The sequence below is a fragment of the Cupressus sempervirens genome, chromosome 8 (assembly GCF_028749045.1).
Source record: "Cupressus sempervirens isolate cs-2001-9-10 chromosome 8, ASM2874904v1, whole genome shotgun sequence".
Taxonomy (NCBI): Eukaryota; Viridiplantae; Streptophyta; class Pinopsida; order Cupressales; family Cupressaceae; genus Cupressus; species Cupressus sempervirens.
The window spans coordinates 75457651-75601829 of record NC_143125.1 but is presented as its reverse complement, the minus strand read 5'-3'; the positions used below and the strand labels follow the sequence as shown (position 1 = coordinate 75601829).

The 144179-nt window shown below is 34.7% G+C and overlaps 1 protein-coding gene across 14 annotated transcripts; it reads right to left on the bottom strand.

The window, feature by feature from the left end:
- Positions 1 to 63230: 63230 nt before the first annotated feature.
- LOC149541708 (Transcription initiation factor TFIIE, beta subunit) lies at positions 63231 to 120792 on the bottom strand. Of its 14 annotated transcripts, XR_016355361.1 has the most exons (9): positions 120578 to 120792; positions 120362 to 120408; positions 120148 to 120251; positions 119761 to 119874; positions 118655 to 118931; positions 64178 to 64309; positions 63939 to 64055; positions 63403 to 63808; positions 63231 to 63294 (listed from the first exon to the last, which is right to left on the bottom strand). XR_016355361.1 is itself a non-coding variant. In XM_089796828.1 (8 exons), the coding sequence occupies exons 4-8, from the start codon at positions 119790 to 119792 to the stop codon at positions 63485 to 63487; spliced, it is 882 nt and encodes a 293-aa protein (XP_089652954.1). In that variant the 5' UTR covers positions 119793 to 119874; positions 120148 to 120251; positions 120362 to 120408; positions 120578 to 120792; the 3' UTR covers positions 63231 to 63484. The 14 variants fall into 14 exon arrangements, 11 of the variants coding, with proteins under 11 accessions (XP_089652954.1, XP_089652958.1, XP_089652955.1 ...); XR_016355362.1 differs by lacking the exon at positions 119761 to 119874 and having other exon boundaries at positions 120218 to 120251; XM_089796828.1 differs by having other exon boundaries at positions 63231 to 63808.
- Positions 120793 to 144179: the final 23387 nt, after the last annotated feature.

Genomic DNA, 144179 nt, shown 5'->3' with positions numbered 1-144179 from the left:
TTTTCCTTGAAAGAAGTAGTTTAGTGCACCCTTATAGTAAGGAAGTTGGCCTTCTCTAGAGACTCAATCTCAGAGTTCAAGCCCCACAGCTTGGAGATTGTTTCCATTTTCACAATGCCGCCTATAGTTTAAACTTCAGGCAAGGGTGCAAGCTTTTGTGACAATAGCTTCTCAATAAAGGCCATAAAAATATTTGATTCATTAGATGTATCATCAAAGATATGTAAAGGCATTGTCACCATGTTCAACAATATTTTTAGATAATGCAAAGGAAAAGAATTGGTAAATATTTGGGACTTTTTATTAGGAGGTTCTACATGTTTATTCACTTTATCATTCACACCATCCATTACTATAGAATTAAAAATCTATAGGATCTTATATTTTATGCTTCAAATGCATACATTTTTTCACATCATGCCTAGGTTGATGATAGTATTGAAAAAAGAGCTTTTGAGTCAAAAGAAAGTGGAAAGGGTTTAGAGGTATTCATGGGATGGATAGGAGGGAGCTTCCTCAATTCATTTTTTATTAATTAAAGCATTATTCTATGAAATAACTCAAGATTAAGTTTGATTTCTATTTCTTTAATTAGAATAAAACAAAGCCATAATAGTCGATGATGTAGTTGAAAATTTCTGTCAATATTATTAGAATAATTGTATTAGTAATTTAAATGAATATATTTGTTTGTTTTTTTTTTTTTAAATTATGGACCTCTTCATTATTATCAACATCATGTTGAGATTATGTGTATTGCACACATTGCATCATATGTTATATTGTATTATTTTATTTTATTATGTAATGTTGTACCTAGGAACACTTAGATGGATGTGCAATATGGCGAGATTTCTATGGAATATTCTTGATGAGTTGTATTGTAACATTGTGATAATATTTGATATAAATATTTAATATTGGAAAAAAGAATTAAGTGTCTAATATTAAATGTGGGGTCAATGGGTTAATTAATGCATGGATTTAACACATAGTTTATTTAATATCACTTTGTGGTTTGTGGGACTTAATAGTATGTAAGGAAGCCACAAGGGTAGTTGTAGACACAAGACAAAAGGGGAAAAAATGAAAAAGAAAGTCAAGCAAGACAAGGCTTGACAAGTTAGCCAAGGGAGAATTTTTGGAGGTTGGAAGCATGGCATAAGATGTGTGGATTCATGTTTGTTCACATAGATTTTTTGGTTGTGACTATGGCTTTCAAAGCTTCCATGGTTATATTGCAATGGTATTTTTTGTTGAATAATACATGTTGATGAATGCTTTCGAAGGCTAGGTTTTTCCCTCAATAAGGATTTCTCAAGGTATATCCTATGTCATATTTTTGTGGGTATGTTGTGTATTCTCTTGCATGTGGATTTTAATTACATATTTATTTCAGATCTATGATGAGTTATGTGGAAAATATTATATTCTTTGTTGCAAGTTTTCTTACAAGTGGTATTAGAGCTATAGTTTTGTTATTGTAACCTTATATTGAACCCATGGGAATGCATGAGAGGATATAAGAAAGGGAAAGAGATGTGAGTTGTTTATTGCAAATGTGAGTTGTTTATTGCAAATCTAAGGGATTTGGGTTTTTTGTAATAATGGGATGTTGGAAATTTTGGGTATTTGAAACTGTTCGTCAAAAAGGTTTTTTGGATGTTTCATTTAAATGTGGGTTTTAGGGAAAACTTGTAGAAATGACCTCCTAGGTAAAAATAGACCTCACCATTAGATCTAGGTCGGCATTTTCATAAATTTTGATATATAATATGCCCTAGTTTGGCCATGTGAAGAGAAAATGCAAATTTTTTTTAGTTTCATCTTATGATGGCCATCAAATTTAATCTCATCATAATTTTCATCATCAAATAAAAATCACAGTGAAAATGGTAAAAATCTTGTCTTGGTAAAAGGGTCATAACTTTCTCTCAGGATATTAGATCTTGAAAATATTATAGTCATTGGAAAGCTAATTCAAAGCACTACAACTTAGTGTAGGTTTAAATCTGTGATTCTGATATTTTATCAAGTTTAAAGAGCTCAAAAGTTAGATGTTATTTATTTTGAGCATAGATTAGGACATAACTTGGGCATACAGAGTCAAATTTTATACTTCCAATAGTCAACGAAAAGCTCTTTGAGAGGTCTATCGATTGGTTCAGATTTGGTTTAGGTTTGACATAATTTATTTAATGTTATATTGATCTAAATAGTTTATAATATATATTGACTATGGTAAGATTGTGATTTTATGACATTGTATATTTTGGAGATTTAGATTTGATGTCATTGTATAATCAGTACATATTTCATATTGGTCTCATAAATATATAATTATCAGTATTTGATTTGGATATATATGATGACTTGTTAGATCTACAAGTTGTATAGTGTTGTAAGTGGTCTACACTTATATATTACATTTATGGCTTGTACATGTGTTATCTTTGCCCATTGATCTATTATTATTGATACATATTCATATTGGTGGCTTGTATTTGTGTTGTCTATGCCCTAACTCATATGATTTGGTTATTTTTCTTCATGTAGAAGGGATGTCATCTTGTTACCAAGTACAAAAATGGTGGAGGATTGTGGTTAAATATTTTATGCTAACAGTTTGGACACTTTGAGAGTTATATGCTCAATTTATGAATGTGATCATGGTGCAATAGATTTTTGCATTACATGATTGGATTTACAGGTATTTAATTTGTGTTCATTGGTTTAGATTCCTAATTTGGTTATGGTATTATATCTTCTTGGTTGAGGATCATGGTCATTCAGTTTCTTTTGAGGATCTCATGATGTGCACTTTGAATTCTTTGATGGTTTAATGGCTTGGTTGATTCTCATAGTTAGAGGATGGTTTTTTTATCATGATGTCATGGATAGCTTGGATACACGGTTTAGTGGGATCTTGTGATAGTGGTGAGGTAATAGTACAAGATTAGTTCCTAGCTTGGTTTGTATCTTCTAGTTTTGGAGATCTTAGTTTTACTTGGTTCTGAAACATTGGTTGTGTGTGTGTAGACCTAGAGTATCTTCATGTAGGAGATGAATTTTATGATTTCATCAGTGCCTCGATACCATAGTTGAGTATTTTTTTCACATTGATATATTTATAGAGTGTTTGTAGATGTTGGAGGTTTGTCTTAGATCCTATTGTTGCAGAAGCATCTTTGACATTTGAATTGTGCACTTGTTATCTTAATGGTGTGTGGAGATGGTTTTTTCATGGTGTGTGAAGATGGTTGCATCTCGAGGACTCATGGGTTTCTTAGTAAATTTGTGGTTTATTCTTTCATTTGACATGTTATCCTTAGTATTAGGATGGTTTCAATATTATGTCATGGTATACTCTTGATACATCTTTAGAGTTGTGACATGTTATGTTATGTTCATATTTAGCATGTCATCTCTTTAGTTGAGATGGTTTAGATCATGTTTCCATTTTTTTTATTTCTAAGGCCATGCTTGGAACTTTGACATTGATCTTGGTTTAGTTTTTTAATATTGATTACATTGACCATTTGTTGGATACTTCATGATATTTCTATATTGAATTTAGATTTGACATGGATTAATTAGTTACAAGTGCTCATAGATTCTTAGAGATGGTGGTGATGTTGATTTCTTTTGGATTAGAGATATATTTGTTGGAATAGTTGATGATTTCAACAGGAAGTCTAAGGGGCATTCACCTGATTTGGACTTGAGAGGAGATTGGTCTTCGATGAGTCTTGATTGGAGACTTGGATATCTTGATGAGCATTCTCATTCCCCACTCTTGGTCTACTTGAAAGTTTCTCTCAGTTGTATTGTGCTTATACTTTTCTTTCATATATATCGATCTTAAAGTATGGTACATGAGTTAGTTCTAGAGGGTTCATATGATAGATGGTTTAGCATTGGTTATGTCCTTGTGCATATGGTTATTATTATGTTGATTGAGTTTGGGAAATAGATTTATATTGGTAATATTCCTTGGATTAGTAATGGTTTACAACATTTGTCTTTTTGTGAGAGGATTACATCCATGATTAGTTATATTGTATGGTTTGGGTGTTTTTTTGGTTTCTTGGTTGGGGTTTTATAGAGGAAATCATACTTGCACAATTTAAAACTAGAGGTGTGTAGAAGGACATGATATAGGTTATGATTTGCATAGTTACTCTTTGGTCTTAGTTATCTTTCTAGATGTTCAGTTTCACTAACATTGAATTTGAGATTGGTTAAAGACTATGACCATTAGTTTGTGTTCATGTATGTCATATGAGATATGACATGGTGATTCCTTTATCTCTTTCCTTTGTTGGTTGTGGAGAACTTGGGAGAGTGTTGGAGACTTTCTATGAGAATTGTTCTTATAGGTTATTGGTATATATATTGTGGATATCCTTGATACTGTATGGATTCACTTCTTTGAGATGTTGTGAGTGGGTTGGTTATAGATTTGACATTATCTTTTGTAGTGAGATCTTCTTGGTATATATGTAACAAATATTATTCTTCAAGCTTGTGATTATAGGTTATAGATTGGATAACTTAATGATGTGAGATTCACTTGATATACCTTTGGAGGTATGGATAGTTGGATGGGTTGGCACTTTTTGTGGGTACTATTTCAATTATAGATTTTTGACAACTACGAAAACATGTGACTACCTTTGGATCAGGTGTTTGTGCTTGGAATTATAGTTGGTATAGGATTTTATGATTCTTATGTGATAGATTGGGTGGCTTTCTTTTTGGATGGCTTTTATGTATGTTCAGTGGTAGTAGCATAATAGGAGGTGGGATTATTCATGTTTGAGATGCTAGATACTTTGATTTTTTTGTCAGTACAAGGATGGAACACATGGTGTACTTTGATCCATGATGGTGGATGTTCTAGGAGGGAGATTTTTCCTTGTTCATTTATGTGGCTACAAATTGACCCTATGCAATTTATACAATAAGTGGGAGATTATTGAGATTGTGTGTTGCACACATTGCATCATATGTTATATTATTTTATTTTATTTTATTATGTAATATTGCACCTAAGAGTACCTAGATGGATGTGCAATATGGAGAGATTCCCATGGAATATTCTTAATGAGTTATATTATAACATTGTGATAATATTTGATGTAATTATTTAATATTGGAGAAAAGAATTAAATTTCTAATATTAAATGTGGGGAAAATGGGTCAGGTAGCACATGGTTTATGTAATACCACTTGGTGGTTTTGTAGGACTTGCTACTATATAAGCATCCACAAGATAAGTTGTAGACACAAGAAAAAAGAGAAAAAAATGAAAAGGAAAGTCAAGCAAGACAAGGCTTGACAAGTTAGCCAAGGGAGCATTTGTGAAAGTTGGAAGCATGGCATGGGATGTGTGGATTCATGCTTGTTGACATGGATTTCTTGGTTATGGCTATGGCTTTCAAGGCCTCCATGGTTGTATTGTATTGGTGTTTTTTGTTGAATAATACATGGTGATGGATGCTTTTGGAGGATGGGTTTTTTTCTCTTAATGAGGGTTTTCTAAATATATCTTGTATCACATTTTTTGGGGTATTTTTTCTATTCTCTTGCATGTGGATTTTAATTACATATTTATTTTAGATCTATTATGGGTTGTGTGGAAATTGCTATATTCTTTGTTGCAAATTTTCTTACACTTATGTCAAAGGTGAAAAAGCTTTATATTGATTAATTTGGTGTTGATAATTATGAATAAATGTACATATTTGTGTGAAAATATGAATTTACGGGGAAAAAAAAAAAAAGTAATTTCTCTAATGTCCTTTTGAAATTTTTTAAAGAAATACATTTTTCATAGGCATTAGGAAGAGGTCAGAAATTTATGAATACAAATGTCTATGTCTACCAATAAAATCAATCATGCTTCATTAACACCTTATTTGAAATATTCTAGGTCATTCAAAGTTTTTTCTAGTCCAAATATTTTTAAAGTAAATGCATCTATCAATTGTTAAAAAATATCAATTAAATGAATAGGAAATGAAAAAAATATTCCAAATATTTCTTTTTCAAGTAAATAGGGAATATTTTCTCAAGGATTTTGTAGCCATAGAAGAATCCACTACCTATATTACAAAGTATTTTCACACAAGTGTGGGATGCCATCTTATCCATTATGTTTCTTCAAATAGAAACCTTAAAATTATGTTGGGATATGGTAAAAAGGATATAAATGGAAGGTGGTTACCTACATAATATGTAACAATAGTCAATTTTATTAGCTATGTTTATTGATTATTGTAAGGATAAAAAATTGAAACAAATAGTTTATTGTATAATTAGTGGATGGATTAGATGTAGATAAATTCGATAGTGGTGGAGGATTTAAAATTATAGTGTGGTAAGTAGGTTGAACATTTCTGTGGGTAAGTGGATATATGGTTGATAAATTAATAATAATAAATGGGGATCAAGGAGGGTCAATCATATCTCCTATTGCACATTAGGAATTAGGATGATTCACTAGGCTTGATTGAGATCGAGGGCTTAATGGGTAACTCTAGTCCCTCATGAAAAAGGTTTATTATGGGTGTGACTAAATGATGCAAAATAGAGGATAAAATGAACAAAAATTATTTAGTTTTGGACTTGTTCAAGATTCATTACATGTTTTGGGAGTGCTCTCTTTTGTTCATTTTTTTTATTCTATGTATTCCCTTTTTATCTCTCCATGGGCTTTCATTTTTTTCTCTACATATTAAGGTCTTAGGGCGATGAATGCACAAATTGAGAAAAAATTAACATAAGAGAAAAGAAAACTTATATTTTTTGGTAATTATATGTAAGTTTTTGGTCTAAATTACACTAACATGATTAACCAGGCAAAATGGTTAGCAATGAACTCAAGTATTGAGTAAATTTTGGTGTGTCATCATTGATTAGAAACTGGTTAACAAGAGGATTGAAGTGTGGAAAGTTCAACTACTGGTAGACTAGTACACTAACATCGACAAAGGAAAAGAAGATGACAAGATTATGATAGGAAGATAGATGTGGAATTTTAATGATAGCAATTGAGTCACTAGTGTTGTGACTAAACCAAGGAGAAGGTCTTGTTAGAAAGTAAAGTCCACCGAGATAACTATGAGCGAGGGGGGTTAATTAGTTATCAAATCAGTATAACTTTTATCAATCTTATTAAACCTTAAGTATGTGAACAATATAATCAGCAACCATAAGAAGATACACAAACACAATAACACTAAATATGTTAACTAGGGAAACCCTTGATCAGAGGGAAAACCCTACTGGGGATGGTACCCACAAAATGATGCACTAACATAAAAGTATCTTGTAAGAGGATGAATTCTTTTAGGAGCCAATGATATACATTCAGTACATATCAAACCCTCTCAAGAGACTTTGAATCCATGTTAGGAGATTCCAACCCTATTAGGAGTTGTGCCAACCCTAGTAGGAGTTGTAGAAGACAGATCGACCCACTATCCAATAGCTTCAGGGGCAAGACCACTGAACTCACTATCCAACTATTATTTTTATTATTCTTTACAAAATAATAGAAATAAAATTGAATTCCACAAAATTTGAACTCTATCCTCTTATTGTGCCAATACCACACCAATCTCTTTCTCAAATCTTAATACCAAATCTCCAACTTCTCATATCACTTGCACAATTTAAAAATCACATCTCTTGCCTATATTGCATACTTCACCAGAAGGAAAATAACCTTCCTTTATACCATATCCTCAAAAATAATTTATTGAGTTGGCATTGAGGCTTTCCCAGTGAATTATAATAGGACATCATTAAGAGATTGCATCTTTTTGTAATTAAAAAGTATTGTTAGCTCATACTTAATACAACTTCTCACACATACAACCTCTAACCTTGCACACTCACTCACATCATCATCAAACTACCTACAATCATTATCTAACATCACCCATCATGATTCTATCCCTATTAAGAGATACAATTCAAACATCAAAAACCACTTCTCAAATACTCTGTTTGTACGCTATTCTCTATAATTCTTGAATGACTCTCACCTGTCTTTGAATCTTTGTACATGGACTTGTCTACTACATAAAAATATATTGTAGAACATATCCTCAACTGCGCTTGATATCATACTCGATGCATAGTCCATACGACCTCATTTTTTGTCTGCTACTCTATCTTTCTTTATAGAAACAATACTATGTTGACATCAATGACAAATAGATTCATGAATGCAACATGTCAATATCCTCAACTATTCTAGAAATTTGTAGGATATTTTTCCAAAGGAATATCATCAACATTCTTGCTAACAATCTCCTCCTTTGACATTGATGGCAATATAGGTGAAAAATATCTAAGTCCACGAATACCAAATCAAACTTTGATGTTGTTTCTCTCATCTTTTCAAATCCTCATCATCGATCAAATTTGAAACTCACGAGAGCAATTCTCCATCTGTACTTCCTCATTCTTACATGGATGGCATCAATTGTTCACACTTTTTCCACATTGATATGCTTCCACATAAAATTCTTATGAATAATTTTGCATAGATTCTCTTCCTCATATACATATTTGCATACTGTCAAAAGATGTAATCTCTCCCCCAATGCTCATGCAATTTCTTCCCCAATGCACACTCACATTCATTCAATGAAAAAGGAATCATTATGTCAATCAATTGATCAAACTCTTGAACCAGCTCAAGTGTCCAAAGACACTATTTCTTACCAACCACCAAGAGTCCTTCATGACTCTCCTCAACCACAGATACTGTAACACACAAAAAGAGGAGAAAACTCCTAAGTCAATAAAAGATGAATTGATGGACAGAAATACAATGATTGTATAGATCAAGGAATATCCAAAGATTGGTGATCAACAACAAGTTTAATAGGTAACAATAAGTCTCATCGATACATCTAAAGTTATTGTTGAAACTGATGTGCAAGTATTAGACAAGGCACAAGATGTTGTAGTTGCCAAGAAGCATAAGAGAAATATCAGAGACTTGTCAGAGATAAGAGTGAATGCCTAGTTAGTCAGTGTTAATAGTGGATGCAAACTGTTATAGAGGTTGAGTTATTCAATTCGTGTCAAGCATAGTTAAGGTCGAGGGACAACATGAAGAAATAGTATATGTCAAGTATCAATGTGATGTAAGTGTTGAGTAATACAGTTTAACATTTTTGTTTGGAATGGAACTGAATCCTATGTTAATATTTTTTATTGAGATGGATGCATGTTTTGAAGATTGAGGAGGTAATCAAGGAGGTGATTACGCATTCAAAGGGAGATCCTTAATCCCTAGGCATGGAAATCCACCAATCATAAAAATGCAAGGACCAAATAGAAAAATGACTGATTCTAGATCATTGATTTGGATCTAGAAGTGATGTAGGAGCATCCAGAGCTATAAGGGCAATCCTGTGTCACCCAAAAAAAATGTACTTAGACTTAGTTTCTGTTTGATGTGTTTTCATTTTTGGATACCCATTTGGGTCAAATGAAGGTTCCAACTCTCACAGTTTCACTATCAGTGCGTTTGAAAATCTCAAAAAAATAGGAGCATGTATTTGGGCCATCATTTTGGTAAACTAGAAGGTGTGAATTTGCTAGATGAATGTAATCATGATTTAGAGCATTCCAAAAAAATAATTAGGTCAATAGGCCCCACGGTTTGAAAGTTATTGCAGTTTTTCGGGTTTTGGAGACCTCTTAAGAATGCTTCAAAGTCAGGTTTGGGGCATTAAATGACCTCGAAAAGGGTCAAAAAAAGGGGGACGAGTGAAGCTGGTCCATAGGGCTATAAAGCACTTCGAGAGCTTTTCAAAAATGTAAACGGTTCATCAATCGGAGCTACGGTTCAAAAGTTATGCCTCCCGGAAGTTCGGTTACCGTTTCTGGATTCTTCTAGATTTGCACCGACTTCTAACATAGCTTCTGGAACCTTCTATTTTGTCGGTGGATGCCTACTAGCACTTTCTAGAATGTACTCCTAGTCCTTAACCCTCCGAGGTCTATTTAAGGAGATTTCTGGCATTGTAAAAGGCAGTTCGGAGTGGAGTTTGAGAGGAGGTACTGAAAGGAGAAATTATCTCCAGATTTATGCTATTGTAAGCCTTAGGGCATGTTCTAAAGTTTATTTTCTTTGTACTATTTGTAATAGCTTATTTTCTCAGTTAATATAATTTTCCCTTTCTGTTGTGTCCATTTTGTTCTTGGGTTGTGTCTCCATCAAGTGGTATCAAAGCTGGTTTTTCTGAGTGTGTAGACAGAACGTCGATTGTGAGGCAGTTTGCACCAGGACTGTGTGGTTGTGGATTTGAGTTAAGAAGATGCCTCCATGAAGAGAGCATGGTGGAAGGGCGAGAGCTATTAATCCTGAGGAGGTTAGAGCCCTCCAAAGGCAGGTACAGGCATTGCAAGAGGAGCTCCGTAGAGGAACAAATGTTGTCGCAGGTGACGACAGTGAGGATGAAAATGAAGAAGAAGAAATGGGACCAGAAGGGGAACTTGACGGGGAAGTCCTGAATGCTGTAGAGGAAAGGCTTTTTAGGTCCATTACTAAGTTTGGGAAAAGACCTACAATTGAAGTGGGTGTATTTTTAGGAAATCTAAAACTAGATGAGTTGATCGATTGGATCAATGAACAGGAAGAATACTTTGAGTATGAGGATATCAAGGACCCAGATAGGGTTAAGTTTGCAAAGGCCAAACTGAAAGGCTATGCCAAAATCTGGTGGCAAGAGGTTCAATTGGAAAGAAACAAAAGAGGAAAGGAGAAGATCACAAGATGGGATCTCATGGTGGACAAATTGAAGTAGTTCATTCCTGTGGACTACGAGCTTGATCTGTTTAAGAAGATGCATGGGTTAAAGCAAGCAGGAAGATCAGTCCAAGAATATACAGAGGAGTTTTACCGACTCTTGATTAGAGCGGGGCATGTAGAAGAAAATAAGGAGAAGGTTGCTCGTTATATCAGTGGGTTGCGACCTAGCATCCAAGAGGAATTAAGTCTGGTAAGTATGACCAGCGTTGAAGAGGCATACCAGTTTGCCCTACCAGTTGAAGAGAAGTTGAATAAAAGGTTTGAAGGAAGACAAAGAGGGTGCGGTCAAGGACGAAGGGGGAGTGGTAGATCATCTGGAAGCCACAATGAAACCCAAAAGAAAAATGAAGATGTGGGTACTAGCAGGAACCAGAGGAATGAGGGTTTCAACCGCTCCCATGATCAAGAGTTTGGAAATCAAAGAGGAAGAGGTAGAGGACGTGGACAAGGAAGAGGAGGCTTCCGTGGTACATGTTTCCATTGCAATGAAGAAGGTCATCGTGCCTTTGAATGCCCTCAACGACAAGGAAGGATAGATAGGAGAGCTGAGGGCCAAGCTAGGGTTGCTCATGTGGATGAGGATGCACAATCATCACATTCAGAGGATGCAGAAAGAGGAGAGACCTTGGTAAATGAAAGAGTCCTACTAAGTGGTGAGATTGAACCAGGACAACGGAGGAGTTTGTTTCGTACCAAATGCAAGTGTGAGGATAAATGGTGTGACGTGATCATTGATGGTGGTAGCACTGATAACTTGGTATCAGAAGAGATGGTCTCTAAGCTGAAGCTCGAGAGGGAGAAACATCCACAGCCCTATTGGATTGCTTGGGTAAAAGATGATCATAAGGTCCTGGTAAGTGAACAATGTTTAGTAAAATTCAAAATTGGGAGTTACCATGATGAAGTTCTCTATGATGTTATTTCGATGGATGTTTGCCATCTATTGTTGGGTGGACCATGGCAGTTTGATAGACATGCAGTGTATGATGGACATGCAAACACATACTCTCTCACAAAGGATGGAGTTTGCCATAAATTGAAGCCCATGAAAAAGGAAGATGAAAAGGTATGTAGCAGTGCTAGGATTTGTCTTGTTGATGGAAGGAAGTTTTTAGATGGCATGAAACATCAGCATATGTGCTATGCTTTGATTCCTACGAAAGATAAAGAAGGTAGTAGTGAAATACCATTTGAAGTTTCAGATTTACTAGGGGATTTTGGAGATATTATCTCTGATAATGTTCCAGATGGATTGCCACCAGTAAGGCAAATCAGTCATCAGATAGATCTGATTCCAGGAGCTAGTTTGCCTAGCAAGGCTGCCCACAGGATGACTCCTACTGAAACAGAGGAGCTAAATAGACAGGTTCAAGAGTTGTTGAGGAAGGGCTTGATTCGAGAGAGCCTGAGTCCATGTGTAGTACCTGTAGTACTCACACCAAAGAAGGATGGAGAGTGGAGGATGTGTACAGATTCTCGAGCTATAAATAGGATCACCATCAAGTACCGATTTCCTTTGCCAAGGATGGATGATATTATGGACTGCTTGAGTGGAGCTCAGTACTTCACAAAGGTAGATCTGAAGAGTGGTTATCACCAGATACGGATTCGAGAAGGAGATGAGTGGAAAATAGCCTTCAAGACCAAGAAGGGTCTTTATGAGTGGTTAGTCATGCACTTTGGATTGACGAACGCCCCAAGCACCTTCATGCGGCTCATGAATGAGGTACTTAAGAAGTTCTTGGGAAAATTTGTTATTGTCTATTTGGATGATATTTTAATTTTCAGCAAGACTTTGGAAGAACACTTATTGCATATTCGTAATGTCCTTGAAAGGCGAAGGGAAGAGAAACTGTTAATTAATCTGAAAAAGTGTAACTTTGCAAAAAGGGAGTTAGTCTATTTGGGGTTTGTTATATCACCTAAAGGTCTCAAAATGGATCCGAAGAAGGTAAAAGCCATCTTGGAATGGCCTACTCCAAGGTCTGCTACTGAGTTAAGATCATTTCATGGTCTGGTTAGTTTTTACAGGAAGTTTATTAAGAATTTCAGTGGCATATGTGCACCCCTAACTGATACAATAAGAGGGGATAGAAAAGAGTTCAAATGGACTGCAACAGCTGCGAGAAGTTTTGAATTGCTGAAGAAGAAGGTGACAGAAAAGCCTGTGTTGGCACTTCCAGATTTTAGAAAGGTTTTCCAAGTGGATTGTGATGCAAGTGGCAGCGCTATTGGGGTTGTATTAAGCCAAGAAGGTAAGCCTATTGCATATTTTAGTGAAAAATTGAATGATGCAAAGAAGAAGTATTCTGTTTATGATCAAGAGTTCTATGCAATAGTTCAGGCCTTAAAGAAATGGAGGCATTATTTATTGCCAAAGGAATTTTTTTTGTATACTGATCATCAGGCATTACAGTACCTAAATAGCCAAGGTAAATTGAATCAGAGGCATATGAAGTGGGTAGAGTTCTTGCAGAGCTATACATTTGTGTTGAAGCATAGAAGTGGAAAATCTAACAGGGTTGCAGATGCACTAAGTAGGAGACAGTTGTTGCTTACAGTAATGCAAGTTGAAGTAGTTAGGTTTGATGAACTCAAGAATTTGTACCCTGAGGATCCTGATTTTGCTGAAGCTTGGAAAGCTTGTAAAGAACCTGTTGTTGTAGATAGAACCAAGTGGTTAGACTATTTGATTCAGGATGGTATGTTGTTCAAAGGTAGTCAATTGTGCATTCCAAGGAGTTCCATGAGGAAAAATCTAATTAAGGAGAAACATAGTGGAGGGATGGCAGGACATTTTGGTCGAGATAAGACCATTTCCATTCTTAGAGAACATTATTTTTGGCCTCAAATTTCATAGGATGTGAAGAAGTTTGTACAGAGTTGCCAGGTTTGTCAAGTTGCCAAGGGGTTTAGTCACAATACTGGCCTATATCAGCCATTGTCTGTTCCATCAAGGCCATGGGAGGACATAAGTATGGAATTTGTTCTTGGATTGCCAAGGACGCAAAGGGGTAATGACTCAGTATTCGTGGTGGTTGATAGGTTCTCCAAAATGGCATATTTCATTCCATGCCACAAAACTCATGATGTTGTCCATATTGCAGACTTGTTTTTCAAAGAGGTGGTAAGACTACATGGTCTTCCAAGGAGTATAGTTTCTAACAGAGATACTAAATTTGTGGGGTATTTCTGGAGGACATTGTGGAAAAAGTTGAGAACAGACTTGAAATTCAGTTCCACGCATCACCCACAAACTGACGGCCAAACAGAAATGGTAAACAGGAGTCTGGGCAATTTGCTGAGATGTTTAGTTGGGGATAAGCCCAAGGGATGGGATTTGATTCTACCATAGGCAGAGTTTGCTTATAATAACTCTTTAAATAGGAGTACTAGAAAATCACCATTCCAAATTGTATATGGAAGTAGCCTAAGGACTACACTAGAGCTGAGGAAGATAGAACAAGGGGAGAGGACAAGTGTTGAAGCTGAAGAATTTGCTGAACATATCAAGCGTCTACATGAGGAGGTTCAAGCACACATTACCAAGATGAATCAAGAGTATAAAGCTAGGGTTGATCAAAGGAGAAGACATAAGGAATTCCAAGTAGGAGATTTAGTCATGGTGCACTTACGAAAAGAAAGATTTCCAGCCAGTACTTACAACAAGCTGAAAATGAAGAAATTTGGCCCCTGCAAAATTCTGAAGAAACATGACTCAGGAAATACATATGAGGTGGAGCTACCAGAAGGCATTCACATTTCTCCCATCTTCAACATTGCAGATTTAACAGAGTATCATGATGATGGTGCAGATAAGGAGCTGGTTTTAGAGCCATGTCCAATTCCTGCTTCTAAGAAGGAGGAGATAGAAGACATTCTAGATCATCGTGTGGGTAGGATTACTAGAAACAGGCAATATGAAGAGTATTTGGTGAAGTGGAAAGGATGGTTGATCGAGGACTCAACTTGGATTTCAGCAGTTGAGGTTTCCCATTTGGGATTTCCTCTACCATTTATAAAGTGACAGGGTCACTTTTCAATCTACCCTGGGTGTCTGATGCAGGAGCATCTAGAGGTATAAGGTCAATCCTATGTCACCCAAAAAAAAATGCACTTAGACTTAGTTTCTATTTGATGTGTTTTCATTTTTGGATACCCATTTGGGTCAAATAAAGGTTCCAACTCTCACAGTTCCACTATCAGTGCGTTTGAAAATCTCAAAAAAATAAGAGCATGTATTTGGGCCATCATTTTGGTAAACTAGAAGGTGTGAATTGGCCAAATGAGTGTAATCATGATTTAGAGCATTCTAGAAAAAGAATCAGGTCAATAGGCCCCACGGTTTGAAAGTTATTGCAGTTTTTCGGGTTTTGGAGACCTCCTAAGAATGCTTCAAAGTCAGGTTTGGGGCATTAAATAACCTCAAAAATGGTCAAAAATGGGGGACAAGTGAAGCTGGTCCATAGGGAAATAGAGCGCTTCGAGAGCTTTCCGAAAATGTAAACGGTTCGTTAATCGGAGCTACGGTTCAAAATTTATGCCTCCCGGAAGTTTGGTTACCATTTCTGGATTCTTCTAGATTTGCACCGACTTCTAACGCAGCTTCTGGAACTTTCTATTTTGTCAGTGGATGCCTACTAGCACTTTCTAGAATGTACTCCTAGTCTTTAACCCTCCGGGGTCTATTTAAGGAGATTTCTGGCATTGTAAAAGGCAGTTCGGAGTGGAGTTTGAGAGGAGGTACTGAAAGGAGAAATTATCTCCAGATTTATGCTATTGTAAGCCTTAGGGCATGTTCTAAAGTTTATTTTCTCTATACTGTTTGTAATAGCTTATTTTCTTAGTTAATATAATTTTCCCTTTCTATTGTGTCCATTTTGTTCTTGGGTTGTGTCTCCATCAAGAAGGTTCACCAAAATGTTTATTTATAGAGATTCAATGACCTAATTCATTATGGATGAGATGTATGTGCATAAAGAGGTGAAGAGAAAATTTTCAAAGGTGAATCAGAGTGTAGAAACTGAGCAGTGTAGTGAAGAGTCTTAAGCAAAAGGAGGGGAGATGTAATGTCCCCTTTTTTTCAGACATTATAATTCTGTGTTACCGGCTCACTTTGCCTAGGTTTTGAGGGTGAAAGGGTTCTTTACGGGGTTCAGTTTGAGGTTTGCCCTAGACATTTCCAATTCCAGACCCATCAAAGTAGTTTTGGTAGGTCATCCGGATGCTTATTATTTTTAGTAAGCAAAGCTCAGTATTCTTGATATCTTAGTGTTGGTTTGGAAGCATCTCACCGAGAGCTTTCCAACAAGCTATTGCATGTACTTATTCGAGTTCATTTGGTCAGTTATTTTAATGCCTAATGATTATATGGTTTATTGGCTAAGTGACTGTTAAAGTTCATTTAACTTGTCACTTTATTTTAAAAAGGTACTATGTTCACTTAAGTGATTAAAGGACAAAAAGGTACTTTATCCCACATTGCTTAAAAGAGTGTGCATCACATTGGGAAAAGTGATAAAGGTACAACAAGCTCCACATGGGAAGTTATGAAGATTATAATATTTAGAAACAAATATTAATCTGGGAGCTAGAAACAGTGATTAGTTATTTCTTTGAGGACGCAAACCCTTGAAGAATTATTTGGAGGTTGGACACAAACCTAGTCTTCTCACAGGTTTTATCTACATTGTCAATCTAACTGTTATTTCTATTTATAAGATTGGATTTTCTGAATTTGTTGTGTGTTATTGTATTTTTGTTGTATAATACAGTAACGTTATTTGGCAACCATTGGTGATTAATTACTGGTTTATATTGTATTCTTAAATATTCGATGAATAAAAAAATCTTTTCTGAGTTTTCTTGTATGCAAATCTGTTGGTTACAAATCGATTAAAGTTCTAAAATTTATATGGAATATTGATTTTCTACTCGGTATTAAATCTGCAAGTTTATATCAAGGGTTTTTACTAGAATATCCAGAAAGGGATATTATAGTGGTATCAAAGTTGATCCTCCTGCCACCCTGTGAAGTTATATCAAAGCCGTGTTTTCTGCTAGTTGGTGTGGGTTTTGGAAATTGATAATAAATCCTTATTAGATTTTATCGGAGCCAAAGGTCTAGCGTCCTATGGAATTTGTAGAAAATGAGATTCACAAAGTTCTAAATCATAATTGTTGAATCTTGTTGTCATATGAGGCTTAAAGGTAGCAAAGAAGTTTTATTAAATCCCTAGCATTGAGGAGTTTATTGTGAAAGATAATTTAGAAAGGGATTTATCAATTTTAAAAACCCAAAAATGTATGAGAGATTCATTGAAGTACTGGTACAGGGTTTAGTTGGCAGACTAATTGAGGGAGAAGTCTCATATCCTTCCCCACACCATGTTTGGCCTTGTTCTACCTATAGCATAGAGCACAGGAGTCAAGGAAAGTGAATGTTGTAGTTGACAGAAGTTCACGAGTTTTGAGGTTTAGTTGAGAACGTTTCATATAGCCAGGTGGAAGGTGATTAAAGGGAATGTCAGCAGATGCATCAGAAGTTCCCTTCATAGCTAATGTAGTAATTGCATTCAAAGGATATCCTTTCATTACATGGGATTTGGGAAGAGTCACTATCAATGGCATAGTACATGACATTTGAATGGACCATGACCCATAACAGTGTGTTGGAAATATGTCCCAATCGCAGGTCTCCTCAGTCCATCCACAGCATGGGCATTTCAAGATAAATCTTACCAGTAAGAGAAGTAGCATTGGGTTGGAGGACTAACAATAATTAGAGCTAGTTGAGATTTTATTCGTTGAAGTCACGCCATAAACCTAGCAAGTCATCTGACTCGGGTCTCAGACTGAAGTCAGCATTTATAGAAAACATAGAGGATGGTGTTTGTAATGTGTTGGGAGGTCAACCACGATGGGTAACACTTCACCAATCGGACAGGATAGGGTGAGTGAGACATGCCGACCATCTTTTCCAAGTTGCAGGTATTGTGTGATGCCAAACATAGGAGTTGTGGGAGACACGGCCAGTAATATGCAAGTGTGGGGTTAAAGAGAAACCACCCAGACTTGATGGTAGTAAGGAGGTATTAATGTCTAAAGGTACTTCTCATTACAAATGATGGATATTGTTCTTCGATCAATGTTTGGAAAGAAATAGACAAAATTTATTATCCTTTTTGTTTAATAAAATAGAGTTTATGTCAATCACATGTATTGTTGGCTGAAGTTTGATACTTATCCCCTCGAGGTATATAGTTCTTGGCGAAATATTTGTGGGGCCGACTATTCTTTAGTTGGCATTGAAATGATTTAATTTTGCTACCACCATGAGAACGGGGGGTGGGAAGAGCTCTAAAGTTTCTTGAATATTTGTATCAACCATCTAATGTTTGGTAATAAGGTTTTGATGATAAGGTGCCAAGTGTTGTGAACAAGTCATTGGAGCCTATTTCATTATTTTGGCAAATAAATATCTTCCTTATTGTGGCATCCTCAGCTGGTGGAAAGATTATTTCTTGGAACTTTAACCTACAGACTCTTCATTATGGCTCTTCCTATTTTAGAAAGATTTTGGATGTGCATCTTAAGATAGCATGTGATATTCTGAGTGGGTGGTCAGCTAAGAGACATGTACAGATTTCATTCCAGTAGGTAGGAGAAATGAATAACTCCAACCAGATTGCATACTCGCCATGGTTTGAGACCATATTGTTACCAGTAGCAGGTTGGACGAAAATCAAGAAAGTTGACTAGGTTGTATGAGTGGAGCAAATCAAAGGTTTCAACGGCATTTTCTTTGCACGGGTTTGTGCACTCTTATAACTCTCTTGCATTATTTTACCTTAATAACATGAGTTGGTCTATTATATGAGTCTAAGAAAGGCACGTAATTCTAAGAATCTATGATTTCACGGCAACTATTTGTCATAATACCTCAAAGCTCAAATTTAACTAATTAATCAAAACTGGCTAAGACTAGTATAGAATTTGTTACCTTTGTCAATAGGCATGAGGCAGGAAAAAGAGCCCAGTTAAAGATCACCAGCTAGCCATATTACCTTGGCATTTTTTATGCTTTGCAAGCCATACAGACATCAAAGAATGTACACCAAGTGTTTGACCGAATTCCTACAGCAAACATTTAAACTCTCTGTTCAGGTTAGACAGAATTGTGAAGTTTATAATGGCAATTTGATGAAATACATCCTATGTTCAGAGTTCAACAAAAATTGGCAGTCAGACTGTAGCTTTAAGTTCACCAAACTATTGGTCAAAAATTAGGAAGTTGTTTACAGTGATTGGCATTAAGCCAGAGTCATAATCTTGATCAGTCTTTCAGTAAAGGCATAAAAAGACGAGAATTGTTGAAGACACAAATCATCGCTACAACAGACCTTCAAAAAAATAAGAGTTCAAGATACACTCATGATGGGCAAGTCAAAGATCCTTATGAATGTAAAACTGAGGTAAGGAGATTGTAAAGTGATTATAAAAAAAAAATTGTCAAAGCTTCAAAAAGAATTTTCTTTCATTGGTTATGTGGACCTTCAGCTAGAGCTACAAAAGAAGACAGATATGATAAGAAACAAATGCTATGATTTGGCTCGGGATCTCCTTGTAGAGGACAGTTATAGAAATTTGCATAAGGAAGATACCAATCAACTTGATAATAGTATGGATAATATGCAAAATACTAATAATGGCATAAGTTTACTAACAGGTAATTAGGAGACAAAAGTATCTTATGGAGCTTTTTACACTAGTCCTTCTAATGAGCATGTTGATGGCCCATATAGAAGATTTGACCAACCCGCCAATGTTGGCAACTCCCCATCCTATTTAAACATGGAAAACTCCAACATCTTATTTGGTGACATGGAAATTAGCTTGGATAAATTTTATGGTGATAATGTGCTAGAAATTATGTCAAATTTTGAGGAGGAGCAAATGGACCACAATGTTGATAGGATGGATGATATAGCACACATTGAGTTAGAAGACATATCTGGTAATGTTTTTTCCTTAGGTGATGAAAAATCAAAAAATTCTATGTAGAGCAGCCCACTTGTGTTCAAAGAAGATGGTCAAAAAACATTATCGCTCCTTGACTTATTGGATATGCTTTTGGTGAAAAAGGACAAGATTGTCCAAGTGTTGACAAGGATGGATGATTATTCCAAATTGGTTGAGGATCTCATGCGAAAGATTGTGATAGAAGAGAGACATGGTAGTGTATGTGGTGTCACAAGTCTTCCCTTACATACTACTTTTGAAACTTTAAAAATGATAAAATATGAGTACTTGCAACTATTAATGGATCGAGATCTAGCAATAAAATTTGGGAAGGACAAGGAGAGTGAGGTAGATGATTTATACCTTCAATTGAGTTTAGCACAGTACTCCATCCACAAAGCTGAAAATCAAATGAGTGGGGCACCCACTTATGAAGAAGATGACAGTGGTACAAGGGCACAAGAAGTCATGCAAATCATTGAAAAAATTCATAAAGCGGGTAGATGTACAGGCAAACAATGTAATTCAATCACGTGTTCCCCAACTGAGACTTTTGTAATGTCCTTTTTTTAGCATTCATAGCATGATGTTGTCGTTAGCCTATTTCCCCACAGTCTCGTAGGCTAACTAGGACATTAAAGGGACTTAGAGGCCATTTGGCCTAGATAGTTTCAGTTGCAGATCTTTTCAAGGGATCTTTAGGCAACTTTGAGCATACTTACTATTTATAGTAAGTCATCTTGGACATGGTCGGACATCAAGTGGCAGTAGTATGTCGATGATAATTGTTTAAAATCGACAAGAAGACTTGTTTGTCATTGATAAGATTTTTTATGCATTGATAAAGCTATTTTATGAAGTTAAATTTAAATATTTAACTTTATTAATGCATAGACTATAGTTTGTGAGAAATATTTAAATTAAAAGAGTCCCCTTTATTTTCTAACACATTGGAGACATAAGTTACATAAAGGGAGTTATGTTTTATCCCACATTGAGAAAACGAAGGCTTGAGCTCTTGTGAGAACACTATAAAAGAAATGGAAGAGCTTCTTTTTAGTATGTTTGGATGAAGATTAATATTATGTTGTTGAATATCTGATTATCGGGCTTGGAGGATGGAATCCCTCTTTGCTAGCATTCTCTTCGTTGTTGAAAGAAATAGTCAGGAGGATTACGGTGTTTCCAAACACACTGGGTTTCATTTAGTGTTTTGCTACAGTACTAATGAATAGTGTTTTGCTACAGTGCGCGTGAATAGTGTTTTGCTACAGTGTAGATGAATAGTGTTTTGCTACAGTGCATGTGAATAGTGGTTGCTACTGTGTGTATGAATAGTGAATTTTCTACAGTGCGTGAACAGTATTTGCAACAAGTTTATTGTTTATTCTTGCTGATTTGGGGGTTTGGAAGGCTGCCAACTACATCTACAAAAATACTACAGCAACTAATTCCAAGTTTCTTCTGTCAAATTTGTATACTTTTGCATTGTAGTTGTTCAATACGAGACTAATATTTGTCGCAGCATGTTAAACAATTGTATGAGCACATTTACATGGCAAAAATTAATATTTAATTAGCAAATAAGAAGTTTCAGATTTTTCTATATATTGTAGTATGTGTGCCAAGTGTTTGACAAAAAATGCTATGTTGAGTTATTAAGCAAATTAATTGATATCATAAAGTAGCTTGCAAGTTTCTTTATTTGGGAAAAATAGGGGAGGATATTGCAGTGGTTTTAGAGCTATAAGTCCTGCCATCATGTGGGGGTCTTATAGGGAATTTGGAATAGCCGAATAGAGGGGAAAGTGTTTGACAAAATGTCAAAACACTAAAATCAGAGTATTTATGTTTGAGCATTTGACAAGGGCCTTATAATTTCCGTAATACCAGAGCAAGAAAAAATAGGATTTCAAACCTGCAGAGCAAACAGTCTAGTTCATCTGTGCAAGTGGACATAGAATCCAGTCATACAAACATAGAGGAGGTATTCTTTGATCAAGACAGCAATATGGGTGACCAAGATGACAGGAATACAGGATTAGGCAGAGGCGGGAATGCCGGTCCAAATCAGGGAGAGGAAAGATTCTTACAGTTATTAGACACCTTGGCACAGGGACAGTGATTACAAGAGCAGAGAGCACAGGAACAGAGTCAGAGATTGGAGCTTATGATGTAGATGATGGCTCGTCAAATGGGGTTGAATGCTAATGTGGGTGGAGGAAATAATCAGAATGGTAATAATCAGGGTGGGACAAATAATGGAGGCAAACAAATTGGGAACAATTTTGGTCATGCACCCCAGCAAACTAGGACAGTGAGTTTGAGGCCCATGATTCCCACATTTCCTCCTAGAGCTCCAGAGCAATCCGTACCAGAGCCTGAAATCACTGATATACAGGACCAGTTGAGGAGAGATTGGGAAGTCAGAGTTCTAGATTTTACTACCGCAATTACCTTTAGGGAGTATATGGATGTGCAGATGAAGCATATGCCACGTGGACATGACAAGAGCCAGAGCTGTGAGCCACGGAAGAAAGTAGGGAAACTTTAGTTACCATTTTATGATGGCTCGAGGAAGTCTACAGCAAGAGCTTGGGTTCAAAATCTTAACACATACTTTCAATTGAACCCTATGCCTGAGGAAAAAGCTATTAAGTATGCAACAATTCACCTGGATGGGTTAGCACATGAGTGGTGGCATCACGGTATAGTCACTATGGGTCATGCACACATTACCTCATATTGGAGTTTACGAAGAGACTGATTGAACGTTTTCACCGAAAGGATCCAAAACTCCATTTCAAGGAGTTAGCTCAGCTTAAACAGTGGAGATCATTGGAAACATACATTTCAGAGTTTCAGAAACTTGTAGTATTAGTAATAGATGTATCTAAACAGAGGATATTGGTTCTATTTATGGATGGGTTAGCTCATCCGTTGAGGGGGTGGATTAAAGCTCTCAACCCTCCCACTTTGCAGGAAGCCATTAAGAAAGCTCATGACATGGATTCCTCTTCAGCTTCTAAAAATAAATTTCAAGCAAAGAGTTTCCCTCCGAGGAAAGATAAGGACATGAAACCTTTCCATAGAGAGGCTCAGCCACCTAAGGAGGAAAGTAAGAGGTTGGACAATGAGAGACTTAATGATCTTAGGAAGAAGAAGATTTGTTTTCATTGCAGGGAGCCTTGGGATTTATCACATAAGTGTCCATTGAAAGAAAAAGCTAAGCAGATGGAGTACTTTTTAGCCGAAGAGTCAGTGAATGGAGATTCAGAGCACTCATCAGAATCAGATGGAGATGATGATAAATCTTCACATGAGGAAGCACGCAGTGATAGCACGATAGCTTAGTTGTCTAGTATACAGGAGGCCGTCACTTTCAGAGTTAGCAAAACTTTGGATGGACAGAGATTTGTGGCACTCATTGATACAGGGGCAACACATAACTTCATTGATGAGAAGTTTGTGTCACACAGAGGCTACATACAGAGGAGCATAGGAGATTTAACGTGATGGTTGTCGATGGCTTCAAAATCAATTGTACCAAGAAGATCTCCAACTTGCAACATCATTTGGGAGATTATGACATGATAGGAGATTTCTTTGTGGTCAACATTGGTGATCAAGAAATGGTGCTTGGGATGAACTGGATGAAGTCTCTGGAAGAGTTCACATTTAACCTCCAAAAAATGGAAATGAGGTTTGAGGCAAATGGTAAGAAGATAGTGCTAAGAGGGTTGTTAGATGGGAGACTTCGAGTGGTGTCACTCAAGTGGATGCAGAGTTTCTTTAGACATGATCAGGTACAGTGGGCAGTAGAGTTCAAAGCAATGCCTGAGATGACGGAGCAACATGAACAAAAGTATCCACCTGATGTACAGGAACTAATAACCAAACATACTAAGTTTTTTGGTGAGATACCTCCGGAGAGACCCCCGGATAGGGGAATCGAGCATGTTATTTAGTTAGAGGAAGGGGCTAAGCTAGTCATCATCACACCCTACTACCATCCAAAGAGATATAAGGATGAAATAGAAAAGGCAATCAAGGAGTTGATTGACATGGGGCACATACGGCCAAGCAAGAGTCCTTTTGCTTCTTCAATGGTATTGGTGAAGAAGAAGGATGGTACAATGAGGATGTGCATTGATTATAGGGAGCTAAACAAGAAGACAATCAAGAACCGATACCCTATCCCACGCATCGATGAGCTTATTGATGAATTGCACAGTGCATGCTACTTCTTTAAGATTGATTTGAGATCCGGCTACCACCAGATACGGGTTAGAGAGGTGGATGTGGAGAAGACAGCTTTTAGATGCCACTACAGACATTTTGAGTTCTTAGTCATGCCCTTTGGGTTGACTAATGCCCCCGCCACTTTCCAGTCCTGTATGAATAGAGTATTCAGAGATCAGTTGAGGAAGTTTGTGTTGATTTTTTTTGATGATATACTGATATACACTCGTACTTGGGAGGAACATTTGAAGCATATTGATGCAGTGCTCAGTATTCTAGAGAGGGAGTCATTATATTCCAAGATGAGTAAATGTGAGTTTGGGATGATAGAGTTGCTCTATCTAGGGCATATTATTAGTGCAGGAAGTGTTTGGGTTGACCCAAACAAGATCAAGGCCATTTTGGATTGGCCACTGCCGAGGAACACTTCACAACTCAAGGGATTTCTTGGGCTTTGCAGGTTCTACCGCAAATTTGTGAAGGGATTTTCACAGATAGCAACACCACTTACAGATTTGACACAGAGAGATAGTTTCAACTGGTCAGAGAGGGCTCAGGATTGTTTTGACAGGTTCAAGGAGTTGATGAGTACATGTCCTATTTTAGCCATTCCAAATTTCACTAGGCCTTTCAAGCTGCAGTGTGATGCCTCGGGAGAGGGCGTAGGAGTTGTCCTCATGCAAGACAAACATCCCATCGCATATGAGAGCAAGAAATTACAAGATGTTGAGAGAACTTACAGCATCTATGACAAAAAAATGCTAGCAATCATGCATGCGCTAGCTAAGTTTAGGCAATACTTAGCAGGGAGCCAATTCACAATAAAAATAGATCATAACAATTTGAAACATTTTCTTGGATAGAAGGATCTTAATGACATGCAACAAAAATGGGTGAGTAAGTTACAGGCCTATGATTTCTACATAGTCTATGTCAAAGGGAAGAAAAATATTGTCGCAGATGCTTTATCCAAAAGGCCTCATTTTCTTGTTGTTGGGCTAGTCATGGATGATTGGAGAGAGTTGATCTTGGCAAAGTATGCCAAGGATAGTTGGGCATCTAGTGTTATTGAAGAAGCTATTCATGATAGTCGATACACTGTTGTAAATGATTTGATCATTTACAAGGAAAGGATTTATTTGGTACTTGGGTTTGCCGTGAAGCAAAAGATCTTGAGAGCATTTCATGATTCACCATTAGCAAGACATCCAAGATTTTTTAAGACATATCGACAGGTGAGAGAGTGCTTCACTTGGAAGGGGCTTAAGTCAGAAGTGCTACAGTTCATTAGGGAGTGCCCAGTGTGTCAGCAAAACAAACAGCAACATTCCTTTCTAGGAAGTTTACTACAGCCCCTACCTATACCAGAGAAGAAGTGGGATAGCATTTCCATGGATTTTATCACAAGCCTTCCAAAGGCATAGGGTCGGGATTATATTTGATGGGGACGCAACCCAAGCACAGAATGGACACAATAGGAAAAGGAAAATTGTATTAACTGTGAAAATAAGCTAGTACATTCAGTACAGAGAAAATAGACTTCATAACATGCCCTAAGGGCTTATAATAACATAAATCTAGAGATAATTTCTCCTTTCAGTACCTCCTCTCAAACTCCACTCCGAACTGCCTTTTACAATGCCAGAAATGTCCTTAAATAGACCCCGGAGGGTTAAGGACTAGGAATACATTCTAGAAAGTGCTAGTAGGCATCCATCGACCAAGTAGAAGGCTCCAGAAGCCACGTTAGAAGTTGGTCCAAATCTAGAAGAATCCAAAAACGGTAACCGAACTTTCGGGAGGCATAACTTTTGAACCGTAGCTCTGATTGACGAACTGTTTACATTTTCGAAAAGCTCTCAAAGCGCTCTATAGCCCTATGGACCAACTTCGCTTGTCCCCCATTTTTTGGCCCTTTTCAAGGTCATTTAATGCCCCTAACCTGACTTTGAAGCATTCTTAGGAGGTCTCCAAAACTTGAAAAATTGCGATAACTTTCAAACCGTGGGGCCTTTTGACCTGATTCTTTTTTTGCAATGCTCTAAATTACAATTACATTCTTCTGGCCAATTTACACCTCCTAGTTCACCAAAATGATGGCTCAATTACATACTCCTATTTTTTTGGCATTTACACGTGTCCCAAGGTGTTCAAATACTCTATCCTAGAACACTGATAGTGGAACTATGAGAGTTGGAACCTTTATTTGACTCAAATGAGTATCCAGAAATGAAAACACATGAAACAAAAACTAAGTCTAAGTACATTTTTTTGGGTGACACAGGATTGCCCTTATACCTCTGGATGCTCCTGCATCAATATTTTTGTTGTGGTAGACAGATTCACGAAATTTGCACATTTCCTTGTGATTTTGTCCACATATTCAACAGTACAGACAGCAGAGCTATTCTTTCGAGAGGTATTTAGATTACATGGGATGCCACGGAGCATAGTCAGCGACAGGGATAGTAGGTTTATGAGCCACTTTTGGCAAAAGTTGTTCAGGTTGTGTGGAACAGAGCTAACTCTGAGTACCAGTTACCACCCCCAAACTGATGGGCAAACAAAGATAGCGAATAAATGGGTTGAGAGGTACCTTCGAAACTACATTGCAGGAGAGCAAAAGGCTTGGGTGAAGTGGCTACATCTAGGGGAATACTGCTATAATACCTCTTTCCATATGTCTATTCAAATATCCCCTTCCATGGCACTGTACGAGTATGATGCTCCTAATTTTTTGGATTTGTTATTTGGGGACAGTAGGGTGCCTAAGGCCAAGGAAATTTTGCAAGAGTTTCATGACATTATGCGATCCTTGAAGAAAAACTTGCAAAAGGCACAAAATCAACAGAAGCAATATGCTGATCAGCACAGGGTTGAGAGGTCTTTCGAGGTAGGAGACATGGTGTACCTCATGTTACAGCCGTATAGACAATCCTCTCTCAAGAAGAGTGGAGCAGAGAAATTGAAACCACGCTATTATGGACCATTCAAAGTAATCAAGAGAATGGGCGAAGTAGCTTATGAGTTGGAGTTGCCTGCAGACAATAAAGTGCATAATGTGTTCCATGTGTCACACTTTAATAAGGCATTGGGCCACAATGTGGTGCCTTCAGTAGTATTTTCACCTCTTGATGATGAGGGAAAGCTTATTTTGGTTCCCAAGGCTATACTTGACTCCAGGGAGAGGGTGCTTCGCAAGCGGATCATCAAGGAGTACTTGGTCAAGTGGAGGAATCTACTAGTGGAGGATGCTACTTGGGAAAATGAGCATATATTACAACATCCAGAGTTGAAATTTCTTGAGGACAAGCAATTTTGGGAAGGGCAGACTGTAATGTTCCCTTTTTAGCATTCATAGCATGATGTTGTCATTAGCCTATTTCCCCATGGTCCTGTAGGCTAACCAGGACATTAAAGGGACTTAGAGGCCATTTGGCCTAGATAGTTTCAGTTGCAGGTCTTTCTGAGGGGTTTTGAGGCAACTTTGGGCATACTTACTATTTATAGTAAGTCATCTTAAACATGGTTGAACATCCAATGGCAGCGGTATGTCGATGGTAATTGTTTAAAATTGACAAGAATACTTGTTTATCATTGATAAGATTTGTTATGCATTGATAAAGCTATTTTATAAAGTTAAATTTAAATATTTAACTTTATTAATGCATAGACTATAGTTTGTGAGAAATATTTAAATTAAAAGAGTCCCCTTTATTTTATAACACATTGGAGACATAAGTTACATAAAGGGAGTTATGTTTTATCCCACATTGAGAAAACGAAGGATTGAGCTCTTGTGAGAACACTATAAAAAAAATGGAAAAGCTTCTTTTTAGTATGCTTGGATGAAGATTAATGTTATGTTGCTAGATATCTAATTAGCAGGCTTGGAGGACGGAATCCCTCTTTGTTAGCATTCTCTTCACTGTTGAAAGACACAGTCAAGAGGATTAACGATGTTTTCAAACATAGTGGGTTTCATTTAATGTTTTGCTACAGTACGGATGAATAGTGTTTTGCTACAGAGCGCGTGAATAGTGTTTTGCTACAGTGCGAATGAATAGTGTTTTGCTACAGTGCGCATGAATAGTGGTTGCTATAGTGCGCATGAATAGTGAATTTGCTACAGTGTATGAACAGTATTTGCAACAAGTTTATTGTTTATTTTTGTTGATTTGGGGATTTGGAAGGTTGCCAACTACATCTGCAAAAATACTACAGCAACTAATTCTAAGTTTCTTCTGTCAAATTTTTATACTTTTGCATTGTAGTTGTTGAATACGAGACTGATATTTGTCACAGCATGTTAAAAAATTGTATGAGCACATTTACATGGCAAAAATTAATATTTAATTAGCAAATAAGAAGTTTCAGATTTTCCTAGATATTGTAGTATGTGTTTGACAAAAATGCTATATTGTGTTATTAAGCAAATTAATTGATATCATAAAGTAGTGTGCAAGTTTCTTTATTTGGGAAAAATAGGGGAGGATAATGCAACTTTCTATGATGAGAAAAACTCTATGGATCAATGAGTTGTTGAATCTAGAAATGCTAATTTTTATGACAGCAATTGTACATCTTCACATGAGCACATGGTTAGTGATACAACAAGTGAGGATAATTTGGAGATTTCAATTAATGGTGAACCATCCTTCTACAAAGACTTTGACATAAGCGAGACTACTTATGGTGGAGTAGGAAGTTTAGATTTATCCTTAGCATTCTTTGAGAGATTTTTTAGCTTACCCAGAGTTTTATCACCCATCTCTTATGAGATGGCCATAGCCTACTTGTTGATTGGTGATTATACTTGTTGGTATATTCCAGCTATCAATGATTTGCCTGCATATATTAGTAGTATTTTCGCCGATTCTAATTGACCTTCAAGGGTCAGTGAGTTATTTGCATATGAGTGGGGAAAACACACATTATCCTATGTTCCTCATGAGGTGTCTACATTTTTATTCAACTGTATCTTGAAGATAGTGTTAGCCTTCATGATGTTGGTGATTCACCAACAGCTCTTCCCTTTATCCAGGATCATGTTGATTGGGCAATCGGGTATCTAGGTGTTAATAGTATCTTACATATGGTGGATTATGTTGTGTTGTTACACAGTCATAAATTTTTCTAGACAATGGGTTCATTGGTCTTGCCCCTAAAACTATTTGGACAATGGGTCCATCTATCTTCCACATCTCCTAATAGGTTTGGCACAACTCCTAACAGGGATTCAAAGTCTCCTAACAGGTACTGATATGTATTGAATGTTGTTATAGACTCCTAACAGGCTCCATCCTCTAACAAGGAATATTTATATTAGTACATCATCTTGTGGGTACCATCCCCAATGAGTTTTTCCCTCTGATCAAGGGTTTCCCTAGTTAACATATATAGTGTTATTGTGCATGAGTATCTTGTAGTGGTTTCTAATTATATTGTTCACATGGTTAAGTTTTATTAAGATTGATAATTGTGATAATAGTTGGATAACTAATTCACCCCTCCCCTCTTAGTTATAATTGGTGGACTATATATTCTAACAATTATGGTACTATTTTATGTGAGATGTTTAATAAGGTCATCTTGACTGGAGTTTACATGATCTAATGGGATTAGTGGTGTTTCTCTATCATCTTTCCTAGGTCTATTATTTTGATAGGCTAATTTAGATGGGAAATTTCTATGTCTTCCCTTGGGTGTGTTGGGTTCAATTTTTTTGGCTTTCCGAATGGACTACTCAAAGTTTTGAGTTTCAAAGGGTTTTATTTGAGCTTTAATGAATTCTTTAAGTCCTTCTATGAATATGTACATGAGTTTCCCTTGAGATAAATTTGGGATCATTACATTTAAGTCTTGAAATTTATTGGTGCTTGATCGAGCATTTACTGGGTATAGATGTATCTAATTAGCAAATGATTATAAAAACACAAATCAATAAAAAAAACCTAATATAATACACCATATAAAAAAAAAAAAATTTAAAAATGTTATCTAACTTTTTTGTGGAGGTGGTATCATCAAAGATTGTTGGAAAATTAGATGGGTTAGAGGTTGAGGGAGCCAACCACAATCACATTTGTGCAAGAATTTTCTGTTTTTCCTCTGTTGTCCATAGTTTTGGGTGTGAAAAATGTCCCAACCCCACAAGCCAACAAAATATAATTTTACTAGTAAAAATGCAATCACATTATTAGTAAGTAAAAATATGATTGCGTTTGGCTGAATTGATATTTTTAATATTATTTTCTTGGACTTTTTACTTATGATTGTGTTATGTGTACTTTTGACTTTTTTTCCATGGTTTCCATTTTTTTGCACACCATCTTGGTGCACCCACCCTTAAAGATAGTGGATGTTCACATCATATGATAGGTGACAATAAAAGGTTTATTGAGATGAGAAGGTGTGATGGAGGTGCTGTCAGATTTGGTGACAATTCACCTTGCTTAATAAAGGAAAAAGGTTTTACAACACTTGATGGTAAGACTAACATAGATAATGTTTTATTTTGTAATGGATTTAAGTAGAACTTGCTAAGTGTTGGATATGTTGTAGACAAGGGTGACCATTTACAATTCATAAATGGGAAATGTTCGACATAGAAGGTAATAACATTACAATTGGTACTAAGAACAGAGGTAATGTATTTTAGTTAAATACATCTTAGATATCTTATTTTTTTGCAAATATTGATGATGGTTATGGCATATGATATTTTGTCACATAAACTTTGATAAACTAATGAAGGTCAATAATTCTAGTGCAGAGATATTTTTCTATGATTGTGAAGCCTTCTAACATGATATGTAAGGAATGTGTGATGGCAAAAAAGAAAAATAATACATTTTATAGAAAAATAATTTCTACTATAGAACAGTTAGAAATTGTTCACATAGACCTATGTGGGCCTACAAAGACAAGAACATTCTATGGTGAGAAGTATTTTATTCTTTTTATTAATGATTACACTAGAATTATGTGTGTTTCTTTCTTAAAAGAGAAATTTTAAGCATTTGATAAGTTTAAGATCTTTAAAGTAAAAGTTTTGAATAAATTAGAATTCAACATAAAATGTTTAAAGGTTAGATATAAATGGAGAGTTTGCATTAACAAATTTGATGCATATCGTGAGGATCTTGGAATTTGCAAACAGACCTCAGCCCCTAAAACACCAAAGCAAAATGGAGTAGCAGAAAGAATTAACATAATGTTGAGATAATGGATGTTGCACACATTCCATAATATTGTAATATTATATTCATTTTATTTTATTGTGTAATGTTGTACCTAAATGGGCGTCCAACATTTAAAGATTCTCATGGGATATACTTGATGAGTTTTATTGTAGTATTGTGATAATATTTCATGTAATTATTTAATATTGGAGAAAAGAATTAAATTTCTAATATTAAATGTGGGGTCAAGGTGTTAGGTAGCACATGGTTTATGTAATACCACTTAGTAGTTTTTTTGGAACTCACTACTATATAAGAGACCACAGGGGTAGTTGTTAGTTTGAAAAGACAGAAAGGGAAAGAGTCGAGCAAGAATGGGCTTGACAGGTTAGCCAAGGGAGCATTTCTGAAAGTTGGAAGCATGGCATGGGATATGTGGATTAATGTTTGTTCACATGGATTGCTTGGTAGTGGCTATGGCTTTGAAGGCTTCCATAGTTGTATTGCAATGGTGTTTTTTGTTGAATAATACATGGCGATGGATGCTTTTGAAGGCTAGGTTTTTCCCTCAATGAGGGTTTCCTAGGGTATATCTTGTGTCACATTTTTGTGGATATGTTGTCTATTCTCTTGCATGTAAATTTCAATTGTCTATTTATTTCATATCTATTATGGGTTATGTGGAAACAGTTATATTCTTTGTTGCAAATTTCCTAACAAGTGGTATCAGAGCTATGGTTTTATTATTGTAACCCTAGATTGAATCTATGAAAATGTATGAGAGGATTAAAAAAATGGCAAGATATATGAGTTGTTTATTGTAGATCTGAGGGTTTTTGGGTTTGTTGTTATGATGGGATATTGGTAGATTTTGGGCATGTGATATTATTAGTCAAATGTATTTTTTGGATATTTCATTTAAATGAGGTTATAGGAGGTTGCTTGCAAAAATGACCTTTTGGGTAAAAATAAACCTCACCATTGGATCTGGGTTGATGTTTTCATAAATTTTGATACATAGTATGCCCTAGTTTGGCCATGTTCAAAAGAAATGAAAGAGTTTTTTAGTTTCAACCCATGATGGCCATCAAATTTAATCATGTGTAGAGATGACCTCCTGGGTAAAAATAGACCTCACCATTGGATCTGGATCAATGATTCCATTAATTTTGATATATAATATGCCCTAGTTTGGCCATGTTCAAAGGAAACAAGAGAGTTTTTTAGTTTTAGCCTATGATGACTGTCAAATTTAATCCCATCAGATGTGCTGGGAGGGATTGTTCCCTTGTTCATTTATGTGGCTATGGATTGACCCCATGTAATGCATACAATAAGTGGGAGATTGTTGAGATAATGGGTGTTGTACACATTGCATAATATTATTATATTGTATGCAGAAATGACCTCCTGGGTAAAACTAGACCGCACCATTGGATCTAAGTCGATGTTTCCATAAATTTTGATATATAATATGCCTTAGTTTGGCCATGTTCAAAAGAAATGAAAGAGTTTTTTAGTTATAGCCTATGATGGCCGTCAAATTTAATCTCGTTGGATGTGTTGAGAGAGATTGTTTCCTTGTTCATTTATGTGGCTACAGATTGACCCTATGCAATGTATACAAGAAGTGGGAGATTACTGAGATAATTGGTGTTGCACACATTACATAATATTGTTATATTTTTTTTGTTGTACCTAGATGGACGTGTAACATGTAAAGATTTTCATGGAATATACTTAATGAGTTGTATTGTAACATTGTAATAATATTTCATGTAATTATTTAATATTGGGGAAAAGAATTAAATTTCCAATATTAAATGTGGGGTCAATGGGTTAGGTAGCACATGGCTTATGTAAACCCACTTGGTGGTTTTATGGCACTTGCTACTATATAAGCAGCCACAACAGTAGTTATTGGTGTGAGAAGATAGAAGGTAAAAAAGGGAAATAGTCAAGCGAGACAAGGTTTGAAAACTTAGCCAAGGGAGCATTTGTGAAGGTTGGAAGCATGGCATGGGATGTGTAGATTCATACTTGTTCACGTGGATTGCTTAGTAGTGGCTATGGCTTTGAAGGCTTCCATGGTTGTATTAAAATGGTGTTTTTTGCTTAATAATACATGGTGATGGATGCTTTTGGAGGCTGGGTTTTTCCCTCAATGAGGGTTTCCTAGGGTATATCTTGTGTCACATTTTTGTGGGTATGTTGTCTATTCTCTTGTATGTGGATTTCAATTGCTTATTTATTTCAAATCTATTATGGGTTATGTGGAAACGGTTATATTTGTTGTTGCAAGTTTCCTTACACATAATAGTTTGAAGTAGCAAGATAAATGTAACTTGAAGGTAATGTAGCATATATACACTAGAGAGAAGTAGTAAATATTATAGTATACACCTTAAACAAAGTTCAGGTGAGACAAGGAATAGGTAAAACACCTTATGGACTTTGGTTTGGTCATGCACCGACAATAATGTACTTAAGAATCTTTGGAAGACAATGTTATATCAAGAAAGATGATGAAATAGGGAGGTTTGTTCCTAGAAGTGATGAAGGTATACTTCTTGGTTATTATACTAAAAATAAGGATTACAAATGTTATAACTTATATTGTTGAAAGTGCAAATCTAAGAATTGATTAAATATTTCAACTACAAGAAAGAAATTTTGAGTATGATTCAAATAACGGTACCAATCAAGAGAGCACAAATCAAAGACTAGAGAAAAAACCATAATGCATAATAAGATATATTCTTTGAGGTTGGCAATGGAATTCATGTTTCGGTTGAAGAACCTAGAGAAGAATAGAGAATGCCAAGGTACATTGCTTTAAATCATCTTGGTGAATAGATTATTGAAAATGCAAGTAGTGGAGTAAAGATAAGAGGAAGAATGAGGAATAAAATATGTTTGACTTCACAATTTAAACCTAAAAATTTGATGGAGCATGCAAAGATGAATTATAGATTAATGTTATGAAGGAAGAATTGGAACAAATTTAGAAGACAACACATGGGAATTAGCTTCTAAGACTGATGTCAAAACTGTTATAGGAACTAAGTGCATATTTAGAAACAAGATGAATGAGCAAGGAGAAGTAGTAAGGAACAAAGCAAGACTGGTATATAAAGGTTACTCACAACATGAGGGTATTGATTTTGAAGAAATATTTTCTCCTATATCTAGATTTGAATCAGTTAGACTATTTATATCATATGCAAATAAAAATAAATTTAAAGTGTAATGAATGGATGTTAAATCAAATTTCTTAAATAGAGAATTAGAGGAAGAAGTATACATTAAGTATCCATATATATTTCCATTAACACAGAAAGAAGACATGGTATGTAAACTAAAAAAATCCATTTATATATTGAGCAAGCTCCAACATATTGGTATGTGAGGTTAGATAACAATTGTTGCATTTGGAATTCAAACAGGGAAGTGCAAACAAAAATATGTAGCTAAGAATTAATTCAAGTGGATTATTGATCATTAAAGCTTTTGTGGATGACATTATTTCTTAAGAAAATGATGAGGTAACTAATAAAAATTTTTGATGAAATAAAAGGAGAATTTGAAAATTCTATGAGAAGAGAGATAAATTACTTTCTTGGATTTCAAATAGCTCAAACTAGAGATGGTATCTTTATATATCAAATTAAGTATTTTATACAGTTACTAGGAAGATTTAGTAAGGAGAATCGCAAACCAGCTAGAACACCTAAAGTTATGTGTTATAAGTTGATTAGTATTGATGATTTCCCTAGCACTATTCAGAAAAGGTATAGATCCATGATTTTGTGGTCTACAATTCTTAACTCATACTAGACCTATCATAGAAGGTGTAGTTCATACTACTGAAAGATATCAAGAGAAACCTAAAGAATCACACTTGGGACCGGTAAAAAGGAATTTTAGATATTTGAAAGGAACTTTGGAATTTGGTTTATGCTATTATAGATCAAATGATTTCACATTATATGCTTATAGTGATGTAGATTGGGCAAGAAATTTTGATGACAGGAAATGTAATAATGGAGGTGCATTTTTTTCTTGGAGGACTAGTTTCATGGATGTAAGAAGCAAGATTGTATATCACAATCTACTGTAGAAGCAGAATATGTTGTAGCAGAAAATAATATTTGAAAGGAACTTTGGAATTTGGTTTATGCTATGATAGATCAAATGATTTCATATTATATGCTTATACTGATGTAGATTGGGCAAGAAATTTTGATGACAGGAAATGTACTAGTCGAGGTGCGTTTTTTCTTGGAGGACTAGTTTCATGGATGTAAGAAGAAGGATTGTATATCACAATCTACAGTAGAAGCAGAATCTGTTGTAGTAGAAAATAAGCATAATCATTTGATGTGGTTGAAATAGATGTTGAAAGGTATTGGTATAATACTCTATGAACCTGTCATCATGGATTGTTGTAATACAAGTATAATTACCATCTCAAAAAATCTAGTGTTGTATTCAAGGAATATACATACTACTATTAAGTAATCATTTTCTAAGAAGGGAGATTGTTGAGAAGGAAATTAGATTGGAATATGAAAACACAAAAGAGAAAGTATCAAATATCTTTATTAAACATTTACCTAAAGACAATTTTGAATATATAAGAGGCATTCTGAGGGTGATAGCCCCTCCTTATTAAGAGTAATTGATGCAGGAATGCATCAATCTAATATATCTAGAGTACATTCATTCACCTAGATGTGATTCTTTCCACTTATTCTAAAGGATAGTGGTTACATGGTGCAGAGCTATTCCTAGAGCTCTTATGTCATTATTTTTATATATAACAATTTTTGTTGGCACTTCATGTAGTGTCTCTCGTGTTTGCAATCTAAACACTATTATATTTTGATTCGAGAGATACTTGATACTCTTATTATGTTTCATTTGAGATGACTTGAGGGTTGGATGTTATACTTTGATTTCAATATCATAGATTTTATACTACTACGATGTTCAATTTATCATATTTGCATGTTGATGTCATTTTGAGATGACAGTGGGTCTATGATGATATCTAGCTATCTGGTATTTGGAAATATTTATGATTCTGTTATGTGATGGATTTTATGCTATGATGATTTATTTCATTCTTGTTTCATTGTGCTTTATGTGAACGTGAGTGGTGTAAATGGATTATTTTGGTATAATTGAATAAATAGTTAAATTAGGTATTTAATGCATTTATTGCTTTGGCTATGATATTAAATACAATTGCACTTGATCATGTGTTTTAGTGTGCAAGATTTATATCCCTGACAGTGGCACATGGAGTTAGTGATTTAGCTATTCATATTTTACCAATGTCATCCTTGTATGGTTGACGTATCTTATTTAAATGTTAAATAAAACCTTCCACTAGTTTGCTAAATTCGGACTCATTTCCATTATGCGATTAGACCAATGAGTGTGCCTGTGCATTTAGAGTTTCTCATTGTCACAAAGTTGCTAAGGCCTTCTATGATTTTGGTTTCAGGGTTTTCAAGCTTTATTTAATTAATTTTTTATTTCTGGAAGCTTTGCCATAGATGAATTCCTATTACTAGGAATAGCTTATTTTCATTTGGGTTGATTTGGAGTCTAGCTGGTCTAACTAGATATTTACCCTAATCGATTATTCACTCGAAAAGTGAATAAGTATTGAAAGAGGAATTTAATTCCTCACTTCTCACTTTTGCAATTTGGAAAATTGAGAGATTTTTCTGAAATCCTTTTTTAAAGGATCGTGTTTCTATTCGTTGTGAGAGCTACGGGCATGGGATCTTTGTGAGGAGGGACTCATTGGATCCAGCTCGAGGATACCTTGCTTTGTCATCATTTTAAGTTGTATCTGTGGTCTATTTATTTTACCTGGTTGTTTTCCATTTTAGCCCTTTTCGCTGTCAAGTAAGGCTTTCTCGTTTTCCTGTTTCAGCTCCATTTTTGGTTTTGTTTCTAGTAGCGGTTTATTTGGAGGCTGAGAACTAGTGTTCCCCTCCATTTATGTTTGTTGACTCTACCCGATTGGTCAAGTATGAATTTTTTTCCAATTTTTGGGATGAGGTTTTGGGGTTTCGTACTATTATGTTGGTCATTTTTGCATATGGTGTTTGAATCCAATTTTTATTAGATTGTTTAAGTTTTTGTGCCCTAAGACCAAATGGATTTTTATTTCAAAGTTTTCTAGTTTTGGGGTTTTTACCTCATTTTGTGTGTCACCCTATTTTCTTAGGTTTTCTTGGCATGATGTTCGTCGTGGACCTGGATCCTCCATTTGGATGTCAATCAGACCATTGTTACTCCTTTATGTTGCATTGGGATGCTTGTCATATCCATTCTGCTGAGCTTGTTTTTGGTGGAGTGATTATCTACTTGTGTTCTCATCCAGTCCTTATGATCTTCGTGATGGTGGTGTTCCATACATGAGTACGTATGTGTACATTGTTGGGTGACTTGCGAGGCCTGATCTCCCATTTGTATTTTGGTGGAGTTATGATCATTTGAGGTTGAATTGGAAATGTGCATGCCTACGGGAACTCATCATTGGATGAGCATGGGTAGGGTAGGGTAGCACATAGAGGGGCTTCTATCTCATATCCAAGTGACTATTTCCCATGGATTGGTAGAGGAAGTTTTAAATAAGTGATAACTAAATAAAAATACTAGGTGGTAATAAATTTAAGATAATTAAAAGTGGATTGTGTGCCTTTCATTGGGGAGAATTACTGCCTAGATTGTGTATCTTTCGTTGGGGAGAGTAGTTGCCAATACTAGCTTGGGCTTTCCGATGCCAAGTGACTCTCCATGATGTAAGACCCTACATAGTAACCCATTGACTGTCTAACCAGGACCTATTGTACTTGCATTATCTCATGATCTTGGTTTTTTTCATCATTACAATCTGGCGTGAGTGTTAGCCATGGTCATTTTCTTTATGTGTGTTTGTGGTTGGATCATTATCTCCATCAGCACAACAGGAGTGGGCCTATGGGTTTCACATGGTTGGGAGGTGTAACTACCTATCCCACTGCTAAGCACTGGTGTACAAAGACAGTCTATTATCCCAATGTGACCGTTGCTAAATGTTTTCACTTGGTACTTCAGGTTCTGGAGTATGCTTTCTTGTGATTTATGTTTTCATTGGAATGCTTGTATATCATGTTTTGATGATGTTAGTTTATTAACGCATTCCCTTATTATGATGTTTAGCATATGTTTAGATGATGTTATCTGCTTAGTTGGAGTATCTATTTCTTTTGGTTTAACATGTTAGATTTCTTGTTCTTACGATGTCATTATGCTTTAAGAGTGACGTCCTTGTAAGACAACTCCAACTATCTAGTTGGAAATTTGGGATTTTATGCATGGGGGATGGCTAAGACCTTCGATGTTTCATGATGTTATTACAGTTGGGAGGAACCGCATACATAGCTTGTTATTTCAGTACATGGCGATGTTGCTTTCAGTTCTTTCCCTTCACTATTATGTTAGATGGTTATATGTTTGAGTGTCTATGCCTCAACTATGGATCCAGTACTCCCCGGTGTGAAGGTTTTGACTTCTTATTTTATCCCTTTGGTTGTTCTTGGAGCATTTCTTGCTTTTCCTAGGCGACCATGTGTCAACATTGGGTGATTCTTTAAAGTATCGCACACTCAAAGTGTTGACAATTGGCTAATTGTGATATGTAATTGTTGTCATAATGGCAACACATGATGTACATGTTTACAAGAAACCTTAGAAATAAAGATACTGTGTTTGGTAATCAGAAAATTGTCTACGTGTAGAATTTGTTTAAAGCAATATTTTTTTTGTTTATAACATGTTGCAGATGTCATATTATGACTAACAAAGTTACATAGAGATAGTATATATGTTGGTGATGATGTGTATAACCTCGAAAATTTGTACAGACTATATAGAATAGAGATAATCATGTTTTGATGATGTAGGACAACGAAATTGAAAGAAAGAATTGTTTTATTTACAAAAAAATTACTTGTCCAATTAGGGCCAACGTCCTAAATGTTTACTCTAACTTGGAAAAGTAAATTATGGTCTTAGCCGACCCAACAATAATTTGTGTAAAGGCGTGGTATTTATGCAAAGGACTTCTTGTGATAAGAAGTGTGTTATCTTGATATTATGTAGAAGTGAAGTGCAAGTATGAATTGTGAATTGTGACTATATAGAAAATCAATATATGTGAAGTCATTTGGTGATCTGAGATCAAGATGAAGATCAAAGATCAATCAAAGAAAGAATAAAATAACAATAAACTATTTGTTTGAGCAATGAGCTCTTCTTGTAGTTGAAATTGTATATTTGGGCAGTGGGCTCTTCTTACATACATTGTACTACAACTCCTAAAAGGGTTGGCACAACTTTTAACAAGGTTGGAATCTCCTAACAGGGATTCAAAGTATCCTAATAGGAACTTCTTATACTAAATTTTCTCATTGACTGCTAATAGGGTCCATGCTCTAACAAGGAACTTATATATCAGTATATTATGTAGTGGGTATCATCCACAATGTGGTTGTCACTTGACCAAGGTTTCCCTAGTTAACAAAATATGGTGTTATGAGTTATCTTTGTGCATTGCTATTGTTATTGTTCAGGATCCCCTTAATGTTTTGTTATGCATAGTTTAAAGTAACTAATAATATCCAGTTAGTGAATAAGGTTTATATATTATTGGTTCAACCCCCCCCCCCCCCCCCCCCCCACCCCTCAGTAATTCATATTTCTGACAATTGGTATCATAGCACAGTTCCTTTGAAGAGGCTTAATAGTTTAAGTAAGATCCTTATGGATATGGAACAGTTGATGAAGAATCTTGAAGAAGCTCTTGAACAAATTGATCTCCTCACTAAAGAAAGAGATAAGCTAAAGGACAGATATGAAGACTCCAAAGTATATATTGGTCAGTTGAAGGAAAAGATTAAACATCTGAAATCCAAGCCTGAATCTACTAAATTTGGAACTAGTGATGATGACTATTCAAAGTTGAAGACAAAGTACAAGATCTTGAAGCATGAATTGGAGATTACAAATCTAAAGTTGACTTTGAGAAATGACTTTAGCAAAATTGAATCTGATTTGAAGACTGAAAATACAGATCTGACAGAAAGTCTAGAAAAGAAAACATTTGAACTTGAAACATTGAAAGAAGATAATGAAGAACTCGTAAAGTACAATAGTATTGTGAAAGGTGAATTGACACAGTGTAAACAGCAGCTTGAGAAACTTTATTCTAACAAAGAAAAGCTTGATGATTCAATGTCTTCTTATGATAAGAATGGTCTTGGCTATCTAATTAACATGTCTGCGAAGAAACCTAAGACTAGATCATATTCGAAAGAAAAAGACAAATCTGATGACAAGATTGAATCCAATCAAACTTCTGAGAAACCTAAAGAAGTTGAGCAAAACAAGGAAGCTAAAATCTTAGATGAACCAAAGCAAGTGGAAATTCCTAAGGCAACCAGGTATGAATTTAGAGGTGAATGATTTTTATGTAATGAAATAGGTCATATGAAAAGAGATTGTACTAATAAGTCATCAATCATGTTAAGGACTCTTATTGTCATAATTGTCATGTCCAAAAATATGAGGGCAAAAACACTAGTAATTTTTTTTTTATTTTTTTTTTATATCAAACTCTTTTATATTATTCTACCTGGTTCAAGGCTCTGCCGAGAAAGAACCAATAAGAAAACCTAGCGTCCTTGCCACTTCCACAAAAAAGTTTAAAATATCTTTTCACAAAAATTACAATACAATTTGAAATATTTTCTAGGTCCTTAACAAGGAATCATTTTCAATAACTTCGATACATCACAGTGATCATGGAGAAGACAACAACTAACCTGGAGACCAATCGAGCATAAAATTAAGAACAAAACAAAATGCATCCCCATCTCGGTTTTGCACAATAGGTTCAACTTTGAACCACACTAGGGAGAAGGTGGATTTTCCTGATAGGAGATGTTGACCACAATACCATAGCATAGCCCTTTCGAGGCTAAAATCTCAAGAACTTTCGTTCTTCAACAAATGCCCTTTCGAGGCCAATAATACAAAGATTTTTCATTCTTTCACTTCTTCAAATTTCACAATTTCAAAACATGGTATGTGATGACAAGTAGGGGCCCATAACACCCTACCCTCTTTCTCTCTTCTCGTCATGAGAAGAGACTCTACACTATCAAGGTCCAACTAAAGCCCTTCCCCCGTACATGGCCATTTCTGCCCTATCCAAGGGTGAGTAATGCCAAAACAACCATACAAGAAAACTTTGAAATTCAAGCAAAACATGAAGGAAAAGAATTTATGAAAAACATGGTTTCAATCCTTCCCAAGCATATCCAACATACATACAAGCATACCAATAAACAACACAATAGCATAAGCATGAACCAAGCATGGAACAACATTAACAAAGGAGATGAAGAACTCCTACCTTCACAAAGAGGTTATGGTAAAATGAACAAATTGAGAAGAGATTTTCCTTCCTTGCCTTCAATCTTCCAAGACACTTCTCTAAAAGTAGAGATTAGGTAACAACCAAAACTACTCAGAAAAGCCTCTAAATAAGATCCAAACTCAACCACCTAAAAAGGCAATAACTTCCCAACTTACCTAAAAATCTAGAGGTTTCTAACTCAACCAAACCCAAGGTTAACCTCTCAATGGAGTTGAAGTTATTCAACCCATGGTAACAACTTTCAATTTTCGCACTAAGGCAAAAATAGACTTTTTGAGTGACCATAAAAGTCAACAAAAGGGGCTAAGGGGGTGGAAAATGCCCCCAACCCATACCCATACTCCTTGGGTATTAAGATTTCATGATTTAAGGCCTTAGGAATTGATTTGGGACCAAACAAATGTTAGGAATATTTAGGACCATCTAACAACTCCAAAATGCAAATTAAGCACTAATCCAGATCAGGGGTAACTAAACTTGATTAAAAATAGATTAGCAAAAATGGCACTAACTTGGTCCAACTTAGGTCCATAGGTTACACAGTTAACCCTAACTAGCATGCTGAAATGCATAAACAATTCACGAGTGTCAAGTGACACTATAAAAATACTATTACAAAATATTGACATCTACTAAATTACAGAAAGATACATTCATACATCTCACAATACAATTAAGATACAAACAACAAGGTTTCTACGAATGGCACATAGGGATCAGTTTCGTTCCTCCGTTAGGTTTCTCGGCTAAAATATCCTGCACTCTCATTGCACACATCAGTAGCCCCATAAAATCACATGCACATATATTCAAAGCTTATTTGGATTGTTACATAAATCAAAACATGAATCTCTCACATAATTAACTATTTAATTGATTTCTACTCACATTTAATCATCAAAAATCATATAATCAATAAAACATAACTTATTCATTAATTTAGATTAAAATGCTAGAAAAATCATCGTTAGACATGCATATACCTAACATCATAAACATTGCCATTTAAGGAATACTGAACTATCGCAACATAAAACTTAATCATCTGGATATCAAAATCAACACCCTTATCATCAAGTGAAAATGTCTCGTATCATCGTTAGTAAAATTTTAATGTTTAAACAGTCGAGATAATGTAGTTTGTTCTTGAATTACTTAATTATTTAAAACATGAATGTATTAGGATCTCAATTCTTATTAGGACATCTAAACCATAAAACATTATTTCATATCCATTCTAATCGCCTACAACAAATTTAACAAGGAAATTCATATTTAATAAGTAAATGCGAGGAGGGACCTTACATCCTCCCCCACTAGCCTTTGACTTCCTCCTGGAAGTCACACAACTAAAATGTTCATGCTATGCTAGACCTTGTCTAGACTTATTCCAAGATTTACTCTTATTATAAGAATGATTAATAATTTCACATACATTCACAGGGATGATAACCTATTTGCTTGATTAATAATTGTCATGGTAAGGGTCATAATGCATTTGATTGTAGGAAACCTAAGTATAATAATGATAGGAGAAATAGTAGAATGTCTAGATATACTGACCCTGCAAATAGAAGATCCAATGAAAGAACATCAAGAGAAGGAAGATCTTATGAAGAAAGAAGACAAATCATGTGTTATAAGTGTAACAACTTAGGACACATTCCTCAGAATTGTCATGCACTCCATGATCAGCAGAATCCTACAAATAGAGCACCTGTATGTCAGTTATGCAACAACTTTGGACACACAGCGAAGTACTGTAGAATGGACAGAAACTTCGGAGATAGAAGAATCAATGGAAGAAACTTCAGGAACAAAAGGAATGATAGAAGGAACCATGAAAGGAACTCTAGAACTAGCAAAGGAAAAGAAGAACAAAGAAACATTGTGAGTGAACTTTGAGAAGAACTTAATGAAGCATTTGTGAAAGGAACAAATATTTCAACAGAAAAGTTAGATGATAATGAGATAGGAAGATCGAAGTCATTTGTTGAGTTTGATTCAATTAAGTTGAATTAAGCTTGTTCACAGCATCAAAATTTGAGAACTTTAGTCAAAGACCAAAATGGAGATAGTGAAGTTGGGAAAAGATGTATCTTGTTACATTTAGATGGTACCTAAGCTCGCTTGTGATTTGGAGCCCATCTAAAGAAGTTATGATGGAATTCAAAGTTATTGGTATTACAATAAAGATTAATTCTATAGCAGAAGATGAAAAGTATATTTTTGCAGAGAATTTTGTGATGCAAAGTCTTAAGCATGTATGTCATGATGGAAGGAGGCTATAGTAAGCCTCGGGTGACATCCAAAGATCAAATAGATGATCTTGAGTAGTTAACTGATTGTAGAATGCAAGTAATGATTTTTTCATATTTGTGAAAGTACGCAATTAATGCAAGTTCAAGTTGAGGATTATATCGAGAATAGAATTGATTTTACTTCATTGCGAACACATTTGAAGTGAAGAGAATTCAGAAGTGACTTGTCCCAGCGATTTCGAAGCAAACCCTATTTTCAGAAAGAGGTATTTTATCATTTTTCGCAAATTTGCTCAGTAAAAGTTCATATTGATAAAGATCATGGATATTTTGTTAGTACACAATGTTAAGAATAAGGATATACCTCAGTTTAAGATAGTTTCCGTAAAACCTAAAGAAGGAAACCCTAACTTTGCGTTGTCTATCGCTCCAAACAACATAGTTTACATTGAAGACGTAGAAAGTTATTTGAATTGCAAGTTTGAGTCAATTGGCAATGAATATATGAATAAGGATATGGAACTAGTCTTTAACCTCGACATGACCATGAAGCCCGAATTTGAACACATAAAGGAACTTGACATGTTTAACTATCATTTCTACTATGAGCTAGATACAAATGAACGGACTCAAATCATATTGAGTAGGATACATGATGGCAAATTGTGGATGCAAGATAATGTAGTAGACATTTGTGTCGACCTTATACATGAGGTAACTGGTCTTAGCAAACAAGGTAGTGTACCCATAGGTGAGAAGATGGTTAAGAAGAAAGTGGAAAGTTACACTAAGGCAGTATATAATGGGAAGGCCATGGTAATCAGCTCCATCAAGCAACATGATGTGAGATTTCTTAGTAGAATTATTGCTTATTCAATTAGGTGCAAGTTCTAAAATAGATGAACTTTCAAAAGGATTCATACATGCAGCTTATAAGATATGTGTTGAGAAAGAGCAAGTAAATCTAAGTGAAATACTAAGAATGCAACTCTTGGAAAACCTTGAAAAGATTAAGAGAGCCAAGAATGGTGTATTTAGATACCAATCATTGATAAATCACATATTCTTCCATGCATTGAAGAGATTTCCCTACTTATCAATAATAGATATAATGAGTAGTGAACAGATGCACTATGGAGAAGATCACAGAGGTATGCAGAAGACACCCTGCAGACAAGATATTGGACAGTGGAAACCTAATTATGAGGGACTTTCAGAATGAGATGAAATAGAGATTTAGGATTTCACCAACAATTTTGGATAGATTCAAGGAGGATATATGTATTCTAGTTGATACAGATCATACTTATATTCAAGCAGTAGAACCTCGCGAGACATTTTTAGATCCTTTGAGCTATGAGTTGAATGATGATGTTGCAGTTGGTTACATTGATTTGTTGTTAAATTCAAAGAAAGACAAAGCAGAATATAGATTTGGCACCTATGATGAGATCACATAGCATGCTCATCAAGAAACCTTGGAGAAGGCATCACATAAAAAGATTAAATCAAAAATGAAGAAGGCATTATCAGAGGCTAGAATGACAAAGAGTGAATATAAGGCCATGAGACAAAAATTGAAGCAAGGTGTATTGAACATACAACCCTTGTCAATATTAGCTCTTGAGACAACTTCGGAGCAGAGCATACCATATGTGGATGTATCTGATGTTCAGCCTAGTGAGCAAAACAGAAAATTAGAGAGATTAGTGGAAGCAGTATCTTCAAAGACTAAGAGAGTCAAACAACTAGCCACCGGACTGGGTAAGAAGTAGAAAACATTGTTGACAATTGAGTCTAGTGATGAAGAAGAGGAGGAATAGGAAACCAAACAAGCTGAAAAGGTGACTCCACCTAAGAAAGCAGCAGGAAAAGCTCGGCAACCATGGAAGCCGAAGATTAAGAAGATCAACATGGCGATTGCCAATGAGGGGAACTTTGCCCAGATGAACAAGTTTTATGACTTATATAATAAATTTGAGAAGGATCGGATTGATATATCTGCTGTAATATATATCATAGCAAATGATCTAAGTCTAAGAGATATTGAAGGAGTAGTGAACAAGAAAATCAGAGACTTATAAATAAGAAGACTCCTGCAAGAGAAGAAGACCTTGAACTCTGGAACTCTATGCTGAGGACTATCTGCAAGACTGATGATGAAAATGAAACAAAAGGAATTTTGAATAACCTCGCATCATATCTGAGGAATAAATTGAGGTCATTTTTATTCATGGTTGGAGAAAAGGATAAGTTGAGAAAGGAGATTGCAGTTGCTATCAATAAGATGTTGACAGAGTCACAGGCAACATCTCCTGTAGCTCTTAGAACCTCGGAAGTGTCAGTAAGTGATGACATTATACAGATCGATCAAACCAATGTTACTAGTAACATTGATGACACCAATCCATTTGGTGATTCTGAACCAAATGTACCTAACACCAAAGATATTGAGGATAAGCTTAAACAAATTGAGGAAGAAAAGAGGCTACTAGATGTAGAAAAGAAGAAATAGAAGCCAAGCAAAAATTTCTTGAGGAAGAAAGGAAAAGAAAGGAAGACGAAGACAAGAGAAGGATTGCAGAAGAAGAGAGGAAAAAGAAAACTATGGAAGAAGAGAAGAAAAGATCAGAAGAGAAGAAAGAAAGAGAAGAAAAGGAAAGGAAGGAAGAGAGAAGAGAACAAGAAGCAGCAAAGAGACAGAGGGAGGATGAGACTAAACCATCTAGTTCATTTACTCTACTCTCTCTTGCAAGTTTGGCTACTGATGATGATGATCAAACTGATCTGATCTCATCTTATCTAAACTCATACAAAAGAACGAAATTGTGAAAATTTTCTAGAAAACCTGAATGAAAGTAACAAACAGATTGCACAGCACTTTGATAGTTTAGTATTCTGAGTCAGATCCTGAACAAAGCGCACAAGTAGTGCTAAAATCCTTTGATGAAGAATTTATTAATTTGTTGAATGTTGCAGAGGTGAAGGCTCAAATTTCACATGATGCTAACTTGTTTAGCACCATTTGCCAGAATATCAAGAATGACTTAGTCAACCTTGATACATGCATAAAAGAACTTTGAAAATGTCAGCAAGAAGGGAAAACTCTATATGTTAAGTGTGCCTTATCATACAAGCTGACTAAAGACTTTGACAATCAGATCGAGTCAAAGATGAGTGAGCTAGATGCTCTATGCAGCCAAATCCAGCATCCATCCAGCCAAGTAGATGATTTTGATGGACAAGTTGCCAGTGTTCACAGTGACATCAGGAAACTAGAAATTCAGAAAGAGCAGATCTTGAAGAGAACATCTGATTTTAGAGAATCCATTGCTCTGAAGTTATCTTTTTTTGAGAAATGGCTAGAGGAATGTATCAAGACCAAGCACACATATATAAACTTTTTGTATTTGGATATCAATGCAGTTGAGATTGCATCATATGCTTTATGTGCAATTCTCACATTAGCTGAATCTACCAAAGAAACATGGAACAAAGGTATGGACAATCTGAAGACTATTTTGATGATTGTACGAAGATCATTCCAACTTAAAGAAGGACAACAATTTTGATAGTTTTTGGACAGTATCTTGACATTTTGACCTTTGTCATTGATGTCAAAGAGGGATAGATGTGAAAACTGTATACATGACAAAACGAGAGATTGTTGGGAAAGATACAATGGGGAGAAATACATGTGAAGATTGTAAAAGTATAAAGTATATTGCAAGGGGGAGCATATATGTAAAATTGAACGAGTTGTAATAGATGAAATGTTTATATGTTGTTTATGTTAAGTTTTTGTCACTTAGCCAATTTTTCCTATTTAGTTGTCATCAATGCCAAAGGGGGAGATTGTTGATAATTGGCTAATTGTGTTATATAATTGTTGTCATTAATGGCAACACATGATGTACATGTTGGCAGGAAATCTTGGAAATAAAGATAGTGTTTGGTAATCAGAAAATTGTTTTAAGTATAGAATTTGTTTACAGTAGTATATTGTTTTCTTTATATCATGTTGCAGACATTATATTATGACTAGTGAAGTTACATGCAGATAGTATACATGTTGGTGATGATGTATATAACCTTGGAAGTTTGTACAAACTGTACGGAACAGAGATAATCATGTTTTGATGATGCAGGACACTAGAATTGAAAGAAAGAATTGTTTTGTTTACAAAACAATTACTTATCCAATTAGGGACGACATCCTAGATTTTTGCTCTAACTTGGAAAAGCGAATTATGGTTTTAATTGACCCAGCAGTAATTTGTGTAAAGGCATGGTATTTATGCAAAGGACTTCTTGCGATAAGAAATGTGTTATCTTGATATTATGTGGAAGCGAAGTGCAAATATGAATTGTGAATTGTGACTATATGGGAAAGAAATATATGTGAAGTCATCTGGTAATCCGAGATCAAGCTAAAGATCACAGATTAGTCAAGGAAAGAAGAAAATAACAGTAAACTATTTGTTTGAGCAATGAGCTCTTCTTGTAGTTGAAATTGCATGTTTGGGTAGTGGGCTCTTCTTGCATACATTGTACTACTACAACTCCTAACAAGGTTGGAATCTCCTAAAAAGGATTCAAAGTCTCCTAACAGGGACTACTTATACTAAATTTTCTCATTGACTCCTAACAGGGTCCATCCTCTAACAAAGAACTTATATATCAATATATTATCTACTGGATATCATCCCCATCGGGGTTTTCCCTTTGCCAGGGTTTCACTAGTTAACAAAATATGGTGTTATGAGTTATCTTTGTGCATTGTTATTGTTACTGTTTAGCATTACTTTATTGCTTTGTTATGCATGGTTTAAAGTAAGTAATAATATCCAATTGGTGACAAAAGTTTGTAGATTACTGATTCACCCCCCAGCTCTCAATAATCCCTATTTCTAACACAAAGAAGAAGAATCATGCGATACTAGAAAGTATCGCACTCCCATAGGAAAACTGTCATGCAATACTTCAGAGTATTGCATGCCCTTTGAAGAAAGATCATATGATACTTACAAAGTATTGCACGACTTCTTGAGAAGTGTGACCCAAACCTTGAAAGTATCGCACGCCTTCTTTAGAAAGGGCATATGATACTAGAAAGTATCACACAGTGTTGAATTAAAGTATCACCTAGGTCTTAGGAAAACCTATCTGGGTAGATAGCGAGCACTTTTTAATTTGTCTGAAAGTTTTCAAGAGGATTTTTGGCTACCCTCTTGAGTGTTCTTGAATAACTTGAAATTGCATTTTGATTTTGGAATGTTTTGGATTCAAAATCGTTTGCATCCTTTTGTGGTTAGTCGTTTTGGTCAGTAGTGGTGTTTGGAGATTCGTTGGTGTTTGGGTGTTTGGTTAGTCTTTCATTATGATCTTTGTGATCCTTCTATGTTATATGTTAGGTGCATCCATACTTGTTTTAAAAAAAATATCTTGGCTTATATTTATCCTTGTTCCAAGGATCTTCGAGCGGGGCATTACACTTCACATTATTTTTGTTACTGATTGGTTCAATCCAACACAAGTATTTTGAAAATTTTATCATCAAAGGGGGAGAGATTATTGATATTTGGCATATTGGCTCCTTTTCCATTGATGTCAAAGGGGGAGAGAATATGTGAAAAAGATTTCATCTAGGAAGGAACATGCATGAGAAATTTGAAGACTGTATATATATAGTGAGGATACTCAAAAATTTGTATTTCTAATGATTACTTTTGGGTTGATAGCTTTTCACCATATGTTTCCATCAATTCCAAAGGGGGAGATTGGTAGGAATAGAGGATATTGTTAGCACTTGGAGTTTTGCGGAGATGTATTTATGACATGTTTCTCCGTTAAAGTCAAACATATATTATTTATTTCATGATAGACTAATATTTTATACATCACATGCTACTTATGCAGATTTGCATATGTGAGCTTATATTTGAGAAGAAAAATGAGAGTAGACATCATGTCTATGTTCATTGTACTTAGTGTGATATTTTGGTTGAGTTAGAATATGTTTTGTAAACACTGGTAGAACAACAATATGCAAAAAAATGTGACTGAGGTGGTTGCAAAGTTTTTGTTGTATCTTAATGGTGAGTAAGAATAATTATGGCAAGCATGGAAGATGGTAGAAGACTTGTTTACACATTATATTCATATTTTTGAGTCATTTGACTTATTTTAGAAAGGTCACTAGTGTGTAACATGCGATGCATTTTACTAACAACCAACTAGGTTATTCTAGCATGTGAATTATCATTGGTAAATGTTATATTCTTATTGTAACATGGGGGACATTTTATGTAATGATTGTATAAATGTTTATGAAGGCATGCATACCTTAGCATGGTTGTATGTAATTAATTGTACGTTGGGGAAACTCTAATAGGTTGATCAAATTGATTATTTGTAATAGATATGAAGCAAATAAATTTTCCTTGTTTGGTATGAACTTGATAGAATGGTGTGATTCTTGATGTTGGAATATCATAGTAGAGTGGGGATGATGAATGGATGCTTGTGAACCTCAAAGGAATTGTTTTGGCAAGTAAGTTGTGGATCAATATGTTATCCTAAAAAGTCGATCTTTTACCTTTTATAAGAGCATTTGGACAATGTGTCTACTTGGTCTTATCAACCTTTAATAGGGCTATAACCCTCTAGCAAGGGTTTGAGGTCTCCTAATGGGGATTTGTCCTTTAACAGATACTATTGTACTAACTAAACTATATTTAACTCCTAACAGGGTCACATCCTTTCACAAGGAATTTATATATTAGTACACTATCTTGTGGGTGTCATACCCACCAAGGTTTCCCTCTAATAAAAGGTTTCCCTAGTCAACAAAATCATTGTGTTATGGTGTATGGTTTCTTATTGTTATTTCCAATATTACATTAGATAGAGCATGGTTTGGACAAGATGGCACCCTTTTTATTAGGTTTCTCTCACTGTCTAATCGACTACAAGCTCTCAGGACAAAGAAGAACCTCTTCCTTCTTCCCACAAAGATATTTCTTGATGAGGACCTCACAAAATCACAGGTAGCTAAACTAAAGCACTCTAGGAGCCTCATGGTAGAAGCAAGGAGTAACGAGAAATGGGCAATAATAAAGAATTTTAAAGCAATTATTTGTGACTCAACTCCCAAGGGTTGGGATGCGAGACATACCCAAGTCAAATGACGGTTTGAGCACCAACAGTTGGGCAAGCCTAAGCCCTCCATTGGCTCTTTTCTTGTCAACTGTTGGAATGGCAATGGCGCCCTGTGGTCTTTGCTAGGCTTACTTCATGATGCAGTTGGGTATGCTGATTTGTTGATTGTTACTGAAACTCATGAGTGTCCTCGGCCCCTTACAGGTTACACAAGATATCAATGGCTTTCAGTTTATAGAGAGAAGGTTCCCACTTCAGGTAGGGTGTGTGGTTCCGGTGGGGTTGCTTGTTTGATTAGAGATGATCTGTTCAGTACTACAACATCGGTTCTTTCTTACTCTTAGACCAGATTTATGTGGATCCAAGTTGGTGGCACCAGTTGTCATCAAAGAGATATCTTCATTGTCGTTTGTTACTTTTTGCTAACTTCCTCACCTTATGCCATTCACAATGTTGAGGATGAGAACCCTTTTGCAAACCTATTCAAGAGCATCTCCAAGCTTGGGGTTATGGGTGACATTATCATCTTAGGAGACTTTAATGCAAGAACTAAAGATCTCCAGACCTCCCAGTATGACCATGGGTCTGACTTGATTTGTACTACTGAGAGGGATCCTACTAGTATGGGGCTTCAGCGTTTGTCCAAGGATCATAGTGGACCTCTAACTTGCTATGGTCACCACCTCCAACTCTATGAGTCCTCCGATCTAGTGATTCTAAATGGCCTCTCTTGCTTCTCGGGTTCTGAGCTTTGTACGTGTTGGCCTCATAGTGGGGGTGCAAGTGTGGTTGATTAGATCCTCACTGTTGCTTCTTTCCTCCCCTCCATCCAAAATTTTACTATCTCTTGTCTTCCCCTAGAGAATCATGCCCTCCTTTGCCTTTCGGTTCGCGTTTCTTTCCACCCTCTACCACCCATCTCTAGTCATCCTGCCCAGAACCACCCCCTTACCCGTTTCTATTTTGAGGATAGTGATCAAGGCCTTTTCATTTTTCATTTGAGAAGATTCCTCTACCCTGCTAGCTTCACGGATCATAGTTAGGTGTCTACCATGTTTCACTCACTAGCTACCGCGATTTGGGAGTCAGATCTCCTCTCTATCCCTCACTGCTCCATTCCCAGCACTCCTAGATCCATTCGATGAAATACTTGTCCCATGAACTAGCGGTTTGATGAGGCCTGTAAAACTTTCCACAGCTCTTAACGCTTGGCTTTTGATACTCATTCCCCTACTTTCACAAATTTATGACTCTCCTACAAACGCTTTTTTCGCCATTTTATTGCTTCACAAGGCAAATCCCTCTGTGACATGCTTATTCAGTATCCCAAGTTGTTTTGGCCCATCATGTTCCCCCAGCATAGGCAACCCCAATCTTCACCTCCTTGCCTCTCATGTCTCCACGTTGTATGATATCTCGGGTCAGCTCACTCCCCCATTGTCACTTATTCTCCACCTTCAGCATTTATGAGGCCATCAAACTTATGAAATGCAGTAGGGCAACTAATGAGGAGTTTTCTTAAGTTGAGCTCTTCAAGCTCGACACCACAATCTTGGGTCCTTATCTCTCTACACTCTCTAATAGAGTGGTTTGTTTTGGTTTCTGGAGTCTTGATCGAGACACGTTATTCACCCAATCCATAAGTCTGGGCTGACCTCTGATCCCAAAATCTATAGGACCATCATGATTAGGCATATATTTGCCAAACTTTATGCTACAACATTGAATACTATTTTATCCAATGAGCTCGCCAAGAGGAATTGCAAGGCTAAGGGTCAAGCAGGATTTAGGGCAGACTTACACTACGGGCTATTATTGAGGAGGCTCGACACCACTCGAAGAAAGTCTAATGTTGTTTTGTGGATTTTCGTAAGGCTTTTGATTCCATCCCCAAAGCGACCCTTTTTTAGAGATTGAGAGATATTGGTATTTCTGAGATCTTACTGATGGCTATCATGAGGTTATATGAGAAGTGATTGGTAGACTCAGGACCACAAAGGGCTTCTCCGACCCTATCCAAAGCACCATTGGGGTGAAGTAAGGTTGCTCTCTCTCACCCACCTCTTTTGGGATCTACATTGATGAGCTTGAGGCTTTTCTCAATGACTCCTCACTTCCAAGTGATGGTTGTCATCTACACCAGGTATTGATCTCCATCCTTCTCTACTGATGATGTGGTTCTTCTTGCTTCTTGTCTTGAGGAGCTTCAAAGGATTTTGGATAGACTTGCATCTTTTTGTGACATGAGACAGCTGGTCGTGAACCTTGAGAAGACTCATGTTATGGTCTTCAATGGTTTGAAGACCTCACATCTCCATTTTCACTTCCAGGGTCGAGAAGTTGAGATTACATCATCTTACACATACCTTGGCGTTAAGTTTTCCAAATCTCGTTTCAGCTTGAGATCAGCCATTCAGCCTCGAATCAGTAAAAGGTTGGGTTGCCTTACCATGCTCAAGAAACAGTGCTACAAACACCACTTTTAGGACACATCATCTAAGCTATCCCTCCTGGATTCCTTTGTAAGACCCATAGTGCTCTATGGTGTGGTGGTTTGGGGTCCTTCCCTTTTAGATTCAGATTGGGCCATGATCGAGCGTACCCAGACTCTGCTCCTCCATCGGATTATCGGATGTCACAGATCTACCCCCCACAGTATTATTTTGGCTAAGCTTGGAGCTCACCCATTCAAGCTTGCAGCCATTTTTTACCTAATCTAGTTTCTCCACCTCTTCGTGGTTTTGCAAACTCGACTAAAGGCCAACACAGATACCCTTACTTAGCCTACTACTCCTCGGTTGTTATTGCAGACTTCGGTCCAGCTACTAGAGCCCGTTCTTGCTATGCTCAAGTTACTATCCTGTTGAGTTCAGTTGGGATCAACATTGACCATCTCCCTTCATACAAATTCTCATTAGACGCTCCTACTCATCTACTCCCCTCTTAGCGGGAGTTGAATGGGCATGTTAGACTTGACATCTACAGGCAGTATATCATACGAACTTGGGTGGATCCTCCAAGGGGACTACATCCGAGGATGGCTTTCTACACCAAGCACTTCTTAGATATTTGGGATGGGATTATTGTTCGCCCTAAGTACTTACACAGATACTAGACACATGCCCTATGTATCTCCCTTGGCTCTTTCAGGGTGGACTCACACAAACTCTGGATCTGGGTCAATCATCATATTGCTAGAGAGGATCGGGTGTGCACACTTTGTACCTTAGCTAAGGCAAAATCCAAGACTCATTTTCTTTTTGGATGCCCCATATATTATGAGATTAGAGGGAGATTTTGCTATCTATTTAGAGATTGCAGATCCCTCTCGAATTTTTTCAGGTACACCGATCAACATTACATTGCACTCTATCTTTGTGAGTCCTTGCAACTTTGTGATCATATTTTGCAGCTTTCATTTCCCATGAGTCAGGCCCAGACACAGCTTGTTACGACCTCCTTCTTGCCCTTAACTCTGGTTCGAGGTATGAAGCGTTCGTACAGTCTCCCTAATATGGGTCATTCCAAATCTGTGAGACCCCACAGGGGACCTCTTCGCCAGCGACACTCCTCTTGTAGCACTTAGCTTCATCACAAGGCCTCTGGTAGCCGCACAAATCAATCACTATAGGAATTTTTCCCTGCGATGACAGATACCTAATCTTTTTTGTGATGTCTCCTGCTTTTTTCTTCTTCTTCGTTTGTTGTACTTGTTCTTTTGTGGTCACTGTTTGGTGCTCCATTTGTCTGCTATTTTCTTGATGTAAGCTTCGAGTCTCATAGACCCTCCTTGTGGTCTTTTGTTGGAGATTAATAATATTATCTTATCTTATTTTATCTATTGTCTTGCATCATTGTTTTAATTGTTGGTGATTAGTTTTATAAGTTTGGGTTAAATTACATACTAGGATGAGTGAGCCCCCAATAAGTCCCAGTGCCTCACCTCTATGAGCATCACATGAATCTAATGTGTGTTAAGTTCTCAATTCTTTCTCGTGAGAGATGATTTGGTATGAGCTACTACTCATGAAACATTTCTATTCTAATAGCAACTACACAATATCTCTTAATATTCAACTTTATTCAACTTTTGATTCATCGTGATGGCTCATATTCCCAAATTGTTTCATCTTCACAAATGTTCTTCATTTTCATGGTAATTCTTCTTATAGCATCATTTTTTAAAAAAAAACTTAAATGACTTGATATCTTATTAAGGTGTAAGTGCATTTCCTTGATCTTCTTTAATGACTTAGACATTATTGATCTTCATGTTAATATTGGGTACTTAGACATTATTGATCTTCATGTTAATATTGGGTTTCCTTCATGTTCATCGTGATTGTGATAGCATTCTTCATTGTTAGAGTCATCCACTTCTTTATACATCTTGTATTCATTATTAAGTATGATTCTTGTCTTCATCTTGAACTTGTCCATCTTGCCTTGATCACCATCATTCCTTTATGTGAAGTCTTTTTTATCTTCTCCCTACACATGTTGATCTTAGGGTTGTGTTCCTTCACTATCCATCATGATCTTTGAACATGTTCCTTGTAATTGTTGGTTATTTTTGCCCCCATTCATCCCATCACATATAACCGATATGAGAGATCTTCAATGGGATGGATTCTTTGATGGGTTAAAACATTAGTTTGTGGTTGGCCTTTCGTGTTATCTCATTGTGCTATTTTGCAGAGGTCATTTTTGGGCGGCCTACGAAATAATGAAAGTGTTTTGCTAATCCTTCCATTTTATGTTTGGAAATGTGTCAACTGTTAGATTAAAAGGCTCGTCATCTACAGTTGTGTTTTAATTATGCATAGGGAGATTTTTGCAACATCTTAGCCATTCATTCAAATAAGCAAGATCTTCATCGACGGTTGTCACTTTTCTGTGCAGATCTAATCTTTTCCACGCGGGTCAACTCTACAGTTTACACAGATGGGTTAATATGTGTGCTATCCCATCCTGCATATTTTGACAGTAGTGCAAATTGATTTCTTGCAGCCATAATATGTTACAAGGGCTATTTCTTTAATGCAAAGTGACTTTTTGGGCCTTGTTTTCGATGCCAATGTATTTCCATGCCTATTCATTGCTTGTAATGATCAGATCTTTTGGATTTTGATCTTTTACGGCTGAGTGCATTTTCTTTGTTCTTTCCTATCACTTCCAATAGCAAATTGCACTTCGTGATCATATTTCTTTCGGATTCATTTATTGCTTTCTCTGCAACTCAACTCCAATAGTTGAGGTTTGAAGTTCAATGCTTCATTTGAGTTATGCTTGATCTATAAAGAAAAGTTGTAAATACTCTTTCTGGGTCCTTCTCTATTTGCATTTTTTCAACAGCAATATGCTCTATAAATGCATTCCTTGCCTACTATCAATGAAACTCTCAGTTTTACCTCTTCTTTCCAATCTGATATATTGTGCAATTATTTCCTTGTATCGATTGTTTTCTTTTCTATTGGCTTAGTTTGTGTGTTGTGTTAAATTTGTTGGTAGTTGTTGCATAGTGAAATCTCATTTCCTTTCAACATCTGATTAGTTCTAACCTACATACAAGTTATTGGAAGGTAGAATAGAGTTGGGATTTGTGTATTTGAGTGTTTTATTGATGTTTAGTGCACTCATGGGCAGAGGTAGTAACCAAGTTTCAATATGGTGCATCACCCCCTTTCCCTTTCAGCATTTTAATTTTATGAATTCTCTCTTCCTTTTCTTCGAAAGCTTTAGTTTAGATGCATCTTAATTGTAAGGAAGTCGGCCTTCTCCGGAGATTCAACCTCAAAGCACAAGTCTCGCACTTGGAGGTTATTTCCATGTTACACAAGGTCGCTTGAGGGCTAGACCTCAAGCAAGGGTGCAAACTTTTGTGTCACAATGTTTGTCATGCCCTGTGGGACAAGATTTCGGTTTCATAAATTTGTTGGTTAGCTAGTTGATCTCTATTCATTAACAAATTAGGTGTTCTCTCGATGCAATTAACCTTTGGAGGCATTCATCTAACACCATGGCGACTCTATGCATCTACTGGTTTCAATAGACCAAGTGCTAGTATAAATAAATGATTTTTGTTTTTTATGTTTCTTCAAGATTTCAATGAAGCTTCTCACTTAAATGCTTTATCATGGATCCCCTTCATAGAGATCCCTCCAAATTTCCCCCTTATCATGAAAAGGTTATTCCTCAGCCCTCCCATCCTCTATCTCAGCCACAGCCTGGTTATGACCAACATGATTACCCAGATCACTAAGAGGTTTATTTTACTCTAACCGATCATGTCATCAATGGTCATGAATATGTGAAAGTTTCACCCTCCAAGTTCATCACAACCCGAGAATTCTAAGAGCAACAAGAGTGGAAGATGAAATCAAAGCTCAGTTCAAAGCTAGGAGAGCTTTATGACCGCATAAATAATTTGGGCCTTGGATTTTCTAACTTAGAAAAGATTTTTTAATATGTTCATAATCCTTGTGAGGATACATATTGTGGGGATTCTTCTTATGTTATGCTCATTATGACTTCTTGGATTAAGGAGTTACAGGATGACAAGAAGATGTGGGAGAATGACCCTTATGTTTGCAACATGGTATCTGAGGCTTTTGACATTTTTAATGAGCTCACCAGCCCCTCCTTAGGTTGTAGCAGGAGGACGAATTAAGATAGAGGAAATATGAGGAGACAAGGCTCAAAAGCTTGTCCAAATGCAAGAAGTTGAAGCATAAGAGCCTCCAAGGAGAAAGTTTGCTAGCTTCAGACAAAGTAGTCCTCCTCAAGTTTCTACTTCAAACTGCCCTCAATCTCAGCCTGTACTTCAAATGCCTCACAATGTTGATGAAGCCTCCAAATGATTATTGTCCCTTCTTTATTGTTGATGAAGTGGGCATGCCTTTGCTCACATTAGACACAACACAAGAGAAGCTGCCAATTGAAGAACATGTGTTGCAGTAGGGGGTCAAGGAGGAAATGAATAATGAGGTTGTTCATATTCTTGAGGAACAATATTTGGCTTTTGAGCCTATGATGGAACTTGAGGGCCTACTACAAAAAAAAGAAAAGTCAAACCAAGTGTTGCATCGAGTAGTCTCACATGATATGGTGGAGAAAGAAACATTGCATAGGTTGCCCCAAGTACAAGAGGTACAAATTGTTTCTCATGAGCCAACACATACTCCAAAGGGAGAAATATTGTTGTAGCAGATAGAAGCACAACGAAGGTAGTTTGAGGCAAAGCTTGCAAATAAATTAGAGGCCTGACATCGAGAGCATGAGGTGATTCTTGCGAGGGAATTGGCTACACAAAAAGAAAGATGTGAGAAAGAACTACAGGTGACGCTGATGAGCATGTTGTTTACTACGACAGAGACATCAAAGGAGACACATCCAACTATTTCTTCCACATCACAAGAGCCTACACAAGTACAGGAGGGTGCAGCATCTTGTTTGCAAGGATTCACATGGGCTAAGGGAGAACATTTGTTATAGCGGCAACAAGAGGAGAGCACACTACCAGCCATAACATCAAAGCCAACCCTTGTTGGCCATAAGGATTTGAAGGTTGTACAACACAACAATGTGGTCAAGGTTGATTGACAAGACCTGGAGGATGAAGAGGATGCCCCATAAGGCATCTAGCTCTACAATAATACATGTCACCCCCGATCATGTCTACTCTTGAGCATGAGGGTGAGTATCAAAAGGAGCAAGTGTTTCTTGCTCAAGATCAAGGTGTCCCAATGCTAGAAAGCTTCATTGTTTTCAACATTGGGAAGGTTTTCCATTCAGCAATGTCTTTCATGCTTGCTTGTATTTTTAGTTGCTCACATGCATGAAAGAAAAAACCAGTTGGTAAGAAAGGGTAGCCATTTCAACAAGCCAGTAAATGGCTTTCTTTGTAAATACTTGTACATAGTAAAGTAGGTGTTTTAAGCTTTCCAAGAAGTGCATGTGCACAATTGTTCTCCTCTCCCGAAGCAAATCTGGAGTTGTCTTGAGCTTCCCAAAGCCTTTTGTTTTTTGTTGGTTGCAGATTTTTGTAAAGTTGGAGGTGGGATAACGTGTCATTCTTTGCGTGTGACTCTATGCCCAATAGATTGCTTAAGGCCATTGATCTATGCTTAGCAGGCATTTGACTCTATGCCCTCATTCAGCCCATCACATATAACTGATCTAAGATATCTTCAATGGGCTAGATTCTTTTGTGGGTTGACACATCAGTTGACGGTTGGTCTTTCGTGTTATTCCATTGCGTTATTTTGCAGTGGTCATCTTTGGGCAGCCTACAAAATAATGGAAGTGTTTTGTTGTTTCTCCATAGTATGTTTGGAAATGTGTCGACTTTTAGATTAAAAAGGTTCTTCATCTACAGTTGTGTTTTAATCATGCATTGGGTGATTTTTGCAACATCTTGGCCGTTCATTCAAATATTGAAGATCTTCATCAACAGTCATCATTTTTATGGGCAGATCTAATCTTTTCCGCACAGGGCAACTCTGTAGTTTACACAAGTGGGTCAATATGTGTGTTATCCCATCCCACATTTTCTGACAACGGCACAAATTAACTTCTTGCGTCCATGATACATTACAAGGACGATTTCTTTAATGCAAAGCGACTTTTTGGGATTTATTTTACGATGTCAATGTATTCCCATGCCTATTCATTGCTTGTAATGATCAAATTTTTTGGATTTTGATCTTTTATGGTTGGGTGCATTTTCTTTGTTCTTTCCTAACACTTCCAGCAGCAAATTACACTTCATGATTAGATTTCTTTCTGATTTATTTATTGCGTTCTCTACAACTCAACTCCAATGGTTGGGGCTTGAACTTCAATGCTTCAATTGAGTTATGCCTGGTCTATAAAGGCAAGTTGTAAATACTCTTTTTGAGGTTCTTCTATGTTTGCATTTTTTCAACAACAATATGCTCTATAAATGCATTCCTTGCCTACCATCAATGAAATTCTCAGTTTTACCTCTACTTTCCAATTTGATATATTGTGCAATTCTTGTCGTGTATGGATTGTTTTCTTTTCTATTTTTTTAGTTTGTGTGTTGTGTTAAATTTGTTGGTAGTTGTTGCATAGTGAAATCCCATTTCCTTCTAGCATTTGATTAGTTCTAACCTACATACAAGTTCTTGGAACGTAGAATAGAGTTGGGATTTGTGTATTTGGGTATTTTGTTGATGTTTAGTGCATTCATCAACAAAGGTAGTAACCAAGTTTCAATCTAGTGCATCACCCCCTTTCCCTTCCAACATTTTAATTGTATGCATTCTCTCTCCCTTTCTCTCAAAAATTTTAGTTTAAATGCATCCTAGTTGTAAAGAAGTCAGGCTTCTCCGAAGATTCAACCTCAAAGTGCAAGTCCCACACTTGAGGTTATTTTCGTGTTACACGAAGTCGCTTTAGGATCATACCTCAAGCAAAGGTGCAAACCTTTGTGTCAACATTCTTAATAAGAGAGGCAAAACATTGTGGATTACAATTGTAAGTGAAAACCCTTTGTTAGCTTCAAAACTCTTAAAATACAAGATGTTTACAAGAAAACATTAGAGCTCGAAATCTTGTGTCCTTAATTCAACTTAACAATCATGCTCCAAGAAAAAGTAAAACCAACATTAGTGATTCATACAAAAATTATAACCCACCCAAAAAAATTGGTCATTACATTTTGCACATGGAATTCTTATGGGAAAACTTGAATTTTTCATTTCCACTTAGCTCTTCTACTTTAACATTCTTTCATTTAGCATTTTATGAATTCCACATTCACCATCTATTTGCCACTTTTAGGGCATTTCCCTTCGATTTGACAACTTTTATACTTAGCATTTTATTTAGATATTGAGTTTTCATTTTTCCCTCATTATAATTTGACAATCCAAACATGGGTTTTTCTAATATTATTATCTCAACTTACACAAGAAATGAATGGGAAATTGGACCTACGGACAAATTTGCTCAAGGAAATCCCTCCTCGAACTTAGATTTTAACATTGAGATTCAATCATTTGGAAATAAAGATTTTGACTTAGCAATACCCATATCAACTCACCCCTTCCTTAAGAACTCGGACTAAGAAACCCAAAAAGGTTGAGGTATTGAGCCAAAAAAAAAAAGGACAAGCCTCATTTGTAATAGGGTGTGTTCACAACACAACAATTCTAATACATAATTCCAAATGGATTGCTATGTTTCCTATGAGGTGTTGTGCTAAGAAGGATTCAATTTAAAACAATTGTGATAAGTAACTCTCTATGGGTTGTTGCTATGCTTTATTTAAGATATTGTATTAATGACTAAGTGGTAGTAATTGTATCTAAGGTATTGTATTAATGACCAAGCCTTAATAATTTTAAGGATTCAATTTAAAAATTAGGGGATCCACATGATACTCTAGCATCTCCACTAAAGAACCTATGTAATATTTAAACACATTAATATTTCCTAGTGAAGGGAGGAACTAGATGTAATTGTCACTTTGGTCTTCCACTCTTTACCAATTAAAAATCATTAGGATTCCATATACAACTGAAAGGATCGAGAAATAAATCATTCTAGAGCATTAACAAGTCCCCATTAATAGTGGCATTTCAATTTGGTTCACTAAGAGTAATAAATCTATACTTCTTAGCAATTGAATGTTGCTCTTGGTTCACTAGAAGTAATAAATCTGCATTTTTTAAAGCAACTGCATGTTGCTTTTGACCCATGTTCGCTTTTGGTAGTTCATTTAGGAGAAATGACTCCTAGCAATGAATTGACAGCCCTTAAATTATTTCTAGATACCACCAAATCCCTAAATCTTTTAGAAGTGCATAATAGACACTCATTGATCAACTGAGTGATAAGGTATAGCATTACCATGTACAAAGACGAGCCCAAACCTTGAGTACAAATCCACAACCACAACTTTATCCCAAATCTGCAAACTCGCCTATGACAAAGCATGGATCTAGCATAAAGGCATTTCACTCGCTGAAAGACACTACTACCAAAAGAAATGTCCAATAAAGCCTAAAATATTCAACAGACTACCCATTCTTTGATCATAAAACTAAGATCATAAAGGCATTTCACTCGCTGAAAGACACTACTACCAAAAGAAATGTCCAATAAAGCCTAAAATATTCAACAGACTACCCATTCTTTGATCATAAAACTAAGATCATAAAGGCATTTCACTCGCTGAAAGACACTACTACCAAAAGAAATGTCCAATAAAGCCTAAAATATTCAACAGACTACCCATTCTTTGCTCATAAAACTAAGTACCTTAACTATTGCAATTCCATTTCCTGTAATAACTTGCACCATTATCAACTATACAATTTCCCAACCATAATAAATGAGACAAGTAATTATACTTGAATTGTATTTAATTAAATCTACCTAGGTTACCCTAAGGAAACTTTATTTTCTTTCACAAGGCTGATATACTACCAAATATCAAAAATCACACAAGCATTGAAGACTAGACCCTTGAAATATTTATCTTCGCAAGTGTGAAAAAATAAATGTTGCAAGGACAAATAACTGCATGCTTACAGTTTACTTTACAATCAAATTAATTATAAACAACGTTGACAATCAAAGATTCAATGAGCACAACAATTTATATCCTCTGTAAATCAGAATCAGATAAACTTCCCTTCCATTTAAATCACTTGATCAGAAGAGCATAATACAGCAATGCATTATGCAATCAAGCATTATCTAGATTGTAGCATTTCAAATGTTGGTCATTTTTTACCAAATACGTTCTGCAAAGCCTTCTAATGCTAAATTTGAGCCTTAGTCCCCAATTAACAAAAAATTATGAAATAAATACTATAGCATAAAGACTTCCAAGGAGAATTGCCACGATGAAATCACAACCTACAATATGCAGTTTCCACATACCTCTTTGGTCAATAGTCTCCAATGATGTCTGGTTGGTTGGTTGGTTAGTGAATGATACCCACTTCAGCAATATCTAGAGCACGAATAATTTTGACAGCAGATTAACAAACTTCAGTTATCTGAAATGCTATAGTTCTGAACAAATGGTACAGAAGCCAGTCAATCCTAATGTAGACAGACAGTTGTAATTTATAATCAGTGTTAGAAATCAATTACAATCTCAAAATCAAACTGAAAAATTACTTCCAACTGAACCATCACATTTAGACTCACTGCTTAACTGGTTTGCAGCATAATTGGATGAATGAAGGTTGGAATTAGATATATTAATAAAAAATCTGTTATCACAATTTTTTCATTTAAAAAGCTCCGGCATGTGAACATTGGTTAATTTTGTTCTCTTGGAAAAACTATGCTTCTTCTTTTGTTTTGGTTTCTGCTGGGCTCCCTGAACTTGCATTGCCAGCTTCCTATTGGCAGTGTTGGTTGCAGGTTTCATTCCACTTTTAAATAATTCTCTTTCAAGATCAACCATGTCTTTCGGCAACTCAATTTCTCGATACAATTGCTTCACATCATCATCAACCTTGATCTTCATCTTTGGGTCATTTGGATAAACTATATCTTCCTGGGAGTCATAATTTGATAACAGCCAAATATCACCATTTGCCTTGAGTTCCTGCACAACAAATGGAACATTATAATCCTAAAACAGCTAACCAAAAATGAATCACTGGCATTTTAACCTCACTATGAACAACCAGCAACTAGAGTGTCTGAAAGTTGAGGAGACAATGATTCAACCTAACCTGCAAATCATTCACAACAGATGGGTAGGCATCCTTCAGGTCAACAACCGCTACACCTTCTGGACATTTACGGATCAGCACCAGGAGCTCACTTTTGTCCTTTAGGTCATGCTTGGACTGCAGAGAAGTTGAAATAGTTCATTTCAATACCAAAATACAATTCACACGTGTGTGTGTGCACACTACCTGAAAATTTTAAGAGCCTACAGCCAATCTATGCCAGATGCACAGAGGAGTACCCTGTAAGAGAACCGACGACCATCATAAGTGACTTTCACATTTTTCTTCAAACTCTCAAAAACGCCCTTATTGTTATTAATATCCACATAACATGCCTCATTTATCTCCTCTGCTGTCAGAGCCCGCCTAGTCTGTGTACAAAGACAAAGTTACAAGAAAATAAACTCGTTAAAAAGTTTGATAATGGTTCATGTCCAGATGTACACTCAGGTAAACTGTATAAATGAAAGTGAAAGAAACACCATAATCACACTCCCATTTCTATACTTCTTCACATTTTGTGGAGATAACAGTAAAATTAGATTTCAAATACATAGGTGTGCTTGGGAAGGAAGTAACAGTGGAATTCAATTTCAGATACATTGGTGTCCTTTAAGCATAGTGTTGAAGATATGGTAGCTATGGTCAGATTATTGGACCCTATTTTGATTAAGATATAAATCGATCAATGGTTGAGTTGCAACTTTTGCTAATAATACTTTGATTAGTTAGTAAATACTAACCAACCCTAAGTAATCGCAACTCTTTGTAATGAATGGTCATGACCGATTGGAATTGGTTCTCAATATATATATATGCCATCTAACAAAGGAGTATAGACATTGTAATTGATATATATTCAAATAACTTCCTACAGTCTGAAGATGATCATATTTGCAGAATTATATTCATCCTAATATATAAAACTATCCTACCTTAACAATTAGTATCTCATGAAATGGAATCATGACAAAACAATCATAATTAGACCCAATGTTGATGACACCACTAAATTTCAAATGCCTAATCAACCAAGAAAAAAAACAAAGTCGTCTCTAGTTCCCATAAGTAAAAAAAATGTGACGCGTGCAATTATGAATCCAATAAGAACTAACCAAAATGCTTTAGTTGTTGGGGGATGTAAATGTGGTCTTAAATTTCAAGTAGGGTTCTCTTTAAGAGATGCAATAGTGTGTCATAATAAGCAAAAAGAAAACCAAGCTTGTTATAACAAGGCCACATGTGAAAACAATTAAAGACTCGAGCACTTAACAAATATTGAAAATGTAAATCCCTAGTACTTGACACCCAAAGTATTAACATCCTTCGATCTGGTACGAATAAATAAAATCACAAAACTGCAAACAAAATGGATACATCCAGTCATACACAAGAAGTTCTGAAGCATAAAGGTAAAGCATAATGATAAGACCAATAATGGTTTAGCATGGCGATATTATAAAATCAATGATATCCAAGGAATTGGCAACAGCGTTAATTTTTAAAGTCCATTTGTAATGTGGAAGCTCCTTTCAGATAATGCTGCCAGCCAACAACAAAATTTTGAGGTTCTGCATTCAATTTTTATCTGTCTTATTTTTCCCACTTATGGGAATTTTGTCATTGAATCATTACTTTTGTGGCTGTTCTTTTAGAATTTGCTAATTTGCATGAGATTTGGAATAGGGCATCTCCGACCCAGTAATTCAGGGAGCATTTTCCACCTCTTGTTTTGTGTTGATCACAGAATTGCCACTGAATTCACACAGCTTGGGTTAAGCCAACATGAGAGACAATCTATTCGGATAATTTCACAGAAGCCTTCAGAAAAATCAGTTCAAGCAAGTTTCAAAGAAAATTTAATTGTAAAACTAATTGGTTGTCCATGAAGTGATGCAATATATACAGATTAAGTTGCCCAATTGGGAATGGGAACAGGTATGTGGGTACAAAACACTAGTACGGCAGCAATTTTTTTGAGTGGTTGGTTATGTTATTGGCACATCCATACAAATATATATACATACATATACTGTTATATGTATATGTGTGTGGGTATGTATAGAATAAGTTTGAAAGGTCATAAACCAATACACATGCTAAACAAAACCATTAGACATTTCAAATTTTGAACGTACCATTCTAATTTATATTCAGGTTTCTGTATCAAAAAGATCAAGCTGGAGTCTCGTGATAAATAAGTTCAGAGTTCGCTAACCAGCAGTCTAGGTCTTACAAATATCTAAAAGATCAAACTAGAATCACAAAGCATTTCGGCATTTAAAAACAAAAAATCCCAGATGTGAACCCGCAGGAGATTTGTTTCAGAATCCGATTCCAGTAGGCTTTGTATCTGGAATCGCTTGGAAGTCCCACAATTCAGCAACATAGAATACACAAGAAAAACAGTTATTAAAGAGTGATTATACCGGAATCTCTTGTTATTGTGGTTCTCAAATGTAATTTGCAATTCAAAACCTTTTTTAAAAGCTTCAATTGCAATGGCACTATAAGAAGGATATCAACTTAAAAAGTTTAAATGTTTTAAGTCAAGATATCAGTGCTCATAGACTTCCTATCAGGGCAAAAAGAAAAAATTATTGCCATATGATTGTGCCATAGTGTTGAATAACATGGATCTTTTCTGCAATTTTAATAATATAACCATTGTAATAGATATGTTCCAAATGCAGATTTGGATCTCATATAAATATGAGAGAAGACATGTCTCCAAGGTTTAATCATCATTTAATTAATACATGTATTTCAAAATAATAATTAGTATAATATATATATGTATATATATCACATATATATATAGATATATATAGATATATATGTATTACATAATATATATATATATATAATATGTATATTTTATACTTTTATAATAATATTTATTATTATTACTTGAATACACACACACACACATATATATATATAGAAAATGATGATTTACAATAATAACAATGTATCTCAGATCGAATTTATCCGACTGAAGCTACAACTTTAACACTCCCTCTTAGCTAGGGAGGATTTGTTGATCACCTTGTGCTCTCAAGTATATGAAGAGATACTGACTCAGTATGATATTCCTGGAATGACACATATAAGGATATCAACATAAATACATCAACACAAAGATATATATTAACATATATTACCTATGGAATTTGCTTCAATTCACTGAGGCTAAATTTCTCAACACTCCCTCTTTAGCAAGGAGAGAATTTCAGCAGTTATAATACAAGATTTGAATAGCACCTTCAGTGTGGTTCACGATAGATTTAAGTTATGGTGTTCGGCAAGATCCAGCCCGAAGAACTATAACAAATTGATTTTCATGGTGTCTGGCAAAATCCAGCCCAAAGAACCAAGATAACACTTGCTCCAACACATTTTGGTGTTAGGAGATAGGTCAACTATTGATAAGATCGTCACCTTACAATAGTTACCTTCTATTCGTTATCATAACTTCCGGCACTCCAGGACAACAACTTAATTTAGTCTGTTATGATAACATGTCCAACTATTGATAAGATTGTCACATTTCAATAGCTTCCCTCTAAATATATACATCAATGAAAGATCGTCACCTTTCATGAGATAATCAAAACAGCATCATGTAGTAACTCACATGATATCACCATGAACCAAGTCAGAGGTTGGACCCACCATAGCTGCTACTAGAGGGTGGAACAAGGGTTTTCACCTCAAACTTCTCTCTCATAGAGGAGAGCACATTACAAAGAATTTCGCTTAGAACTTCTCTTCCTAGAGAAGATATCATCCACAAAGGATTGCATCTCAAAATTTCTCCCTCTGAACAATGATCTTGGGAAGTCAAGTCTTGTAGTTATTCCCTTTGAGACTCTCTTCACCCAAGGATGCCTCTCGGACTCTCTCTGAATCAAATAGTAATCTTTCAACCTTCAGTAATAAGTAGTTATTTCCTCATGATGTATATAGGGGTAGGCCCATCAAAATCATGCAATCACATACGTGTATTTTTAGACTCCTTCTGAGTATCAATCTTCTAAGCTCCTTCATTTCTTTAGAAGTGTCATACTCCCTCTTAATGCAGAAGAATCTCATAATCTCGATCATCAGGGTCTTTGCTTCAAGAGCCTCACTTTATCCAGCCTGATCACAACTTCTTTGAAGCTACTATCATAAGCTGCCTAATGTGTCATTCTTATTTTCTTGTATATCAACTTCAGATACAAAGGACAAAAAAAAAGGAAAAAAACTAACTCATATAGTACATATAAAACTACAAATGATAGAGATAATTAAGAATAATAAATATGCATCTATACATCACCATCATTAATACAAGTTGCTCAAGAGATGATTTAGATTGAAACTCTAATGATGTCCCTTCTCTTACATCTCCCTTCTAAGATGGTTCGAGTGGGAATGGAACATTTGTTATTATTCCCTCCCACAATATAAAATTCTCAATCTTCGATCTTATAGAGTCAGAACATTTCTTCCAATTTTCTTTAAGTGTGCACATGTAATTTGATTGTATATTTGCATGGACATGATTGTTGGTTATTAAAGTACAAGTATAGTGGTAGAAGCATTGTCTAATTTCAACAATCCTTAAGGAATTTTCTTTCATATTTGCACTTCACTGATATTTCTTCATCAATGAGGACATAACTCGATAACTATAAAGGAACTAATGTCATCATAACAAAGAGTTGTTCTTATTAATAGGCCCAATGTTTATGGTCTCAATATTCTTTGATCTTTTGATTTTAGCATAAATTTTGTTAGAATTAGTTTCACTTGTATGACTCGTAGTGAGCTGTGAAAGAAATGAAGGTCTTCAATCCATGGTCATAGGGCATACTTTCCTCACAATCATAAAATTAGTTGAAATGCTAACTCAGTTTTCTTTCCTTTAACTTCCTCAAAGTTGGGAAACCTTTCGAAAGATAGTAGTTGAAAAAGAAAAGAAAAATTAACTTCCTCCAACAACCCATAATGTGATATTCGATGGGTCCCTTATACCACATTCTCCAAGTCTAAGCACAGTCAGATTTGATCACATGTGAAACTTAGAAGCTGCTTCTGACAGTGCATATTCCATAGCCAAAGATTTTTCAGTCCGTCAAATGAGTGTAATCTTTTGGGCACTGAGGCAACTTATCCAGCAAGGAGAGACACGTTGACCATCTAGCAGCAACTTGTCAAGAACACTACTCAAAGCTCTGCGCATTCTTAATCTCTCTACAAGAGACACAACTGACAAGATACTCTAGCTGATTCACCACCTAGCTTACTCACTTATCTAAAGCTATGCTATCTATTGGATGTTTTGTATATTTTTTCAAATGATTCGAGGTCTTTGCATTTGCCTAATGTGATATATCTTAGATTTCCCTTATTCAAGCTCTTTCACATTTCGCACATCTACGAGGTGAAAAAGCAATAGATTTGAAGGTCCTTGGAAATGATCTAAAATGGTCTTCGGTACAAGCGTTGCCCCAAACTTAGCCAACTCAAACCCTGTTATGTCTTCTAATGATATTAACCCACAGGTACTATGTGGGTCACACTTCCACCATTTGTGATTTGTTTCTTCAAATCCCTAACAAGTATTAACTATGCATAAGTTCGGATACTCTAGCTTGATGTCAACTATGCTCCATTCTCCATTCGACACTGGTAGAGTTGAAAGTGGCAGAACCATCTATGAAATTTATTCTCATATCCACACGGAGACTCGACATACACCATTCATTCTGTACCACAAAAAATCATAGCTGGTCACAGAGTCCATAGTCGAAGTTTCATCCATTGGTAACACCCAAATAATACATGGCCCTAGACTTTTCTTATCTCTGAACTCGATCCACTCTTATACTCTTCTTCTTCCTTAAAGATACATCCTTGCCATTTGATCTTCCTTGTTAGTCATTTGTTGTTTTGTAATGGGTATGTATATCTTATTTCTGATGATGTAACTATTGTTCCCAACTCATAGATTGAGTTATCTTCTCTCCATTGTGCATTATAACATCTAATGATTTTTGTTGATGAGGGATACACTGGACATCTTCTTCAATGTGGGGGATGGAAGTGAGACGCCTTGCTTGAAGCTGTGATCACAAAGCGATGGGGTGATCAAGAGTGCCGTAAATAGTTTTCAATTTTAATATCCCTTGCTTATAAATGAAGTAGTCATTTTTTTTTTTCTTATCCTCTACATTGGTTATGAAAAATTCGTTCTCTCTAACTTTGTCGTCCAGACTCATTTTCATATTTTCTTTAATAGATGTCTGTGGTTTCTCCTTCTAGTCTTTCATAGTGCTGATTATATATAACAACTCTACGATAATAATACATATCAATTTTCCTATGGTGGTAGGTTGCCACCGAAACTCATCTTCCTCATACCTCTTTGTAGTGAATAATCTAGAATCAAATTTATTTACATCTCCATTTGAAAACTCTATATACCATTCTTCACTCTCTGACAGAGTTACAGAGAAACAACCATGTTGAACTATCATATGACATTGGATGTCGACGATCATCTTAAAATAGATGTGTGCACTATTGCATATGGTGCCTTGGAGTTGTCCATTGCTGGTTCAGTGATTTCAAACTGTGTGCAGTTAGAATTTTATCTCTTATTTTCTTACATCTGCAGCTAGGCTCTGATAAAATGTTGAGTAACATGGATCTTTTCTGCAAATGTAATAATATGACCATTGTAATAGATATGTTCCAAATGCAGATTTGGATCTCATATAAATATGAGAGGAAGAAACATGTCTCCAAGGTTACATAATCATTTAATTAATACATATATTTCAAAATAATAATTAGTAAAATATATATATGTACACACACACACATATAATGTACTATATATTATTATTACTTGATTATGCATATATATAGAAAATGATGAGTTACCAATAATAACAATGTATCTCAGATCGAATTTATCCGACTGAAGCTACAACTTTAACACATAGAATTGGATTGGTGGAGAAGAAATCCCTGACAAATATGGACAGAGAAATCCACTCATCAATAAAACTTGAGTGTTTTAATATTTCCATCACTCATGTGGTTTAAAGTCAAACAATTGTTTTGAATCTTCAATAAACCTTAACTAATCATTCTTCTAGCTTCCAGCATTCCATGCAGAAATTATGCCTCTATCCATTGAGATGCTTGACCCTGTACCTCCCAAAAACTGTAAGCATCAGGCAGCAGTTTCCTACACCTACTAGAATGTTTATTTTCATTGTTCCCCCTACCACAGCTAGAGGGTGTGATGCATGTCCTTCAGCTTCACCGATATCAGCACTGGAAGCGTAAAACGTGTCAGGTTGCGCACATAACACACTTTATGGAGAAACCCACATACTCTTAAACATCACAGACAACACAGAACTAATAGCCAATTTTCAAAATCTTTCAGATCTTGAACCATGAATATATATATATATATATAGACACACACATACACATTAGAATGATGAAGGAGAGAACACATCTAAGGATTGATCAACTTCTGTCAGGCCCGTCCATCTAATAACTTTAGCAACTAAGTTTCACCTATTGGAAGTAGTTGTTAGTATCTTAAAGATGTCAAATTTGCACTTCTTCCATACACATTTAATTTAAATTTTCTCATTCTTTTCTTCCTTTCTACTTCAAGTGACCCATTCCAATCGCTTGAGAGATTAAAAGAGTACAATTTCATTTCATTGAATTCAACCATAAATGCCTCTTTAACTGACCATTCACATGCCAAATGTTGCACGAGCATCTGTATAATGGTAATTTAAGGGAAATTTAATTTCTTGAAGGCAGATGAACCAACGATTACTAGTCTGTAGATCACAAACTTCAAAACAAACAAATATGGAAAAGCCCCAAATTGCCTTGAAGAATGGGAGACAGGGCATCCATTATATAGAAAACTAAAACAGTGGTGACATTATGGAGTTCAACCATATTCACCAATATTACAACTACAAAATTCAATGGATGCAACTATCAATTATTAAAGTAAACACATACAACCATTAATTTAATATGGTATAGCAAAGTCAAGAAAGGCTGCGCCAAAGTCAAAAAAGACAGCCCCAATGGGCATTACTGCTGGCATTCCTCCATAATGGCCATTGGAAAGAACATGAAGTAAATTTCTAAGCTTCTAGAACCTTTCATGAGCTAGAGCCTTTGTGAAGATATCAGCAATCTGATCTCTTGTATTGCAGTACACAATTTCAATCAACCTTGTTGAACCAATTCCTTGATATAATGATGGTGTATCTCAACATGTTTGGTTCTAGTATGAATTTACGAGATACAGGATTCTTTGTCATTTATAATAGCACTCTTTTTGTCACAATACAACAAGGTAGGTTCATTCTGATTTGGTGTAATTCTTGTGGTAGTCTTCACAACCATACAGTTTGACAGGTTGCTGTTGTTGCAGCTTTGTATTTTGCCTCCGCTGTAGAAAGTGATATTATTGGTTGTTTCTAGGACTTCCAAGAGAATACTGCAGAACCAAGGCTAAAAATGTAACCAATGGTAGACTTCCTCTCATCTACAGAAGCTATCCCAATTCGAATTTGCATAGTCAACCAATCTACAATCCTCTGAATACTGAAATTTGAGACCATAATATCCCTTTGACATCATGAGAATTCATTTAGGTACATTCCAATGTGTTTTTCCTTGGGTTCTGACATGAACCTATAGACTAAACTCCATATGTGATATCTAGACAAAATTCCAATCAGTTGTCTATATAGAGTGGGGTTCATTAGATCTGACACATCTAAAGTAGACAATTTAAGTCCAACTTCAATGGGTGTTGCCACTAAAAATTTTGTAAGATATCAGAAGAACTTTTTTAGGCATAAATGTTTCATCTTTGTTTTGCCATACTTCTACCAAGAAATTAACATATTTGTCACATAACTCTCATTTCGAACTCAATAATCATTTCTGTTCTATGTTAAATTTTGTAGCTGCGATAGAGATCTTTATCTCTCAAAATCTAGAAGTTATTATCGTTATTGTCATCTTCAACTGAAAAGGACACTTAAGGTTAATTTGTAATATTAAATGTAAATGACAAGTGTCATTCACATGCATTGAGACATGAATATTTGAAGAATCATAATTAATTATAGGAGTTATGGGAATCTCAAGAGACCTTTGGTTATACTGTGAAGAGTCTCTCCTATTGTTATATATTCGCTCTCTACCAAAGGATATTGTACACTCGAACATTTCATTATCAATAAAGACATTTTTCTGTTGCGTGGCTAGGTTTTTCCCTTCATTCTCGAAGGGTTTTCCCAAGATATTTTTGGTGTTTATTGGTTCAATTTTTTTGTTTCTTCTTATTGCTGAAGTCATTATTCATTTCTGGGCTAAAACTTAACATGGTATCAGAGCGAGGTTTGACATCAGCATGAGGGAGTCTTCCTCTAATGATAGTCCTTCGAGCTATGGTTATGATCATACCTATTTTGAGTCTTATTTTATGGGTATTTGTTATGTGTAAAGTTTTCTGTTTGCTATAATTTCCCTCTAGAATGTCTCAGTTCTATTTTGCATGATCTCTACATGAGCATTTGTCTGTTACTTTTGTTTGGTGTTTTCAGTTGTGGTAGTGATCTCTCACCGACATTGGCTCTCTCACCAAGTGATTGAAAGTTATCATTTATGAGATAATTTGATGCTTCCATGTACTCGACATTGTTTCACCATTTTCTGCTATTAGCCTTCATGTCTGAGTTAAATTATAATTCTTTATTTGAGCATTGTCTGTGGAGCTCCTTTGATCGCTTGCACCTGTATGTTAGGGGCATCAAAAGGTTTGTTAAATTTGAAATTATTATCTACTTAGGCGCAGAATCTTCAATTTTAAAAATCACTGCACATAAATAGTCCTTATCGAAAGTTTACTTCTTGATTAAGATATCATGATTGTAGAGTTTCTTGATTAAGTGATTTTGATAAGGTTGGCAAGTCGGCCTGGAAAGGAATGTCAGTTTTCTTTCATGGCATATTTATTAACGTCAATCTATATATTTACCATGTCGTTATTGGTTTCCTGTTTTGGCTTTAGGCGTTACTTATTATTTTATGAGTTTGACGTTTGTATCACTCGTCTTCGGGGTATGCATATCATTTCTCTTTATGCAAGATTTATGTTTTTTTTTCTTGCATTATGTGGACGCTGTCTAGGCATCGGTTTCCTTTTGCCAACTAAATTTACGATTTGATCTTCTCATTGGTGTCAATTTCTTTCTTTTCATTGCCTTTATCAATTCTTCAAAAATTTGCCAGTTGGAGTAGTTCCAATAATCTTAACTGCAATGTATGGATGAATTAGTGTGAGCAATGATTAAAAAAAGAGGCGTCAAAGTTGAATAATCTTTGTATCTGCAAACAGTAGCTGGCCTTTGATCATAGCAAAGGTGGACGGACTAAATCATACAGGGAAACTTCTTTACTGCTATGTCGAGACAAATGAAGGGATACGGAATAGGGTGACTTGGCATTGTTTTATTTGGTTCAACCCTAGATATATCCAGATTGCATACTACCCTTTTTGGAGGCTCAACAGTGCCAACTTTGTTCGACAACGAGTGCAGAGGTTGAGGTGAGGGAAGTGAAGTGGGTGTAAAATGGGGCTGATTTCAGGGATTGTTTTCGGCATAATTGTCAAAATAGCACTGATGGCAGGGCTAAAAAAGGTTATGACGAGGCGCAGTCTGAAGCGTATTTCTAAGAGTTCTTTTGGAAGTCTACCAAGTCAAATATTGGCTCAAAGAGGGAGTCGGAGCAGCCCAGCCTCCAACGTTCATGGCTTGATTTCTCCCGAGGCTTGCCAAGGCCTATGATATCTAAGGTTATTTTCTTTGTGATAAAATATTCTTGCTAATACTCTTGGTAGTAGAATTCTTTTTGTGGATTATCTCTGTGATGAATCATGTGCGTAGAGGAGATCACCATTTATAGGTACCGACTTGGCAAATGATTTTTTTTTTTTTTTTGGATTGTCGTAACTGTTGCTTTGAAACATGTCCAGCATCTAAAGGAAAACTGTCAAAACCATATGAACACTTGGTAGTAGAATCCCTTTTGTGGATTCATCTCTATGATGAGTCATGTGCGCAGAGGAGATCACCATTTATAGGTACTGACTTGGCAAATGATTTTTTATTTTTATTTTGGATTGTCGTAACTGCTGCCTTGAAACATGTCGAGCATCTAAAGGAAAACTGTCAAAACCATATGAACACCCATTTCACACTTGAAAATGCAATTCATTGAAAGACAAGTTTGAGGTAAAAAAAAAAAATCTGTATTAGATGTGATCAAGTATTCTTGTGCATCATATGAAACACAGATATGAAACTTTGGTCTAGTACAGGTTGCAAAGATAAGTATTATTGTGATGTTTATAGTATATTCTTATAATTATGAAATAACATTTACATTTGTTATAGAGGCATTATTCTAAATCTCTTTGTGTATGTTTATTTATTGAGATAAGACCACAAAGAAAAGTATTAATGATTTTCATTTTGCAGTGAGCCGATCTGATGCTTCGATGGTCATTGAGCTGGCTGCAACAAGATAAGGATTATAGCTCCAAAGAGAGATGTTGAGATTCAGAAGGAGATTTTAGCTTCAGAGGGAGGCTCCATAATTAAGAGTGAGTGCTTATAGAATCCCCTTCATTCTCATATATGATTGTGATACTTGTGGTATTTGTAAATTTGAGACTTAAATGGAACTAAGTTTTTCTTTTATAAAGTATATTTCTATTCTCATTTGAATAAATGAGATTGTAAGATCAGCTACAGTAACTCTTTCACTATACAATAGCGAACATCATGTTGGGAAAGTCCATGATGCCATCACGTTGAGAGATTCCGTGATGGGAGTTACATGTCATGTTGAGAGATTTCATGATAGTTCATGTTGAGAGAGTCCATGATTAAAGACTTAGTTGTGAGTCTTACAAATCTATCATGTTGAGTAATTTCATGTTGAGTGATTCCATGAATATGAGCAATTGTTATAGGTTTTCATGTTGAATGATTCCATGAATATGACTCATTATTACAAATTTTCATGTTGAGTAACTCCATGAATTATATTTTGAATTCGTATGATCAGAATTTATCATTGACATTTTCTGGTTGCAGTTTTGTGTGACTATTCAGCTAAAGATCTCTCTCTTGCTAAGAGGGAGTGTTAAATTTTGTAGCTGCGATAGAGATCTTTATCTCTCAAAATCTGGACGTTATTATCGTTATTGTCATCTTCAACTGAAAAGGACACTTAAGGTTAATTTGTAATATTAAATGTAAATGACAAGTGTCATTCACATGCATTGAGACATGAATATTTGAAGAATCATAATTAATTATAGGAGTTATGGGAATCTCAAGAGACCTTCGGTTATACTGTGAAGAGTCTCTCCTATTGTTATATATTCGCTCTCTACCAAAGGATATTGTACACTCGAACATTTCATTATCAATAAAGACATATTTCTGTTGTGTGGCTAGGTTTTTCCCTTCATTCTCGAAGGGTTTTCCCAGGATATTTCTGGTGTTTATTGGTTCAATTTTTTTGTTTCTTCTTATTGCTGAAGTCATTATTCATTTCTGGGCTAAAACTTAACATTCTAAACTCTGCAAGCAAAGTTGAGTCATTCCATATGAAAATATTAAATAATATCAACATAGAGAACTAAGATAAAATATCTTTAGTTGATCTTTTGAAATAGAGATTTGAATCTGACTGACTACATAAAAAATGTTTCTACTGTAGGTATGAGTCTATTTTTGAATACCATGCTCTTAATGCCTGCCTGAAACCATACAAGGCCTTCTTTAATTTGTAAACATGATGTTCTTTAATAAGGATTTCAACACATTTAGCTTGTGAAACGTGCACTTCTTCATCAAGCTATCCATTCAAGAAAGCACATTTTACATCCATTCGATAAAATATCCAACTCCACTAAGCTGCTAATGTCAAACCAATTTGACAGTATCCATTTGTGCTACAGGTGCAAGTAGTTAATACCTTCCTGTTGAGTGTTCCCTTTGGCTACCAATCTAGCCTTACAACTAATTTCCTTACCAGGAGGTAATTGAACCAAATCTCATATGTGTCTATTTCAGTATTCATTTCTTCAATCTACTCTTCATTTTCTTTAGCTTGTTCAAATGTTTGTGGCTCATTATTTTCTATGATTTGAGTCATCAATGCAAAATTCAATTTTACTTATGACCTTATCAGTTTTTCAAAAATGGAATCCAACATAAGAGTCGATGTTTAAATGATTATTCTCAGTCCTTTGATAGTTTTTATATTTTCTTTTCCTACACTATTTGATTCAAGTTCATCTTCTTCTTCCTCCTCTTTAATCTTATCAATTACTATCTCTTTTCATTTTGTTGCATTTTCTTTAATATATTTTGCTACTTCATTGAATACCATATCTCTTCTTATCACAAGCTTTTTCCCAACTGGACGATACAACCTGTATGCTTTATATTCACTTACATAACTAATAAAAATGCATTTAAGGCCTTTAACATCTACCTTAGACCTTTTTCCATTTGGTATGTCTGCATAAGAGACACACAAAAATACTCTGAAGTGATCAAGACTTGGCTTTACCCTAGCCAAAACTTGTTCAAGAATCATTCCTTTAACTACTTTTGTAGAACTTTTGTTCAGCAGATAAATTGTTGTGCATATTGCTTCTACCCAAAAATGTTTATCCATTTTTTTCTCTTTCAACAAATTCTTGTCATTTCAACAATTGACCTATTCTTCATTTTAGCAAACTCCATTTTACAGTGAAGTGTAGGAAGTGGTGAACTCTTTTTCGATTCTATGATTTTTCAAAAATCAATAAATTGATTTGACATGTACTCTGACCTTATCACTTTGATATACTTACTATGTTTTACAACCAAACCCTTCAACTCTGCAAATTTTTCAAGCACTCCTGATTTTGTAAACAAACAATACACCCAAGTTTTCTTGAATAATCACCGATGAAGGTTAGAAAATTTTTGGATTTGTTCAAAGAGGGTGTTTACATAGGACCACACAAATCTGTATGGATTATCTCAAGATGTTGTTTAGTTCTACTGGATTTTCCAATGGGAAATTCTATCCTATGTTGTTTACCAACAATAAACTTTTCACACACCTCTTCAATGTATTCAATTAATGGTAGATATTCAACAATTTTTAATCTTTTGAGTAAAATCAGCCCATAAAACTGAGGTGACTGTATCTTTGTGCCAAATTTTACTTCCATTCATTTCACTAGACCTTAGTGTTTGGTTCCCATGTGTAGCCGGCAATTAGTTTGTAGTTGGCATTTGGTAATTTAAGTATTTTGTACTTGTGTTAATGCGTAGTTAGGAAGCGAGGAGTGTGTCAGTTGGTTTCTAACCAACCGACCCCTTTATAAGAAGATTGATACTTGGACTTTGTACATTCATGTTTTGGTAATATTAATAAAATAAAACTGTTCCTCGCCTCCATAGGAATAACATTGTGGTATGGTATATTGGTGAACTTGATAATAATAGTTGTAGGATATTCTGTAAGTTCGGATAGTAATTGCTCTCTACATTTTTGGCGTTATTACCGGGGAAATGAAGTGAAATGAAGTGGAAACATCCTATTACCTGTCATTTGCTCTTGCAATAACTACATTCCTCCTTAACTTATCTCTTATTATACACTCATTATTATCAAAAGAAACCTGATAATTTTGCTATAAGATTTCTCTGACAAACGACAAATTCGTTTTGAGTGCTAGAACCAATAGTGCTTGGTTGATATGCATATTTTGTTTCACTAGACCTTAGTGTTTGGTTCCCATGAGTGAAATGAAGTGGAAACATCCTATTACTTGTCATTTGCTCTCGCAATAACTACGTTCCTATTTAATTTATCTCTTATTATGCACTCGGTATTATCAAAGGACACCTGATAATTTTGCTCTAAGATTTCTCTGGCAAATGACAAATTCTTTATGAGCGCTAGATATATTGGCGATAAATCTTCTCTCGAGAAGTTCCGGGCTGCGAGAAATGTAGAGATTTTATTGTTAGTTTGAGAGGCCGAGATTTTAAACTTCTCGCAGCGAGAAGTTGGTGATAACTCGGCGATATATTGCCAACTTCTCGCGATAACTTGTAGTCTTCTCGCAGGCAGCATGCTAGTAAATACCTGTGCACAAAAACGTCATTTTATTGTTTTGTTCGCTGCGTTCAGCATCTTGGGTGGAGGAGAAGGGTTTTGGAGCAGCACCTAAGTGTTTGGCATTGATTTGTAGCGATTTCCAGTCGATTAGGAGCGGATTTGAAGCTCTTTCCAAGCAAATCTGGATCCACAAGTAAGTTTCTCAATTTTTTGTTCTTTTGAGCTAAACTTCTTTTTGTCTTCCCATATTTGCATATCTTGCATCTAACTTAATTAAGACACTAGGAATACCATTTGTAATATTCTCTAATACATTTTAGAGTGTAATAACAAAGACCTAACACCATCTTTTTGCAATTTTCCAAAAACAATCAAGTTTTTCTCAATAATTTCAAAACCTAAAGGCTAATACATTTTTTGTTTTATTCTCTGATTTTCTAGCAAATATGGCTTCCTCTACATCTGGGTCACCTGCAACATCTCCCAATGGTCCCGTAGCATGTGCATCTGGATTCATAGGCATGCGCCCTAAAGGGGCTAGAGACTTTGCATGGAAATATGCCTTTGAAGGAACAGAGTATAATAACGTCATATGCATGAAATGTGAAAAACAAATCCGTGGAGGCATCTCTTGTTTGAAGTACCACCTTGCTGGTATAGAAAAGCGTGACACAAGGGTTTAGGATGCGACTACAAAGGAAATAAAAAGAGAGATGACTGCTTTGCTTAGTGCCCAAGAAGAGAAGAAGTTGAAAAGGGAAAGGAAAAAATTGGCCATGAGGGCAGCCATTTACAAATCGTAAGGTATGTTTCCTTTAAGAATCATTTATTATTTTCTAATCACGATTAATGATTGTGCTAAAACAATTATCATGATTCATAATGAAATGATGTGGGTTGTGTCATGTGACTAGGTATCCCAATCACCCTTGATGAAGAAGAAGAAGCACTTGAGGGGATAGTGGGCTCTTTTTCGTGGCCCACAGATCCGCGCACAGAATACACCTACCTATGGCAGGTCCTTGGGCTCAACTTCCACATCTGTTGGTTCTAATAGACCACAAAACTCTTATATTGATGGTTATTTTGTGCATAAAAACACGCCTGGAGCACAACCATCATCAGAGGGTACTGGATGGAACTGTGATGTGTATGAGCAACTTGACATTCAATGTGCTGATTTTTGGTTTTTTAACAAGCTCTCCTTCAATGTTGCAACAAGTCCATATTTTCTAAATTTTGTGACTGGTTGTACGGTAGTGGGAAAGGGTGTAATATCCTGAACCGGATACTAACTGATTTCCCTTTTTTCTATATAATCAAATATAAACTTTGCAGATAAATTTCTAGCACATTTGTAAACAGTAGAAATGCCAATCGACACTTTTCCAGCCTCTACTTGAATACAATATCAGACTCCAATATAAACAAATGTAATACGAGACATTCAATAAAACCAATGATTCTCCACAAGATAACAATTTGTTATTTCCAAAATAACATTCAAGATGTCGAACATATAATCATGAATTACAAACTGATATTACGAAACTAGCAAACTCTTATAATATCTTAAACAATGCTATTGCCTTATACAGCACCAATATAACAACCAGCACCTAAAACGTTATTGTATTATACAACAGCAATACAATAACCAATACACAAAAACCAATCCTAAATACAGTTTCAATAGTTGGATTGGAACGATAAGATAAGAACCTGTAAGCGTGAATGAAACACCTGAAGTGATGTTCCCCGGGACAATGGGTTTGCGTCCACTGTCTGCTAGCACAAGGGGCTATGTCCTCCAACTAGCTGAAAGCTGAAGCTTTCTGAGACTCTCATAAGAGAGGAAACTAAACTGAATAATAAAATTAAGCATCCCCAACAATGAACCTCTTTCCCTTTTTAATACGCAAACCAAGACTCTTCGGCTTCTCTCTAGTTTTCCTCTTATTCCCCTGTGGCTCTCTCAACTTCCCTAAGGCATTTCGTCTTATTCATCCTTACTCCTTTGTCCTTTATATAACATTAAATCGACCTTTTTAACATTTTGAGCCTAAGTCTCAAAGTCAATTTAATATTGCATAAAATAAGACTTCAATATCTCTAATTTTCCAAAAAGGAACATTACAAAGGGCTATTGTTACATCGCAATTTTTGCCCTAAAATTTTAAACTAATTATAGCCGTTGAACCAAATTATTTCTTCATGTTCATGTGAAATTGAATTAGTGCATTATAGCCATTGTTATAACATGTTAGTTATAGCCATTGTTATAACATGTTAGTTATAGCCATTGCTTATTCCTTCATAATCATGTGAAATTGAATCAGTTAATTATAGTCGTTGTATCGATTTAATTATTATATGAAATTGAGTTAGTTAATTCTAGCCGTTGTATCCATTTATTCATGATCATGTGAAATAGAGTCAGTTAATTGTAGCCGTTGTACATATATGATGAACAAGTTAGTTATTATGACATTGATGAAATTCCTAACGGTCACTTGATGATTTTAATTAACAATTTATAAATCTTGAATTGATGTCTTGGCGAGAATGTTCTTTTGAATGATTACAGGATGAAGACCAGAGAGAGAGGGGAAGCATTGCGAAACGAGGTCATCGAAAGGGGATGGTCATATGGTTCAGTCATCAGAAGCGACAGGTTTGACCTAAAACCATCCTAGCAAGGTTATTAGGACTTGGCAACATATTTCATGGTGAAACCGCATGAGCTATAAGTAAAGACATTATTATTAAAACAATGAAAAAATAAACATAAGTTCTTACTTTTAAGAATTATCAAATATTACTATCATTTATTTATTATTTTATACTCTCAAATATGATCATATGTAAATAATAATAAAGTGACACCATTACATTAAAAACATTAATCCAATGATGCCACCTTACCATTACATACATATAAACATAATTGAGAAAATAAAACAATTATCAATAATATTAATTATTTATAACCTTTTCATCTTCTTTTCCTTCTCAATTTTTCCCTCCTTTCTCTTTTTCTTTTTAGCCGATTTGAATAAAGTTTTCGAATATGATCTTTGTAACTGAAGGTAGTCGTAAGGTCTGGCTCATGTCTATAATATGAAACCTTTAAACATATCTCGGCATTCATTCCTAGCTCTTGGTATTCATTCCTGCTCTCGGCTTTCAAGCCATTCAACTTTCAAACCCTCCCTGCTAGCATACAAAATAACTTGCAGAGGCAACAGCGGATATACTGTGCATACAGCTGAGTGATCTTGCCACTGATTGGTGAACTCATCCAAACTCACCGAGCTACTTAGTGATTAGGCAAAGTCACGTAAGAGATTCTATTGCATTTCATAGAAACCGCTTTTCATTCCTTCCCTGTTTGATAATGAATACGTAATCGCTCCTGTAGCAGATGTATATGTTCATCGAATTTCACGATAAATAGCATAGGATGCTAGGTCTCTATTTCAAGTAACAAGTGAATCATATTCCTTAATCTGTCGTTTCTTTATGAAAAACATAATGCAAATAATAAAGTCTAATGCTTCCCATATTCTGATTTAAGATTGCCGTAGTTTATTTATATGAAAAAATTAAATATCTCTACTTTCTTTTAAAGATTCAAGACAAATAAGTAACAATCCAGTATTAAACCTTTACAGTTTGATCGGCATATATAAATATCTCAATAAGTGAACACCAAGGGATTCACCAAGTGAAATGCCAGAGTATGGTGAAGAGGTGTGAAGTATCACAATGAATATAATTTGATAGCACTAGGGCATCACCGGCTTGATGGCCTGATATAGGTGAAGAGGCGCAGAGAACTACAATAAACAAAAATGATATCAGAATAAGATAATAACATGATAAATAAATAATTCAATAGCTCATGCAAGTTCCACTTTTGAAATAAGTTGTCAAGCTAAGTGGTGGAGATCAGGTTGTAAACCCACAATTTGAAATCCTTGGCCAAGGTGGAATTAGGCAAATTTGCCGGAACAATTGATCTTCTTGTTGTCCAGATGCTTCAGTTATTTTGTCGAATAACTGTTGAGACCTCAACCCACCTGGATACTCTGATCGCTAAATTAATGAACATCCCAAGCCCGACCTCGAGGTAGGGAGGGTCGTTCTATTAAATTAGAACCTGTGGGGATAAGTAATGGTCCATAGTTGGGAGGTTAAGCCTATGTCAATGCTTCTCCTCTCACCAAAGCCAAAGCTTGGACAACCAATGAAAGAAACTTCACAAAATAATCTATATGTTCTTCTAACCTCTGTATGTTAGTTAATTCTTATCTAGCTGAAGATCTCTTACTTTAATGATAGTTACTACAGTTCACAAATATTTCAATTTGAAATTCCTTGCAAGAATATTTGATGTTTATATTCGGTTGAAATCTAGAAGTAGTTGAATGATTACATTTGATATTTACTTTCAGCTGATTAAGTAATTCAATTATGATTTCAATTTGTGTTCTTGGAAATTCAGCATTGCAATTTGATTTATATCAGTTTATTTAGTCATTGGAAATCTTAGTCATGTGAATAAGAGTTAGTTTAAGACTAAAATTAGTTAGTAAAAATCCGTATGTTACAGCTACAAGCCACCTACTCTTGCAGCCTTGAGTGGGAGGTAGTTCACTTGTTTCAAACTTCAATACTTTTACAGTTTTACAGTTTACTTGTTTTTGTTGAAAGTAATTTTTCTTAATCAAAGTTGTCTAAATAAAGTTATCTCATTTTTTATTTTGTGCTTGTAGATTGTTGAAAAATGTTGTTTCTAGGGGTAGAGATGTGGTTGAAGAGCAAAAGTTACAATGAAAACAATATGGCTGCACCATACTTTCAGATGGATGGACGGATGGAAGAAACAGTACCGTATCAACTTTTTAGTTTCTTGCAAGGATCAAGTAGTCTTTCTTAAATCCTTGGATGCCTCGGACAAGAAAAAGACGGCTGAGACTTTGGCTCGAATGCTAGAGAATGTTGTAATGGAGGTTGGAGCTAAAAAAGTGATGCAAATCATAACCAACAATGCAGCGGCATATGTGGCAGCGGGTAGGATCTTACAAGAAAAGCATAACACACTCTTTTGGTCTCCTTGTGCAGCGCATGTTATTGACCTTCTTTTGGAGGATATGGGGAAATTGGATTGGGTGAAACTGGTTGCAGAGGAAGAAAGGAAGATGAAAAAATATATCTACAATCACCCTTGGGTCCTTCGCTTGATAAGAGACTACATTGAAGACAAGGCATTGGTTAGACCCACTGTCATAAGATTTGCAACGGTTATTTTAATGTTGCAAAGTGTTCATCATATGAATCCTTTGAGGCAGATGTTTGTGTGTCCAAAATGGCTATAGTTAAGTAATTCAAAGAAGGTCGATGGGCAAAGTGTTACACGCATTGTGTTTGACATCCATTTTTTTGATCAAGCTACAAAAATTGTGGAGGTAACTTGGAAACTTCAAAATTTGATTTTTTTTGTACTTATTAATCAAGTCTTTCATTATTAATTTATAACCCTACTCTCTGATTAATAATTGTTTTCTACTTTTCAATTATACGTGGTGAAGCCCTTGGTTAGAGTTCTCCGCTTGGTAGATGGGGAACAAACCCCAATGGGATCCCTTTATGAGGCCATAGATAGGGTGAAAGAGGTTGTAAGAAATAAGTACAAGGCAGAGAACCTAAAATTTCAGCCCATATGGGATATTATTGAGCGGAGATGAGCAATCAGCTCCACCAGTCCATTCATGCAGCAAGATATTTCCTCAACCCTTGTTACCACTTCTCTCCATCATATGCAGATCTCAATGGAGAGGCCATGGAGGGCTTTAGTGAATGTATGCAAAGTATGGTACCTGACATTGTGGTGGGAGACCTCACTGTGGCCAAGATGGAAGTGTATCAAAATGCAATGAGCAAACTATTCTCCTTAGCCTTGGCGAAGAGAGGCAGACACACTCAAACCCCAGGTACAATATTTGGAATTTGGAGTCTCTCACATGCATAATAAGTAGATAAATACTAAGCTATAAAAACTTGTCCTCATCTTGGTTTGTAAATCTTTAATATTTATGTTGCAAATGCTTGGTGGCGAAATTGGGGTGGTAATGTCTCAAATCTGCAAAAGCTTGCTCTTGGCATCTTATGTCAGCCTTGTAGCTCATCTAGTTGTGAGCATAATTGGAGCTTGTTCGAATCTATTCACACAAAGAAGAGGAACAAGTTGGCACAAAAACACCTAAATGACCTTGTCTGTGTGCATTATAACCTCAAATTGCACATAAGAAAGGTAATGTCAGCAACAACTAAGCCACTTGATCTAGATGACATAGATCCTTTTGGTGATTGGGCAGCGCAGGAGCAACCTTCACTATTCACTGAGGATGAAATATGAGTTGGAGAGGGAGGCTATGGAGGAGGGTGGTTTTGTAGTGGGACTTGACGACATTCAGAAGGAGGGCAGTGAGAGTGAGGACAGTGACAGTGAGCATAGTAACAGTGAGGATGAGGATGATGAGTCATTGCCAGGGCCAACACTAGCACCACCACAAATGACTGCTACGGCTAGAGCTACTAGACCCCCTCCCTCTCCCATAGTTTTTACTAGAACTACTGGGATGGGGAAGAGGAAGATGTAGACTAGTTTCATATTGAACTTGACATTTGTATTTGCTTATATTTTGACAAAGAGAATTTGATATTTATAGCTTGCTTCAGAGTTCAGACTCTATGACTACAACGGCATTCCACATAAGGATGCAATTTTGTTACTTATTGCATTTATATATATCTAGATCAGCTTGTTTATTTTGTTTACTCATTTACTGACTCAATACATACATCTACTTATTGAATTTTTGAAAAAAATGGATTTTTAATTAAATTAAAGTCATTTTTAAAATTCTTGATATTTTGCCGAAAAAAATTTTGAGATTTTGAACTATGGCTAGAACCAATAGTGCTTGGTTGATATGCATATTTTGTTGTAACTGCAATAGTACCCTTGCCTTTGCTTCCATGGCAATTATAATCTCCTAGTACTACAATACTTTGATGCTTTTGATCCAAATTGACAAATAGATGCTCATTAGATGTCATATGTGAAGAACATCCAGAGTGTACATACCACATATTATTTTCATTGGCGCTGCTATTGAAGCAAGAAATGAACAAATTTAGCACTAAGAGTACTTCTCTTTTCTGTTTCACCTTGTTTAATCCAACATTATGAAGCATAATGTCCAGACTTATTGCAATGAAAGCATTTAATATTCCTTTTACCACTGCCTCCACCATTACTTGTAGTTTCCCCAAATGGGATACTAAAAAGAAAACAAATATGCAAACTAGGGCAAAGGTTGGTTAACAAAAACTTTTACATATAGGGCACAAATCTAGAAATGAACTTTGTATCAAATTATTCTCATTACATCTCAGATTTTAGATCAAGTTTAGAACCATAAACAGAAATTTCTGGTTGTTATAATGATCCAAACCTGATCAATACTTGCAGCCCAGGACCAACAATATGCTAGTGTTTCACAAACCGTAGTTCTTCCACCAAAACACGCTCTTATGACTAGGGAGAGCCCTTGTGTCTTCCCGAAATCAGGGATACTTGGGGGTTTCAATCCTCAAGCCAAGTTGCAGCAGCAATAAGAAGAAATCTTCATCACATAATGAGCTAAAAATGATCCCCTTAGGGTGTTTTATAGCATCTTTTACACAGATGTATCAACCTCCACCCTTGATATGCCACCTCTTAATCCAATGCTCCAAAATAAAATCCTAAAGTGTGCACCAATGGAACTTTTTCAAGTTGGGGCCCACCATGACTTTTTGTCATATGTTTAACTTTTATCAAGTCACTTAAGTACATAAAAGAGAGAATAACTTAAAGTCACTTGGCGAGGCGTCACTTAAGTTGCCTAAAAAGACGTGCCTAACATAAAATAACTCCAGATCACTTAGAAATATGTGCACTCTACTTAAAATTAGAATTAAGAACAACCCTTAGAATTTAGAACAAGCCAAGGACTTCATTTCTTACCCAATGATGCTCTACATTCTCCAAGGAAAGGACAGCCAACTGTTGTTAATCTTCTTGCTTTGAGCTCAGGACATTGCATTACTTCTAACTCTTCCTCTTCCTGCTCATCAGAACTTGCTGCTTCCTCTAGAATAATTTCCTCTTCCTCTAGAATTTCTAGATTCACCTTTGTATTCACTCTTAATATTATCATCAATTTTAATGCAAGAAAGATAGCCCCAAAGGGCATTAATGGTGTCAAACTTGGTCCTCAAAATAATATCTCCACAATATTTTTCTGTAATAGATTCTTATTATTCCCTACTTATGATCCAATCAAATGTCTATAATTCCACGAATCTTGCCACCCTTAGTTATTTCAACCAAACATCTTGATGCATTCTGTAAACAACTTGCTGCAACACTTTGCAAGGTGCAAGCATATATAACCCAGGCTTGTATTCCAAGTAATATGCTGACTGAACAGCAGCAGCTGATGGATTTAGCTTCTCGGGAAAAGCATTTTGTCCATATCACTAAAGGAAGACAGACATTAATATATGGCTTGACTTTAAAGCAGTGCAAAGCCATTATGAATTGTCTACAAGCCATTTTTTCCTTCAATGTATAATCTAAATATAACTTTGATTTTTGTTCTACTGTCAAACCAGATCAACACGACCTCACAATAAACTTAAATATCTATGGTTATCCCATTTGAGCCACTATTATCCTATGAAAACTTATCAAAAATCAATGAGAGCAACTGTTGATCGGAACTTATTCTTCCCCAGTTCTTGGGAAATATAATATAACTGCTAGAGATATCTCAGACATCAGCTAGGCAAGAATTGTATTCCACACTATCCTGGCTCTATACCTATTATGTATTACAACCTCATTCACCCTTATACGAGTCATTCAAGGACCCATGCTATTGCTATGTAAATGGTAAAGCACTTCTCTGTATCAACAGCAGGACATTACATGGAATCAATGTAACCCTCCAAAAAAACATGTACAAGCATCTAAATACTTTATAATAAATGACACGTCTTATCAACGGTATTCAATAATATGGTCCTTACAAATACTGGTACCACTTACTGAAGTCATACAACCAATGTGGCTTGGTTTGGCTTGTTAATTAAAAGACTATGATGCCATTGCATCTTAAATCAAACAGTTTCTCTGCTTGACCTTGAAGTTCTTACTGGTTTTATCATTGCAATTGAGCATAGTAATACGAGGACACATCCCCCTCACAAAGAAAAATCCCCATGTCTTGAACTCGGTGACAAGGGACGTCATTCCGGTACCATCTGTCAACCACCATTCTGGAGGAGGCGAGGGGACGTCCTCGCTTCCCTTGAGGGGACATGGGGATGTGCAAGTATCCCTTGACCCTTCCAAGGAACAGCGGGGTGACTCCCATCCAGTCAAAAAAAATTAAAGTTTGTTTTTTAAAAATACATTATTCTTATAACATATTATTCATTTTTCAACCCTAGGCCATGTGGGGCCCATTACTTGTGTTATATCACTTGCATTCACCATGTGGCTTCATTTGCATTCACTATTGGTTTCTTATTGTTTGCAACAGCAGTAAGAAGAAGAGTGAAGAGTCAAGAAAAGGGTGCTTGTCAGAGAGAAAAGTGTGATTACAAGTCAAAGAGGAGTGACAAGGAGTAAGATGAAGAGGAGGAAGATTTTTCACTTGTTTAAAAGATTTTTGAAACAAAAGGTAGGTTTTCTCACTGATTTTTAATTTCATTTTCTCATTTTCAAATGAATGTTCATTGTTTTTAGTTTTATATTTTTTGTTACATTTTGTTATAATTATGTGAATTACATTTATAAATTGAAGTAGATTCTTGTTGTTTCAATTCTAAAGTCTTGTTGCTTAAATTTTCACTTAAAATTTTGTTATTTTAAAAGAAAGGCATAGGCTGAAACCGTGTCTTTATAGGGTTTATTTGATTTGGTGAAATGCAGTGTCAAAATGAGCTCCCACAATCATAAAACGAGTCACGGTGATGATGAGATAGAATTGGAAACTCATTTTTATACTAGCCAAGGATATTAACCTTAGCATTACGATGAGAGAAATAAGGGGGATGAGCAAACCGAATCTCAACCCACAGATAATTGGCCACTTGGTCCACCATCTACTAATTGTCCCTTACACTTCTAACAAAGAGGGTTAGGGGTAAATATGATGTAGTGCAAGGCAGGAGAATCCCCAAAGGAAATGTCCTAGCCCCTAGCAAATAACCACACGGCAAAAACACAACAACAATGCAAGATCTGATATCAAATTACAACTCTTTATTCATAAAATAATTGATTAGATGCAATGTGTCGGCTATAAGGCCTTCCCAGTTACGGCCAAATACAAAGCAAGTAATAGTTCTACAAGATCCCTAAAGATCCAAACCAAACCCTAGCTAGTCCAGATCCACGCTCTGGTAGAAACCTCCAAGAAAAACCTAAACTTGTGCTCGCAAGCTCACCAAGCAATCTCCTTGTTTCTCAAGCCTCAGGTACAAGCCCTTCTCAAAGTTCGCTCCTCTACCACCTCCTCTTCTCCAAGATGGATGAATAATGACTAAACACTTCATAAGACCCCCTACTTATACCCAACTAAGACACAAGTCGGCCTAGTAAGCTACAAATTAAATAAACCCTTACATTAAATGCATGTTGAGCCACAAGTCGGCCTCCAATAGAAATTAAATACCAAATGCCTTAAAAGGCTTACAACACTTATTAAATACTTCAAGAACAATTAACCAAGACCAAAATAGGTCCACACAAACTCCAACAATCGATCCACATCACAATCTCAATCCTCATGCAATAAATGCACCAAATCATTTGAACAAATCCTCAAGAACTCCATCCTGCAAGTTAAAAATCCCTCCAACATACAGGATTGCCAAATACCCTAGGATGCTCCTGCATCAAAATATGATCCCAAATCGCCTCTTAGACATTGTGCAACAAGGATAGATGCGCCAACACAAACAGGTGGTGGCACAAGGAAGTGGAAATGCAACATAATGACTCGGAATGGTTTGGTAACATCACTAAAGTGAATGCACACTTCCGCTTCTGGACAAGAAAAGGTGTTGGAGCATGTGAGTTTTTGAAGCCCAATAAAAATTGCATTATAGAATTGAATTCAACAAGCTTTTGGGCATTTTAGATGACTTGATGATTGAAATGCCTACTACCTTATCTAGTAGGCAATAGATTCTATGTATTCAAAAGTCACATGAGCAGCAATTATAGGGGCAACCACGTACTCCTAGATCGCAGCTAAGAACATCATCATTTACAGAGACAACCTCAAGACCTTCTTCCACTTTTAGTATTAGGGCTAAAGCAGAACCGAGCAAGGGGAAACGAAAGGTGACAACTAAAGCTAATACATTTGGTGCCAAATTCTGACGATAATTTGTGACAAAGAAGACTCGTCTTGTGATTTTTGAACTTTTTTGGGATTTTTGTCTACATTAGTCAAAGTTTTGACTACATCTCTTTTAATTCCGACGGCAACTTGAATCGCCATTGAAAATCCAACAGCCTCAATGAGATGTAATTGGATGTAGGGCAATTTAAGAAAAAAATAGAAATTGCAACATCAGTTTTATCTACTAATGCCATGAAAGTAATACTGTTCTAATGATTTCATTGAGGGATTGTAGATTTGTAAAAATGAAGATTTCAATGGTATCTCGCAGTGGCAGAGAGATTGTTAAGGGTGGTATCGAGCTCAATGAGAATGTGAGGTAAGTTTTAAATTTTATTCTGTTTGATATTCTTGAACATTGTTGAATTTTTACTAGTGTAACACGAGAACTCACACCGCCCTCCCAAACCTCGAAATATTTGTCCCTGAGACATCCTTGCACCGAGTACTTGAGTACCCAAATACTCAAGTACCCCCACCTCCACTATTCTACAACCATGCCGCTGCTGGGATGGGTACTTGAATTTCTTATTTTACTATGTTTAATGTTCAACTCATGTTATAATTTTTCTTTATTCAAGTATTTTAGTTTGGTATGTTCTACTGAAACATCATTTCATAATTAGTGTTTCAATTTCTATATGTATACTATACAACATCCCTCCCTGCCCCATCGTTCCCTTGCCACTGTCCCCTGGTCGTCCCTCCGCTAGCACAAAAGTTTGACACATCCCAAAGTGCATTTCACCAAAGGCCCACTTTTATTGTATTCCAGAGCGCATGCTTATATATATATATATATATATATATATATATATATATATAAAACATCATTTTTATCTACTAATGCCACGAAAGTAATACTGTTCTAATGATTTCATTGAGTGATTGTAGATTTGTAAAAATGAAGATTTCAGTGGTATCTCGCAGTGGCAAAGAGATTGTTAAGGGTGGTATCGAGCTCAATGAGAATGTGAGATAAGTTTTAAATTTTATTCTGTTTGATATTCTTGAACATTGTTGAATTTTTTTCTAGTGTAACATGGGAACTCGCACCGCCCTCCCAAACCTCGAAGTATTTGTCCCTAAGACATCCCTACACTGAGTACTTGAGTACCCAAGTACCCCCACCTCCACTATTCTATAACCATGCTGCTGCTGGGATGGGTACTTGAATTTCTCATGTTACTATGTTTAATGTTCAACTCATGTTACAATCCATATTCAAGTATTTTAATCTGGTATGTTCTACTAAAACAACATTTCATAATTAGTGTTTCAAGTTCTATATGTATACTATACAACATCCCTCCTTGCCCCATCGTTCCCTTGCCACTGTCCCCTGGTTGTCCCTCCACTGGCACGAAAGTGTGACACATTCCAAAGTGCATTTCACCAAAGGCCCACTTTTTTGTATTCCAAAGCGCATGCTTATATATATATATATATATATATCGTGCACACACATACACACATGTTGTATGCATAATTTGAAATTTCTAATATATTGATTGGATTGGTAATTATAAAAATTCTTTGTCTATGTCTAAGCCTTTAAGTTCACAACCCATTGCATGTCAAGTTGCTTTTGCGATCATTAACCATCAACAACTATCTGATGATCTCTTGTTGGGAACATTTATCAAAGTCATCCCTATAGCTAATGTCAGCAATGTCATCATTAACCCACTTTGGGATGTGCGTGTATTGTATTAAGCACCATTTATGGAAGCACGTTGGTATTACTGATCTATTCTAGATCATTTTGCAGTCTTACAATTTAGAACCAATCTTCATATCACATGCCTGCCATAAGAAAAGTTGGGATGCACCAATAAAATTAATTCATTTTAGCGTTTAGTCTTGAATTCTCTTGTAACAACTTTATGATGCTGCTAAACACATTCTGTGATTTATCATCAATACTCTCGTTGTAGTCACAATATCAAGTATTGAGCCTGTTTTTAAGCCTTTAGGTTACTCATTTTTTAAACTGGTTCAGTGTTTTATATTTTTTTGGCATTTTCTCTTTATAGTAGTTATTTGATGATCATTGCAATTTCTTTAGAGCAAGAATCAACTTGTTTCGTATGTTGGTTTCTACTTTACCTGCTTTGAATCTCATATCATGTGTAGGGAAAATGAGAATGGTCAAACTGAAATTATCCAACCATGTTTATGTCCCCAAGTCTAATTCTGCATATGGTGATGACCAAAGAAAAGTATAGATAAATATTTGCACTAGTGTGCCTTTGTCGGCTACCATGTTTCACATGTCGATAAATTGAAGAGTTATATTCTAAGTTTGCAGAGTGATCTGTAAACAAATTTTTTAACATATTTATTGTGTTGGTTTTCCTAGGATATGCTGCAAATGTACTAAGCACTGCCATAATGCTTGGTATTTGTTTTCCAAATGAAAGCGACCTCTATATGTATATAATGGGAATAAGTCATGAAGAGAAATGTCCCTTCATGGGACATGTCTGTTCATTAATTAGATAATTAAATAAAAACTTTAATCATAGTTTTATATATATATAACAATAAACTTATATCTCATATATGATGAACACATATATATAGATTAGATCTCATATATAATTATATATAATTTTATCCGACTAAAGCTACCAAACATCAACACTCCCTCCTAGCTAGGGAGGATAAACACAAGACAGATAATACACCATTGCTAATATTAGAAATGGCAAATTTTAAGGATATCTTTGATCAGAAGATATCCACCATTTTGATATCCCATTTGATATCAAGAGTATTGGTCTTCCAAAATATTGAAATTCGATATTCACCAAGTACTCAAATAAGGTTTGATATTACATCTAATATCATGAGTATTGGTCTCCCAGAATATCAATGATATTCACCAAATACTCTTTGAGTAATGGCCTTCCAGAATGTTGAGAGGCAAGATATTCACCAAATACGTGAGTAATGATCATCCAAAACATCAAGTCATGTGATATTCACCAAATACTCTTTGAGTAATGGCCTTCCGGAACATCAAGTCGCATGATATTCACCAAGTACTCTATGTAATGGCCTCAAGAATATCAATTTGCATAACATTCACCATGCACTCAAAAAATGTTTATAAGGTGCACACGCATTCTCATAATGCTTACCATATAAACATCCACCATGAAAAGCATAATCTATCATGATTTGCATAAGTATATTCTATCATGATCTGCATAAACATCGTAAGATATCCATCAGAATAGAAAATTAAGTTATTGTAAGATCGTCACCTTTCAATAACTTCTGTAAATATGAGTGACATAGCTCTTATAGTACGTAATGAATTACAAAAATAAGAGACACTAACATAATAATCAAAAAATATTCATCTGATTATTTTGGAGCAAATGTCCAATGACATCCTTAACGATGTGAGTCCTTTCTACATGTATGTGAAAGTCTTATTTGTAATTTCTTCTAGCATATGCTCCCTGACTTTCAATATTCTTCCTTCTTATGCGCCTATGCACCCCATGATGCATCGAATATAATGTGTCCTTAACATTGATGTCATTTTATATGGATAGAAGTCCTCCGTAAAAATATCATTTGTAAAAATATCATTTGTACCCAATAATAAGGGGACAAAGGTATCACCCATTTCTTATAATTATTCTGCTACTTAACTGTAATTTCTACCACAAGATAACTGACTTTTCTGCCACATATTAATGAGTCAGGAAAATTAGGAGGCTGTCCTTTATCTGTTTGTTTTACATTTGACTAGGTCGAAATACTTATAGTAACAGCAATCAGGCAACGGCTATGCATATGGAATATGTGATAGGCGTCAATTGTTTAAACATGTTCCTAATGATATGGTCTGCAATAATATAACATATATCCTGCTTGTATTGGTGAGCCTGCCTTACACCTATCACCCTATCTGCAATCTTCCAAGGTCTTGTTGATTTTATTTACACTGACCAATATATATAATGCTCAAAGACCCAATAGTTATTCAGAAAGACCACCGTTATGCATAGGTGTCACTGCCGAAGTATTCCTTATGTCCATTGAGGCCTTCTTCCATCTCTGTATCCTCATACTTCGTGGTGGTTTTGAATTTAATAAACTGTGCTCCGTCCCGACTTCTCCACAACTTGTCACTTATTGCCTACAAGTGCCATGGCTTCGCTGATAGTGGGTCCCTTTTCTCTGTGCGAGTTATCTTATGTTTATCATCTACTCGATGGGCCACATTTTCGTTAAAATTATCATTAAATATTATGGCCTGGCCAATAGAAGTCGTTCCCTTTATATATGATTTCCCTTATATATTCTTCAGTGCTTATCCGTCAATAATTGTCTTCTGTGATACATTTTGATATATATCCCTTTAATGCCATTTCCCTGAGGCAATTCATTTATTGTCCTGCTCAAGTTAAGTTTGGTATCATGCAATCTTGACATTCTTTGACCATGTTCCATAAAACTTTCTTGTCTTTATCATACACTGCTTTCTTAAATTATGTTGCTGCTAAGACGTAGCCAAACTTCTTTTTGCTATCAACCCTTGCCATGAAGCTTTCATTTCAAAACATAATACTCCAGAATTTTCTGCAAGTTTGTTGTCTTCGTATTCAGTGAATCACTGTTTTTTCAGTGTTAAGAAAATATTTATTTCATCGGGCTCCATCTTAATCACTATCTCTGTATTCACAGTAAACTTCAATCTGGACACTTAAATCAGCTATAGTAGTCGCTGCAATTAATTACTCCTCTATTCATTGCTGATTAAATGTTTCAATGTTTGTCTTTACATATTTCTTCCAGTGTTTCTTCATATCACACAATGTTTGTGTTTTTCTTTATTGCTTCCATTAAATATTCTCAACATACTAGACAGATCCAACTTATCTCTCTGTTTTAACATATAATTCTCTTGTCACTTCCTGCGCTGATAAGGCAGACGAATAAAATGACAATTTTATAACATCCTCTCTTCAGTATTCCCCTAGTCTATGCCCTTCAATGCATATTTAATAACTTATTATCTACTTATACATTTGCAGTTCAGCTCTGATACCATGTTGGTTTTCCTAGGATCTACTGCAAATGTACTAAGCATTGCCATAATGTTTGGTATGAGTTTTCTAAATGGCAGCGACCTCTATATAATTAAATCAAAACTTTAATCATATATATATATATATATTTCTCTCATATAAAAATAAACTTATATCCCGTATTTGATGAACAAATATATATAAATTATATCTCATATATAATTATATATAGTTTTATCCAACTGAAGCTACCAAACATCAACAAGAGAGAATTCTGAGAATTCTCTCTTTGTCTAGATGCGAGTCTTTTAAGTTCACTGTGAATAGCATGTCTAGTTGCTTTTGAGTTCATTCACCACCGTCTAATTATCTCATGCTGGGAACATTTATCAAAGTCATCCTTAATATTCATGTCAGCAATGTGCCTGATAACCCACTATGGAATGTGCATGTTTTTCATTAAGCACCATTTATGAGAACACGTTGGTATTGGTGAACTGTTCAATAACATTTTGCATTCTTACAATTTAGAATCAATCTTCGTATCACATGCGTACCATAAGGCAAGTTAGGTTGCAACCATGAATAAAATTAGAGTTTAGTCTAGAATTGTCTTGGAGCAACTCTATGATGCATATTATGTGTGATTTATCATCCATACTCTTGTTGTAGGTGTTCTATCAAATATTGAACCTGTTCTTCAAGACTTAAGGTTGTTTGCTTTGGAAATTGATCTGGTATTTTGCATTTTTATGTCATTTTCTCTTCATGGTAGCTCATCAATAAAAATGGCAATTTCTTTATAGTAAGAACTAGCTTGTTTGCCATGCTGATTCTACTTTACCTGCTTCGTAACTCATATCATGTATAAGGTAACTAAGAATGGTCAAACAGAACTTATCTTATTTTTAAATATCAGTTTTCCTGGCATTGTCATCAATATAACACCAGTAATTGCCTGTTTCTTATTTCATGATCCTAATGGATTTATAATTTCATTTATATTGAGAGAATTGTAAATTCTTTAAAATATGGAAGTAATGATCATATCTAGGAGCATTGAGTTGTTATCTGATAGCAAGTCATCGGCTGTATTTCTCAGAATATGGCTTAAATATGTATAGATTTAAAATTTAAATACATTTATCTCACCCGTTGAGGTGTGATGGTTTTGGAAGCATACTTATACAAATAATGACAGCTGAATGGTAACAATTTGTTTTGTTAGGCACTGTCTTAGAATTAATTGAAATCAGTACCAGACGCTTTACCATAATTGAGAGAAAGCCATCTTCGGAAACTGTGTTACTTATGGACTTTCTTACCCAGCTGCATTTGTATGAAAGCTTTGCTTTTGGCATTGATTGGGTATAAAATGGTTTTTTGAGACTTCTTTGGCTACTTTCAGAGCTTTGTTCCATGTTGTCCTCTGAAAATTTAGGATTAATAATGTGCTTTTATCTGCAATAGTCTTCAAATAATGTTGGCCCATGCTTGATGTTCCTCACTATTCAAGGATATTATCTCCCTTAAAATTATAATAAGGGAAAAGTTTAAGAAACCCCCTCCCTAGAAAAAGTACGAAATTCTGGTGAATCTTACATTATTTTGGGTTGAAAAAATTATTTTGTACTGCCAAATTTTTTTGTAATTGGGAAGGCAAAATATTATTTTTAATCGCAAATGTTTTTATTCATCTAAAAATTCTATAAAAATTCTTTGTTGTATCACTTCTGGTTTAGCATAGTTGCATGTGGTTCTATTCTTTTGGCATGCTGGTATTTGAGATTTTATCATGGAAGATCAAAACAATACAGATTGTTTATTTTGTTAACTCAGGCACAGAAGCAAATGAATTAGCTACGTTGATGTATACAGTGGTAACCATGAGACGATTTCTCTAAGAAAAGCATATCATGGTGGTAGTGCTGGCACATTGGGATTGACAGCTCTGGGCACTTGGAAATACAACATAATTCAGGTTGGTCTCAGTTATTAACATATTTTGTAGGTTGCCACTTCTATAATAAGTGATTTAAATTTTAAAGCATTTCGTATGGCTGTACTTAAGTGGAACTAATGAATGAAAAGAATATTAAAAAGTGTTCTTGGGAAGAGAAATCCAATCAGTGAATTAAAAAAAGCATGCATTATTGTTTCTAAACAGAATGATTAGAGGTATACAAATGTGCAACTTGATGGACAATATGTGTAAACACAAAGCAATGAGTATAGCTGCTTGAACCAGGTTGCTATCCGATAGGTAATTCCTGGCCATTTTACCTTCAGTGGCATCTCTATAGCGGAAGCTTGTGATAGAATGGAAAAGCTTGTCTTTCAGGAAAAAGATTAGCTAATATTCATCACACAGGTTTGAGTCTATTCCATAAAATAATTATAGCTCCTTACAATGTTTCTATGAAATGGTTTGAAATGGAAAAATGGCCACTAGCTGACTATATATCATTTAGATTTCTCAAGATGCATTTTAATATTTCTTATGATTGCTGAAAATATTTTGACTGAATGTCTTCAGTTATTGGCATTTTGTTTATTATATTTTCAGTTGTCGCATTTTGATATTTCTTGTAGTTTCTAGAAATATTTTCATTGAATGTCTTCATTTTTGTGCTATCTTCTTCCTTCAGTTATTGGAAGTTTTGTTTGTTGTATCTTCAGTTGTAGATTTTTCAATATAGTATTTTCATTTGCAGAGTTTTTAAATGGAGCTTGTGCATTCTCAAAAATTTGGATTGCAATTTTGAGGGAGAGATTCATAAGTTCTCTCCATGAAAGCTTTGTTTGGAAGATTTCTCATCAGATTTTTCCTCTTTAGGGCTAAGGACACCAATCATTTCATCTGATTGTTTGTAAGTTTCTACTAGTTGCTCTTCATAATGTTGTCCGCCCTACAAATTCCGATCTTCTTATGCTAATTGCTTGTAAGATTGCAAGTTTTGTAGCTGTATCAAAGCAATTAGACAAAAACTGGAGGATCGCTTGTGTTTTCCCTATGTAAGTGTCTAGTTGTGTGTAATCTTAATCTGAATTATTATCAATTTACCAGAGTGGAGTCCATCATGTTGTGAATCCAAATCCATATCAAGGGGTGTTTGGCTATGATGGATAGAAACATGCAAAAGATGTTAAAGAGCATATTGATTATTGAACCTCTGGATGTGTTGCTGGCTTTATTGCTGAAACTACACAGGTTCTTAAATTAGATTTCTCTTGATGCTTTTGTGCACTATTTTGGCTGATTCCAATCTTCTAATTATAAATAAATAATCATTATCCAGTATTTGGCATTACAATGATCTGCAAAGTGATACTATTTTCTGCACTACCTATTTTAAGGGCATGGGGGGAGCTGTGGAATTAGCTTCTGGATACTTGCCATCTGTATACAAATATGTCTGAAATGCTGGAGGTGTTTGTATAGCCGATGAAGTACAAACAGAATTTGGTCACACAGGAAGTCATTACTAGAGCTTTCAAAGTAATTCAAACACAAGAAGTTGTGCCTGATATAGTGACCATTACAAAGGTGGATTTTGATTGATTTGAGAGTTCCAAAATTTGTTTGGAGCTAACTGTAAGTTTTCTTTTAACATAGTTATGTAATCTGCTTATCACTGGTGAATTTAGACAGAGGATCAAGAGTGACAGATTCTTAATCATGCCAGCGGCATAACCTACAATGGCTAGCAAAGGGAGAAGTATTTTCTGTCATGAGTGTGAAAGAATAACTGATAGTAAAATTATTTAGAGATGACATTAATTGATTAAATATAGAGACCAAACACGAAATTTTTTTAATGAGGCAAACAAAAGAGCACTGAAGTAAAATAAAGTATCTCTTAGTGATTTAAAAATAGTGCTTTTTTTAATGAGCCTTAAATTATGCTACGGACCCCAGGGACGCATCCCCGGGCAAAAAAAACCCCAAGTTTCCAAGACGGGGGGATGGGTATGGGACGTCCCCCCTCCATCCCCAAAATGCCAAAAACCACAGGGGACTTTTTGGGTCCTCGGGGATGCCTGGACAAACAAAGGGGGACAGCAAGCCGTCCCCTATTTGTTCCATGCAAAAAAAATTTTAAAAGTCCAACATAAAAACTATGCTTCCTACTTGGTCACCCAGGTGAGCTCCACCCCTCCAAATGCCCTAAAAGGTTAAAAGAGACCACATTATGGTTGTTTTGTCATTTGTTTGATTTTTCTAGTGAAGTTAGAGTGTGTTGCAACTAGCTGGGGTTTTCATTTTGCAAGAAGAGGTATTTTTTTGCTTCCAAGAGTTTGAGCTTCCATTTTGTACATCAAACAAGTATGAAACTCTTTATGCTTCCATTTTCCATTTTTAAATAGATTTGAAGCTTGAAAAGTCTCATTTTTTTTCATTATTTCATTGTTTCAGCTCATATTTTCATTGCATATTTAAATCTCAAAACAAAGCACAATGAGCTGCAGTGGGAGTACTAGTAGTAGTGGTGATGAGGAAGAAACTACGATTGGGGTGATGTTGCTAGTAGTGGGAGTAGGAAAAGAGTTGATCTTAAATCTGATTAGTTTGAGTACCCTTTCACCATCATGAAGGATTTTGCAAAAGGTCCTTTCAATAGGAAAAAACCTCTTCTCCAATATGTCACACCTAGGCCAAAAGATCAAAAGAATTTAGAAGGGAATAAGGTATAGGATTGCCATGTTTGTTTCGACGATTTTAGGGGCAATTATACAAGGATGAAGTCACACTTTTTAGGCGTTGCATGCCATGGAGTCAAAGCTTGTCCTAATTTGATTGATGAACAGAGATTAGAATGTCAAATATTAAACTTAGAGCCTGAAATGAAAGGGCAAAATCTGACAGTGACATCACCATCTATTCAGTCACAATCATCTAGGCATATGTCATCTGCCATTAGTACTAGTGGTAGCGCCACTGAGTCTAGAGGGAAAAAAAAGATGAGTAGTGGTGAGAAGGGCTCAGTGGAAAGTATGTTTAATGCACAGGGAAAGGAAAAGTGTGAGGCATCCATTGGTAGATTCTTTGTTGCTAATGGTATTCCATATCATGCAGCCCATTTCACTTATTTTAAAAAAATGGTGAAAGATATATTTAATATGAATCCCCCATTTGTACCCCCTAGTAAGCATAAGCTACGAACCACCATCCTAGATGAAGAGTACTCAAGGGTTGCTTTCTTGTTTGAGGATATGAAACGCACTTGAGTTAAGATGGGCTGCTCTATTGTGATGGATGGGTGGACCAATGTTAGACATCGGCCACTCATCAATATCATTGTTACATCCCTTATTGGCTCTTATTTTTTGAAAGCCATAGATTGCTTAGAAAAGAAGGATGCAAAATTCCAATTCACCATTTTGAGAGATGCCATAAATGAGGTTGGGTCGGCTAGTGTAGTACAAGCTATCACAAATTCTGCACCTGTGTGCAAATCAGCTGATTTGATGATAAAGGTTGCTTATAGGCACATCTTTTGGACCCCGTGTTGTGTTCATGCCTTGAACAATGCATTGAAGGACATAGGGAAGATTAAATGGGTGAAACAAGCAGTGTTCGAAGCTAGAGAAGTGCAAATGTTTATATGCAACTACCACACTTCACTTGCTCTGTTCAAGTCCTTCTCTAAGAAGGAGATCCTCAAACCAGCCGAGACAAGGTATGTCAATTTTAATTATAGTTTACTTTTAGTTTGTTTTAAGTTTATTTTTATTTATAATGGCTACAAACTTACATGTAATGTTTTTAAATCATTAATGTTTAACTTTATTTTAATTTATAATTCTCTCTAGGTATTGCACACACTTCATCTTGATGGAGAGAATGATTGAGGTGTATGAGACCCTCCAACTGATGGTGGTGAATCCAGAGTGGGGACGATGGTCCAATTCTAACTCCTATGAAGGAAAAGTGGTGAAGCAAAGGATCCTTGATGAGAGCTGGTGGTCCTTAGTGAGGTAAGTTGCTGATTTTTAAATTTAATGTTAGTCATTTGCTTGTTGATTTTCATGTTAACAGTCCTAAAAAAATTAAATTTCTAATTCTGGTTTTAATTTTTGTTTGCAGCGTGCAGATATATTTGCTCTGTCATACCACCCACTGTAGATGTCACTAGATATGTTGATATTGACACTTCTAGTTTGGGAGAGATATATGAGACTATTGACAGCATGTTGGGGAAGATGAAGAGAATTGTTGCAGAAAATGATCACATTGGAGTTTTATGAGAAGCATATTAGGCCTATTGTGACCCGGAGGTGGAACATGATGAATACTTCTCTTCATATGGCAGTTTTTGCTCTAAATCCCCAATGGTAAGTACAATTGGGTGGAAGGGGCCTCCCATGTGATGATCCCGAGGTATTGGATAGCTTCACAAGAGCCATGGATAAGATGTATTCAGCTCAAGAGGCCTCTACTCTTCATGCACAATTCCTTGACTTCACCAACCTTTGTGGCCCAAACTTGCGTAAGCCACAAGCGAGGTTGGATAGAGTGGTTTTGGCACAACGAGATCCTATTGGATGGTGGACTTGGCATGGGAGAGATATACCTGAGGTAAAAGCACTTATTAGTCACCTCCTAGCACAAGTTGCTAGTGCCTCAAATGCAGAGAGGAATTGGTCCACATATTCATTTATCCACTCCATCAAGAGGAACAGACTTACCTCTACAAGAACGGAGAAGCTAGTGATAGTGCGATATGCTCATTGACTCGCAGATCGTCAAACTCCAAAGTATAGGTAGACAACAGCTTTGCAGTGGGATGTTGAGCCTGAGAATGTGGCCCAGATAGATGAGGATAACACAGCACCAAGATTGGTTGGGGTTCCATTAGATGAGACTATGCTTCCTATGGAGGATGATAGTGAGGACTCTGATTTTGATGCCATGGTTGAAGAGGCAGAATAGAAGCAGCAGTTTGTTTTCTATGTTTAACTTGAACATGATGATGATACATTGATACTATAAGGCAGCCCTCTAACCTTTGGGCATATTTAGATTTTCAGATGTTTTTGATATTCTTCACTACTAAACTTACATTTAAATATTTTTGTTCGCATATTGATATGCATATAGACAATTGAGTACCGAAATCGGTTATTATTTCCTAGATGGCATTCAAATGTTGTATGTCAAGGTTTATAATGTTTAAATGACATGCTTTGTGCTTAGTTTCATATGAATGGTGTGTGTATTTGCAAATTTCAGTATATATTTTAAAATTTCCCTATATATATATAGTCGTCCCAGTTTGTCGTCCCCCCACCCCCACCCCAAAATCACCAAAAATAATTGCCGTCCTAGAAACTTGGGGGAACATAGCTTAAATATATCTATGTAAAAGATGCAGAGAGATGTAGTCTTCAGATGCCTATCCATCCTAAATAATAAATTAGTATAGGCACTCGAGAGAAATATGTCTCTCGTCATATTTGAGATTGATGTATTCAAGATATCCATGTCGGTATTACTTCTATGGTACTGTCTTTCTCCATGTTGACATAATATATGGCAATATTTAGGGCATTGGAAGCTTCCATTAGAAGCAGTAGTACCAAATCCAGAAATTGCAAATGAAATGACCCAGCGGATTCAGATCAAAACATTTGGTGGAAATCCTGTTTAATCTGCTGGTGGCCTTGCCGTTCTCAATGTACTGAACAGAGAAAAGAGACAAGATCATTGTGCTTCTGTAGGCTCTCATTTACTAGAGCACTTAAGATCTCTTCAAGAGAAACATGACAGTAATCCTCTCATGCTAATCTTTTCCCTATCTTATCTTTCTATATCAGTGGCTATTTTGGCTAATTAATTCTATATATTAATATAGTGTATGTATACAGTAATATATATATATATATGAAAAGTTTTTTCTCTCTTGTATTAAAACATTTTTCTGTAGTTGGAAATGGTACAAAAACAAAATTAAGGGTGATAATTTCAATACACGTTCGAAAAATAGCAGTTTTTCTAAGGGAAAATAACTTGATGAATATTAATACTCTGGTTTTATTTTCAAATTAACAGATGAATCTTCTTTGGCAATATTGTTTGTGTTGAACAAACTCTCTTCTACACTCCTTGTGTATTTTAGAACAAAGCTCTTGCAGAAGTTCCATACTGTAACCGACTTTTTATAAAAATGCTTACAGTGCTACTGTTTTCTTGTTGCAGTTATAGGAGACATGAGGGAAAGGAGTTTGATGATATGGGTTGACCTGGTGACTGACAGGAAGCTAAAGGCTCCACCCAAGGCAGAGACACCAAATCTGTTTGAGAAATTAAAAGATGCTTGCATGGTAGTTTATATTTCTTTCCCACCCACCTGTGGATCTTAGGTATGTGGTTAATCTTGATAGAGTATTGACACTAAGTGTAAGCTGATGTAATGAGAAAGCTTGTACAGATTTAGGACTATTGATTGGGAAAGGGGACTGTGATGCAAATGTGTTCCGAATAAAGCCTCCAATTTGCTTCATGAAGGGAGATGCTGGTGAGCTTTTATCTACAATTCCTTTATATTATTGTGTAGATTCAACTGACAACTCTGCTTCTGTTTTCTCACTTATATAAGTACAATTGTTCGCTACAACCTTTTTTGCATCATCCCAACATTAATAACACGTGTTAATGACTCAATGTGCAAGTCGCATTGAATCATCCAGCTTGTTAATGTTGGCTTAGTGTTTATTTCTAAAACATAGAGAGAATTTTTAGCTGAAGAGTGAAGGAATTCTTGATGGAATAGCAAAATTAAAAGCAATAACATCTCAGTAAATATGGCATTTTATTCACATCAATGAATTTTTTAATTCTACAGATTTCATATATCCGCAAATATGCCTGTAGTAGAAAGACTGGATGGAGATTATTTGCAATAAAATTAAATAAATGAGTTCAAGTTGGGCCATTTATTTTACATTCTAGTTTTTTGTAGCTAATAGATTTTTTACATACATTACGGAGTTTAAACTGGACCATTTTCAACTTATCGTTTCCAAGCAATGGTCTCTCTTCAAACTTTCAAACGAAGGAAACAATGTTAATGGATAAATTTCTTAATTTTGCATTTGCTAGGCATAGAATTTGAATAGAGTTACTGACATGAACCCACAAGTATGGTATAGTTGTCTCCACATTTTAGTAAAAGCCACAGCTTCAATGAAAAGATAATGAATTTTATAAGATCTTACTTGGACACAAGATGTGGAGAAAGGGAAGGAAGCCAATGCGACTCCAAATGTATTGAAAAATTGACAAGAATCAAAAATTCTATACAAGATGATTTCATGGCAAAATATAAATAAAAAATACATAGGACAATCTCTATGTAAGAAATGTACGTCTTGAGTTTTTCATTTGAATCTGCTACCTAACCTTTCCAATATAAAACCTTTATAAAAATAGTAAATTAAGGTACTCTTGAGAACCAATAAGTCATCCCTTCTAGGGGCTACATTGATCCTTGGAATTAGAAACAAATCACTGACAAAGGACAAATAGGTTGAAAATCTATATATACTCTTGAAATGGGGTCATTTAGGCAGTGTCACTTGCTAAGTTTATGATTTCTTGACTGTAGCTTGAAATTTTAATTTTGCATGTGCATTAGAAAGATACAGGGAAGCACAAGGACACATCTAGGCCCATTTTGCTAGCTCCCATGGCTAATTACCACACTAAAGGATCTAAAAGTGCATACTAAGGAAATGCAAAGAAAATAGAGATGATTTCTATTAATGGAAACTGTTAGAATTCAATCAATAATTGCCACCTATATGATCTAAACGACTCCTTGATATATTTGCTAATTTTTCCTCGAACCCTTGGTCAGGTAAAACTTGAATTCCCTTTAATTTCATTTCACACATTATGGGGTTGTTTAAAGGTTCTAGTTGACCAAGATAGAATATATGTCCATCTGATTTCAATTCCCAGTACTGACAAATAGAAGCAGTTCAAGTATTACACAAAGGCATCTTTCAACTAGTTTGACAAGAAGTTGATCTAGTTAAGTATGTCATGTTGAATCAACTATTTTATGCAAGTTCAGTTGCTTCTCAATACTTGACAGTACATTAGGCTGAGGCATTGTACCTCCACATTCATTATATGATTGATATTATGATACCAGCTTACTTGAATTGTAGGCATACAAAAATAATGCTCAAACCCATTCATGATTTCTTCTTTGTCAAATGGCACTCTTTTTGTTTTTGGAAGATCAAATCCTCTCAATGAGTCCTCTCAATGGCTTACAAGATGTAATAACCCCAATAGGTTATAACTTCTTCAAACACCAAAAATCTTTATACTTCAATTGTTTGACATTTCGTCAAACACTTTGCAAGCAAGCTCTGATACCACTGTAATGACCCTCCTCAAATCTGCTCTCAAAAAATGCTGATGAAAGCTCAAGGAATTTCATCAAACAATTCACATGCGAGGGACGTATGACTGATATAGTATTTCAGCTGGCTTTAAATGACTCTTTTTCAATTTGCATCAATGAGAATCTTGTGCTAGAAGACTCCAAATGGACTACACAATAGCCTAACATGAGTGTGCTACTAATTTTGACAATATTCAGTGCATATATATGATCTAAGCATGAGAAATGAACACCTACAGCCAACTGGCATTTTTACAAACAGTTGGTGTGCAAACTAACTAGCTGATAAATAATGATATTGAATTGCTTAAATGACACCAGCAACTATTAACTTCTTAATTTGCAAATGAAATTTCTAATACAATGCTCATGAAATATGGCCAAGACTTTTGGCATTTACATGGATTACAAAATGATAATGCTGGTATAATGCACACTTACAGCTGAAACTTATGACACCTTAAAAAAACAATACTAATAAAGGAACCTGGTTGTAGATGGCTGTAATAATTTTCTTCAATGCTGCCCCTTCTGCTTTGCTTTTCCGATTTGCTTTTTCGAACTGCTTTTTCGGATTGCTTTTTCGGCCTGCTTTTTTCGGTTCCACTTTTTCGGACTGCTTTTTTGACCTGCTTTTTTGGTTCCGCTTTTTCGGACTGCTTTTTCGTATCTGCTTTTTCAGACTGCTACCCTTTTGAATCTCAAGACCATATCTTTCAATGGTGTCAAGATTTCCAGCTTGAAGGGATTTCGTCCTTCAAACTATTGAGACATAATCTCTAGAAAAATTTTCAATTTCTTTGATATTTCCAAGCATGCATAAATGAGGGCTATCCTCTTTCTTTTAATCCCTTCCTCACTTGCTCCACGCTTCCATCTTGCCAATGTGGGATAATACATGAGTTTTAATATTACTTCTTTTTTCCCTTTACAAAGTCCATGTATGTACTCAAAAGGGGGACTCTTGATTTTTTATAAAGTGACTTTATGAAACATTATAATATTTAATTTTAAATAGTCACTTTACCGTTGTAACTTCAAACATTAAAATAATATATCAAATAAACTCGGAATCTCACATATAATAGCTCATCAAAAAGAGCCCAACAAAACGCATCTCATCAAAAAGAGCCCAACAAAACGCATCTCATCCTGTCACTGAAAATTGAAGGCACTGCATCCCCCTATTGGCTTACTAAAAATAGTAAGTCTTTCTGAAAACCCAACAAACGAACTCCGTTTGGCCTGTAATTAAATTTGACTAGGCCAAATAACCTCAGGATCCCCTTTGAAGTCCTGGTTAGCCCTCAAGACCATACAAGAATGGGCTAACGACAACATACATCCAGACTGGCTAAGTGGGGGGGACTTTACACAAGACATTTGAAATATTTTTATGTGCGCATACAAAAGAAGACTTCCTCGTAGCCATTTCAAAGATTGGGCATACTTGTCAAAATGTTCTTGCAGAGGATATAATTCCTGTCAAAGATGGGCATTGACACCTCCTAGTGCACGGGTTAGCTTCTGCATTGATCTGTTTTAGCATAAAGCCTTTTCTGAGAGGATGCACATGTTCTTCTCCAGTCTCAAACCTTTTCCATCTTTTTTTCTTTACTCTCTTGTGCTTCATTTCTTTGTCATTGTCCTCTTTGAGGCTTTTATAGCTTCTTTGGAATTAATAATGATTATATCAATAATGGTTAGCATGTTGGTTGTGGTGCAAAAGTGGCCATGCCTTTACTTTTCTCCCCTAAAATTCCTTCTAAACCATCAGCAATTACATTTCAGCATGCTCTCTGTCATTACTTCTTGGACTCCCGAAATGCAGAATGTGAATGACAATTGGCATGAATTTGTAGTTTTTCAACCTCCAAGATACCTCTTCATAACCACTTACTAACAGAAGTTTCTATTGTCTATTCATTCTCATTCAACTTCAGCTAGCAAGTTTCCATTAGGCGAAAACTCTGTATAGACAATATGTGATACAAAGGTCCAAGGCCAAGAAGTAGAGCAGCCGAGTTTGAGTTTGCAGTTTGTATATGAAATGATGATACAAAACCCTCTGACATGTCTGCTTTACACAAGACATCTCCTGGTTAGGTCACCCTTCAGAGAAGAGATGGACATTTGGATTGGTCTTGACAAATAGACTGTCTTTAGTCACCATCTATCTGTCGAGGGAAACAAGTGCATCTATCCACATTATACAAGTTGCTAACTCAAGCTGCTATGTGTACTATATTTTGAAAAGAAACAAAAAGTTTTGGAGACACTATATGCCTTCAAACTTTTATCCTTCCTTGTTAACAATGCTTATATGTATCTATTAAGTTTATCTGTATGCTCTGAACTAGTTACAATTGAACTACATAAGTTGTCTCACTAGCCAGTTGCTTACCAGGACCAGTGTTACAGTAAACAGAATTCGTAGCAGAAAGAAACATCCCGCGGAATGAAACCCCTCTCTCTTCTCACCAGGGCAACATGACATAAGACCATGAGAGTGATAATTCCCCGACCTATTCTGTAGGTGCTAAGGGACCCATTTATTTACAAGACTTACTAACCGGAAGTGACTAGCACTACTTACTGACACAACAAACTCATCATCATAGGTTGTGATTAGAATCACGGCCAAGGTAGAGGCTGATTTGGCATATGAGATTGTCTTTGGTGGCCCACATTAAGGTTTCTCTCTCTACCCTGTATATTGTCAATTCTTCACCCATGGCGTTTCAACCTTATGACCAGACTCAAGTAAATTTAACCTTGCCAAGGCACTTAAACCTGGAATGCAAGAGAGTCTAGTAGAATCACTTTATATGTGTGAAAATGTGCCATATAAGATTCAGCTTCTAAAAGATAACAATTTCGTTTTTTTCAAAACTCTATTTTAGGAAAGAAGCATAGTTCAACAATTCTACAGCATGCTAGAATTGCTGATATAGGTATGTATTTAAGTGTGGGAAGTTTATTCTCATTGTATGAAGGATTGATGGGAATAGTGGCAATGATAAGTACACAATGGATTACCCTAATTTATTTGCCATTTATGAGGTTTTATGGGAACCAGTATAGGAATCATTTTCTTTTGACATATTTCTTATTTTTTGAAATATGCATTGCTATTTTCATCATTCATACAAATAAGTAACACAAGTGCTTCCATTTGCACGGTTTAGATGTAAAAATGTGAATTTATAACTGATCTAGCATTTTACCAGATCAAAATGCTTCGGGTATGTTGTTTCCTTTGAGGATATATAAATATTTGCAAATAAGTTAAATGCAAATTTTGGTTACATCATTTTGAATGGCACTTGGAAAGATGTTTATTAACATTGTGGAGAAGTGCTACCTACATTGGCATAAGTTATAGCATTTGTATACTACATACCAGCAATTCTAGCATGCTGTAGAATTGTTGAACTATGCTTCTTCTTTCCTAAAATGGAGTTTCAAAAAAAAAAAATGTTATCTTTTAGAAGCTGAGCCTTATATGGCACATTTTCACATATATAAAGAGATTCTACTCGTCCCTCTTGCACTCCGGGTTTAGGTGCCTTGGGAAGGTTAAATTTACTCGAGTCTGGTCATAAGGTTGAAATGCCATGGGTGAAGAATTGACAATATACAACCTAGTTCTTTTGATTCTCCAACTAGGGAAACTACAACCTTAAAATGTGATGTACAATCCTTTTGACATTTATTTTCCACTTGCAGAATTCCTTTTGGAATTGACATAAACTATGGTTGAAACACCATGGGTGAAGAATTGACAACATACAACTTAGCTCTTTTGATTCTCCAACTAGGGAAACTACAACCTTAAAATGTGATGTACAATCCTTTTGACATTTGTTTTCCACTCGCAGAATTCCTTTTCCAATTGACATACACTATGGTTGAAATGCCATTGGTGAAGAATTGACAATATACAACCTAGCTCTTTTGATTCTCTAACTAGGGAAACTACAACATTAAAATGTGATGTACAATCCTTTTGACATTTATGTTCTAATTGCAGATTTCCTTTTGGAATTGACATACACTAACAATTACAACAGCTTGCATGATTTTCTCCTTTGTACAACCCAAGAGGATCTTTTCAACAGTCAGAGCAATGATTCACGGGGTTGTTGGGAAGTAAAGTCCACCAAGATAATTGAGAGGAAGGGGATGGGTGAATCAGTTATCTGATCAATACAACTTTTATCAACCTTATTAAACTCCAAACATATGATCGATATAAACAGCAACCATACAAAGATACACATATACAATAACACTAGATTTGTTAACTAGGGAAAACTCCGGTGGTAATGATACCCACAAAATGATGTACTAATATAAAAGTTCCTTCTCGAAGGATTGACTCTGTTGGGAGCCAACGAAATACACTCAATACATATCAGTTCCTATTAAGAGACTTTGAATCCCTATTAAGAGTTGTAGAAGGCAGAAGGACCCACTATCCAAACAACTTTAGGGGCAAGACCACCGAACTCACTGTCCAATTGATCTCTGTATTATTCCTTTCAATAGAATAGAAATGCAACTGATCTTAGCAACTCAATACTTGCTTTGCACTCTTACCATGCCTCTACCGCACCAACACACTTCTTAGATCTCAATACTAGATCTCCAACTTTGCATCACAATGATCCCTTTGATCACTTACTTGCATTTACCAAATTTGGAGATTACTTACTACTTGCACTCTACACTACTTACATCACAAGGAAAACAACTTTCCTTTATACCAAGTCCTCAAAATAATTCATTGAGTCGACCTTGATGCTTTCCCAATTAACTACAATAGGAGCTCATTAAGATAACATGCTACAATACATCTTTTCCTCACCGACATAGTCATTAGGTTGTCTTTTGTCTCTGTCTATCATTACTCATCCAGATTCTATGCCTATTAGGAGATATAATCCGAACATCAAAAACCACTTATGAGGAACTCTATCTATAAACTGTCCTCTATAAATCATAAATAACTGCTACCAAGTCTTCGACTTTCTGCATGCGCACATAGCTGTACCAACTAGACACTGTGTAGAATATTACGTCAAGTGCACATAACCTCATCTTCAATCCTCCATCCATACGATCTCAATCTCTGACTGATACTCTATCAATCTTCTCAATATGTTGACATCAATGACCAACATTGTCATAAATGCAACACACACTCATTCTAACTGTCTCTCCACTGCTCCAGCAATGCTAGAATACTCCCCATAGGAATATCATTAGCATTCGTGCTAACAATCTCCCCCTTTAGCATTGATGACAACATAGATGAAAAACATCTAAGTTCCAAGAATAACAAACATATTGCTCTGTTGTTGCTACTCTTATCTTTCCAGATCCTCTTCATCAATCAAATCTAAAACTCTCAAGAACAATTATTGCTCCCCCATTGATAAACTTCTCTCGCTGACATATTTCTCCCCCATTGACATCAATCAATCTTTTCTTCATAACTCTACCCCATTCTTAGGAGATTCTTTCATATGCATTCACTTCTCCCCTATTCATAGGAGATGTTTTTCATGCACTACTTCTCCCCCATTGACATCAATGACAAAAGCATCATTATGTCAATCAGCTATTCAAATGTCTTCAACCAGCTCAAGTGTCCAAAGACACTATTCAATACCAGCTACCACGAGTTGATGACTCTACTCAATCACAGATACTTCCCCCATAAAGGAAGCATCGGCATTCAATCCAAATAAACAATAGTGCTTTATACCACTGGACTGATGTAATCTCTGCATCATCTATTCTAAAGTAAGCAGGGGCATAACCCCAAGCATACCTTGCAAATACTCAAATGTATCCTTAGGTAAAGGCTTTGTAAATATATCTGTAATCTGCTCCTTTATATTAACATACTCCAATCTGATTTCTTTCTCTACAACTTCTTCTCTCGGAACATGATACTTAATTGATATGTGCTTTGTCTTAAAATGTAATACAAGATTCTTAGACATACTTATTGTACTTGTGTTATCACAATGTATGAATGTATGATAATAGCTTCTGAAAACTATATTCTGATATCTTTCAACATCTGTTTCATCCACATGATCTAATTGCAAGTGTTCGATGTTGCTACATACTCTGCTTTTGTTGTACTCTATGAGATACAATCTTGTTTCTTGCTTAGTGAAACAACCAACCTTCCTCCAAGGAAAATTGCTCCACAAATTGTACTCTTTCAGTCATCCATACTGCGTGCCCAATCTACCTGTATATCCACAAATATCACAATAATCAACAAACCATTCTCAATTTCTTTCAAATATAAATTGTTATCTGCAGTACCTTTAGCAAATCCCAATTTTGCCAAATATTTATCCAACCTCACACCAAGTTCTAGGTGCTTGCTTTAGTCCATACAATGCTTTCTTCAACTTGCATACAATATCTCCTTTTGTCAAAGGAAATCCTTCAAGCTACTCAATGTAGACTTCTTCTTTAAGTTCTCCATTCAGAAATGCAAACTTCACATCCATCTAATACACTTTGAACTTCATATTTGTTGTATAAGCCAAGAACATTCTTATTGCTTCAATTCTGGCAACTGGTGCAAATGTTTCTTCATAGTCTATACATTCTTGCTGTGAATATCCTTTGCATACCAGTCTACCTTGGTCTCTCACAACCTCACCTTGTTCATTCATTTTATTCCTGAAAACCCACTTAGTTCCTATAACATTTTTGTCCTTTGGTCTAGGGACTAATTCCCATGTTTCATTCTTCACAATATAATCTAGTTCTTCCTTCATTACTTGAATCCAATGATCATCTTTACATGTTTCATCTACACTCTTTGGTTCAACTTGAGAAATTAAACATAATTCTTCATGTACTATGTTTCTTGTCATAACTCCTCTATCTTTGCTTCCAATAATCTGATCAACAAGGTGATTCTTTGTCAATTTTAGGTTTGGTGTAGGTGTCACTGTCTCAACTATTAACTGTTGTCTAGGCTCAAATCTTGGTTCCTCTCTCCGTTCCACACAACTTGAATGTCATTCTGCAAATCATTGTTAGTCTCAAAGAAAGTCTCAACATTTTCTTGGATAGGCTTAGGTTTAGCTTCATAATCAGAATTATAATCAAGCATTTTCTCTTGAACTCCAAACTTTTCATCCGCTTTTAAATTTGCGCTCTCAACAATAGTCTTAGTCCTTTGATTAAAACATCTATAAGCTTTGTTTTTCAATAAATAACCAAGGAACATAGCTTCATCACTTCTTGCATCAAACTTACCAATATCATCTCTCTTGATATAACACTTGATTCCCAAAATTCTGAAATACTTCAATAATGGTGCATGTCCAAACCATAATCCATAAGGTGTTTTGTTTGTACCTTTTCTAATTTACACGTTGTTCATTGTATATATTGTTGTATTAACTACTCCTCTCCAAAATGTCTTTGATACATCATTCTCAAACATCATAGCTCTTGCTACTTCTATTACAAACCTGTTTCTTCTCTCAACAATACCATTCTACTCGAGAGTCTTAGGGGCTGATAGTTGCCTCTTAGTACTATTCATTTCACAAAAAGTATTAAACTCCTTCGAGGTAAATTCTCCACCTCTATCTGATGTTAAACATTTAATCTTCAATCCACACTCATTCTCAACTCTATTCTTAAACAGCTTAAACTACTCAAATGCTTCAAACTTTTCTATAAGGAACACTATCCACATCATCCTAGTAAAGTCATCAACAATAATCATGAAGTACCTTTCACCATAGAATCCTCTTGTCTTTGTGAGACCACTCAGATCTGTGTGAACAATCTCCAACTTTGTTGTTGTAGAAAACTTCTTGCTAGGAAAAGAACTTTTCTTCTGCTTAGCCATAACACATTCCTTGCACACAACATTAGTAGGCTTCACCATTTTTGGTAAATCTCTTACAGCAAATGTACTACTTGCTTGCACAATATTTATCAAAATTTATATGACAAAACCTTCTATGCCACAACCAATTGTTATCAACTTTAGCAACCAAACATGTCATCTCTATAGGATTCAACTGAAAAACATTACCTTTGGATCTTGTACCAGTGCCAATCATCTTACCATTCTTATCCTTGATGATGCATGTCTTTTCTGTGCACTGTAACTGATATCCGTTATCAACCAACTGTCCAACACTCAAAAGATTCCATCAACAAAATAAACATCATCTATGTTAGTTTTCCCATCAAGAGTAATAGATCCTATTCCCTTAATATGACATGTCGCATTGTTACTAACTCTAACGATTCCTCCATCACAACTATTGATCTCAACAAATTTATTCATATCACCAATCATATGATGTGAACAACCACTGTCTATGATCCAATCAGCTTTCTTCTCAACATTTGACACTAGGGCTTTCTCTTCTCTGACTTCTTTTTCAAGATTTTCTTCCTTTATAGTAACAAAACCTAACTCACCATCACTTCCACTATTTTCTTCAGATTCATCATCATCATTTGCATACAAACATTCTCTAGGCCGTCCAGACTTGAAATTATTCGTATACTCCTTTACTCTCTTAGGACATTTAGAAGCTAAATGACCAAACTCGTTACAAATCCAACATTTAAAGATTTTCTTACCATCTAGTTCTCTCTTCACAAGCAAGGCAATTCCTTCTTCAATCTTTCTGTTTTTTTCAGGTCTTGATCTATTGCTGCTAGCATACTCTCCACTAGTGCTTGCACTCCTTCATAAGGAAGGGTGAACACTTAATGCGCCAAAGGCAGCCTCCACTCTAAGAAAATCTTCAAACTATTTCAAACTTACTTCTACTACTGCCAGTCTTCCATGAAGAGTCTCTAAAAAAAAAATTAGTACAAGGTATCACTTGCTCAATCATCTGCACTATCTACTTGAATGGTGGTGTCAAAGTCTTCAAGATCTTCCATATGATCTCATCCTCGTCTTTAGTTCCATTACAAGACTTGATTTCTGCAACAATTTCTGATATTCTGTCAATATAGCTTCTTACAGATTCATCTTCCATCATTTTGGCCTCTTGAAATAAACATTTCCAGTTTTGCAATCTAATTCTCTTAGCACATTTATCACCTTCAAAAGTAGATTCCAAAGCTTTCCAAATTTCATGAGATGACACCAAATATTTTACCTAACTGTACTCATTTTTAGGAAGAGCTAACAAAAGTATTTCTCTAGCAAGAATGTTACACATGAACAAATCTTTTTCAGCTTCTGTACATTCTTCAAGTTTGCTTTCTTCCACAATGGTCTTCCCATTCTTCGTGATCAGCCAATATCCTAGAACCATGCATAGCAAATGTGTCTTCATCTTCTTTTTCCAGCTATCATAGTTAACTCCATCAAACTTGGGACTTTCTTTTTCGAAATGACCCGCCATTGATCTCCTTAGGTTATTAAGTTTTTCCTTCAAGGACCTGATGCTCTAATACTAATTGTTAGAAAGAAAAGTCCACCAAGACAACTAAGGGGGGAGGTGAATCGGTTATCTGATTAATACAACTTTTATCAACCTTATTAAACTTCAAACATATGATCAATATAAATAGCAACCATAAGAAGATACACATACAGGATGTGTTAACTAGGGAAACCCTTGATCAGAGGGAAAACCTCAGTGGGGATGGTACCCACAATGATGTACTAATATATAAGTTCCTTGTAAGAGGATGGACTCTATTAGGAGCCAATGAAATACATTCAATACATATCAGTCCCCATTAGGAGACTTTGAATCCATGTTAGAAGATTCCAACCCTATTAGGAGTTGTAGAAGGCAGAAGGACCCATTGTCCAAACAGTTTCAGGGGCAAGACCTCTAAATTCACTGTCCAATTGGTCTCTGTATTATTCCTTTCAAAAAAAGAAAATGCAAACTAATCTCAGCAACTCAATACTTGCTTTGTCCTCTTACTGTGCCTCTACCACACCAAAACACTTCTCAAATCTCAATCAGGGTTTACTTTAGTGGCGAATCTCACTAATCAGGGACCCTGGATTTGGCGATTTTTTTTGCACTTTTGTGGTGGCAACGTCGCCTGCACTTTATGAAAACTGGGTTCCATGCTTAGATCAATCACCAATAATAATATATAATCATTTTTATTTTGAATATGAGTTCGCCAATAGAATCTAATCTTTCCACATGGTAAATTAAATATTTTTGCCCACAATTTTCAAGGCTTGTCCTATTCAATGGTCACATTCGCCAATATATAGTAAAACTTTAAGCTGGGTTATATAATAAGTACGTATACTTACACATGTATTTATTCCAGAGACTTTCCAAGTAAGTTTTTATCCTTTTAAGCTTTGGCCCGAAATGGATTTGACTGTTGACAGGTGTCATTATTTCGGAGTTTTCCTCTAAAACTTGTTGTCCTTGAACATTTAGGCCCGAAATAGGATTTATACCGTCCGATTTACAATCATCTAACGGTTAATCTAACGGTTATTAAAACGAGTTACTATATTCCAGATGATATAAAATATGGTTTCTAGGTATTCATAGTTTTGGTCACAATTTTCTTTAATAATTAAATATTCGCCAGGGTTTTACAAAATTTTCTTATGACGAAAAAAATCGCCAATGAAATTAATTTTTTTCGAAGTTTGAAGAAAAAAATCGCCAATAGAAATTATTTTTTTCCCCCTAAAATAATGTTGGATTTGCCAAGATTTTGTACTTTTTCCAAAGAGGGTTCTTAAAGTTATCCCTGATCTCAATACCAAATCTCCAACTTCGCATTACAATAATCCTTTTGATCGCTTACTCGCATTTATCAAATTTGCATATTACTTACTACTTGCACTCTACACAACTTACATCACAACGAAAATAACTTTCCTTTATGCCAAATCCTCAAAATAATTCATTGAGTCGGCCTTGATGCTCTCCTAATTAATTACAATAGGACCTCTTTAAGATAACACGCTACAATACATCTTTTTCATAATTACAAAATACTGTTGGCTCACAATCTTCACAACTTCTCATACGTGCAACCTCGGACTTTGTGCACTCACTAACATCATTATCACGCTGTATTTTGTCTCTATCTACCTTCACTCATAAAGATTCTATCCTTGTTAGGAGATATAATCTGAACATCAAAAACCACTTCTCAGGAACTTTGTCTGTGAACTGTCTTTTGTAAATCATAAATAACTGCTACCAGTCTTCGACTTTCTACACGTGCACACAGCTGTTCCAACTAGACACTGTGTAGAATATTAGATCAAGTGCACATAACCTCATCTTCAATCCTCCAACCATAACATCAATCTCTATCTGCTACTCTACCAATCTTCTCAGTATGTTGACATCAATGACAAACATTGCCATGAATGCAACACACAGTCATGCTAATTGTCTCTCCATTGCTCCAGCAATGCTAGAATACTCCCCCATAGGAATTGCTTTCAGTTCAATAAATGTGCAGCAATTGCTTCTTATCTATGCTTCTTATCCATTTCTTTGAATGAATATATCGATATGTTTTTTGTGATTTGCATTCAAAACCTCTAAATAAAGTCTTATTCAAACATAAAAGGTGCACGAACAACATTGTTAGTGTAGATCCTAGTCTATGTTAGATTGATTTTGACAAATTGAACCTATGAAAACCAAGATTTTCCTTCAAACAAATGTTTAACTCAAAACCTTTCTAAGAAACACTTTTGCTTTGCATGTTTTGATTCTAGTTGTGAGCGGAGTTAAACCTTTCAGAGTTGATCATGAGTTAGTACAGCAAGTAGATCCTACAAAGTTTGGTATATCACCTTTTAGACAATAGTTTAGTTTTAGGTTATCAATCAAAGGAACCAGCCCTCTCTGGAGTTTCGTCCTCGCTATAGGCAACCCACAAACCAAAGGATGATCTCATGTTTCATGAGATAGCAGAGTCTCATGCTCAGTTTGGGTGCAATACCTCGTGAGAACTGAGGGTACCCTCTCAAAGAGGCCAGAATTATATTGTAATGTGGTTTTTTCCATTTCAATGCAATATTATTCATTGTATTCTCATGGACAGCATTAAATTGTGGGAAGATTGAAAATTCTGCACAAAAAAAAAAAATCACACTCCTAGATTTGGAACCCTATGTAATGCTAACGCAAACGCATTGAAAATAATGCTGAGATCCTCTACCAGAAAAGGAATTAATGGAAACTGGGAACAATCAGAATTAATTGCATAGTTTCAGGGGTTCAGTTTGATTTTAATTTCTATGTTGCTATATTTATGTCCCAGTGTTTATCCCCTCAAAGTTCCAATTATTAACACCAGCTAATAGATAAGTGTAGTCAATCATCCTAAACAAAGGCTTCACATAACTGCCTTATTTAGATTCAGTAATAACAAATTTTCCAACACAGTTAAACAAGAAAATGGAGACAGGCCCTAAATACCTCATAAAGAAGGTCAATAACACGTTTGATCTGTGCACCAACTGCAGATTTCCTAATGCTGTTAATATGTTGAAGCCTCTCTGTATCATTTGAAAACTTTTGACCCTGAAGTGAAGAACTAGAAACAGAAGGAGAAGGAAGCACTGGAGCATGCCTTGAATTGCTGTTCTTGGAAGAGGGCAGTCTTGATGCTGCAACCTTTGCTAATGTAGATTGACAACTAGCCTGTTGCTTCTTGAACTGATCTAATTTCTTATTCAAATCCATCTGCAGAAGCCTAAACAAGATAAACAGTTAAATCAACTTAAAATCAAAAACATATACAGGTACACAAGACCGTTAAGTCTAAACATTTATATGCATATCCTAAATGGGTAAGTTACTTTATGCTGCATTGAAAAATATTTTTACTTGGAATCTGAAACATGTAATACTGTGGAGTATTGAAACAATTAGAACCACATTCAAATTGAAAATCAATATAACGGTTGAGGTATTAACAGATTTAAGGGCTGTAATCCAGTTGTAATTAACTGAAGTTTACCCTTGCTGCCACAATTTTGAGTTTCAGGGCTGCGTGCAGGTTGCAGCTACGCGAGAGTTATTCTCGGGATTTCTATACTTCCCACCCAGTAATAAAACTTTACCGATCATGAAACAACATATTTCTATTTATGCACCTAAATGAATAAGGGGAAGAATTCCCTTTTCCACTCCACCTCCTAACACCTCTCAATGTTACGAATCAGGATAACCTCGTGTACTAGAAAGGCCATTTATGCAAATCACCTCTATGGCCAAGTCAAGGGATCAAGGTTCTCTCTCAATTCCTACAAGAAATCCAAACCTAAGGGCATGCATTTATAGACGAATACATAAGTTCAGGAGGCCATAGTGCTATCTCAATCCTTGCACGAGTCCAATGTGAGGGCACTCATTAATGCACTTCATTTTACAACTCATTGAGGAAGAGGTTCTGCCTTGTGTCAACATCAAGAGTACAAGGAGAGATCACATCAAACAAATTCACCTGCAGGTCCATTACCTAATGGCGTTTGACAGCACAGAGGCTCAGCCTGACTCAGGGATAACAAGTTCGAGCTTACAAGTAAATTTGGTCATGAGGCTGAATATCCATATCGACCTCTGCGAGGGATTCCACATACACCACATTAGTTTCTCCTTCGCGTAGGCTAACCTTGCCTTTTACAATCTCCGCGCTGAAGTTTACGATGAAAAAATAAATAAATATAACCACGGTATTGTAGAAAACAAACAAAGTCTGCGTTCTCGTGCTAAACCCTAAGGAAAAAAAATGAACAAACCCAAAAATCTCGAATGCTTTAAACAAGATGATATTGAATCTTTGATGTTTAAAACAACGTAACCATACGTTTAAACAAAAATGAAAAACAAACACAAAATGTTATAAGTGTTTCCACAATTTGATTCATTTAAACTAAAAATTAATTAATCTGGAAATCAAATCTTACAGTTTTGTGTTCGTTGCTGCTATATTTTTTAGCCCTGATGAATTTATTTTATCAATCGGAATTTACGTACCGGCGAATTTCAGTCTAACAGGAAGATCCCACGCCTGACATCAAAATTGGGGTTTAAATTTACTAATATTCATGTTCAAATATTTGTCTAAAAGCATGAGAAATTATTTATGTTTTCTTTTGCCTGATGCATCTGCAACTGTACCAGAAAGCTGGAGGATGTCGTATATTAGATAACGGGCGTCTTCGTCTCTGCAATTAAAAAACCTGATAATCAAATTAATCTGGATTTTAAGCAACAATGCCTCTAAATTTTTTACAACAAAATGACTTTGTTTGATTATGGATTTAGGCCTTTGCAATTAGTTGAATTCAATCGATTGTTAAAGAAGATCGATCGGTTGAAACTTGGAACTCTTACATCTTTTTTAAAAGATCGAATTTCCCCTCAAGCTTATTTAGTGGAACAATCCCCAAAAGAAGATTTATTACGCCGAATTACATCGAGTCTGAAGTGAACGACCTGTTTTCTGAAATCAACGGTTGAAAATAACAGATACCGTACAAGACGTTGAAGAAATTGAAACCCCCTGATTTCTTGATGGCATTTCCCCGTGCCTGTCTCCTTCCTGCTGCAGAACGAAATGTGTTTGCTCTCTAAATAAATATCTGTCCTAGTTCGCTGCCGGAAATGGCTTTTCTGCTTGCCCGCCGAGTTTATATTTTATTTTAATTATGATTGTTCCTCCTCTATTTGTTCATATTTTGTTCTTCATTTTATTTTATATTTTAACATAATATGGCTTTTAGTAACACTTGTATAAAATAATTGAAAAAATAAATATATTTAAATTAATTGATTTTACATTGTGATTTTAATTTTTTTAAATGATTACATACATTGATTTTTTTATTTTGTTTAAAAAATTATATTTAATTATACATAAAAGTCAACAATTTTTTAATTTATATAAAATATTATAAATTATTAAAAGAATTATATTTTATTTTAAATTTTGAAAATACTAAATTTTTTAAGTAATACTTGTATAAAATAATTTAAATAATTGAAGAAATAATTTGAATTTTACATTATGATTTTGATTTTAAAAATGATTATATTTATATTTTGGAAGGTCTTGCATTTGATTCTATTGGAACGTAATAAATAATAATAATTAATCACAACACATAATAATAATGAATCTTTGCTTCAGCCTCTTACCTATCAAAAAAAATCATGAGTCAAATTTAAAGACAAACTTTCAAATTATATAAAAATATTATAAATTATTAAAAGAAAAATTCTAAATTATTTTATAAATTTTATTGGATGTTATTAGATTTGATTTACTATTGGATATGGAAGAATCTAAGAAGAATGGTTCAGTGCTTAGTCATATCAATGGTACAAATATTGTGTTTATACCTATGAATAAGTACTCTAAAACATTTGTAGAGTACACATCCATTTCCTTGTGTAATACAATTTATAAGTTTTTGTCCAAAGCTATCTATCTGATATGCAAGGGTTGATTCCCAAGCTGATTTCCTCAGAACAAGGGAACTTTGTCCCAAGTAGAGAGACTACAGAAGGTACCTTAGTGGATCACTTGCCTCTCTACTCTATCAAATAAATTAAGTTTTTTGTGTGTATCGTCAAGCTTGATATGATGAAAGCTTATGACAAAAACAATTAGGATTTTTTTGGTAAAAGTACTAAGCAAATTTGGATTTGTTAATAGATGGTGTAAATGGATTCTTGCATGTGTTAAAGATGCTCACTTTTTAGTGGTAGTTAATGGATCTCTGGTGGGGCAATTTTACACAATGCAACGAGTGAGACAAGGTGATCCTTTATCTCCTTTCCTATTCATCATTAGGGCAGAAACCCTTAGCAGGACCATTTTAGCACATCACTAATCTAGTTTATGGAAAGGTATTTGGAATATTGCCCCACACATTCTCTAAAATTGTTGATGACACTCTCTTATATGCCCTTGCCACAATTGTTGAGGAGAATCAAATTAAACTTGCTTGAGATTCTTATGAATTGGATTTCAAGCAAACGATGAATCCTCTAAAATCCACAATTTTTATTTTCAATGTTAGACCATCCATCAAGAAAAAAATTACAAATCCTTAGATTTCAAGAAGCTCAATTGTTGAGTTTGTAGCTTGGAATTCCTTTCACAGGTTGTAATAGGATGCAGTAGTAGAGTACTATTATCCATCAGTTGAGACTTTGTACTACCTCTTGGAAGGGTAGATGGCTCTCCTTGTTAGGATGTATCCATGTTAAAAACTATTTGGTAGCAATCCCAAACTACTTCCTTATTGTCTTAAAGGCCCTTGCAGTTGTCATTAAACAAATTGAAAGGATTATCATGCACTATATATGGAACAATAATATGAAAGAGACAAAGAGGGTTCCCCCTATATCACTTAAAGGTATGGCATCATAGAAAGAGATTGGTGGTGTTGGATTTCATAATCTAGAAAATAGAAATGTAGCTTTTGGGAGGAAATTAGCATTGAGAATGTATTCTAAGCCTCAAACTACTTGGAGCAAGCTAATGCAAACAAAATATGTAGATTCTAATAACCCATCTTAAATCCTTACCGTAGCAAGTCCACAAAGTGGCTTAGTGTCATGAGCCATGAATGGATATATATAGTACAAAAATGCATTGCTTCAAGTATAATCAAGTAATGAATAATATTCAACCATATGTTAATTATAATTGTATATTAATCATATCTAGTTATCTAGAAAACCAACAATTATTTGTCAAAACAATGGAAAACTAATATCTGAGAGAATTGAGACATAGACAAATGACCCATTAAATTATATCAATTTGATAGAAAATTATAATTATAATTATAATTAAACAATACACGAGAAGACTGTTTATTTAATCATGTCTAAAACTAGCAACAAATCTTAATTTAATTATACAGTCTAAGATCAAATCATAATTAACATAAATTAACAATGTGATATATATTGCATAGATAAATATGACGATCAAGTATAGAAGGGAAAATGACAACAAATAGAAATTGAAATTTTTATTGATGCAATTTAAGATTAACAAACCAAATTTATAATTGTAAATGGGTACGAGCAACATAAGATGACTTTAGCTAAAGGTATAGTCTCTTATCCAAATGGACATGCCTCTTTTGTCTAAGGTTGCAACCCTTTGAATTTAGAAAGGGATATTTATAAGTTTAGAACTAAAAGATGGAAGGGAAGTAAGAATTTACCTATAAAGGAGATTAGAAATAACCACTTTAAAATTTAAAAAACCAAACTCATTAATGGATGCCTCTCTATACATGACACGCATATTATTAAAATTGTACTTTGTATCCTTGTTAAGCGAAGATATTAAGTTATTAAGGAGACAACAAACTTATTCATATAAGGAGAATTAAAGAGGGAGTCACATGAGTGGGCTTATAAGGTAAGGGAAATGTATGAACTTATTTTGTAACTAAATTAACTTATGTTATTTTCACTTGAATATATATTGAAAGTGTAATATTAATTCATGTTTAATGAAGGATTATGTGTGTGTGTGTATAATTGGATTTGAAATATATATGCATTCAAAATGATATTTAATAATTTGATATTATATTTATTAAATATAAAAAAATGAAGTAATATATTGCAAGATATTAATATAATTTATTATGGATCTAAGCAATTGATTAAAACTTTTATAGTGCCAATATAGGGGTTGCACTCATCTTTGTATGTATATGTGCAAGTATAGGGTTCGAGGTCATCTCTATATGAATGGCTGGATGGAATCGCATAGTATCAATGTGAGAGGTTAGTGCAATTCTCGTATGAATGAATATCATGTTAGTGTGAGAGACCATTACAACCCCATATGAATGCATATTGTGAGCTATGCAAGATATTAGAACAACTATGTATTAATGGTTAGATGAAATTTAGATAATGGGCAGAATATGGTGATGATGCCAACATATGAATACATAATTGGCCTTGGATAGAGTATGTCCCATTCAAGATGATCTTTAAGGAGTGCACTCCAAAGAAGATGATTGAATAAATAAGGGTTGGGAAACCTAATCAAGAGATGTCTTTAAAGTTTGGATTAGGATAGAGGGTAGAATAGTGTAGTTAAACTTATTTTTTTTAAATTCTAGCATTTATTTTACAAGTATTATTTGTCCTAAGCTAGCCCTAATAGAGGGGACATTACACTCAGATATGTGAAATTTCATCATTTCTTCTAGGGATGTATTTACTTCATCCATCTCTTGGGAGGTCCATGACGAAGAAGAAATAGATTTCTTTCTTGACTCTTGGAATGGATTCAAGCCATTGTTCAACGATGATGTGTTAAGACAATTTGTTGCAATTATTTAACCTAAGTATGGGGTAGTAAATGTTTTCATTATGTTGATTTGATTAAAATACTTTACCAATTTCTTTGCTACATCTGTTGAATACTATATTGAAAGATATAGTGGTCTTCTTTAATAACTCTAAGGAAATGATAATTTGGGTCCCTTCACAAAAAGGTCAACATACAGTCAAATTAGGATATGAGGCAATTTCTATGAGGGAAACCCAATTATGTCCGTAAAGGGATTATTAATTTTTTTGGAGTGATGTGATTCCCCCAGAGTTAGATGTTTTACTTGGTTGGCTCTTAAAGAGAGAGCTCTCACCAATGACAAGCTAGTTAAATAGCTATTATAGACCACTTCAAATGTGTTCTATGTGCTACATCTAACAAAGATGATTACCACTTTTGTGTACAATGCCCTTTTGCACAACACTATTGGTAATGTATGCAAGCTAAAGCCAAATTTTATATGTCCATTTCATATACCTTGTGAAATGTCATTTGATATTGGCTAGTAGTATTAATGGATGATCATTCTAGTTGTATTCATTTGGTCTATATGGTGGGAAAGGAACAAATGCATATTTAGAAAATAAATGACTTGTAATCAATAAGTACATGCTAAAATTGAAGAACTAGTTGTTGGGGCAGTTATGGTAGTTATGGCTCATGCCAGAAAAATGAAAATATGCTCTTCCACTTTCTCATCATAGGATAGTAAACTTTTGTATTCCTGATCTCGTATTAAGATGCCTTGTTTTGGACCTTTAATGATTCATTCCAATGATACGATTAATAGAAAGGAGATAAGGTGGATTAGGTCATCTTCCCCATTTGTGAAAATGAATTTTGATGGTGCTTCTAGAGGCAACCCTGGGATATCAAACATTGGTATTTACATCTAGAATTCTTCAGGTGATCTCATAATTGCTCAAACAATCCCTATTAGTCATAGGACTAACAATTGGGTAGTAGCTTTTTTATTTTATGGAGTTTCTCTTTAACTCAGAGACAAGGCATCATACATTTATATCTTGAAGATGATTCAAAATTGATAATTGAAGCTAAAAAATATCATAGATGTTATAATTGGATAATCAACTATATATTGTACTAAGCTTGGATATTATTGGATGCTTTCCAAGACTATGTAATCTTGCATACATATAGGAAAGGTAATAGATTGGTTGAATCCATTGCAAATCTAGCATGTAATAGAGGTGATGTGGAAATAATTAGAGATAATTTGATTTAATTCAAGATTTCCCTTAATGTGCATCAATAATTAAATAAATAAATAAAGAATAATAATAAAAAATCAATAGGTTGACCATTTCACTCGATGTCTTTGTCATTGGTCTCTCCTCACACATAACCATCATGTGCCATGATGGTGGAGGATCTTAGTGTTGTTTTATATTTGTACAAATATTGGCGAAATTTTTCTTAACGATGATATAGCCATTGTGAAACATAATTAGGGCCACTAATTATTTAAATTCACTCGGTCAAGTAGTAGAGTGCTACTCGAGCTAATGATGATAGATAACGACTCTTATGGGCCAAAGACAACTACTCCCAATTTTAGTTGAAGGTTATGATATTCTTGTGTCGATGTTTTAGGGTATTATTATGCATGTGGGTGATATGGCTATTATAGGATAGGGATGGGATTTGAATATAGAGGTGGCAATGGATTTGGGGAAACTAGACATGTCATTATGCTTGGTTTAATTTTAATATTTTTGATGTTCAATTTATTATTGCATTATCTCTGTTGTAAATCAATTCAATGATTACTATAATACAAGTATTAAATGGATACTTGGATATTGTAGTTGGGAAGTATTTTTATATGATTTAAGAGATAAATGGACATGGTTATATTCTCCTATTAATCCTTCACTCACGTGTTTATTTTGAAACATTAATATATTTGTAATATTTGAAGTTTGATTGTTTTGGCTCCAACATGTTTTTTTGCCAAAACAATAATAAGAAAGTGGTAATTTCCAAGGAGTCAAAGAATTTTTAAAAAAATTCAGTGTGGGATTGGCTCACACATGCTAATTTTTACAAGAAAGAAAAGTAAATGAGGCAAACTATCAGATCAATAGTTATGGAGAATGATATCAATGCAGAAAGGGTAAGTACTAGCCATACAAAAAAATAAATGCACTTGATTTGACCATTTCTTAAAATTATTGATCAATTTAAAATTCACATAATTATTGTTATGCGATTTTTAAAAAATTTAGAAAAATGTTAAGTTAGGTATATTTTTTCAGCTGTATAGCCATCTTTGAAAGGACATCTCTAGTTTAAGTGATTCATGTGAAATGAACAAATGATGAAACATGTCTATTCTTCTTGGAGGGGTTTGAAGTAGTTCTACCTTAAGGTTGACAATGTTTCCTATTTGAATCATTTCCATGAGTTCCTATGAGTCATCCAACATTCTTTAAGATCATTCCATTGTATATTTAGGGTGCCATGCATATATGTGATGCATGACAGAATATAGGTCACTTAATTTTTATCTTGTTTTTGCTCCTACTCCAAGTGAATTTCCCTTTCTAGGCCATATCAATGATATTGAATTTGACCATTTATTTATATGGAATGTAGAGATTTCAAGCATTCTATCTATAATATAATTGGCAAAGAAATGCTCTCATCATTGCCTTGTAGAGTGTTACTTCCATCTCAAATTTTATCCATATTTTCATCTAATGTAATGGATTTAACCCAATCACATTACAAGGTTGAAGTGGTGCTTAGCAAAGGTATGCACTCTAGGATCATCTTTTCAGCAACTTGTATTCATACTATACAACACTATCAACTTTGGAAAGTTTATGGGATTTATTGGGGGATTGTTTTCTAGGGAGGCATTGTTGGATAAGTTAGAGTTTGTAGTTGTTTATGACAACATTAAGCAAGGGATTTTTCACTTCATAAGAGACACATTTTAGGGACATATATGAGTGTTTGGTATCAGTTTGGTAAACCTAATAAGGGTGAAGGCATTAATGGTGTTTTATTCTTGTTTGAGCATGACTATGTACTATTAGATCCATGAGGGATTTTGTAGAAACTCCATATTTATAATTTCCTATTTTATATTACATTTCATTGTAAATATATATTTTACATTAAAATCAAATTTGAAGACAAATTTTTAATTTACATAAAATGATTGAGATAATTGAAGGGAAAATTTAAAAATAACTTCATTTATTGGTTTCATTGAATATTTGATTAAATACTTATCTATGATTGGAATTCAATTTGAATAACATTAAATTTAATATTATTTTTATATCTGACAAGAATTTTTTCTTTTTCCTATCAATTATAAGTAAAACAACACATACAATATCAAGTTCAAATAACTAATAATTAGGTACATATAACCCACAAGCTAGGACTAGTCAAAATAATATATATGAAATCTTCTCAACTACGTATAGATATGAGAGGAGTTTTATCAAAATATAAAGAGATTAAACTATTTTTGACTTAGAGTTCCCTATCATTATGGGCAACCTAGGTATCATTTCACTGTAGGACTTTGTCATTTTGAACCAAAACAACTCTACATGGTTGTTGTGGAATGGCATTTGGAGGAAAGACAAGAATAGGTGCAACAAGAAATGGTTGACCATTTTCCAAGAATATCTTTTCTAACAACTTGTGAAGCTACTTCTTCATATGGTCAACTCTCTATTGGAATGGGATATCCTCTAATTTTTTTGGAAGTAAAGATTTTCCATCTGCATGTTCTCTTTTTGACTTCTTAACCTTCCCATATTTTAGAGATTTTGTAATCTTCTTCTCAATAACTTTCATTTAATCTAAAACCCATGAGGAAATGTTAAAATATACGAGTCCTTAAAGAGACTCAATAGAGTTTTGATTACTACCTTTAAAGTATATTCATTTCTCATTTTCCAAATAGTCCATGTAATATATTTACATAGAGAATAGACCCAAAAAGAATTGTTGTAATTGTTTAATCTCAGGAACTTACCAATTAACACATTTAGAAAATTAAGAATCATGGTGCAACATGAAGTCAAATATCCACCAAATTTCCTAGCAAACAAATAATCAAAGAAAATATGGGAGACATTCAATACACCTACAAAATGAACAAATATTAATGTCAACATTAGGCTTCTTAAAAATTAACTTGTGTAGGAAAATGAGCCATAAAAAAACAAGACTTATTAGGGTCAATATGCATGTGTCGTATACTAGCAAGGATCTCACTCCATTGGTCGGGTTCAAGGTTTAGATTCCATGAGTTTAGGTCTTCAAAGATAACATTACTTTCAGTTAGGATCTTATAAATGATCTTAACTTCAATACATGGAAGGGGGTCCCATCAAGACACTTTAATAGAGGAATTTTTCCATTATTGGTAATGTAGTCTTTAGGAAGGAATAGGCTAGTAAAAGCTTCTCTAACCATGATACAAGTCCTCCATTGAGAGTGGGACATGTCATATTTACTCCCTATCTCTTGTCATCTTATAATTCTTCCATATATGATAATGTCATTGAACAGAAAAATACCCTGTTTATCCCACTATTTAAAAAATCACCCTTGAATGGGGGCTAATGGTTTTTCTCCCCTTTTGAGATTCTGCCAAATAGACTTTTTCCCATACACCTTTTTGTATTCATCAATTTAGTTTTGTTAGTAATAAATTTTATAACATAAGCACAAATTTTATGTATTTCTTTGGAAACATTGGAGTCTAATACCTTTATAGAAAAATTTCTAGACATAAGATCATTAATGTGGAGTCCTTTCCATGTTGATGTGCTAGTTGGACTAGCTCTTACAATGTTATTTATGGTAGGTTCATCTCCTATAGTGGATTTAGTAATCCATTTAACAAAAAGTGAGATTCTTTGAGTTATGAAGTCCTTATGACCCAATCCCCTATTCTCTTTTCTCATCAAACACTAATTCCAATTCATTGCATGCCTCTTTCCATTTTCCTTTCCATTTAACTAGAAGAAGTCCCTAACTCTCTTCTAAATATATTTGAATAGAAAATGGTTAAAGAGCTAGGTTAAGGCATAGTAGATAGTGTAGGATGAGAGGATATTGTTATAGACTTGGACTCTACCTACCAATGTGAGGTATCTAGTATTCCACTTATTGAGTTTTTATCAATTTTTTTCCCTGATCCAATTTCATATTTTAATGAGACTGGGATTGAAAGAAAAAAGAATGCCCAAGTAATTCACACTATGGTTGGGTCCTCTGTAGGCTAGTTCATATTTGTTACACCAACTCGAAGGTGTCTCTTCCTATCCCAACAAAATTGATTTAAGAAGCAAAACCTTGTTGCATGATGTCACATATAAGATGTCCAAATTGTTCATCAATTTACATACATTGTCTTCAATTAGCTCAAAGGTAATTTTTGTGTCCATCAAAAAATTGCACAATCAAATTTTCATCACCATTTGGTAGCTCAATGCCCTTAACACTATGTGAGCTAGTCTTATCTCTAAGAATGTAATATAAGGCATCAATAACTAGCATAAAAAGAGTCAAGGATAGAGGGCATTCTTTCCTTATAGACCTAGAGATCTCAAAAGGGTCAAACCTTAATCCATTTACTTCAATAGTTTCATTATCTTCATTCGTTAGGGTGCTAAACATTTGATAGAAAAAACTAGGGAAGCCCAAGCATCTTAGCATCATAGTGATGAATTTACATCTAATTATGCCAATCACCTTTCATAATCTAGGAGTAGCATATATACGTATTATTCAAATATCTTAGCCCAATTCATAGCTTCCCAAGAAGTGGATCTCGTATTATCAAGTATGTACCCACCCTTAATGAATCCTATCTAGGTAGTATTTATCATATAAGGGTGGACATTTTCTAACCTAAGTGTAAGTATCTTAGCCATAATTTTATAAGAGACATTTAATAGAGTAATTGGCCTCCAATTTTAAATCAAAGTCTTGTCCTTCTCTTTAGGTATAAACTTTATCAGACCAACATTAATGTTAGTCCCAAGATATTTCCTTTTAATAACCTCATTAGACTTGCAAAAGTTCTTCACCTATCTAATCGATATTCTTTCTATAAATTTCAATGTCCACCTATCATGCTCAGGGGCCTTTTTATTATTCATACTTAAGAATGTACTATTCATTTCATTAATATAAATAGATTTATCTAACATATCAACCTCATTTATGATTACCTTGTTGGTAATAAGTCTACCAATCGTATTCCTATGAGTTTCCATAACAATGCCAACATCTTAAAAAGTGAAAAATTTATTATTGTATCCAGCAAAGACTTTGACAATATCAACTTGGGAGTTGATTTCAATCTAATCATCCTAAATAGTATCAATCTTATATCTATATTACTTGGTTTTGAGCATTTGAAAGAAGAACCTAGCATCCTTATCACCATGTGTTATCACCATGAGAAACTCAGTTAAGTCTTGCTCTTCTTTTAGCCCGCTAGATCTTGAAATTTTGCAATCTTATAAGGGAATATCTAGATTAGGTCACACACTCTAAAGAATCAAAGCTAGATAGTTACCCTATAGGATTATCTTAACTTTAAAAAATATTCTGTTGAAGATTACATTCTAATCTTCTCATGTCCTTTACTTTCATTTTCCCACTACTTGGAATAAAGATTTCCAAATGGAATCATTTTAAATCATCTCTCTATTATAATTTAGTGTCTCAAAAGGAAATTTTATGTACTGTCTAACAATATTGATAGTAGTGATGACATCCTCATCAAGGAGGGAAGTATTTAGGAAAGATCCATCATTTTCACTATGCTCAAAATTGTTCTTATCCAAATGAAAGATCTTGGCTATAAAAGAGTGTTGGTCTAACAATGTATGTGTGGAAACTTTTACACAAACACCCATATCATACTTTATGAAATTGAATGTCTCTCTATTCATATAAAATAAATCCAATTAATAATAAATTCTCTTATTACCTTGTTAGAAGTTGTTCCAACTGTACTAGAATCCCTTATGATCACCTTCATTTCCTACTAATGGGTCAAAAAGTTTATGCATCTTAATAATTTTAGACCAAAAGAACTCCTCAGTGTCATTCCATTCAAATTTATTACCACTCAGTAGCTAAAGGGTCAAAAAATTTTTTGCTTCTTAATAATTTTAGACCAAAAGAGCTTGTTAGTGTCATTACATTCAAATTTATTACCACCTAGTTTAACCTAAAGAGCTTCAATCACACTGAAGTGACCTCCTAAAATCCAAGAAATATTGTCATGTTGGAACACCCACTCCAAGAGATCTATTATGATCTTATGATCATTTGTAGCATTTATGCTATAAATACCAAATTCCTCATTATAAATAACAAATGTGATACAAATCATCATCTTAAAAGGAGATAAGTCCTACTTAGAAATGTGTGTGGACCATTTGCCTAGCTAAAATAGAAGATGCCTCTTTAATCCTTCGATGAGAAATGGGGAAGTCTTTAGCATCTTTCCAAATATAATTAAGGTTCAAATCTAAAGTAAAGTCCATAGTTTTAACTCCTTAAAGTATCAATATATTAATATCACTATTCATCATGAGGAATTTCTTCACAATATATTTCTTGTGAGGAGATTCTAAACTCTTGATGTTTTAAGAAGCACAAATCACATCTATGGATAAGATTTTGGGATCTATTTCCATTGGATATTTAAGGCTCTTACAATAACTTAGAAGCTTTTTTGGGGGGTGTTTAGACTCCTTATAATGCATAAAGGGTCCAAAAGGTCTACCTCTTTTTTCCATTTGTGTTCCTTCCTCCATGTCCCTTGTTGGGGATTCCATTGTTTTGTTCCCCTTATCTGTCCTCACCCTCCTCCTTTTATTTTGGGTTCAAAAAGAAAACATCTCATCATTATTTTAAATCTTAGAGAAAGGTATAATAGCTTTGTCTTTGGTTTCTTCTTCTTTGAATGTGTTATCTATAGAAACCTTTTGAGAAAGAACATTTACTTGAACCTCAATATCCTAGGTGGATACATGGATCGAGGTGACAACGATAGGTTGCAAAGGAGGACAAGGCTTGGGGTGGTCATGGGGTGGCGGGAGGAAGGGGTAGGAATAACCACAAGCTTATAATCAAATAATATATATTCTGATCCATATGCCTCTTGCAAGGCTTCTGATCTATTAGTAGATGAATTTACACCAAAATCAACCTTTGAGCAATCAACCTTTCTCACTAGTCTCTCAAAAGTTTCATCCTCCTTGGGGTTGCCACTATCCATGGCTCCATCTAAGTCATTTGGGTGAAGGGAATGCCATCCTTCTCAAAATCACTATGTTTATAAAGCAACAAATTTTAGGAGACGATTCTCTTTTAAATTTTGGATCTAAAACCCCTCGCAAGTCTTTTCAGTTCCAACTATTATGTATTTTGTATTCTATGTTCAGGTTGAGGAGGAGGGTAATATAAACCCAAAATCTAGATAGTCAATTGCAAGGAGATTATTAATGTTGGAGAGAAGATTCATCAGGAGTAGATCATCACAAAGGATCTTTTTAGTTCGTGACTTACACAACTAGTCCTATTATTTGCATAATTTTTTTGAAGACTTAGGGTTAGTTTACTATTTCTATGGGAAGAAGGGGTGAGGGGGACCTCCTATAAAGGGAATAACTAGTACACAACCCAGTGTGATTATTTGATCCATAAGAGGGATTGGAATTAGTACTAGGGTTAAGCATTTTTGTTTTTAGTAGAGGGAAAAAATATTGCAAACAACCCTCTTTCTTGCACAAGAAGCTCATATTTATCTCTCCCAAAAAGGTGACATGACATGTAAATAAATGATCCTCTAAATAAAATAAAATTTCCTCTAGAAAATCTATATGAAGGTTCAAAGATATAGTGGAATAACATCCATTATGTGATAATGAGTTAACATTTGTATGTGGTATTGAGTTATCCATTATTAAGGTGAATAATATTACCAATAGGATCGAGGGCCCAAGGGACTAAATTCAATTAAAAAGGTAGAAGTTTCCCATTTGTGAGACATTGAGGGCATAAAAGAGTGAGGATTTCCTCTTGTTTAGCTTTACAGACCTACAAAAGTGCCCTCAAATTGTAATACCCCATCCTCCAAAATTTCCTATTAATTATCTCTTTTTGACTATCAGGGTTTGTAAGAAAAATAATAAATAACCCTTTCTACAACATTCTTAAGTATGAAAAGTGGAACCCCTAATATATTTTCCACAAATTGTGTAACTAGTAATCTTAAAAAATCCTAAATGGTAACTTGGTAAGTTCATGTAATTCGAAGAAAATCACAAAATTCCTTAATCTATTATTTTTAGCATCTATCACCATAGCCATTTTAAAATTAGATTTAACCAAGAAGACATTGATAACTGAAACCCTACCTAAATTAAATCTCTCTTTAATGACATTGTTGCGTATGTGCAAGATCATGGGTGACCAAAAAGTGATGTGAAACTAGTTTTGAAATGTCCAAAAGTGCTATAAGAATTGTGTTGACTTTTTCCCACCAATCCTAATACCAAAGAAAAATCAAGTGCCAAGCCACATTGGGTATCTGAAAGCTATTGTTTACCCAAAACTTGTGCATATAATATAAAATCTCAATGCTCATTTTCCTCATTTCTTCCTTGTTATTTGTTGTTTCTTTCTCTTGGTTTTAGGTATTCAAACCTTATTGTGTATATGATCATCTTTTTCATCAAATTAAAGTATTTTATCATTGCTAAGTTCATTTTATGTTTTTAATTGTGTTCATTCACTTTTTATCCATATTTAGGTTTTTTGTGTTTTTTATTATAATTTGATAGTTTAATTTGTAATTTTATGTTATTTTTGATTTAATCAACAATAGTTGACACTAACCAAATTCTCAACCTTGCCCCACATCCCAAAAGTATTCTACAACTACCCCCAAATGATCCACAACTGCCTCAAAACCCTCCCCAAATTGAAGATTTTTCTAAAGATAATCTAAACCAATTAGGGGTTTCCAAATGACATATTAAAATATCCCTAAGTTATCTCCCATTCTATCCACCCTAAACACCATTCTAGATAATATTGAGATGCTTTCAAGTAGCATAATTATGCTCTTCTTTAGCATGAGGAGATGCATGCCTAATTTGATGACAAACTAGTGTTAGTTTGTGGTGAATGATCAGGGAAGTACTATACACTCACCATAATTCCTCAGCAAGGTTTGGGGCTAGGTCAGGCCTCAAGCGGGGGTTTGGGGCAGTAGCCCCTAATATAGTCAAGGGCAACAATCCCCAAGAAAAAAAATTGGGGCTATTTTATAGGCTATTTTTTTGGGGGCCAACATATTGTAATTAGTCTAGCCCTAATTTTTTAAGCGAAAAAAAGCTTGTATAAAATGGCTTAGGTTTAGGGATTTTATAGTGTGTGATGAGATAGTAGCTCCTTACAATAGTATTGAGTTTTAAGGGATTATAGATTGTAATTAGGTTGTAATCATTGGATAATAAAAGTATTGGACTCACTTTTTGGTGGACGTAATCTAGGGATTGGGTGAACCACATTAAATCTTTGTATCTTGTGTTCTCTTCTATGTGCTTTATTATTTATTGATATTGGATATATTTACATGTAATTGTTATTTCTATCTAATTAATCCTATTAAGTGGTATCAATGCCATATTTTTTTAGTTATCATCTGCAAGAAAGTCTCATAGTTGAGTGCAAGAGATGGTAGATGAGGTTAAGCTAAAGGTTGATAAGTGTAATGGGCGTAACCTTTAGTTATGGAAAATGCAAATGAAGGACTATCTTTATCAGAAGGATTTATGGTGACCATTGGAAGGAAATTCCAAGAAACTGACTCCTTTGACAAATAAAGAATGAGATATTTTGGATAGAAAGGCACTTGAAAGTATTCGATTATGCCTACCACAATTGGTTGCATTTGGTATTACAAAAGTAAAGGCAACTAAAGAATTGATGCAAACCCTAGCAAAACTGTATGAAAAGTCCTCCACCTCAAATAAGGTATTTTTCATGAAGTGTTTATTTAATATGAAGATGGAAAAAGGTAAATCTATTGCTAATCATTTAAATGAGTTTAATATAATTACCAGTCAATTATCCTCTACAAATATTAATTTTGATAAAGAAATTAGGGCTCTCTTGATTTTGTGTTCTTTGCTTGAAAGCTAGAATAACTTGGTAATGACCATGAGTAATTTATTTTTGGATCTAATACTATAAAATTTGATGATGTGATTGGTGTTATTTTGAGTGAGAAAACTCATAGGAAAATCTTAGATGGATCTACATCAAGAAGTGTTTTGAATGCACAAAGTAGAGACATAATGAATGAGAGAGGAAACAATTTTGAAAATCATTGAAAATCGAAGGGAAAAATGTCTTAATCAAGAGGACAAAGGGATTGTTGGTACTGTGGAAAACCAAGGCATAAGAAGAAATATTGTTGGACTTGAAAGAACAATGAAGGAGACAAACGAGAAGGGAACAAGGAGATAAATGTGGTAAGTAATAGATTAAAAAGGGATGCTTTGCTTTTTCTTTAGAAAGTGTTGATGATTCATGGATTTTATATTCAAGGGCTTCATTTTATGTTACTCCATGTAGAGGTTATTTTCTTGATTATGTCCAAGGGGAGTTTGGGTTTTTTTTTTTTTTTTGAGGGATAATGAACCCTATCAGATTGTTGAAAAGGGAAAAATTAAGATTAAGTTTCATAATGGAAATCATTTGCTACTACAAGAGGTAAGACATGTTCCAAGGCCGAGTAGGAGTTTAATTTTTGTAAGGCAACTAGGTGAAGAGGGTTGCACAGTTATTTTTAATGATAAAAATTGGAAAGTTTCAAAAGGTCCCTTAGTAGTAGTAAAAGGTGTGAAAGTAGACACTTTATATCTTTTTACATAATATTTAGCCATATGATTTAATTCCATCAATTTGGGTCATAAGGATGTGTTTAGAAATAAAATAAGAATATACATGTTAGTATAAATCGTTATGCTAATATACTTATTTAAATCAATGAGTATTTAAATGTCAAATCTCTTTGTGCACATAAAATATCATGCAACATTATCATGTTATTAATTTAAATAATCTGAAATAATATTATTAGATTAAATATTAATATCAATTTCATTTCTAAAATATTAATTTGACTTATATGTAAGTCCTATATATATAATTCATCATGCAACTAGAGATAAAATTATAAATTTAATTGAATTATTTATAATTTCTCTCATAAAGACAAATAGTTATTAGCTAGGTGATTATAAAGTGAACTCCACCATAACTTCTCTTAAAATATAATAAAACTACAATTATTTATTTATTAAATTCCCACTTGCATTAATAAATATAAAAATATTTATATGCAACTAAGAGTTTAACTGGGCTTAAGGAATCATTAATACTAACATCTACATTTGAAATGAATGAGTAATATTTATTTAATTTTTGAAATTAATAAGATTTTTTCTAATTTTTGGAATTAATAAATTACCCAATTTTTATTTATTTTTAAATAATAAATCTGAAAATTAATTTTTTAGAATTAATAAATAATCATTGATTTTTTTATAATAAATAATAAATTTGATAATTATATTTCTTGAAAATATTAGAAGTATACAATTTTTTGTTTTCACATGGCTAAGATCTTCTAAAACATGCAATCATAAAGTTTTATTAATTTTCTATCTTGAATGCATTTATTTTTCAAAAAGATTTTCAACTAATAATTATGTTAAAATCTGAGACAAATATAAGTTTTTCTTGATGAATCTTTACGAGGGTTTCTGTTGAAGTTTTCAAATAATTTTCTTTCAAATTCCAATTGATAATAATCATTGTTCTCTAAAATTTAATGTTGAATTTTCTTTGGTTTTCCAAATCTGGGTTTTCCAAATCAATTTCCAACTACATGATTCTACAGTTTACATTTGACCGCAATTTCCACACAATGCATGAATCAATTCTATTTCTTAATTGAAAATGAGAATTTTTCTTTATATTTTATCCCATAAATTTTAACAAATAAAATTCAACAATATGGCAGACACGAGGTGGACAAATCTTCCAAAATAATCTCGACAAATGAATTCTTAGATGCTACCCCAATCTAACAGCATAAATTCTAGACAATCAGGTAAATGCATGCAATCCAAATACCCTTAAGCTTTCAACAACTCTTTAACTTCCATTTCCACATTGCCAAAGACTATGTGTGACACTAAAATGACCCAAAAAAATCTCTAATAAAGAACCATAACCCTAACTAGGGTTTCTAATTTTTTATTTAATAAAAGGTCACTTACTTTTAATTTAAATATTAAATAACTTAATTCATTAAATCTTTTCATGCACACTCAAAGCCCTTTTAATTTTAAAGTATTATTTTATTTTAATTAATATTTTCATCCATATTTAACTTACTTTCTAAATTAAAATATTAAATTTTCTCACTTTATTATTTAATGTAAGCATGTTAAAAGTAATTATTTATTATTTTAATTAATGAAAGGTAACTAGAGTTCATTATTTACATGCAACTCTAATTTTAATCAATATTGATTAAATAATTGTACTAAAATAATATTTAATATTTAATATTTAAATTCTTTTATTTTAATTTCTAAATTAGAACTTTAAATTAAATGTTTTAAATTAAGCATATATTCAAATAATTCTTAAGAATTACATATCATCTTAATTATTATTTTATTTTTTTTGAAGAAAAATAATATTTAATAATTCAAATATTGATGATTAAATTAAAAATCATAAATAACCATTCTACCTAGCAAATCACAAATTCAATCTACATTAAATGCATAAGGAAAATCAACCCAAGTGAAAATCAAACAACATACACACTGAAAGACTCGCGGGTTTAAAAAGGGTAGACAATCATATACAAGTCCTCCTTGTGGGATAAGTATTTAAGCTTTGGTTGGCATTGAACCTGAACATTATCTCTCTATTCTTACCATTCAATTATTGCGATAGGGCACACTCATCCTGATAGTTCAGGGAAGTCGATGCCTGATACCTGCTAATCTATATAAAAGACGAGCATGTACGTGTGCATATATATCTAAGGTAAACATGCAATGATGAGGATTGGTACATCGTGTAGATCTTGACTAACAGGAGACTATGACTCCATCCCTCAACCATATCAAGCATGTCAAATATAAAAGTAAAACAAACACACACATCATACACATGCAAGTATGGGGTATGTATAATAGTAAATCTTAAATATAAATAACATCATATTCTAACATGAATATCTCATCATCATGAGGATATAATAAACATCATTCTAAGACACCATATGATATTGTCATAATAATAATTTCATTAGCTAACGAAGAACAATTAAAGCATCATATTACCCCTCCATTTCTATCATTTATACTTAGTTGTTAAAGATCTATATGACTCTCCTATAGACGTGTTAGCCCTTATTTGATATTTGAAATGCAATACTTTGATGTGTTGAGTAATTGATTATGTCAGGTTGTAACAATTTCCTACTTGCAGTGATGGTGCTTTAATTGCTCTTAGTTAGTTAATGAAATTACTTTTATGATGATGTCATATGGTGTGTCTTATAAAGATGTTTATTATGTCCTCGCGATGATGAGTTATTCATGTTAGAATATGATGTTATTTATATTTAAGATTTACTATTATACTTACCCCATACTTGCATGTGTATGGTGTGTGTGTTAATTTTATATTTAAGTTTCACGTGCTTGATATAGTTGAGCGAGGGAGTCGTAGTCACTTGCTAGTTAGGATCTACACGATGTACCACTCCCCACCATTATCTATTTAAATTAAATATATATGCACATGTACATGCTCATCTTTAATACAAATTTGTAGGTATCGGGCATCAACTTCCCTGAATTGTCAAGATGAGTGTACCCTATCGCAATAACTCAATGGTAAGAATGGGGAGATAATGTTCAGATCCAATCCCATCCATAGCCTAATTATTTATCTTGAGAAGGAGGACATGTATCTTACTTTCCACCCTTTTTAAACTCATGAGTTTATCTTTGTCCATGTTGTTTAATTGTGATTTTTGATAAATTTGGTAATGTTATTTTTATGTGGATTTGACTATGTGATTTATTTGGTAGATGATTTAATTATAATATTTGAGTTAATCATAGGCAAAAGCCTACAATGCAATGGTGACTTGCGAGCCTCTCATGTGGGAGGTCTTAGGTTCGAATTTGCTTTTGCTTAACATATAATAATAATTAATTCCAACAAATAATAATAATTAATCCAGGCTTCGGTTGTTTACCGATTAATTTTTTTTTTTTTTTTTTAAAGAGTTAATCATTTATTATTGATAATTATTAAATATTATTTGATTAAAAAGAAAATACATGAGAATATGTAATCAATTAAAAATTAATTTATTATGTACTTTAATTTAAAAGACTTAATTTGGAAGTCTAATTTAGAAAGTTGGTTAAAGAGAAATTAAAATATGATGATATTTAATTAATTATATATGTGCTTCAATTTAAAAGATTTAATTTAAAAGTCTAATAATATACATTTATGTTGTTAATTAAATCATTTATGATTTAAGATTATTTAAATTAATAACATGATAATGTTGCTTGATATTTTATATGGTCAAAGAGATTTGACATTTAAATACTTATTGATTTAAATAAGTATATTAGTATAATAATTTATATTAATATGTATATTCTTACTTTATTTCTAAACATATCCTTATGACCCAAACTAAACAAGAGAAATTGATGGATGTAAATCATATGCTTGAAAACTAGGTGTTTTCTTATATCCTATTTATAGTCTTGTGATGTTTATTTTCGTGATAGTTTTCTTTGTGAGTTTTTTAGTTAGCCAAGTTAGAATGTGCACCAGAAGTATTCTTGATACTTCTTTTATAATTATTTGACTAGATTTCATGATGTATTTTATGATTCAAACTGAGATTTATTTTATGAGATATCTTTTGATGAGCATTTATGAGAACTTGGGTTTTGAGAACCAATGTTATTTTTGGGTTGCCTATTAAGGAACCAAATTTGATTAATATTATTTTTGTGGTATAAGACACAATTGTGTTTTACGAGTTTTGGGAAGGTAGTCTAGGTGAATGTCTATGGGAGTGGCTTGCAAGGGGGGTCACAGCCTAAAGAGGCTGTCAGGATAACTCATTATAAGTTGTGTAACAAGTGATAACATAGTAATTTAAAATATTTAGACACATATTAAAAATATAAGTTAGAGATATTGCCTCGCCTATGCCTTGAGTGCTTGTATATAGGCTAAGGATGGAAATGAGATGATACATAGTGAGAGGTATGACTAGTTTTCCTCATCTTCATGAGAGGGTATTATAATTCCGCATGTGTTACGTTGGGGATCTAGGGTCTAGAGTGACCAATTCAGGGTAACTCAATGCTTGAGGGTCTAGGGTCTAGTGAAAGACTAGTCTAACGTAACTCAAGTAGTTGACCATGTGATGATACTCCCTAGTATGTAGCTTGAGTTTCTTTCATATTTTTTTTATATTTGCCTCTAGTGGTTACTTGTTGGATATTACTTTTGATGGTGTATTTATTGTGAGTTGTTACTTATTGATTGGATGTCATTTATTGTTCATAATTGACTTTTATTAATGAGTGTCAGTTATTTATTGGTGGTGTATTTATTATTGGATGTTCTTATTGTTGGTGATTTAATTTTATTAATAACGATTGTTATTTGTTGATTATTATTCTTGGACATGTGAACTTTGACTTAAGGTGGATACCTTTCATTGACTTTATCTTGATTTGATATTGTATTGTATTTAGTATTTGGATGTTGACTTGGCGTGTGATGTTGGTATTGGAATTGAGTGTCCTTTTGATTTTGATTATCTCTTCTTCTTGAGTAGTTTGTGTTACCCTTGAGGTAGTTTTTGTTGTTAGGATGTCTTTTTTAGGAAGATTTTGTGATTGATTAGCCACTTATGGATCATTCATTATCTTCCATGCACGGTGGGAGCAGCGGTCAGGAGATAGTGTCTTTTTACCATTTGGGTCCATCTTAGTTTAACATATGTTGGATGTTTGTGGATGCAGTTGTATAATTATCATTCTTATTTTTATCTTGAAGACTTCTATTCAGTTGATGTATATGTGTTATCATGTATCTTGTGTTCTGATGTGTTTCTATCTATTCTCAAATACCCTGTGACATGTGCAGTAGATGCTATTCATTGGATGTATTTTCATTGTATTAGTTATACTTATGCATTTTCTTATGAGATAATCTATCTATTATTTCCCTATGATTCATGAACATGTACTTGAGACTTAAACTAATTATTATAAACTTCTTACACGTAACTCAATGTGAAGGAATCCTTGAAAAATGGAAAATTGTATTTGTAATTGCTTATGTGTACTTGATGTGTATGTGTATATTGCTTCTGCGTTGTTCTCTTGATGTTATTTAAACTTTAAATAAATATTTTAGTAAAAATTGTTACATGTTATGTTGGATTCATAACACTTGACGTTTCACACACTATTTTATGACTGTATATCTCAATTTTGTTATCTTAGTAGTAATATTTAGCTTCCAAGAGTAAGCTTATTTTAAGGGGAGGAGGATGTAATACCCCTCATTTGCTATCATTGTAGACTTAGTTGTTAAAGTTCTATATGACCCTTCTATAGATGTGTTAGCCCTTATTTGATATTTGAAATACAGTACTTTGATATGTTGAGTAATTGATTACATCAGGTTGTAATAATTTTATAATAGTAGTGATGATGCTTTAATTTCTTGTAGTGAATGAAATTACTTTTATGATGATGCCATATGGTGTGTCTTAGAAAGATGTTTATTATGTCCTCATGATAATGAGATATTCATGTTATAATATGATGTTATTTATATTTAAGATTTACTATTATACTTGCCCCATACTTGCATGTGTGTATGTGTGTGTGTGTTTGTTTTACATTTATGTTTGATGTGCCTGATATGATTGAAGGAAGGAGTCATAGACACTTGCTAGTCAAGATCTACATAATGTACCACTCCCCACCATTGTTTGTTTAGCTTATATATATATATATATATATATATATATATATATATATATATATATATATATATATATATATATATATATATATATATATATATATATATATATATATATTCATTCACATGTACATGCTCATCTTTTATATAAATTTGCAGGTACCAAGCATTGACTTACCTAAATCACTAGGATGAGTGCCTTAACACAATAACTCAATGGTAAGAATGAGGAGATAATGTTTAGGTCCAATCCTAGCCATAACCTAATTACTTGTCTTGAGAAGGAGGACATATATCTAGCTTTCCACCCTTTTTAAACCCATGAGTTTATATTTGTCTATATGTTTAATTTTGAGTTTTGGTTAGTTTTGGCAATGTTGCTTTTATGTGGATTTAACTATGTAATTTATTTGGTAAATGATTTAATATAATATTTGGGTTAATCATATAATATTGAGAATTATTAAATATTATTTGATTGAAAAAATAAAATGAGAATATTTAATCAATTGAAAATTAATTAATTATGTGCTTTAATTTAAAAGACTTAATTTGGAAGTCTAATTTGGAAAATTGGTTAAAGAGAAATTTAAATATGATGATATTTTAATTAATTAGAAATTAATTAATATATATGCTTCAATTTAAAAAAATTAATTTAAAAGTCTAATTTATGAAGTTGGATAAAAAAGAATTAAAATATCAAAAGGTTAAAGATTTAATATTGTTTTATTATAATTATTTATTAAATAATAATTAAAGTAGGTTGCATGTAAATAATGAGCTTTAATTATTATTTATTTAAATAATAAACTACACTTTAAATGGTGCTTGCACTAATTACTAAAGTGGAGGAAAATAAAATAAAATATATTTTAATTAAAAAGTTCTTTAAGTGTGCATGAAAGGATTAAATAATTAAATTGATTATTATTTAATAAAGTTAGTAGCTTTTGAAATATTGGAAAATAGAAACCCTAGTTAGGGTTATGGTTCTTTATTAGAGGGTTTGTCATTCATTTGAGGGACACACAGGTTTTGGTGAGCAAAATTTAAAATTTCAGAGCAAAAGAATTGTTGAAAGTTCTAAAGGGTTTGGATTTGCATATATTCACAGATCGTTTCACATTTTAGTTGTTATTTTGATGTAGGGTTTGAAAGCCCATTGTAGAATTTTATTGATAGATCTATCTACTTTGTGTCTTCCTTGGTGCTTGCATAATACTTATTAATTTATTGTATTGATTTTTGGATAAAGAATTATGTCATAGATTTTGAAAAGGAAAACTTATTGATGAAGAAAAATTGATTGAGGAAAATTGTAAAAAAATTTAGAAAATTATTATGACTGTATTATTTTAAAACCTTTCTAATATAGAGAAAATTCAATTATAGAAAATTGGAAGGAAACAACAAATTGAACAACTAAGGTTTCAACTTTAAATTTGT

What these genes read in the sequence shown, in the direction of transcription:
- LOC149541708 (XM_089796828.1), bottom strand. Translation starts at nt 119,792, where the DNA reads ATGGATATTCAGCCTCATGACCAAATTTACTT. An exon ending in CCTCATGACCAAATTTACTT is followed by an intron (nt 118,932 to 119,760) that starts GTAAGCTCGAAC and finishes TATCTTGTTTAG; the next exon opens with GCTTCTGCAGATGGATTTGA. An exon ending in GTCGTCGGTTCTCTTACAGG is followed by an intron (nt 64,056 to 64,177) that starts GTACTCCTCTGT and finishes ACTTCTCTGCAG; the next exon opens with TCCAAGCATGACCTAAAGGA.